Source organism: Lepeophtheirus salmonis, chromosome 1 (assembly GCF_016086655.4).
Source record: "Lepeophtheirus salmonis chromosome 1, UVic_Lsal_1.4, whole genome shotgun sequence".
Classification (NCBI taxonomy): domain Eukaryota; kingdom Metazoa; phylum Arthropoda; class Copepoda; order Siphonostomatoida; family Caligidae; genus Lepeophtheirus; species Lepeophtheirus salmonis.
In genome coordinates this window covers 4,589,620-4,705,310 of record NC_052131.2, presented here as the reverse complement: position 1 = coordinate 4,705,310, position 115,691 = coordinate 4,589,620, and the positions used below count along the sequence as shown (strand labels likewise).

At 31.8% G+C, this 115,691-nt stretch overlaps 9 protein-coding genes across 9 annotated transcripts; 4 read left to right on the top strand and 5 right to left on the bottom strand.

The window, feature by feature from the left end:
* Window positions 1-5,829: 5,829 nt before the first annotated feature.
* Window positions 5,830-10,533, bottom strand: Rev1 (Rev1 DNA directed polymerase). Its single transcript, XM_040708314.2, has 4 exons — window positions 10,417-10,533; window positions 8,521-8,882; window positions 7,780-8,466; window positions 5,830-7,718 (listed from the first exon to the last, which is right to left on the bottom strand). Exons 2-4 carry the CDS (start codon window positions 8,854-8,856, stop codon window positions 6,006-6,008), a joined length of 2,736 nt encoding a protein of 911 aa, XP_040564248.1. The 5' UTR covers window positions 8,857-8,882; window positions 10,417-10,533; the 3' UTR covers window positions 5,830-6,005.
* On the bottom strand, window positions 8,904-10,421 carry Snup (snurportin-1). The gene has a single exon (XM_040708325.2). It carries the CDS (start codon window positions 10,299-10,301, stop codon window positions 9,204-9,206), a length of 1,098 nt encoding a protein of 365 aa, XP_040564259.1. The 5' UTR covers window positions 10,302-10,421; the 3' UTR covers window positions 8,904-9,203.
* A 3,497-nt stretch (window positions 10,534-14,030) lies between the features above and the next one.
* BCAS2 (BCAS2 pre-mRNA processing factor) lies at window positions 14,031-15,278 on the top strand. The gene is made up of 3 exons (XM_040708290.2): window positions 14,031-14,267; window positions 14,353-14,445; window positions 14,527-15,278. Exons 1-3 carry the CDS (start codon window positions 14,175-14,177, stop codon window positions 15,025-15,027), a joined length of 687 nt encoding a protein of 228 aa, XP_040564224.1. The 5' UTR covers window positions 14,031-14,174; the 3' UTR covers window positions 15,028-15,278.
* A 533-nt stretch (window positions 15,279-15,811) lies between these two features.
* On the top strand, window positions 15,812-17,715 carry LOC121114336 (uncharacterized). Its single transcript, XM_040708276.2, has 6 exons — window positions 15,812-16,290; window positions 16,356-16,521; window positions 16,571-16,700; window positions 16,769-16,876; window positions 16,945-17,180; window positions 17,255-17,715. The coding sequence occupies exons 1-6, from the start codon at window positions 16,119-16,121 to the stop codon at window positions 17,700-17,702; spliced, it is 1,260 nt and encodes a 419-aa protein (XP_040564210.1). The 5' UTR covers window positions 15,812-16,118; the 3' UTR covers window positions 17,703-17,715.
* A 72-nt stretch (window positions 17,716-17,787) lies between these two features.
* On the bottom strand, window positions 17,788-18,913 carry RpS27 (ribosomal protein S27). Its single transcript, XM_040708302.2, has 3 exons — window positions 18,772-18,913; window positions 18,227-18,446; window positions 17,788-18,161 (listed from the first exon to the last, which is right to left on the bottom strand). The coding sequence occupies exons 1-3, from the start codon at window positions 18,775-18,777 to the stop codon at window positions 18,133-18,135; spliced, it is 255 nt and encodes an 84-aa protein (XP_040564236.1). The 5' UTR covers window positions 18,778-18,913; the 3' UTR covers window positions 17,788-18,132.
* Window positions 18,914-30,325: 11,412 nt separating this feature from the next.
* Gad1 (glutamate decarboxylase) lies at window positions 30,326-55,911 on the top strand. The gene is made up of 8 exons (XM_040708263.2): window positions 30,326-30,731; window positions 37,785-38,030; window positions 46,887-47,203; window positions 47,814-47,893; window positions 48,486-48,657; window positions 50,429-50,496; window positions 50,709-50,787; window positions 54,261-55,911. The coding sequence occupies exons 1-8, from the start codon at window positions 30,644-30,646 to the stop codon at window positions 54,792-54,794; spliced, it is 1,584 nt and encodes a 527-aa protein (XP_040564197.1). The 5' UTR covers window positions 30,326-30,643; the 3' UTR covers window positions 54,795-55,911.
* A 16,713-nt stretch (window positions 55,912-72,624) lies between these two features.
* On the bottom strand, window positions 72,625-75,975 carry Vps53 (vacuolar protein sorting 53). The gene is made up of 4 exons (XM_040708251.2): window positions 75,562-75,975; window positions 75,315-75,491; window positions 74,727-75,176; window positions 72,625-74,652 (listed from the first exon to the last, which is right to left on the bottom strand). Exons 1-4 carry the CDS (start codon window positions 75,791-75,793, stop codon window positions 72,923-72,925), a joined length of 2,589 nt encoding a protein of 862 aa, XP_040564185.1. The 5' UTR covers window positions 75,794-75,975; the 3' UTR covers window positions 72,625-72,922.
* A 1,259-nt stretch (window positions 75,976-77,234) lies between these two features.
* On the bottom strand, window positions 77,235-83,077 carry LOC121114312 (uncharacterized). Its single transcript, XM_040708239.2, has 6 exons — window positions 82,739-83,077; window positions 78,287-82,070; window positions 78,105-78,210; window positions 77,891-78,031; window positions 77,712-77,823; window positions 77,235-77,638 (listed from the first exon to the last, which is right to left on the bottom strand). Exons 1-6 carry the CDS (start codon window positions 82,803-82,805, stop codon window positions 77,562-77,564), a joined length of 4,287 nt encoding a protein of 1,428 aa, XP_040564173.1. The 5' UTR covers window positions 82,806-83,077; the 3' UTR covers window positions 77,235-77,561.
* Window positions 83,078-96,316: 13,239 nt separating this feature from the next.
* LOC121114302 (pyridine nucleotide-disulfide oxidoreductase domain-containing protein 2) lies at window positions 96,317-104,534 on the top strand. The gene is made up of 5 exons (XM_040708228.2): window positions 96,317-97,182; window positions 98,178-98,249; window positions 98,380-98,745; window positions 102,422-102,760; window positions 104,125-104,534. The coding sequence occupies exons 1-5, from the start codon at window positions 97,092-97,094 to the stop codon at window positions 104,472-104,474; spliced, it is 1,218 nt and encodes a 405-aa protein (XP_040564162.1). The 5' UTR covers window positions 96,317-97,091; the 3' UTR covers window positions 104,475-104,534.
* Window positions 104,535-115,691: the final 11,157 nt, after the last annotated feature.

Here is a 115,691-nt window from a genome sequence, read left to right as displayed (position 1 = left end):
ATCATACCTACTAATTATAACTCCGTAATAAATCCGAAGGATTACGCTCCGTCTTTTATGAACACACACGAATGTTTCATCAGGTTTTGAATAGTATTGAATCTATATGGAAAAGGATGTTCACTACTCAATAGTTAAATAATAATGAGAACTACTAAGGAAAAGAAAATTATTCATTCTTCAGACTACCAATTCAAAAAAAAAACACCAAATTTTCCTCACTGGTTGTGGCAGGAATTCATTTTCTCCTTCCAAAATCACCAAATAGGCAGCTGATATTAATTTAGGTGTATCAGAATGTATTGATCCTACCCCTTCTCCTCCGTCTCTCACAAAAAAAAAACATCTCTACATATAAGTTACTTAACTATCATATTAGTGAAAATGATGCCTTGTAGAGGGCGCTTTAAAATCTGAAATGTTTTTCGAGAATCGTTAATCAGGACATATGTAGAACGGGACCGAACTACAAGACTACAAGAACTAGAAATGGAACCTGAAAGATTTTTTATATGTAGTTGACTTGGATAATTATATTTTACTATATACCTAGACATTGGTGCTAGCTACATAATATACCGTTATACACATTACAATAGATATATATATATATTTTCTTTTTTCGTACAAAATAAAACTCATTTTTCTTTTCAAGGTGTAGTAGCATCTAAGGTATCTAACTATCAATAGCTCAATTATAATGATGATTAGTGTCTACATTATTTTGCTTGTGAAATGATTGCATCCCATAACTAATGAGTATTCCCACATGCAAAAGTGATTTTTTTTAAAATAACTTTTACATAAAGAGCCTTTTGACTGACTCACTGACTCTCAGTCACCGAGCTATACATTTGTGTTTTAATGGATCAATTTACCCATTTACAATGTACATTGTATAAACAATATGCAAAATGTTTATTTTATCAATGGATCAATCTATGACATATTTATATTCTATAATAATGTTAGCAATCAATTAATTGATCAACAAATAGATAAAAACATATCATACCTACCCAAAAAAAACTTGCAAGATTTATATTATACATGGGCGTACAAAGGGGGTGGTGGGCCCCCTAAAAAATGAAAAGATTTTTGTTTTCAACTAGAAAATTTAATATTTGACATATAATATAATTTTTCAAATTTTTTGACAAAAAAATTAATTTTCTCTGCATAGGAATAGATTTTTGAAATTTTTCTCAAAAAAATTCAAAATTTTTTTATACTATTTCAAACGTTAAATATTATTTCTATTTTTTTCCCCAAAAATGAGGTAATTTGTAGCCCCTCCTTAATTAATGAATTTTTGCTTTTTACTATAATTTTTTTTGGTCAGGATGAAAAAATTTTACGCATCGGTGATTCTTGTTTTTTTTTTTTAATATTTATTTTGTTTAAAAAAGGTCATTCGGAGAAATTATGAAGCAGAGCAAAAAATTTTATATTTTTATTTTTTTCCAAAAAAATTAATTTTTTGTCAAAAGCTATGGATTTTTTTATTTTTTTTATATATTTAATTTTTAAATTTTTTGGCTAAAAATTTATAATGGATTTTTTTCTTTTTTTGTATTTGAATGTTTTTTTGAATAGCTGTGGACTTTTGAAAAAAAAAAGTTTCAGATAAATTGAATATTTGAAATTTAATTTTTTATTATTTAATTTTTGGTAAAAAGCAATGAATTTTTTATCCGAAAAATTTAATTTTTTAATATATTTTACAAAAACGATATTATTTCCTGTGAGTAGCTATAGATTTTTTTCCCATAAAAATTAATTTTTGAATTTTATTTGTGAATAGCTATAAATTTTTGAATTTTTTTTCTTGGGTGATTCTAATTTTGAAAATTAGTCCCCCCCCCCACCCCAAAAAATATATATATATATATAAATCATACTGGACGCCTCTGATTAGTATTACTATTTAAAACAATAAAAAGACTAAATAATTTCAAATAGTATACATCCCAAATCCACCACACACAAAATAAAAGATCGCTTGTAAAATCCCCCCCTTTTTTTTTGTCCCAAATACTTGGTTATTAATAGAGAGGCAGTACAAAAGACGTCCATATAAAAAGTTAATCATCACTCAGTAGTTATTTATTTTATTTGAGGAAGAAAATTTATAGCTATCAATAAATAGCTATTTATAAATAAATTTTAAATCTACTTTTTATGACTCTGGTTTTTTCTTTGTTGTGTTTTTTTTAAGTATACAAAAATCACAGAATAGGGTAGGCAAATTTATACTGTGGGAAATGGTTAGAAGGGAATTACAAATGCAATGCGTCAACTTAAAAACAATTTTAAGCAAAAATAAAGAGAAGGAAAACATCCTGATATTTTTTTTTACTTCATGTATAGCCCAAAACAGCGCTGTCCACAGGATTATATTTTGGGGGAAGGGAGGGCTTGGTTTTTGCAAGGTTAATAGAAATACAAGGTTAGACCATCATGTAATAGGTCTTGTTAGAATTTTCAATTTGATGTATCGTACCGACTGCTGGGCAAGACAAGCAGATTTTGATAAAACACGCAATCACTCATAGTATATGACGTAACTATTCATAGAATTTACCATTTAATGTATCGTAAAATGATTTTGAGAAAACATACAACCACTCATACACTATGACGTCACTTTTAAAAAGCGTGGATGAAGTCAAACATCAGTCCTACACGCGCTATGGTATAACATTGTATTTCTATTAACCTTGGGTTTTTTGATTTTTTAAATCCATTTTTTTGGAAAAAATGGAGTCGCTTATCAGTTTAATATCTATCAATTAATCAATTATTTTTAATATGAAGTATAAATAAACTTGTTTAGATCCCCTTGCATTTAATTGATTAAATATATTATTAGTTAAAACCTCATAAACTAGTCAATTTTTCCCCCGGAATATTATTTTAATCTATATTCAACGCAACCTAGTCAACTTATTTTATGAAAATTCCTTCATAAATATTAAAAACTAAATTGACCGAAAATCAATCAAAATCGATTTGGTTTTAAAGGTCATGTTTTATAAATTGAAATATAAGGCCTATTCTATAACTTAAGCTAGAATATAAAGTACTCAAAGAAAAGAACAAATTCTAAGTAATGTCCACCATTTTACTCGATATTTCGGTGGTAATATACATTTTTTATTAATTGTAATCAAGATTAAGTATAAATAATTCATTTTTCAAGTGTTGAAATGTTCGATTTAAGATACTTCATCTGTCCCCGATAAAGTTTTTCAAAGAAAATATAACCATTTCTAATTATTTCTTTGTGACGATGAATTTTCGAGACTTAAAGTGCAATTTTCGGGGCAACAACGGATTGCTCAGAATAATTTGTGTGTAGAAATTGACGATAATTTGTTGAATATGTTTTGAGAAAAATCATTCTAGCAATGAGCCTGGATATACTTTGTTTTCTTCAGCTAACCAATTATTTGAAGTAGGTACCTTTGTGTAACCCCCCCCCCCTTTGGTTATTAAATTTTCGAAAAGACAGCGGTTTTTGCCAAAAAATGCAAGAACGTAGTGCAAATTTGTATTATAATAATATTAACCATGATCATTTTTTTAAATTGATATTTTCTGTTTAAAAAAAGTAATATTTGAAGGTGCTGCAAATTGCAATTAAAAGCCCCACGGTCACTATTAAATACATCTATATAAATACAGACTATATCCAAGTCAAATATAGTCTGTATTTATCGAATGCAGGATTTAGGCTTTTGGATATTCTATTAATATATCCCATAAATTTGAATAAAATGTCCATAATTGATCTAAATATATTAATGAATTATTGGGTTATTTTTATTAAGTATCAGATAACTTGGAAACTTTTCACTTTCTTGATTTTTCTTCAAGATTACTTTTTGCATAGATCTGATATTTCTTTCCAATTCCATCGTTTTACACTGTATGGACACTATGTATTGTGTAACTTTAAGAAAGTGAAACTTCATGACACTATTCAATTATAAATTTGAAGAAAGTCTGAATCAGTTACAAGATTTAATTTAAATTTATTTCATTGTAACTTGATTAATCAGAATAATTAATTAATAGGGATATAAGATAATTAGTTGAAGATTGCAAATATAATCTAGACACATTTTTGAGACAATTCTATCTAACTTACTTTTTGTTAACAGGATATTCGACAAGTTACGACTTTTATACAGTCTGCAGAACTATATGGGCAATTATATTTCTTTTAATAGGTGTTTTTTTTTTTGCGGAGAATTATATATATATTTTTTTTAAACTACCCTTTTTTATTGTATTCTGCTAGATTATAAAACCAGCTAGTTAGAAATTATGAGTTTCACGAATCCTATCAGATCAAATGAGGGCGTAATAGCCCTAATTTTTTCAACAATTTATTCTTCTTCAAGTAAATAATACTAAAAAGGATGTAAAGGGGTACCAATTTTTTAAGCACACCCATTTTTCCTCGATACCTGCCTCGTCAAAACGCCCCTGAATAGTAATGAACTCAAATGAATATTTAGGGGCATCGGTTTGGCTTGAGTTCATTTATTGAAAAATATTTTATTTGGAGATGTCCACAGGGTGAATTTCCCCAAGGGTATCTGTAATAAGAGGCCTAAGAGGCTTTAGATTTCCCCTAAAAAAGTATCTCGTAATGAAGTTTAGAACTAGTATTTTATATAAAAACTGAGATAGCACTTTTTCCCCAAAAAAATCCCCCAGACGCCTCTGAGCCTTGGGATTGGCCACCCAGAGGTACATATAAAGTAATTACTTACTCGAGCATTATTATATTGATCCAGTATCTGAGACTCATGATTGAAGGGGAATCGATGGTTTTCTTTAGTTTCTTCCCTTGGAGGATTGTCTAATAACCATTTATTAAACCGATGCAAGATGTCTTCATTTAAATCATCTTCTTGAGTTGAGGCAAAAGAAACCCAGAGTATCCAATAGCAAATAGATAAAGATATTTTCATGTTGAAGTTATTTTTTTTTCTTTATTCTTGTTGGTGCTTTTCAATGAAAAAAAAGTTAAATATCAACTTTAAAAAATACAATACAAGATTTGGAAGTTCACTGATGAATAGCGATTTATTTAGGTGGGGAGCGTTTAATATTACACGATTGAGGATTGCTAAATTATTGAGGATTGCTAAATTATTTAGGATACAAAAGATTGGATGGGTCTCCAATAAAATGAACAAATAAATGAAGGATACCCATCAGTGAACCCGTATTAATAGATAATCTAGATTAATAAAGACTTAAATGTTAATTTTACTTTTACAGAATAAACATTTAATCTTGGTTTGTTATTTAAGAAAAAAATTTTTAATTAAAAAAATCTTGATTCGATCAAGTTCTTCTATAAACTAAAAGACTTGACCGTACGAAGAGCTCGATGAAATATGAGGATATATTCTGAAAGGAATATATGAGAAAGTAGAGAGCTTATATATATTTTTCCACATATCCGGAGTAAGCGCTTTCTTGGAGCGTATTAACAACGTCAATTAAATGGTTGTGCGCTTAGAATGAATTTCTATGAAGACATGGGTAAAAACAACAATAGAGCAATTATTCCTATTTTTACTTCTCCAAGTTCCATCCCCTTAATGAGTAGACATAATTAATGAGAAGTTGTTAAATGATTTTAATCCCTTTCCATTTTTAAAATATATATATAACAAAATATCTATAATATTTAAAAGCAAAGTATATTTTAATGCCCCCCCAAAAAAAATAAATAAATAATAATAATTAGATATATCAAGGATTGATTTTGTTTCACTAATTTATGTTAAGAGTTGGAAATAAATCTTATTTTCAATCGTAAATATTTATATTTAATATAATTAATGATTAAAAATACGGGGCGTTGTCATTTAATCAAATCAACATAAAAACACAATATAATCCCTATTTACATAAGAGTGTCAAAATATTTTTTTCAATAAAACTCAAGGTGACAATTACTTAATTCAAGGTAATTATAATCATACATAGAGTTTAAGTCCCTCTTTGTTTATCATAATACTTTGTACTTTTTCATATAAATTAAGATAGAATGATCTCCAAGGTGAATCCTCGTCTTTTATGGACGTGAGACGTCGTAGTTGTAGAAGTAACGATCGAACAAAATCATATTCAGATTCGGATAACTTGATGAAAAAGAAGGAAGAAACGGTTTCGATGTCATCTTGCGTAGGGGAATCACTGGAACGAATCCACTCAAAGATTAGTTCTCTAATTCCTTCAAGATCTCTTACACCATTTAGATCGGCATCTGATGGTGGAGGAGGAGATGAAAATTCCAGCCTTCCATTTTGCCGAACTACTTCAACATTACATGAATCCTCTTTTTTCATTAAATCAACGGAAAACTTTTCTTCTAAGAGTTGTTTTTTTGGACTGACAACAGTGGGCTTTCGTCCACGACGCTTGACAGGACTTTTCTTTTTTAAAGGAGATTTGGATTTAGAAGGGCTCATTAAAACCTTGAAGGCATTATCAGCAGTCTTAGATGAATTACGTGTAGATGGTCCCGATCCATATGTATTTTTAACTTCTTCAAGTAATTCCTGGGGTAACTGTGCCAACACATCTTGATCTAGTTGGGAATAAGATAGACGTGAAGTGTCATTCATTTTGGTGATCCTGGACTTTGGGAGTTCTTTATTGTTACACTTATTACTTTTTTTAATTTTCATTTGTAACTCTATCTCCATTTTGATGTCTTCAGGTAGAGACTTAAATACATTTTGATCAATCTGCGACATCGATAGGGACAGATCATTAGATAGTTCTTTAGAGTTTGGATATGAAGGATTACAATTTTTCGAAGGAGATTGTTGATTGATTGATAGTTCTTTAGATGATGACGATGTATCTAAAGGATTCACTTTATTAATAAAAGACATTAAAACAGAGGTTGAACCAGCCAAAGAATCACTGTTCTTCTTATCTAATTTCCCAATCTGTATACCAACACCCCGAATATCAGATACAACTACATCCATCTTTTTGAGCAAGCACTTGACTTCTCTGAGAATGACACTTTTCTCTCTTGTTGCCATTGAGAGCGTCGAAGTTCTTGACTTATTGTCACATATGCCATGCCCCATGTACTTAGAAGTTTCTTTAGAAGCTCCATCTGCCCTTATCATTAATTTCAGTGTAATACTTCTACCTCCAAGGATGTTAAGGTTCCGACAACGAATAGATACTTCCTTGCTGAGTCTCTCCAAAAAGTCATAGGCCTCAGCTTCTTCTTGAAATCGAATTCCATAGTTGACTTCGGCTGATACAGATTTCCTTTCATGGCCATAGCTGATTGTCACATCAGTGACGCCACGAACACCGTTATATATATTTTTACCGGTCTTGGTTCCAAATTCTTTCTGGAGATCCTGAAGTGTTAGTTTGGCGCGAACTTCTCCACAAAGTGAAACATTGAAATTTTCTTTTAGTCGAAAAACCATTTTTCTACCAACTCCAGAAAGATCAGACAAAGATACAGACTTCATAAATTCGGCAATTTCTCTTTCATCCGAAGAGATTCTGAACACACCATTCGGTTTTGCATTCCTTGTAGCTAATTTAGCAAGTAAAATATTTCCTCCAATTCCAACTGAGGCATGACAGCCCGTGAATTCAAATACTTCTTTCCTAAGAACCTCAGCGAATTCTATTGAATCAGCTTGGATGTCCTAATTTATTATTAGATTCAAAATATGCAAAAACAAATCTCTACATATAAAGAGTACTAACCTTGAGGTCGACTAACATTTCATCACAGCTTACGGCCTGGATATTCAATGTATAATTGGCAACGATTTCATAAAGTTTTGTTGCAACCTTAACATATGCATCAAAGTCATACGGAATGAACTTTATATTAGGACAGAGCTTCATGGCATCTCCAACAAACATTCCATTTTTAACACCTGCTGCTCGAGCCTCATATGAACAACTCGCTATTTCACTCATGGAATTATTGACTGTTGTGGATGAGGAGGGTCCTTCCCCATTCTTGGAATGAGTTACACCAACAGGCTCCCCCTTGAGCACAGGATTACAAAGTAGTCCCACAGATACAAAGAAACAATCCATATCAATATGCATAATCACCGGCTCAGTACTACTTCTGTGTTTTAAGGACTTTAATTTTTCTCTTGCAGGGTATAAATCGTCCAACTTTGCATCTCTCATTTCACTAACCAACGTTTTAAAATTACAGGCCATGGATGATATATGGTGTAAGCGGGAATTGCCGTAAAATTCCCCGATGAAATTTTCATCATTAGCATCCTTTGTAACTCTAGAAATCTTATCAAATTTAATTTGAGGTTGATTTTTGTTTGAATTCGTATAGAGTAGATATGGTTTATAATCCAATAAAGATCCCGTTTTTACGGAGTCAGTGATCCAACTAGGATTAACTATAACTTCGTCACCCTAAAACATCAACTAATTTTCAAACAAGGATAAGATTTTGTATACTATTTTTACCTTGAGATTTTTGATTTTAGTCTCGGGGAGATTTGTAGCTATGATATGAGTAGTTTTTCTTGGAATTAAGTAGTGATGAAATGATCCACCGTGTTCCATCATAATCCTTCTCAACTCATCACTTGGTGGATCCGTATATCCATTTACAAAAATAGAAACTCCTTTGAAAATGGAGCTCTTCGAGTCTGATTCATTTATCTCTTTATCATCATGGAATTGTTGAAGAAGTTTATTCTTTTTAGCGTTCATATATCCCCCGGCGCCTTCAAATCCATTTCCTTCACCCCATCGCCTTTTGCTGGATTCTTTTTTCTTCCTTGTGGTTCGGCTTCCCATTTTATTCACAAATATAATTTAACATACTAAAATAAAGAATAATACACTTTTCATGTTTTTGGTATTCAATTAGAAGTTATATTATCTTAATAGTAGTAACAACAATAGCTCTTTTAGGAGTAGTTAATTTAAATTATATATATTATGAACTATAATATGAAGGCAAATCTATAAATATTGAAAAATATTCCATAACTAAATCAAACATAATATCTTTGTACCCAAACTTGCATGAGAAACAGTCGTGGGAGGGAATCAAATCATACACACGATTAAAAAGAACAACCAAAAATAGTTTCGACGAGATGGACGATAATGTTAGTTAATTCTTCCTTTTAACCAAGTGTTCAGAACTCCATGGCCTTTTCCATTGTCATCACTTCTTTTTGAGCAAAAAAGCAGCGGAATTTTTCATCTTTTTCCGTGAGTTCGGGCTGAGGGGGCAATTTCTTTTGGAAAGTAAATATTTTCTTTTTTTCCTTATCTGCAGAATTATATTCATCAATATAGGCCATCATAGAGGAGTATCCAATGGGTCTGTTCTCAACATAATCCGGATGAACAAGAAGATCTGAAATAAGCTCGGAAACCATATAGCCTTTAAGCCAACCGACAAGCGGCGTCGGACCAGGAAGGTAAAATGCGTCTGAATGATAGAAGAGTATCCCATCCAGATCTACATTATCTCGACGGAAATGTGTTGAGACTGGCTTATTGAAGAGGGTTTGTAGTTGTCCAGAATGGAAATAGGGGAGAGGAATGAAGGGACAGGGATTGTATTTGGACTTGGTGTCAGCTTTGACTTCCTCCATTTTAGTTTTGATCCAAAAGGACCTAAAGGCAGTATCACATTCATCAAATGGCATTCCATCCCAGATGATGATGTCAAGGACATAAAAGACTTTGGAGGCCTCGTGGTAGACACAGTCCAAGAGCGTGAGATTGGGCTTGCATTTCGTAGCCATTCGCTTCCCTTGAGGAAGATAGGAGGGAAAGGAGCCAAGATAGGATCCTTTCCGGCTATAGAACTGCGTTTTCCCTCTTCCCGCCACCACGAGATTCCTTTTTCCCACTGGACAGGGCACGGCGAGCCATTTCTCGCTAAAGTCCATAGGGATATCCACAAACCACTCCGAGAGCATCAACTGGTCCTTGTAGATCCTCTTTCGTGGACTACGGAATGGATTCGGAGCTTTCTCGTCCATCATCTCACTCTCCTCCTCATTCAGATCCAGAAGAGATCGCGCCAGAGCTTGAAAGTCATGTCTGGCATCCTTTTGCTTCTGGAGATGAGCCTCTCTTCGCTTCTTCTGCTCTTCAGCCTTCCGTCCCGCGTTTTTATAGCTTTTGCTGAACCGGGGATGCTCCTTCTTCTCGGGATCCGTGCTCCATGATAAATCCAGGACAGAGTCCTCCAAGACAGCGCTTAATTCATCAACAGACATCTTTGCGCTAGAATCAGTAGCCCTCGGCGGAACCAATTACAAATCACCAAATCAACATTCCTTAGGCCACCTAAAAAGTACTCATCAATTCACACTCGAAACAATTGTCCATTACCATTCCAGTTGAAACGACTTTCTTCCTTTTTATATGGTATACTACAAAGTCAAACATAGAGATATATTCATGGTGAGTATATACTCACCTTGGTGATATCAACTGATATTATTTGTGTCTCTAATTAAGGATCTTGGGTGATATTATTTATTTAGTAGTCACCTTGCTGTGAGCTGTGTCAATAAGACCAAATACAATCTGGAGGAGCAATCAAGCAATCACGCAACCTGTTGTGAGGAAAAACAGCATTTTTGATGATAAATTCATGTTGGTAAAACTCATATGAACTTTGTATGATAATAACTCTTAATTAATATTAATAACTTCTATGTGGTATCATTTGTCATCATTATATAATTTGTTTGATTTTCTGTGTATAACTTCTTTTAAAATTTCTAATTAATATTTTTTTGTACTAATTAATCTATTTTTCAGGAGTGTTTAATTTATTTTACCCATACTTCTTTAACTTAATTGTTAATATCACAAATATACGTAATAATATCAATTATCAATTTAATAGTAGTCTAATTCTACGGCAAAACTAGTTTGTGATTCCTCATTGTGTATCATATCATATTAGCAACTTAAAGTGAAGAAATTTAAGAGATCTCAATGTTAATAGACCTATAATATATAGATATCAAAGTTTTTATGAGTTTCACGAAGTAAATCAAGTATTCCTGAATTTAAAAATGTCAACTACTTTTTTATATTAACTCTTCATAATTTCATAAAATATAGAAAATTCTCATTTCTATAACAGATTCACGTCAACATCATGGGCAGTTTTTTTCTCTCCATAATTTATGCAGTAGAGTTAATTAGTATATTAACAATGGTCAATAACTGCAAATTGGCGCTCTTTTCCTTCTTATATAAATATCTAACAAACCACAATACCCCGAAACCTCTCTATGGGATAACAGATTACCTAACCACAATACGATTAAACTCAATTATTCAGTTTCGTACACTTAATGATAATGATAATTTAAATTATGTCCGAAAATATTTCTTCCACATCCAATGTCGATATTCGACCTTTCCATCCTGACTTGAAACTTCGTTATGTGGACGAGGAAGAGCAGGAGATGGTTCGTATGTTTTGCAAAATGGGATGCAATTGTAAATTAGGGCCTCAAGAATCCTGTGAAAAGAGAGCTCCATGCTCTAATTGGTTTTCTCCACAAGAAGTTACATTTCGTAGGGATCAGTCCTTCGAAATGGCAACAATTTCCAAAGGTTATCTCGAAATGTATATTCTTGGACATTTTTCTTCAATGAATGAAAAAGACGAGAAGAGTAAGCTTTATATTAAAGGGAAGCATGTGTGCCAAATCACTTTTTCTTTTTTTGATGAAAATTTGGAAAAGTACCCTTGGACGTTTACGTACTCATTATCTGGAAAAGGGTCTTACTTTGAGGATACATAAATCTATTGGTAATCTATCAAGCAACCCTTACAATAGATCTATTCATGAGCGATGGGAATGTATCAAGATATTTCTTGAAAACCTCATGAAGGAGCATGGCGTTTCCATTCGGGGAAGCTTAACTTCTCATTCGGACTTCAAGGCTGTTCGTTTTCCAAGTCATTGGAGTAAATATATCATATACCAGAAATATGCTCAATCATGCCAGGATTCTGGTTATCAAAGATATTGTAGTAAAAATACATTTATAAAGCATTGGAAGACCGCGTGTCCACAATTAAGAATTTTGGGAAAGCGGAGGGACGTTCTTAAGGGGAAAATGGATCACTCTTCAAGCCCTCTAATATCAATCTCGTCTACCTTAAATCAGTTATCTACCCCAGACTCTCCTTCAACCTTGAATCCGTTGACTAACTCGAGCATTAATCCTACCTTAATTCAATTGCCCACCTCAAACTCTCCTACCTTAAATCTGTCTTCTACTTCGAGCCCTCTTTCTACTCCAAGCTCTTCTCCCACCTTTAATATGTCTTACTATCCTCTTACCTCAAGTCCTCTTCCTACTCTAAGCTCATCTCCTACCTCAAGCCCTCCTATTTTAAACCAGCTTCCTTCCTCGTCATCGTCAAGAGTTAAAGGAAGGTGCTTCAATTGTAATGGGTGTTCCTTATATCAACTATATTTAAATAAAAAAGAGCGAAAATGTAGATGGTGTAAATTTTGCAAAAACAAACATTTAAAACAGTTGTGTAAAAAAATTCATATGTAAAAACATTAATAAATAGTTGTTTTTTTCCAAAAAAAAATATTTCTATGTTCAAAAATTAAAACGTTTGTATCACACATTGAAATGAAAGTTATGGACACAAAACCGAAATCTCCGAACAATTTATCCTATTGCACAGGTTTATTGAATTACTTTGAACACTTTATATACATAAAAAAATCTGAATGCTCAATAATCATAAACTTAATACCATATTAATTTTCTTCTTTGATTAAGCAAATATCGATGAGTGACAAGATAGAAAACTCATACAGACTGTATTACTTATTCATATCCTCAATTCATGAGTTTAGAAGGATAAAAATAATGTTACTTTAATTAATTACATTTAATTGAGACAGGAGCTTGTAAGTTCTCATGTGTTGTTTACGCACGGAGTTGAAGGGATTTCAAATTAGAATATGTTTTATTCAAATAATGTGAAAAAATCCCCCATTATTGTTGCATAAATAAATGTAATTAATTTATCGAGATAAATAAGACTCAAACTTATATTTGGTGCCGAAATAGAACCAACTGGAAATATCAGACCGACTGTGTCGATTTCCAGTATCCCCATTCCTGTGCTTATAAGGATAAAAATAATGTAACTAGGTAGGTACATCCAAGGTTAATAGAAATGAAGTAATAATTATGACGGATAAGTGAGCTGTATTTACTAACAAAGTGGGTTTGTAACAAATAAAATATGTATATTTATCTAGAATTTGGAGTCGCAGATTTTAAAATAGCTACAGATTCGGATCCGGAATATCTAAATATCCTAAATCCAACCTCAAGAATCTATTCGAATCATACTCTAGAAATTAAATTTAAAATCTCAATCCCTAAAATAATAAATCAACATATTTTTTGATTAAAACTACCTACAGCTAATAATCAATTATTCTTAATGGTTCTTATTTAATAGTTTGGAATAATATTTTGTGATCTTGGTTCTGAATCCAAACATTAAGAATTATGCAACTCCAAATCCATTTGACTAATTATGCAAATACACTCGGCTATACCGACCTTATGAATTAATCCATTAGTATTTAAAGATCAATAGAAGAATAATATTTCATATTAATTAATTTTTTGAATGAAACCTACTACATAATGATCTTGTACAAACACGAACTAAAGAGGCACAAATTCATCAGTTCACATAATTTATTTAATATTTATTTGAAAATTCACGTTAGAAAATCCTATAACATAAATCTACTTTGATTTTGAGTTGTATACCTTAATCTATCATTTTTTACTCAAACACAATTTTTTAGGATTTCAAATATTACTCCAAAATGAAAGAGTTTCTTAAAATACCAAGTGATGTTGCAACAATAGGTTGCGTGATTGGAGCTTGTGCTCCTCCAGATAGTGTTAGAACTCATTGTCAGAGATCTAACTATAAGTGTAGTTATAGCCGGGGTTCTGACAAAATAACGTCAACAGACAACAACATTGTCATTTTTCTGGATTCGGCGTTTCAAATATATAAAAATAATATAATTTAATAAGTAATAATTATTTTAGTACATTATATTAAAATGTCGGAAGAAGTAAGTTCTACGGAACAGGTTATCGTGGATGCCTTGCCCTACATTGACCTAGGATATGATGAACCCGGTGTTCGAGAAGCGGTAAGTTCCTTCGGGATTGGAGTTTTCCTGATTTCCATTCTATCTCTCACTCCTGATTTATTTCATTGCACATGTGATCATCTAGGCCCTTGCTTTGGTGGAAGAAGAGACGCGGCGCTACAGGCCCACCAAGAATTACTTGGAGCATTTGCCTCCACTGAATCTCACGGCTTTTGAAGTAAGTTATTCTTAATAATTATTCCTATTCGAAATCAATCATTATTGTGCTTTGACTCATTTATTTCCCTGGTCTTTACAGACGGAGTTCCTCAAAGCAGAATTCGATCGTGTTTCCTCTCGTCAGCCTATGGACATACTCTCCATGAAACGCTACGAACTCCCTACACCACCACCAGGCAAAATGACGGACGTATCTGCATGGACAGAGTGTGTGGATAACTCCATGGCTCAGCTTGAGCATCAAAGAACACGTATATGTAATCTAGAACTCATGTTAGACTTTGGTTGTGAGTCATGGAAGGTCTATAATGCGGCTCTTCAAAAAATGGTAAATGATGCAGGCATCCGTCTTGCGAAAATCAAAAAGGAAATTCAAGAAATCAACTGGGCGAGAAAGAATCAACAGACCCGTGTTGGAGATAAGCTCAAAAACTTGGAGACACAATGGGTCGGTCTTGTCTCTAAAAACTATGAAATTGAAACGGCCATTGTAGAGCTAAAAACTAAGATTCACAAACTCCAAGTGGAGAAGACGAAAAAGATGCCAACAAAAGTTTCAGAGGAGTCGGTTGACTCATAAAACACATATATACTCTCTTTTTTTTCTATTCCCATATACTTTGGATACATGTTGATACATTTTATTAAGTGTAACTTCTAACCTACCGGCAGATTATACAAATTGCAACCAAATAAGAGATAAACCATTTTAAAGGAAGAGTTTATTGTATAATTGTTATGATGATAATGCAACGATTGGATTATAATTAGATGTTTCATATATTATAAATGTAATTTTTTACATCAGTAAAGAAAATTAATTTATAAGTATTCTATGGTATTTTTATTTAAACCAAGAGATCGTCAATCATATATTATTCCATCATATGTAATATTAATGAATGATGTCATCAATTTATAGTTCGAAATTAATATGGCTGGCATAATATTCATTATAAGAGACGTACAAGTATTATTTATAACTTTAAAATTTCAGAGAAGCTCTTGCTTAAATATGAAACTTTATATTAATTGCATGTGCATCATTTAGCTGAATATTTCGATTTTATTCAAATATATATCCATACTTCATGATAGTATTTAAAGCTCATTGGTCCTACCTAAGTGCATTTCAATTCGCCCAGGACGAAGAAGTCAACAGTCACATTGGAATTTATTTCATTATGAAAATGAAAGTTCCAATATATTACATATCAATGAATTTACAATACCTTAGGAACAGGTTGTAATACAATGCTTAAGGAGTAAGATATGTCTATTTACTTACCATATAATATATATGTATACATCTATCTAACATAACGTTTACTTTCCATTTAAGAAAGTGCGTAAGAAGCAAACTTAATAATAATAACAAAACAAGGTATGGAAATTACATAAAATAAGATGTGTCATGTTAAATACATATATACAATAACTAAGTGAAAATAAAGTTTTTTCCTTCAGCTGTAGTTTATTTCACTCCTTTAATATTATTATTTGACATAATATTAATAATAATTATTATTAAGGAAATCAGCATAGATTTAAAAGGATTCGACTCCCTTTCTAAGTAATTTGGAATATTGCCAATTCGACAAAATACTATGTGTATGTTTTGCTACTCATTAAGTGCGCATCAACTTCATTAAATGGACTTATTCTTTATGGATGATGTTCGGTGTTATCTCGAAACATAATTCAGGATTGCTGTACTTATCATTATGTGGTTCATTGGCTTTTTGTCTCTTTGTTGGGATTTACAAATTATTCAAGCAACCACATTTTCTGACGAGTCGACGTATTTTTACCACTGAAGAGGGCCAGGCACATACGATGAGAGGTTGCAAAATGAAACCATATATGCAATATGTAATCGTATTCTAAATTAATTAATATCTTTTTTAGGGTGCCTCCTTTCTGCTTTGTTTTTATTACCTTGTTTGAAGCATATTTTAAGTCCTTATCTTCTTATAACTCTAGGCCTAATATATTCTTTTATATTTGTACCTTTTGCAACTGGAGCATTTCCATCTGCGTCTCTTTCTATGCACTTGAAGAATTATGCTCTCAGGTAATTGGCATCTAGTCCTCTATGAAAGTTCTAATCTTTTGAAACATAGATCATCCTTCATTCTCTCTAATCGAGCTTCAAATTTCCTATGTGATACCTATGATCAATTAAGCCTTTTCCTTCTTAGAGTCATTTCATATTATATTATTTCCAATCATTTCCGAAACATGGTTGCCTGTGTAAGTACATACATAAAATTGAATTAAATCCTGTAGATTAACGAAATATGTCTAATTATTGATTCTAGGAGTTCTTCTCATATATCTATTGTTGTATAGATGGGCGCTTCGATTTCACACGACTGATGTTTCAGCTTAAGTTGTATTTATTATCAGGGATTTCGCTCCTAATTAGGGTACCTAAATAATAAAAATTAACTCAGCCAGGAATGAAGCCTATTTTACTTAACATTTTTATTTGCAGACGAATAAACTTGATACTAGGATTCGTTGTTATTTAAGAAAAGTAAGCCTATCATGGAATGGAATGAAACATCTACTTTGGATGATCCTGGCTACTTTAGTAATTATTGATGGCGTGGAAGGAATTTTCGCCATCTTTACGAATGATTCTACTTTTGCATTCGTTAATCTAGTCTTTTTCCTGACTACTGAAGTCAACTTTGAGAGTACTTCATCAGGGGAACATCTACTTATAAAGTGAGCTCTTGGGAGGAATCTAATGCCATTCACACAAGTTTGAAATATATATTATCATGCTTATTTATTTATAGGAAACTAAGGAACCTTAAGCTCAACTTCCTTCAGGAACTGGAGCCCCTTTGGGTACCCGCAGTGATAAAAGTGATACCCATTTTTATGTCCCTCTTAGGAATTATCTTCGGACTCACAAGTGGTTATCAGCACTCCATCAAAACAAAAATAATACTAATCCTTCCCGCCTCCCTCTTCTGCATCTACAACCCTCTGCGACAAGTACGGGGGAAGGTATTAATTCCGCTACAAAGGGAGTTAGAGACCTTAAGACATGGTTTTCCGGTACCAACATTTGAGCAGTTGGAATCTTATGGGACAGAGTGTCCTATATGTATGGACACTATGAGCACGGCAGGCCGTATACTACCCTGCAAACATATATTCCATTCATTTTGCATCATGAAATGTATGAAATCGAGCAGGCTGTGTCCTGTATGTCGACAAAACATAACAGTACCGAAATAAATAGTTAATCAGATTTATATAATTATGTAGTGAGTTGGTAGTTGTTTTTTTTTTTTTTTTAAAGTCTCATAAATCATTAACACAATTCTTTTTATTCTTGAATATTTATTCGAGACAATGCTCTCACTGGAAGGGTGTTCACATGTTACAATATAATCGATAGATAAAGAGAATTCATGTAAGCTGTTCTTGATGAGATAAAAAGAGGAGATGTAGAGTAAACGCCGGTTTACGGTGATGATTATTCGCGGTAGAAAATTGGAAACATATTTTTTTAACAATACCTCCACCGACGAAAACACACTGAGTTCCTCATTTCTAGTGTTATAAAAAATGACTTGACACGAGTCCTCCACTTCTACACGATTAATAAACTTAGACGAAAGAACAAAATTGAGGAATAAAATAGGATTATATCCGGATGATGTTATTAATGAGGCTTCTTTCGAAATGAGCACCCTGGAAGTAGAGAAAGTAAAAGAGGAGGATAAGTGAGGGGGTTAATTGGGATTGAAGGGTTTTACCTTCAGTGAGCCGAGCGCGTCCCCCGGTGGGTTGACAGAGGACCTGCGTGCATCCGGTGCAGATAACGACGGTTTGAGCATGAGAAAAAACCGTGCTGATTTTATAGCATCCGGGGCATTTGACATCCATAAAGTAAGAGTTGGGATGTTGCACTAAGCGTTTCAATTTGTGTCTTCGTTTCTCATCTTCAGGGCGGGGGTGTAACAAATCTTTTGCGAGCTGCAAAACAAGAGTGAGATCAATCAAGCATGAGCCGACTCAAGACTTAAAGACAAAAAACACAACTAAATAGCCGCCGTCCGCCTCAAGGATCTGTTAGGTACTCTTATAACATCCACTTTCCATCTCGCCTCACAATTCCAAAGACTCGGCGTGTGGAACACATTCCATTCCACTCCTTTTAACACCCATTCCGTCACGGAATGAAGCCACCCCACTGACTCGGACAGCCCAGGGACTTCACAGAACGATAAGAGCACGGCACAGATCCTTGAGAACGAGCACGAACATAGAAAACATGGAAAATTGGAGTAGAGAGACTCACAGGCATTGTTGGTTGAATCCTTGGCAACCGGAAAAAGAAAGAGTCTTACGCGTGAAGTTAAGAAGACGACATCTATCGGACAACTTTTATTTCTTACAACACATCACACCTTTTGTAGCCCAAGTTCTACGGCCATGTCCAGTTCACAATTACTGAGTAAATAATATTTAGAGTCCACATATAATTACAAATATACATTTATGAACTCATTTCTAGACATCAGTAAAAAAGATTTGAAAAAAAATGAAAATATACTAAAATAGTCAATAGAATATGGATGTAGAAAAGGAACTAAAACGAATTCTTATATGGCAACCCTGAATCGTTGCCTTCCTTTCATGCTACAAGATTTTCATTTCAATACACTAAATAAATTTAAATAGATTGATAGGGTTGCATATTAATAGCCCTCTTTTTTGTTCTATAAGAATTGGGAGTGATTAATAAGAGCCTGTGTGCATTATTAAGTATCTATGCAAAATTCAGAATCAGTCAGCTGTTGCATAATGAATCCCATTTCACAACGTGTACAAATTGTTCCCTCTCTTTATTTGGGGCCGTTTCTTTAAAGGTATAGCAGCTAAAAAGAAAAGGAATATTTTGTCGAAGAAGAAGCTGCAGTTAGTTCATTTTGAATTATTTATATTTAAATTATGGGAATGCTGCTACACAACGTAATGTTTTGTTAAATTCTTCCTGGCAATTCCTTTCTTCTTGAAGCTTAAAAAGTCATACATTGATTTAAATTTCACAATGCTATGTGATCGAGCTTAAATGATAATTTCATGTACATATTCTCAATTTCAAACGTGTAAAACTCAATCAATGTACGTATGTTGAATCAGTTCTAATAAGAACACTCATAAATAACGGTAAATACTCATCGAAGATAAGCATTTATAGAGAAATAAAGTCATTGTGTACACAATCTATCGACTTGAATGAGTTAGCATTTAAAAAATGCTACTAGAGAAGAATAGCTATTTGTAACATACAATATGATATTTGTGCTTTAGTATAAAAACATCAGAGATCTCTTTTTTCATGTCTCTAAAATTTTTGTTAATTACAAATTAATATGATAGGTCTTTAATATTGAGTAGACCTTTGTCTTATAATCGAGTTTCATGTTTTTTTATTAACCCAACAAATTCATGGAAGTAATCGAATGTTTAAGACTCTGTAGTTGTTCGAAAAATGAAGTCTGAAGAGAGCATAGAGTTCTTCTCAGAGGTATATGCATAGGCATGCACAGGAAGTGGGCTGGAGGGGAAAAAAATTAAGTAATTTTTGCTTTTTACTAAAAAATTCTATATTCGACATTTCTTTTCAAAAATTAAATATTATTATTCAATTTTTTACAAAATATTAATTTTTCATATTTTTTTTCCAAAAAATTTAATTTTTATATTTTTTTCCAAAAAATTTAACTTTCTGTGACTAGCTTTAGATTTTTTAAATTTTTCTCCGAAAATGTTTTAATTGAAATTTTATCAAAAAATTTAATATTTGAAATTTTTTGTGAATAGCTGTGTAATTTGGAATTTTTTTTGAAAAAAATTTAATTTTTGTCGATAACTGTGGATTTTTGAAGTTTTTTTTTCCAAATTATTTAATGTTTGAAATGCTATTTCTGAAAAAATTTAATTTTCCAATTTTTTTTAATTCCCCTAAAAAAATATGGACGACCCAGATAGGGTCCCCTTTAAATTGAGGGACAGGGCACTTGCATATTCATACAACATCACTTTTGAATCTTTAATACCACAAAATGTAACTTGTAGGTACTCCTCTCAAAATATTATTCAAGGACTTAGCAGATCATAAATATAAGTTGCATAATTATATAAAGTTATTAAATTAGATAATAAATTATATAAGCAATATCAAGTATTCATGCACTCTTTAAGACAGCATTTATTCAAGATATCTCAGTCGAACTCGATTTTATAGTATAATTGATTTATTAAATCTAGCCTTGAAAAAAAAAACTCAATATCTGTCGGGTATTTAAAAAAGATAATTATGATTAAAGCGTTGAAAATGCCTGAAATACACTACAAGACTGACACACATTGCTTTAATTATATATATATAGAATTGTAAATCGTGAGTATTTGTGGTATGAAACAACAAGCAAAAATTAAAATTGTAGCCCTGACAAATTAAAGAAATGTTTTGGAGGAGAGACAATAGACTGACAAACTTTAACTCTTTCCTTTATCTAACTATACTTCTTTTTGAATTATGTTCATATTTGTATTCTATGCTAGACGTTGCAAGGTTTTGTCACTTCATTGAAGTGTATCAGAGTTTCACGAGGAGAATTAGAGTCAAGTGAATAAAATTTATCCAATCTTTTAGATTCTTCAATTCCAGGCTATATCTAAGGCAGGGACTGCGCATACGGCGTAATCTCGCTAACACAAAAAATACCCTATGTATTTTGTTGTCAGCTGTCGATTCTCTCTTCTCCCGTGATACGTCATACTCATGGATATTTCATACACAAACTAATAAGTTATTATCATTACATAGGTCATGTAATAATTTATTACATAGGTCGATGAGAATAATTAATAACTAGTAAATTCTATACTCATGTTCCGTTTCCAAAAGAACAGGAATACATTTTTTTGTTGATCCCTCGTCGTTTATATAATAAATATATTGGTCAGTTTATTATTTCTATGAAGAAATGTTGGCTATTTCTTTATAGAAATAATATAATAACTTATCATAACTACTCTCTTAATAAAATAGTACTAAGCAATATCATAATACAGTATCGAATAAAATAATATGTAGATTTTAATATTATTTAATTTATGAAAGGGATAGTTTGCGAGTATATAAGATATAAATGGGGGGTTGTTTTTTTGAATTTTTTAGGAAAAAAATGCAAAAATTAAATTTTTCTGAAAAAAAATTTAAAATCTTAAATTTTTTGAATAAAAATATTAAATATGACACTTTTTCGAAAAAATTACAAAAGTCCTCAGTTATTTTCAAAAATTTCATAATTAAATTTGAAATATAATTTTTTTTCTGAAAAGATTTCAAAAATCCACAGCTATTCACAAAAGTTAATTTTTTTGGAAAAAAAATTCAAAAATCCATAGCCATTCTAAAAAAATTAAACTTTTTGAAAAAACATTTCAAAAATTTACAGGTGTTCACAAACAATTAGAAAAATTAAATTTCAAATTATATAGTAAAAAGCAAAAATTCCTTAATTGCTTTTTTTTTTGGGGGGCGGCTACATCCCCTTCAGCTCATCCCCTTTGAATTTTTTTTTCTTACAGTTATCCCTCCCCCACTTTCCAAAACGGTGTGTGGAACTCATACTGTCTGTGAAAAATGTCAGTTTCAAACACTTAGATATCTTGATCAATATTGTATTTTATCTTACATAGGGAGAGTGAGGATACATGTTAGAAAACATCATAAATATTTTTAAACTGTCATAAGTTTCACAATTTAAAAGATAATTCAACGCCCGGGCAACATGACATAGTTATTTACCCAAGATAAATAATTCCAAAGTACTTTTGATGTAGTGGCATAATTAATAGCCACTTATTGGTGTTTTTGAAACTAACCAAAAGTAGGATACTTGATACAACAGGAGGAGACATGTAACAGGGTAAGATTAGACATGTTACAACAGGAGGGAATATGTAAAAACTGTAATTTATTATATTCAAGCATTTATTTTACCTTTGATTACAGTTTGTCAGAATAAAACAACTACTTATAATGACATATATAAGATAAACAAATAAACCATTTACAGAAATAGAGCATAGTTAATAATAATAAAAAAATAATAATTTTCTACTATTTACAGTGATTGATAATTAAACTATAACATAACATTACTTTAAAAAAATCATTACTAAATATAATATATACTAGTATATATATAATAAAAATGGGGTGTAACAAGTCTCCTCCATAGTGTTGGAATCAGAATAAATGATGTGAACGGAATATTGAAACTAATAATATATTTCAAGCCTGTTAATTATGCAAGGTAAAATGCTAAACTATGACATTTAATAAAGTAAAATTAAAATCTCATGTTTTATAATAGAAATATATCTCAACAAACACTTTTCAATGTCGGAATTCTCTATAAATGGTTGCCAAACCCATGTTTTATGTTGATTTAATAAACAAAAGAATACATTCAATTGTATAAGAACAGGGTGGTTAGATAACTTTACATTTTAATGTTATTGGTACTATCACATGTCTCCTCCGTAACAAGTATCCTCACTCTCCCCTAATAATTACTGATTTTAAATCATTTAATTAATAATAATAATGAAAGTATGATCAAACAATTCCCTAAATTATTTTTTTTGTGATCAGTGAACAAAACCAAACCATCAGTAGTCTCTCCAGATATTTGATATATCCTTTTGAATGATTGACCTTAACACTTTTTTTGTATATAAAAGTTATCAATGGCATAACTAAATTCATTGTTTTATTTAAAAAACGGCAAATGCCCATCCACCCTTCACTTCTATCGCCATGATTATCAAGGACGAATAAATAATTAATTAGGAATAGATATTTCAAAGAATTTATCTACAAAATCACGCAATAATTATGTTATAAATACCACTCAACCTTTCAAAACTTTTTAAAAATAGAACCAATTAATTTAAATATTATTGTAGTGGTAAGTTGTAACTTGAAAAAAATAAGAATAAGTTATTTTGATTACATTAAGAGTGATGCTAAAATTTCATTTGATCCCCATGCTTGTACCCGTTCACCCTTTTTCCGTTACTTCGTTCATTTTGTAAAATCTTTTTGTTCTCCGTTCTTTCATATTTTTGTCAAAATGAACGCTGTTCATATTTTTTTTCCATTCATCGTTCATTGTTATCCGTTCGTGGTTCATTCGTACGAAAATGAACGGACGTTTTTCCACTCAATGCTCAAGCCTGTAATCTCCTAATATTACATATTTATAATATTAATATCTATTTACGAGTGATCCAATATTTGAATCAGTAATATTTATAGAATGTAGAATAGAATAAAAAGGATCTATTTTATAAAGTATATAGTATAATCAAATACTTATTATTAATTAATATAATTTGCACCAGACAAGTATGGAATTACTCAATTAACATTTCAACCAGGTAATAGCAAAGTCGTGGACTTGCACTCGCGACTAGGACTTAAGTCACATTTCAGTCTCATTAAACTGAAATTTTAGACTCGCCTCCATTTGTATTTGAGTAAAAAGACTCGGGACTTAATTGAACTTGTAAACACTTTCTAATGGAAATTCAATATACTCATCACAAACATTGTAGACTCTTCAATTGTGCTTATTCAAGAATGCTTCATCATATTTTTTTTAGTTGTAAAATTCTTCATCTTCTTGAAATTGTGCAAATTAACTAATACACTACATACATACTACTAATATCTATTTTGAATGGATTAAAGTGCTTAATTCTTCAATGTTATTAGGGATATCAAGGAATTAATTAAATAAATATGGTTGCAAGCCATCAGTCAACCTTCATTTTTCACATTGTTATAACTTTTTGGACAGTTTTTTTAGATATATATTTTTTGAATATTGGATATTTCATCTCGATTAAATCATTTGACGAGAGTATAAAGAGTAAAAACAAACACTTTCAGTATAATCAAATACATAAAAAGTGACCCCATTTTTGTTTGCATTGCCAGATTTGTAAACGAATAACGTCATTAAACCTTGTAGGAAAACTGAAAAATCAGTTTTTTGCACCATAGTGAAAAAAGGGTTGCACAATAATTGATATATAAAAATAATTACGAGGGATAAGTTATGTGATTCGATTATTAAAAAGTGTATATAAATGATAAACCAAATTTGGGATAAGCTCATTAAAGTAAGGAGTTTCATCCCGAATAAATTTATTCCCTCTCAAATTCATCCTCAGACATTCCATTCCCACTTAATATATGGATATTTAGTGACATCTTATGGTTTCAATCCAGAGTTGAACTTAAAACAGGTGATAGTAAGTGATCCTGGAGAAGGGAGAGAGAGGCCCGAGCAAAATTGCTTATAATTTACTTAGATCTGAATTCTGAACTGTGAGAAGAGGAAAAGAAGAGAAAAAGGAATGATGAAATTGTTGAGAAGGAGTAGGGATGGACGATAGCAGGGGAAGAGTAATGACGGGATTTACTTCTACTTCACAAGGTGTGCACAAGATCCACAGATCGGATAACATTCCTACACACTATTAAATATTTACGTTGAACGTCATTTCTAATGCATAAACACCTTAAATCATTTATATCCCTCTTCAATCCATCACTAGTAATTAGTGTGCATCCGACATTATAATTACATTATTATATTACAGTAATTAGGAAAAAAAAATTAAAAAAAAATTTAAATATAGTTTTTTTTTTGGAAAAAATTTCCTACCAATAGCTATTCACAAAATATTATTTTTATGAAAAAAATTTCAAAAATCAACAGATATTTCCAAAAATTAAATTTTTTGAAATAAATTTTAAAAATAAAATTCCAAATATTAAATTTAAAAAAAAAAAAAATTCGAAAACCAACAGCTCTTCACAAAAAATTTAATTTTCTGCAAAAAAGTTTCACTATTAAATTTTGTTGCTCGTTTGAACAATTTCCTCGAATGGCAATAAATTTCTAGTAAGAGGCAAAAATTCCTCATTTTTTATACCATCAAGGAATGATTCCATACCAAAAAAATGGTTTCCTCTCGATGTTTAATCACTAGAGAAAATGTCAGGATTGGGATGCTCATGGAATTGACAGGGACTGTCTTGAGCCATTAAAGTACATCATAGCCTCATCATCTTATCAAATAACCACAAAACAAAAACCAAATGAGATTAAGTTGTAGAATAAACTCCCTTTTTGAAAAAAAGAAGACGAACAAACGAAGGAATCTCTCTTTTATAACATAAAACCATTAAAAGATTATAATTTTTACATCCCCATTTATTCCTTTCATATGCTAGACGTATTCAGTCTTTTTATGAATGTGAAACAAAAGGGTCTTTCATTTTATTATTACATATATATTTATCTATAACCAAGCGCACCTCTTTAATAGGAATCAATTGGTTTTTTAAAAGTGTTTATATCGTTTTTATGCACAACATTCCATTCCGAACGATGGCGTAGCCAATCTGACAAAAATGTCAACGATAATGAACGAATGCTATAAATTAGGAAGATAATATACTTATGTATGTAGATTGATTCCAATTATGGCATTAATGAATACAGATGTAAAAAATATGAGCTAAAACAAGTTCTAGACTTTTTGATGTTGTAACCTAAATAGTTGTCCAGAAATCAAAATAATTACTTGAATGGAACACGAATAAGACTTAGTATTCCCTTATCAAATTTCTGGGATAGCCCCAATCCAAACAGGGGCGTTCGCAGGATTATACATATATGTTTGTTTGTTTTTTCGAAAAATTTCAAAATTTCAAATTATTATCTGCTACATAATTGGAGATTTAAAAAAAAAAAAACGTTCAAAAAAAATTTACTCCTATTTTGGCGGTAATTTTTTTTTTTTTTTTCATAATAATTTTTTTTATGGTACATACCAAAAATTCATTGATTTTGGGGGACGCCCCTGAGAAACTAAAATCCTACGGACACCCTTGTAACTGCAAATCAATTGTCCTTAATGCTATTTTTGTGATATTTTTTAGTCAAAAAAGTATTGAAAAGTACCAAATTTTAGATCCAGAACAGGCATGAAAATATTGGTATTTTAACACTCACTAGTAAAGTATAATATGCCAAATTGGGACATATTTTATTTTTCTAGATAATTTTTTACCTTTTTTTTATTAGGTTCAACATTTATTTCTCATAATTTACAAAATGCGATGTACTAAAATACCTAAAAGCATAATCAAAATTATAAATTGAGCTTTTTTGTTAATTTCTTGAAATTATTAAATTAAATTGGTAAATAAATTTTAAAATTGAATGATTGAGAATACATTAGATTCCGTATAAATAAATGACACTGCCCTAGAATAATGATCTCAATTGGTTCTAGGTAATTTTGCCGCGAACATTTTCCACTGCTGGTAATTTTGCCTCGAGGAGATTTCACCGTGTAACATATTCGCTGAATTTTTATTTTTTATATATTATCAGTTCAGATTTTACTGTTGTATTAATTAGGTCATCACTATATTTTTTTTTCTTCTTGTAGCTGTATAATTAATCTGATTTACATACAAGGGCGTCCGCAGGATTAATTTTTTTTTTTTTTAATCTATAGTTATTTACAGAAAATTAATTTTTTGAAAAAAAAATATAATTAATTCATAGCTATTGATAGAAAATTAATTTTTGTGGAAAAAAATTTGAAAAATTAATTTTTGCAGAAAAAAAATTGAAAAAAATCCGTAGCTATTCATATAAATCAAGTTTTTTGTAAAAAAAAAAGTCGAAAAACAAAAACAAACGTAAAAATTAAACTTTTTCAAAAAACTTTCAAATATTAAATTTTCTAGTATAAATAAAATATTCTTTAATTTGAGCTGGGTGACCGCCACTCTAGCCTCCTCCCCCTATGGACACCCCTGACATACAACATCCCCTTGAGGGAAATATTACCGTTGGGGAAAATTTTTGCTGCAAAATTACCGTTCATGACCTTAAATATGCTCTACTTTTAGCATATTTAAAAATATATTTTGAATATGAATAATCTTATTTTCTACAAATGGACACCTCTGACCTTATTGCGGCAAGAGTCGTCGAAGAGAGTTATTTCACTTATTAATATATATAAATTGATTCCATATAATCTGTATAGTGTACACGGCATGCTTTTAAGAACCTTGTTTAAAGAGCTGAACACGACATTGATGCAATATGTAGGGTTAGAAATCCAATATAATTAATAAATCAATCAGAATATAGATACACTTCCCAAAATGAACACCTCATTGTAGGTAGGGCCGTCCCTATGCATAGGTAATATAGATAAACTTTAAGAGTGTCGATTAAATTAGAGGGACCAAAAATTTCTTTCCTCGATCATCAAACTGACTAGTACTTGTAGAAGGGATTTGAAAGGTAATATATAAAAATCTTTCATTGAGTTATATTCAATATACTCTGAATGCTCCATGTGCCTAAATAAACTTTTAAACAGCCTCATCCCTTCCAATTTAGGGGCATTAGTAGGGAGAAGAATGAATAGGAGATATATTTCTATATCCAAGAATTACTGAGATTGTGAGACATTTTGTTTATGAGTAATAATGGCTAAATAAGACTGAAATTAAAAACTAGAGTTATTAATAACGTACTTTTGTCAGTGGTGGTCAACAAATTTGTAGGAACCCCTGAAATGGAAACATTATCCTTATTGTAGCTCCGACTATAAATATACATGATGGGTTATAATTAGTTTATCAATACGTAAAATCTTTTGAAAGTGTTTTAGATACTGATACTTTTTCCGAGACGATTATAAGTCGTAATTATGAGGTATGACTGAATTTATTATGAATGAATACTCCCCATTTAATTTTGTCTGTCACAGAACCTATTAAGACTTGGGACAATAATTTATGTAGGTTTAGTATGTATATTTAAATGTCTGTGGTTAAAAAAAAAATGAAAACAAAATTTATACCGAAATTATAAATTAAAAGTTGGGAAAAACTTTTATTTGGATCCCCCTTTCAACAATATGAGAACAAAGATATTTTTTGGTAGCATACATAAATATTTGTATTGGAAAAAATAAAATATGAAGTAAAATGTATATATAGTTGAGCCCAAAACTATTCGTGCCCTCACTAAAATTCCAAGAAAACATAATTAGATGTTCATGTTGGATCTACAAACTCATTCAAAAATATCTCTAGTCAATCAAAAACTATTCTGAACTAGAAAAAATCATAATACTTTTTTCATTTTTTGAAATAAATTAACAAAATTTCATTTTGTGCGTTTCATAAGTATTCATACCCAAAGAGCAAAATGACTGAACACTTTGTACAATGGCCTCTGGCTTTTTCAAATATTGAATAGGCTTGGGATTAGTCCTTACTAAATTGAAGCAAACACTGGGTTCGATTTTGGCCAACTCTTGTACGCAGAATCTCCAATGGTCATCGAGATTAGTGAGTCTTTCTTGAATTTTTTTGGATGTGTGCTTTGGGTCATTGTCTTACTGGAAACACCAATATCTTCCAAGCTTAAACATCTTTGCTACTTGATGCAAATGCATTTCAAGAATCCCGATGTACTCTTCTTTTTTCATGGTGCCATCAATTTATTGAAGTTCTCCAGTTCCATTAGTAGCAAAGCAAGTCCATATCATGATACTTCCACCATCGTGTTTCACTGTTGGAATAGTGTTTTTGGGTTTGAAGGCTTGGTCCTTCTGTTGCCGAATGTGCCGATGCTGGTTTTGGCCAAAAAACTCCACCTTAGTCTCATCTGACCAAAGCACAGTGCGCCAGAAGTTGAGTTCATCATCTTCCTGGTCATTGGGATACTTTAGCCTGTCATTTATGAACCTACTCTTGAGGAGTGTACTCTTTCTTGGCACACGGCCCCGGTAACTCGGATAAACCCTTTGCACAGTTTATCGTCCAACCACAGTTCATGTTGCTTTCAACCCCTGGTGGATGGATTTAAGAGTTGTTGTTGGATTATTGCCAACCTGTCGGACTGCATATCTCACTTGTGTTGAGCTTGAACTTCCTACTATGTCGAGGAAGATTCTTGACATGGGCAGTTCTTTTGAATTTGGTGATTTGGACAAATAATTTTGGGATGGAAAACTTCATGAAAAATTCTTTGTAGCTGTCATTTTGATTATGGCAATTGACTACAAGCTGGGCGATGCTCTCACTGTACTCATTGGTCTTGATCATGTTCAGTGTTGAATAAGACTGAAGCAAGAAATTGGTTTACCTCAGTTTTATTTCTCAAAAGATAGTTCAAGGAAATTCTTGATTTCTCGAATGTTTTATATAAATTTCTTAATCTTTCCCGACTTCAACATGATAAAAATATAAAGAAACTGTGTTGTTGTTTTAAAAAAAAAACCTTTTTTGGAGGTCTATGAATACTTTAGAAACAAGCAAAAAATATATCCGATGCATAAAAAGTATTTAACATAAGAAGTTGATATTTTTAGTCAAATAATGATAATTATTATAAAAACTTTACAAACAATTGTTAAAATATTTCCAATATGGATATGACAAATTTTGAAAGAGTATGAATACTTTTGGGCTCAACTGTATATATATATATATAAATTTTGTGTCAAAGCGCATTTTGACAGAGTTTATTTTTGTAGTTTTCTTTTCTTTTCCTCTATTGACGTCTTACTTTTTTCCACGCCTTTTGCTTTCGAGCCGTGGAGAGAGAGAGAGAGAGTAATGGAAGTGAAAGCCAGGTCGCGTTTTCATTGGACGAATGATTTTTGTGTCTATGAACGTCAAACGATCTAATAAAAAAAAAAAAGGAAAAACTAGCAGTTTTCCTTTATAAATACAAAGTTGAGAGAAACTCATTCTTCCATTTCCTCTCGAAGTTTTCACATCATGTGACCAAATAACTACATTAAAAAAGACGAAGAAGGGATGGCTCCTCCTTTCTACTCTACTACTAACTGAAAAGGCCCGTCCTCATCAATATCAACATCACAAGACACTTACTTTTCCTCTCTGTAAGGCAATGAGTGAAAATTAGGCCGAGAGAGAAATAGAGAAAAAAGCCATCCCTTTTCAAAGAAACAAAAAAAAAAACCATATCCCCAAACACAACCATTTGGAGCTGGAAAGACAAAGTATGAGCGATAAAAAACCCGAAGCAAAGAATCCTTTTGAGGAAGATGAGAAATCATCCGTATCCGAGATTGGGAATCTCTTTTATAGAGGTAAGTTCTCCCAACAATCCTTTTGTCTTCTTCTTGTAACATACAGAAACAAAAAAATGGAAATCTGAGGGTCTCTTGAGGATAGAGTCTCCTTAAATCCCTTTCATAAACAAGAAAAGAGACTCTATTCAAGGAATAAGGCTAATCCCCCTCATCTCCCCACACACAATTTATCACTCCCATCCTTAAGGAATGTGGGTATTACGGGGGATAAAGTTAGTCCCAAGGGTCTTTTAGTCAATTCATTACCTTGTATCCATCTATTTATGTCTATATATGAATGAATTATGTGTACAAGTTGGAATGTTGTAACAAAGACGGAAGCCTTTTAAATAACTCTAATCATATGTGTTGATGTTGAAAAATGATTTGTTTTTAACCATTCTTATGGAAATTTCAGGTCACGGGTTTTTTTTAATCATTTGTAAATGTATTTTATGCGTACAAATTGGGATTTGGCTCAAGTTGAAACTTGTGCAAGTTTGAATGTGTACGTCTCATTGCAATACAAAGGTGCCATGTTCACCATTATATGTATACTCTACGGCACTGGGTATTTTTGCTCTAAACTATTTTGCCTCTGGATATTTCGCCTTATTTTGCATTAAAGTAAATAAGATTTATAATTAGTTATTTTTAAATATCGTTAAAAATTAATTTTCTCTTTGAATTTTTAAATCATAATATGTAATGTGTATTACTACACTTAAAAAAGCATTAGATGATTTTTTTCTCTCTTGGAAAAATGAGTGAATTATGCCTCAAAATTTCAATGCATACACCAACAAAATCCTAGTATGTAAGGGATTCGAACCCTAAATCAAATAGGTATGAATAAAGGTGATCAGTTATTAATCATTAGTCATGATGAATTATTCATATTGGACACGACTTATACTCATTGACGAAAGAAAAAGCATTAAACATGACATAATTTGATTAAAAGTTCAAGAGGAATATCAATTTCTACGAAAAATGAACAATAATGACGTATAAATCTCATTTATTTGATTATTAGGGCGAAATATCCTTGAGGCAAAATGGCTTTAAGGCAAAATAGTTTAAAAGTAAGGATCACCTTGTTATACAGAATCTTGAACATTAATCCGTTTATAATGTTCTTCTCACCTTTTAAAATTGCTGAATTTAGTATGTACTTATCATATTCAAAAGTGATTAATCACTCTTAGTTCGATAAATCCAAATTTTGCTATATGTACATACATAGTACGGTTTCCATTTCAAAGTTATTTTGTTAGTAGTAAAATGCAACTTCTCGTAATGTACAGCCTAGTGGAATCAATTACACGGACTATTTGGAGGATGGGGGGTATTTCTCATGTAGTCTGCATTAAACCAATCAGTCAATTAATTATTATATATTTATTACCTCATAACAAATTATATAATATATACTCTAAATTATCGATTCAAAATGTTTCATACCCATTTTTATGGCTAAAATTGATTCAATCAATACAATCTGTATCTTCTACAAAATCCCATATACAGACAATAGGAAAAGCTCTCACATGACAACAAAATGAAGTTCTCAATTATTCAATGATGACTTTTATTTGATCCCCCCCCTTCTATCAGTTCATTTATTGTTCTCACTTGTTCTTAGAGGTGCGGAACATTCTTCCCTATATGACTTTGAGTTCCTTGCTTTAGGAATGTGTCAGATTGTCACAGTATGTTCCTACTACTCTGTTGCACCATCTGTGTTCCTTCATTATTTTTCTTCTTATTATTAATATTGGCTTCCCATCTGACGGTCCATATTATTTTTGTAGATTGTACAAACATGAATTCATTAGCCACTTCTTTCAAAACATGTGTATATATGAATTTTTTATTACTATTGGATAAAAACCATTATTTGAGTCTCATAGATTCTTAAGAAAAAATATATCTCTAAATATTTTTCGTGGCATCAGAAACATTTTTTCCTGAAAGGGAGAATGATTGAAGCTTAATAATTAAAGTTAATATAGTTACCTTTCTATTCTAAATTACCCAGCACAAGTCAAAACATTAATTAATATATTTTTGTTACCAAAGTATGTACATAAGTTGTCCTTACGCGATACATTTATAATGAATCTCATATTCTCTCGTTTGAAACGGAATGGACTGTATTTTAATAGTTTGACCTTTCAAAAATGCATTACACAATTTTACCATACCATCAGAGCAAATCCTGTCGGATAATTACATACATACATTGTCTTTTATGAATTGAAATCTGTCCAATGACTTAGCCTGTAGAGTAAAGAGTCTGTCTTTTGGCAAAATAAATTGAGCATAACCTAAATAATACCATCACAACGGCTTTGGAAATTAAACTTACGACACAATAAAACTTGATACACCACAAGATCTGACGTCAAAATTTTTTGGTTAGGAATAAAGAAGCGAAGACATTCATAATTTGTTTTTATACCACCAGAGAGGTCAGAAGAAAGGGACATGGATAGTTAAAAGTGTATTAGTGGGTTTGAAAAAAGAGAAATGACTGACTAAATTTAATATTTTCTGGAACAATCCGGGTCAATGTATTGCAAAAAAAAACAAAAACACCAAAAAGCCTTCTATTTCCATTTATGTTTAATCAGTTTTTAATTTGGAATATAGATTTTTATCAATCATCTATCAAAAAACACTTTAATTCATCTTTTTAAACCGTTACGTCAAATATTACACAATAGATCGAAAGTAACACCATGATTTAACATGTTACAGTCTGGTTGATGTAGTAAAAACAAACAAAATGAACACGAATCTTTGAGGAACTTTATCAAACTACGAAAAAAACTAAATTGCTGTATATGAGCAAATTCCGAAAGGGTTGAGATTCATAATGATGACGTCACATCAAAACACTCTGTTCTCTATTAAAACACCTCTTGTGTCAATTATAATATAATTTAAGACGTCACATCTTTAATAAACTACTACTTAAAACCTGAATGAACCCTATAAAATACATATTATTTATTATAGACAACAGATGTGTTGTTATGGCTTTGAAAAAAGACAAAAATATATCAGGCCCAGTCGTACCTATTATAATTACATATAAATTTAAACAAAGAATGTACGTCGTCACTGTATTTAAATTAACTTAATTTGTAGTTGTGTTGATGAAAACGGATCTAAATGTATTATGATTATTGGGGGTAATCTGGATTAAATATCATTTTAAAAATGCTTAATGGAACAATGCACTCGGTAGATATTATTCTCTTGAATGCAATGTGCGCAGGTCCGTGCCCGGTTGTACCTAATGAAGGAAATATACTTTATGTAAAATGATGAATATCCAGTATAGAATGGGCATGTTAAAAACCCGAAAACCAACATGTTAACCCTCACAATTTGAAAAATGCTTTGGAGAAGATGAAGAATAATGGGCATGACGTTTCATTAGATCAGCTGCAACAAAAGAGGAAGGAGAAAAAGATATAAACAAGGACATTTACTAGAATTACTCCAATGTCGACCCCCAATCCTACTCTGAGTCCAACAAGGACTTACAATTATAACTACTCAACAAATCCCCAGGGTTTACGCTCTGTCTTTTACGAGCACACACGAACGTTCAAACAGGTTTTGAATAAAATTGTATATATATAGAAAAGGATGGCCCCTACTCCGGAATTAAATAATAATGACAACTTCTAAGGAAAACAAAATTCCTTCTTTATATAACCAATTACAAATTAACCGGCCAGCTACAAAACATACCGGATTTACATCATTGCTTATCTACATGGACTTTAAAAAAGAAAGTATAAAGTGTATCCAACTTTGTCCGGATTTGATCAGTCATGAGTAGTACCTAGTTTTCCATGTCAAGACCCCTCTACGTAATCTCATTTACGAATTACGTACATACATTTGCAGTTCCAAATAGTCAACAGAACCAAGTAGCTTGATTGTTGGGGATATTGCTGCGTTTTGACCCATTCATTTCTTCAAAAAAATACTCCTCCATCAAAAACTCTGTCGTAATTCTCACAAAGGAACTTCTTTTCGGGAGTCTTTTAATTAAAATACAAGAGGGTAAAATGGGAACAAAGTATGTCTATAAAAGTTCTGAATTGTTTTTTTGGAAGCACCATCTGGAGGTAACGTCTTGTCAATATGCTGTTGTTGTAGTTTAATATCTATTCGAAATATTCTTCTTTTCCCCCTTCCTTCTTTTTCTTTCTTTTTGTTGCCGAAACAAGGAAAAGAAGAAGGAAAAAAAAAATGAGGTTTTGAATCCCCCTCCAAAATACATGAATTGATAAACTTGACTCCTATCTATCATTTTATATTATAACACTTATAGGTATAAGAAAACGAAATAGTATGAATTTTCACACATATGGACATAAAAGGAAGGACCGAGTCTCGGTCCTCCTTTTTCTTTACTTTTTCTGTACGTGTGTGTGTGTGTGTGTGGTTCATTGAACTTCCTTCCTTTTTTTAATTTCTTCAATTGATAAAAATGAAAAGAGAGAAGGGGAAAAAAATTAAATCATATTCTCTTCCACGAAATATGATGATAAACATCATTAAAATAATAATAACTTTCCACTCCAAAAAAGAGTTTTTTCTTTCCCCCACCTTTTCTTTTCTTATCTTTGAGTCCAAACTGAATAAACAAATCTTGTTTGACTCTTCTTTGTGGGAGCTTTTTGAGCATATTATAGATTGTTCAGACATACCATTATTAGTGATGTAAAAAGCTCATAATCTTGTTTGCAGAGTATAATAAATGAAAGGAAGGACTACTCCTTGTTAAGCTTGATGAAAGAGATCGATCAATGGAGCATTGATTGGCGGTGTATCTTTTCACACATCTTTTTTTTTATATTTATTTTGAATGAACAACAAGGTTTAAAGAAGGAAGACTTAATTGAAAAGATCCTTCGTTAGGAGGGTTATTAGAAGAAGGGAGAAGAAGAATCTTCTTCTTCTTCTCCCTTCTCTTAATTAGAATAACAAACAAAAAAATAAACATGTGGTCTTGTCTATAATTCAAATGTAATGAGAAAGGATTTACATCAGGTGTGCTTGAATGCTATAGGAAGCAAATCATTCGGAAGGAAGGATCTGATGGCCATTTAATGAAACTAGAGTACTGCTAGGATTCTTGAAATAAATGATGCACAAAAAGAGGGGTAAATGGTGTAGCGTTTGTGTGTAACAGTTGCAGTTGACTTCCTATTATTCAGCCATGATTTTGATGGGGGAAGGGAGAAAGGAACCGAGAGTCATAATTTATGTGTACAATATTGTACATGGATATAAAAAACAAACAAGGGTTCCACATTACTCTATTTTAAAGGAGCTCTGCCCCCAATAGTATTTGCATGTGACATATTTAAATACAAATATATGAAGGAAAAAAATATCACTTCAAATATTTGCAGATTTAGCGGGAAAAAAGATCTCATAGTATGAAATCCCACAACCAGGGTGGTAAATCCTACGCATTTGGGGCATATCCCAACCAAAAATATGAATAATAACCAAAAATCAACACATCGCATTAGATTAGATCAGCCATGGGAGGAAGGAAATACACATAACTCCAGGGGTGTCTAGTCCAGGCTTGGTAAACAGCTCCTCAATGTGACTCAAAATCCATCTCAGATCGAGTCTCCCATTAGTACCTACTCAATTACCGTTAACCATAGATAATAGTTAGAGTGACTGATTAAGTAGAGTCAATACAGGAGAAGACAACTCTAGTATTTAGTCAGCAGCTGTAGATGGTAGTATACTCTGTTAGTATTATCTTATACATATCTATGTATAATATAGAGAGATCAGTGGACAAAGTTTAGACTATAAAAGTGAATACTCCAATACATTCAATTAGTCGAAATTATTTTATAATTAAACATTATAGATACATTTACTACATCTGACCGAGGAATCTTCTTTGAAGTCCATATACACAAAGTATATTTCCTTCTCTAGGAACGATCAGGCGCGAACCTACGCACATTGAGCTTAAGAGTATAATTTATCCCAAGGGGGTTGTCCATTGAACTACTTGGTTCCATAAGCACGTTTTCATATCAGTATTGCCTGGATAAATAATTGAATCAAATATCCATCACTCATTATTAATAATATGAAAGGATATAAAGGTGTAAAATGTTTCTTCCAAAGATGAGTTGAGTAAGTCAAGGAGTGGATTTCCAGAATCCACTCTTTTGAAGGAAATATAAGCCCAGTAAGATAAATTCCGACTTTTTATTATAATTAAAAATGTATGTAACTATTTATACAGCAATAATTTACATGAGAATGTGCGATGATAATATCGGCCTCAACTCTAACTCAATGACTACACAAATTTATTACATTTCATTTAAATCTACAAAACAATTTTTAAAGATATCCATGTTATGTCGTCTTATCTATAAAGGAATTTAAAGTTCAATAGGTTTATGGCTGTGTTTTTTTTAAACAGGGTCAATTCTCTCTGTACTTTCTCCTTTGTGTATATTCAATGAATGTAATTACATAGAGAGATAACATGTTTTTCGATTCAATGGGTTTGAATGGAACCTTACGGATATCAACACTTGTACACACATAATCATACACATTTCTTTTAAATTAATTACTTTTATGGGAAAGACGTCACTCCAAAACAAATATAGAATAAGGGAAATTGGGAAGGGGGTTATCATGAGGGAAAAGTTTTTCTTTTTCTTCTTTTCTCTAATTTTCCTTTCCTTTTCTTTCTTCTTTTCTTTTTCTTTTTACTACTGATGGAAATTACTTGCATGAATGATTGAGATCCCTCCTTGATCCTACTTTTAAATAAGGGTATTGCATTTTGATCCCTTCTAGATATAAAAAGAAAAGAATGGGACCCCCGCCCCCCCTTGCTATGAGACTCTCATTTATGTGACGTACATACATAAAAAAGATAGAAAATTAATTTACCATAAAAATATTTTATATAATTGTGATTCTCTGTAACAAATTTTATTTACTTTTTTTTTCGTTCCTTTTTTGACTCCACACTTTTCATTTCAGATTTATATCCCGTCAATCAAGACACTCCGGTGGCAGACAAAAACACTCGAGAGTTTCTACATCGCATATTGGACATTCAACTCGACTACATTACATCAAGCAATGATCGTAGCTCTAAAATCCTGGACTTTTATCATCCTCAACAAATGAAGGAGAAATTGGATCTGGAAATCCCTGAAGAACCCCAAAACATTGATACACTTCTCACTGATTGTAAAGATGCTCTTAAATATCAGGTCAAAACAGGTGAGGAGACAATTTATCAATTACTCATGAGTGAATTTTAACTTTAATTCTATTCATGTTCATCGGTAAGTATTATTTTTAAACAAAATGTTAATACTTTTAAAAGTACTTAGTTAATTCCATATTCTTTTGGGATGCCAAGAACCGTGATATCTTCTAATACAAGTTGGGATTGGTATATAAGTTGTAACTGGTTGGTATAAGTAAATCTTCTTTTATTTTAAAGTGGCAAAAAGCTCTTCACAAGTAGTCTAAATTCTTCAATGAATTCAAATCAATTTTTCCTTACAACTTTTACAAAATCCCAACTTGTAATCATTATATTAAATGGCTTCAGTTTTTTGCTCTCTTGTAATCAGCCACATAATAACATATATATGTGGTGTATCAATATAAAAACAACCTACAAAAAATTATGAAAAAGAGAAAATTCAAATTTATTTCTTTGCCTCATATATACGTACATACAACCGGGGGGCCGGAGTGAGTCGGGAAATTAAATTCACAACTCCTACAATGCACTCCAGTACTTTGAACGACATCAACTCTGACTCCAAGGCACAATCTTTTAATGATATATTCTATAGTCTATATACAGGGCTAATAACTCCAGGGATTTTTTATTTTATCAGATTTTTTTTTTTTTTACAAAAATTGTTTATCCATCGATGGAGAAAAGGTTTATTCGATGTATCCGCCGTTGAGGGCGATGCCCCTGTCAAGGTGGCTCCAGAAGGAGGAGCAGGCTGAGACGATGAGTGTGGGATTTACCTTGGCCCATTACTTCACTTCTTTAGGTAGGCCAAATATTGTGGGGCCTCGAGCAGACTTGCTTCTCCGACTTCCCCTAACCGAAGGTCCATAATGTTCAAATTAGATGAGTTGGAGGACAAAGACTTCGGATACTAGAAGTCGACGTTTTACTCCTTGAGCAAGTCTTTGGTATTCTTGGCCTTGGGGCTGAGTCTTGCTGGAAGGTGAACCCGTTGCCCTCATCGTTGGCTTTCATGACTTTGTCCTTCATCACATCTCAGTACTTATCAGCGCCGACCCACTCTTTTTGGTTGAAGAAGATCGGTGGCATCACCATCCCGTTAGACCCGATGAACCCCAAAGTCATGACCAAGACCAGAAACATGGCATGTGTAGACCATGGGCACCTTTTATTTCTTGTTAGCTAAGAAGCAGTCGATTTGTATTCCATGTGTACGGTCCACTTCTTCTCATCGCTGAAGAAAGTTACAGAACGATGCTTGTCCTTGAGGTGGTCCAATAATTTTCACCCCTTGGTCGACTGGACTTCTTTCATCTTCGATGTGAAGATGTACCTCTTCAAGCGCTTGTAGAAGGTTAACTTCAGGTCCGTCTTTATCTTCCTCTGACCCTACCCAACATAATAGTTTAGACTTTAGAGATATTCGGAAATTGTGATTATACTATAGACTATAGAGCACGTTTGAAATTGGTGAAGTAAACTTATAAATGAGTTCACTTAATAAGTTGCATAAATTAATAGGCCTTAATACTTTTAATTTATAACCATTTAGGGAAAAAGTTTACGAACACCACTAAATAAAAACATTAGATTATAAAGCAGTTTTAGGTGGACTCAGAGTCAGTACAAATTTTCTGACTCCCGACTCTGAATCCCAGTATATAACACAATATTTTATAAACATATTTCGCTCAATGATAGGTTAAGTATTGAAATTTCTGGGATGAGTTCATATACCCAAGAACTTTATCTATAGTCTGGGACATTTATTTGATTTAAGATATTTATATTGACCCTGAAAGGACTTTTTAAGTTAATAAAATCTATCAATTTCTCATTCTTTGATTGTGACAATCAATTTTGGGTAATTTAAGCGCAATTTTTGGGTTCTTCAAAGGGATTTATTGATATAAATGAAGGATAATTCGTTGAAGAATACAAATATAATCTATACTCAATTTAGAGAAAAAATCTTTATACTTGCTTTTATGTTGACGGTCTATATGTATGTAACAAACATCACCATTCTCCAACATAAAGCGATGTTTGTGTTTACTTGATAGAATGTGACGCCTTTTCAAATAATATCTAACGACACTCTATATCAAAAATCTATACATAAAAATATAGATTCAATTTCCGCCTCTTTCCGTATTTTTAATTAAATTCCTTTTTTTTTTTTACCAACTTCCCTTTTTTATTGATGATGAAATCAAAGTCATCATCTAATATTAAAAAAAAAAAAAAAAAAAAATACAGCATGACGTATCCTATGTAAAGTAACACCTCTTCTCGTATGTTTTTTCTATACAAAAGGCACTTTTTTAGATAGGGATCGGCAGTCTGTAGTGCTTGTTGATGACGTCATATTATGATTACATTACGTACTCTGAAATAAATTAAATTGGAAATAAATTGGGGAATCTAATTTGGCTCATTTAATAAATAAATATTCTCTAGAGAAAGGGGGAGGGGGAAAGAAAAGAAGAGAAAATAAAAGAAAATGGATGTTCAAAAGAGGAGAAAAAAGATATTAACATCATTCTTGGAATTCCTTGGCGTAGTTTTCATCATTTCTCTTTCTTGTAGTAGAAGTAGTATTCAGGGTGGCGGAGAGGGAATGTTATTTTTGTCTTCAAAATAACAGGGGAACAACCTTTGGCGAAATTTCTTTTCATTTTTCTTACTACTATTGACTGATTATATTAATAGTACATACGTGGAGAGTAGTATTATTAATATGATTAATACATTCAAAAGAAAGGGCGGGAAAAGGGGGAGGCTCTCACCTTGTGTACACACATAATAGAGAAGGCTCTCTTCTGCTTTTTATACTCCTATTATTCATCAAATCAAATTCAATGAAGAAGGTGATGATGAATGAGGAAAGAAGGAAATGTAATCAAAAATTTAAATAAAATTTAATAATATTATTTTCCCTATTTTTTATTTATATTATATACATTCAGATCTGACAAGGGTTTCTTTGTTATGGAAATGAATTGAGGTTTTTGTTTTGGTTTGAGCTTTTCCACAAAAATCCATAGGAAATATATAACATTGTTTCTTAAACTGTAATAGGTGTGTAGTTATGCTTATGGGTGAAGTACTGTTCATGATTGCGTATTGGGCAAAGAAAATATGATATAAAGAACTAGAAGAGTAACACGTCAGCTGAATGAAAGGAGCGAGTTATAGATAAAAAAAGAAATCTTGTACATAAAAACAGATATTTATTGATACTTTTTAATCAGATGTTGACCTGAATCTCACCTGTTTAACGCACTACCAAAGAAGACTGTCAGTTATTCTGAACTACTCACATAGCTCTAAAATGCAGGGTGGAACAAATTAGATAGGGCAGAGCCATAAACTTTTTATTATTCGAAAGCTATATTTAATTACATTCAATTTTTTCTAATGAGATCCACCTCTCTTGATAACCTCAGCCAGACGGAGTCCAAATCTTTGGCATGCCCAGTCAACTTGATGTGAGTCCAGCTTTACTACTTCTGATTTCAGAAATTACACCTTCAATAAGACAATTCACCGGCTCATTAGACCAAAAGTGGAGGATGTCTTTGGGAAAAAATTTCCTCACTTTTGGAGACCGGATATCTGGCTAGCAAACAGTCGAACCACAACCTATGCGAAGATGCCTTATCTTTCGTCTGTGGAGGCCCTAAATGATTCCATTACCAGTAGAATGGCAAAACTGGTTGCGCACGAGGTAGCCCGGGCCTGCCAAAGCTTCTGGCGCGGCGTGACCGAGGTTATCTAGAGAGGCGGATCTCATTATAAATAATTTAATGACATTAAATGTAGCTTTAAAAAAAATGGTTTTACTCCATCTAGTTTGTTCGTTATAAGCCTTTAAAGATTTCCCCAATTTATCTGGACCACTCTGAATATGATCTTTGGTATTAAGGCATCTCTTTGTTTCTTCTTTGGTTGTTTGTCAAATTTAATGGCCTGTAAAAGGACTGTGACTAGAAGGTTTTCTTTGAGCTAGTGGGGGTAGCTTAAATATTACAGATGATATGGAGATTGGATAGTTTTTTCTATTCGAAAAGCAAACAAAAACGAGCGAGAGGTCAATTTATAGTTCGCGCGCTCTCTCTCCCCTCTTTTAAATTATGAGGGATCAGGCTCTATTAGGGCATGAGATGTGCTTTTTATATAGTAATACATCTACAAATATCTAAATAGGATTTAGGAGTATTATTCTATGATTATTATTTTCATAATATTACGTCTTCCTTTATAATAAATAATATTACATGTATCCAATATGGTGGATTAGTTCATGATTATTTCTCTCGCTCTCCCTTTCCTTCACAAGAGCTTGCGCCTCCATAAATATAATATACATAGTATTACATGAATATAATTTGTCAAAATCCATCTCTTAAATAAAAAAAGATGGAATAATAACTACTGCGCGTAGTAATGTTGGTATTAATAAAAATCAGAGTCATTAAAGAGGGGGAAATAGTTAGAAGGGGGGGGGGGAGAGAGGAAGGAAAAGGAGGTAATGGATGGATCCCTTACACTTTATGTCAAAAACACAAGTTCCTACTACTTTTTCCCTCCCTCCCGTTTATTAAAAGATGATGATGATTTCCATCCTTTACAGTATCATCAGAGAGCAATTAGAATCATTCTTCCGGCTCGGAAGGTTAGATCTGATAGGGGGGATCTCTCTTTAGATTCTTTGCTTCTTGGGCTGTTATGTGAGGTCTGCATATAGATATCGGCCCTCTTGGGTGCTTAAATAACCATGGATTTAATAAAATACAAATCCCTTTATTCATTCATATTATAGAAAATGCTGAATTTCAAGGGTCAACTATCGAAAAACTATGTCTATTATGTAATATACCATAATATACGGGGTTGATTTTATTTTTATTTTTTCAAGAGTAAAATTTAAACAAGAGGGTTTGTGAGAAGATTTATTTAACAAAATAATCAGAAAATAGTGCTTCGCACAACTTTTATTTACTACGTGATCCCTCAGCTCTAATAGTTGTCTCAATGCAAGGCCTAAATCCCTTGTAGGCATTGACTATGTGCTCAGACTCAAGCTTGGTCCACTTCTTCTATATGGTAGCCTCTAGAGATTGGACACTCCTGTAAGGAGAAGAACACCAATTCTCCTCCATACGACTCTGAATAGATTAGTTCAAGGGGTTCACGTCTGGCCGGCTACATTCAGAATAATCGTCCTTCAAGATGTGTGCGACATAGCCTTAACTTGATGGAATAAAAAAACCCTTTTCATTGGACAATTCTGGCCGGTTTTGATCAACTACCTGCTCGACTATGGCCAGATGTTGACAATTTAAGTCTGAATTGAGTGTTTTGCCGTATGGGGCAAAACAAAGTGGATGATTCCTTTGCAATCTCACCAAACAGAAAGTATAACCTTCTTGACCGTTAATCCAGGCTTGGTGATCGTTTGAGCTGCTTCATCGTGCTTTGACCTGTGCTTTTTTGTCTGTTATTCTCGTATGTGGTCCATTTTTCTTCACAAGTAACAAAAAAAAAAAAAAAAAAAAAAAAAATCAATCCAAAAAGTTCTTTTGAGTCGATTAGTATTCACCTATACATTGGGCTTCTTTTTAAGGCCAGTCTTATGCAAATGGTTACATGACGTTCATATTATCAGAACGGAATCTTTGGAACCACATTTTTGCTATTGCATTCGATACTGTATTTTTTTTTTTGCCCACTTGATCTGCCTTTTCACGTTGTTCGTTGTGATATTGAAGACTGTATCGAATCTTTTCTTTTTTACTTCGCTGGTTTCACCAAACAAAAAAAACTGTAAATGAACTTTTTTTTAGTGTACTCTTAACCTTTATGAATACATTATCTTTTTTTTTTTTGATGTAATGTGAGGTATAGTTCAGTAAAGACATCTAGCAAAAAGCGCGTAGAACATTTTACTTGACCTAATATTACAATTCAAATGTTTTGGTCAAGTATTTCTTCTTATTTGACGGCCTCAACCACTTCTTTCAATCCTCACTCCTTGTATTTTATCTCTATGGGGCATTCCTATAAAGTTGACCAAATTGAGCTTGTTTGAGCTTGGTAAACCTAGTTTCTTTACATCACTAGTTTGTAGCTGGATCATCATCACACCTTGGATCTTCTTTTTCTAGCCATACAATATATGTATATTGTACATATGTACTTGTAAATAATGACTTTTAGCATAATATTTTCTTCTTCTTCCTCTTATTTCCCTTGAGGAATGTTAACAATCCCTATTTCTCCAATAAACAACAACAACACCACCACGAAAATAAGGATTTTTATTATTTTGTGTACTCTTTCTTATCTATTTCACTCTCTCATTTTCTTGGAATAGGAAGGGGATCATTCATTGTAGGATTTTGATTGAATATATCTTTTAATAGAAACTTTTTTTTTTTTATTTAAAAAGAGTGAGAATCCGGCTTCGTCTTTTTTCCTTGTATCAACATCATCCCCCTCTATCTGAAAGATATTAACTGTCTATTAAATAATATATTATTCCTTCAAGTACTCTCCTGTACCATACCTACTGGCCAGGGTTGATCTTATCTAGTGCTACACATTTTATTAATTTCAATTTTTCAAGAGTTAAAATCCAAACTAGAGGTTTTTGTGAGAACATTTATTTTACATAATTATCTGAAAATAGTGCTGGGCACAACTTTTATTCAATCTGTGAGTCCTCAGTTCTTATAACTACCTCAATACGAGGAATATGCAGCTAGACTCGAGCTTGGTCCACTCCTTCTTGATAGATGGCACTAGAGATCGGACACTCCTGTGAGGAGTGGAACACAACCTCTCCTCCAGACGTACCCAGATAGAGTAGTCCAAGGGATTTGGGTCTAGAGAGGAGGGTGGCCACATTTTGAGGTCCCAACAGTCTTGGAAGTTGTCTTTTAGGAAGGCCTTGGTCTTAGGGGTGCAATGACACAAAGCTACGTCTTGAGTGAAAAAAAAGATGTCTCTGAAATTTTCTCTTGGCCCAAGGGAGCACTTTTTTATCCAGAAGTTCGATGTAAGCCTCGGGATTGAGCCATTCTTTCCTCTCCACAAAAATGGGATGGCATACTCCACAACGCCCACGGTTACGGCTGGATTTTTTTTGTTCTGAAGGTATGTTTCACTGAAGGTGATACATGGTTTGGATGTTCGGTTCTGAGATGGCAGCTATTCTGCCTTTAACTTTGGATGAACTTTTGTTGGCCTTGAGATAAATTATAATTTTCTTTCCTCTTTCCAACGGATTCATTTTTCTCTGTTCAGAGATAAGATGTCTTATTGTCCTCCTTCTTGATTTTATACCAATGCCATGCCGGATTGAAAATAATAAAATGTGTACCAACAGATAAGATCAACCCTGTATATTTCTCCCTTTCATAATTATATATCGGATGGACCACCAGGGTCGTTTTTGTACTATGGACCTCTAGATATCTGGAATAAAGACGACATTTTTTCTTTTGTCAAATGAGTAATTTATTCTTTGGCTGTATACAATAATACATATATCAGAGTAAAATAGGACCCGAATATATTTTTAAAATGTCAAACTACAAATTTAACGACAGATTGTTCATTCTCACATTTTTTTCATTACAAATTAGAAATAAGGAATTGTATATAATCTGAATTTCAAGAAATTAATGAAAAGTAATGGTGATAATTTGTAGATTCAAAAGAATGAGAAGCTGAAGAATTTTTACATCTCGGGATCCCAGTTCACACACTGAGGCTTTAAAATATTCTTGAATTCTTTTAAAATTTTTAGAGCATTTATGATAAAATTTTTAAATAATAAACTCTTTAATTACCACGGATACCGTTGAATGTGTTAATTTCCAAAGATTTACCAACGAAAAATAACTTTTCCTTACTTTCTTTAACTTGAATTTAATTGTAAAATTGCTTTTTTGTTTTTGTTCGGAAAAGGATTTTGTTAAAATCTTTTTTTTAATATATATATATAGAAATAATTTGTTTGGATTAAAAAAAAAAAAAAATACTTCAAATCTTGTGTCTTTAAAAAAATAATTTTAAAAGAAGAGAAAAAAATGAAATCCATTTTGGTTTGAAATGTCCATTGCTTCTATGGGACCTGAAAGTATATAACTCGGGCTCATTAAAGCAATGAAATCTTCACTCCAATGATATCTCATCCTTATTTTTTGACATCCTTCTCATTAATTTTATGTACTTAGATACATATGTGTGTAAAACCATTATTTATATGAAGGGGCGTCTACAGGATTAAATTTTGGGGAGGCTTGGGTTTTCAAAATTTCAAATATCCAAGCCATTCACAAAATTTTCAAAAATCCATGGCTATTTACGATTTTTTTTTCAAAAATATACTGCTGTTCTCCAATAATATTCAAAAATTTAATTTCAAATATTAATTTATTATGGAAAAAAAAATTCAAAAATCCATAGTTATTCCAAAAAAAAATTTATTTTTTTTGAAAAATAATTTCAAAAATACAAAAAAAATAAATTCAGTATTAAAAAAAAAATCAAAAACTATTTTTTTTTCTGGGAAAAAAATTGAAAAATTAAATTTTTTGAAAAACTTTTCAAAACTACTCCCCAGCTGTACACAAATTTTTTTTTGCACAGTATTGAGTAGGATAAACTTTAAAAACTACATAATTATTCACAAAAAATTAAATTTACAGAAAAAAAATTCAAAAATTAAATTTTTTGGGGAAAAAATTGAGTAATTTTTTGTTAGTTTGGATATTTGGGGGAAGTGGGCAATAGTCCCTCCAGCCTACCTTGTAGACGCCCCTAATACAAGCATTTTCTTTTCCCCTCAGGACATCCCCACTTCTTTAATCAACTCTCTACTGGATTGGACATTGTCAGCTTGGCTGGAGAATGGGTGACAGCCACAGCAAACACCAACATGTTCACCTACGAAATCGCTCCTGTTTTCATTCTCATGGAACATGCTTGCCTCAAGAAAATGCGGGAGCTCATTGGTTTTACCAAGGGAGACAGCATCCTGGCTCCTGGGGGCTCCATTTCCAACATGTATGCCCTCATGATTGCCCGTCATAAGCATTATCCACAGCATAAAAAACATGGAATGAGAGCCATCACGGGGCAACTCATTATGTACACCTCACAGCATGTGAGTCAATTCATCCGCTACATACATATTATGAAGTGAACAATTAGTTCTTCATTTCATAACAATAATAATAATCCGGATTATCAAAGCCCCCCAATAAAAATAAAAGGAAAAATGTTTCCCCTTCTGTCTATCGCTCCACCACTTTCATTTATTCCTTCAATGTTTAAATGCTTTTTAAAAGATTTACTTATTTATTTAAGACTATAGTTTTATTTTCCTTTTTTTGGTTTATTTAAATCTACACTTTACTTTTGTTGTTATTCTTGGAATCCATTAATCTCACTTTCTGCGTTATTTTTCAAAATGAAAGAAAAGAGAAATATCATCATTCCATTTTATTCCATTCCAGCTGGTTTCAATCCAAATATGTACAATATATATATATAAAACTAAAATATAAAACTTTGAGCCATATGACGATGAAAAATAAAGGAGAGTATGGAAGGGGGAATTATATACATAATATACATTGTTAAAATCTTCTTCCTTGCCCTCAATTCTTGTTTTTTTTTCCCTATTACAAATTATATATATATATATATATAAGTAAAAATGTATTGTTAAATTCCCTCATATTTAATTAAATATTTTTTCTCTAATTAAATAGCATCATTACTCTGTTTCCGGAGGTGCCTCTGCAATTGGACTCGGTACGGAAAACTGTGTCAAAGTTCCTTGTGATAAAAAGTAAATTATATCTACATCCAATTAATGTTGTTCCAGTCCTTTTTTAAGACATAAGACCCACCCCTCCAGTTCACTCTCCATCATACCCAGTTTAATCCTAAACACTTTGATCCTTGATAACATCTCTAACCTTTACTTAATTTTTTGTAACTAGTTGTAGTTATGAGAGTCTCATGGGCTGAGAGAATTGTTCTAAGACTGGGCTGAATGAATAACAGCCCCGTCCAGCTCATTCATGGTCCAGTCAAGTTCAGTCCTGCATGTCAGACCGAATAAAAAAGGACCGATACAACACTATTGTCCAGTTCAATCTCAGTCCTGTTCACTCGTAGTCCGGTACAGTTCAGTCCTGAAATTTATAAAGTTCCGTCCTTGATAACGTCAATATACTATATTTTTTTCTGTTTTAAATCAGTTCTGATACTCGCAGTTTTTCGGACTGTTAGTTTTTCGGACCGGTTCGAAGGATTGATAGGACCAATCCTAAGAATGGACTGGACCAAATAGATAAGGACTTTTACAACACCATACTACATACATTACATTCAATATCTAACGTCCTCATTTTCTATATGTATTTTATTTTTTTCAGAGGAAGAATGATCCCCTCGGAATTAGAGAAATTAATCATACGTCACAAGTCTGAAGGACATTTACCTTTCTTTGTGAATTGCACCACTGGAACTACAGTCTATGGAGCTTTTGATCCCATCAACCCCATAGCTGACATTTGTGAGAAATATGGCATCTGGCATCACATTGATGTAAGACAAAAAATAAGTTCTTTTGATACACCTTACCTTTTTAAACGATCAAATGTTAAAAGGGAATTTAAAAAACAAAAGTAGGAAAACAAATATGTACATGAAAATGCTTTTTATTAATTCCCCCAACTCATCATGAAAGGATTTGATTTGGATTTGTTTTAACAATTTATTGTGTACATCTTATAACTTGTATAAGATCAGAAGCGTCATCAGGTTTTGAAATTTTTTGAATAGCTATAGATTTAAGAAAATTGTACAATAAAATTTAATTATTTATTATTATTTTCAAAAAAATTCTTAAAACCAATAAATTTGAATAAAAAAATAAAATACATAGCTGTTAACAAAAAATTAAATTGTTGAAAAAAGTTTCAACACTCAACTGTTGTGTACAAAAAAAGAATCTAAAATTCTACATATTATATACTAAATTTTTTAGAAAAAAATTATATAAAATCAATTTTCATATATTAAATTTTTTTCCAAAAATTTAATATATGAAAATCTTATAGATAATATTTTAAATTTTTTTGGAAAAAATGAAATTAAATTATTATTCATGATTTAAGTTTTTGAAAAAAAAAAAACATATATATAATACATTAAGTTTTTTTTGGGAAAAAAATTAAATTAAATTAATATTCATTAAATTTTTTAGGAAGAAAATATCAAATATTAATTTTTCATGGGAAAAAAAAATAAATAAAAAATTCACAGCTATTCACAAAAAATTAAACTTCTTGGGAAAAAAAATTCAAAGATCCATTGCTATTCACAAAAAAATAAATTTGTATCCCTAATTTCGTCTAATTTCATCCAAAAAAAAGGAGTAAAAAGCAAAAAATCCTTATTTTTGGGGGTATGGGTGTTACATCCCCTCCGGCCCGCCTCTTGCGGACGCCCTTGTAGTGGCATGTTCGTTATTTCATTTAACATTAGGAATTAATAGTTCTATTACCCACAAAATTTTCTAAATTTGAAATTTACCTCGAGCACTGCTTTGGAATCTCGTTTCTAGAATGAAACCCTCGCTTATTCCCCTAATACTTCTAAAATCTGATTGCCACAGATTTAAATTGTAATAGTTAAATGTATGACTACACAGTATTCTTGTACCAGTGGTCCTGCTACAATCTGAACACTAACTAATTCAATATTTGATGGAGGTTGAGTGATTGAAATTAATTCATATTTTGATCCATTAAAGCATACAATTACTTTCAAAACAAAACAAATTTGAGCTATCAAAAAAGGGGGTGGAAAGAGCCTTGTGGGAGTGGAGAGACCACTTTTAACACCAGTATTGAAATAAATCCATCTCCTCTTTTGAACGAGTCTTTTAAAGTATTTTGAACTCTTTTGGACACTTTTGCCCCCATAAGCCTTGATGCCGATTCCCTTGACATGAATCCAAAAAGTCTAGTCAAAGGGGATGGTATAATTATATCTTGCTGAATTTTAAAGCTCAAAGTGATCAGATTTTAATGGACCACTTGGTAAGTAACAATTTTTAATTGTTGAATAACTTATAATAATCAATATTTGACCTTTAATAGATACTAAAGTAGTTTGCCAGCTTTCTTAAAATGAAAAAAAGAATATACTCCCATCAAATTTGCTGCCGTATGCCCCCAAAATGACATTTATCAAGAAAGCTGACGTAACGCTAAAACGGTCTATGTGTACATATTTGTTATTAAAATGAGGAGTTGCTATTAATTATATTATATGTTAAACAAATTCATATGTATGTATGTATAATTGACAGGCTGCTTGGGGAGGTGGATTGATTATGAGTCGTAAATATCGGGCCACTCATTTTGCTGGAATTGAAAGGTATGTACGTACTCGTAGTTTGATTATACAGAAAAGAAAAAAAAAATATTTTCCCTATCTTAAACATATTATTAGATTTCCTTGAGGCTAATTCTTTATCATCATTGAAAAAATATGTCGTTTATTACCCATTTTCATCCCCTTCCTTATATTAGGTATTTTGATAATGTTTTTTTTTGTATTCTTTATTCCATGTATACACAACATTCCAGAGCTGATTCAGTTACATGGAATCCACATAAATTACTAGGAACCCTTCTCCAATGCTCAACCCTTCATTTTAAAGAGGATGTAAGTATTTCTATCCATTCTTTTCCATCTTTACTTGCTCTCTGTACATACATATGTGTATATCTTAAATGTTTATTTAAAAAGCCATCCCAGAGGGCGTCATAAATGCTCAACGCATCATCCTTCTCCCCTTATCAATTTAGATAATATTGCTTACACACTTACTCATACAAACAATTTTGGTTGAGAGAAATGCTTTTTATGTGCAAAAGAAAGTCAACAGTATAATAGAGCAGTTTGATTTTCAACTCTTCTCGAATTTTGATTAAGGGGAACGTTGTCATATGCTGTGATAATAACCTATGCAAAAAATCTGTTTTGGTGAATTTAGATGCTAAAAAGGCATTTGTAGTTATTTTGTAAAGAATAATTTTAATAGACATTTGCTTAATCTATAAAAAGTGTTTATTAAGTTTTTTTTCTTCTATAATTGTCCTATGGAGCAAAACAGAGGAAAAATTAAGAAAAATTGATGATTGACGTATAGTGCGCATCTCTTTTTTTTTTTTTTACTCTTTCAGAAAGGAGCTTGATTAAAATTTTCTTATATTATTTACTCCTTTTCTTCATAGAGTAGTGTTAGAAAAAAAAACACTCTATTAATATTTTTTTAAAGTTGGGATAATGTCTATCATAATTTATAAAAGTAATGATTTTAATCCTTATCAAGGAAATAAGTTTCTTTTGTCAAACTTTGATTTAGAGGTGCTACCTATAGATGACATTGTAGAAAAATGAAATATTTGTTAGGTTATTTTCATATCACGGGACAACTTTTCCAAACTAGCTGTAAACGAAATTGGAAAAAAAAAAAAAGTTGAAAAAAAGTCACCCTAATGTACAATATCGTCTCCCTCAATTTTGTACCCATATTATGTAATATACCTACATATTTTATTGCTCACGTTGTATATACCATAAGTACAAAAAAGTCTATGACATACATTAATAGACGTTGTTGAGAATATCTATTTATAATGTATATATATATATACCTATATACAATACATATGTTTATACACAGATAACAGTTCTTGGTTCAAGATCTCTCTACTATTTTAGAAAGCACCTTTTTTTTACTCTTATGTATGTATGTATATGTATGAGAAGATGTGTCATACATATATATAGAAAGGTACATTTAAGGGCTTTTTTAAATGCGTAGTTTATATTTATATATTGACTAATATTCAAAAAAAATTATGAAAAATGAACCTGCTCTCAAATCTAATTTGATTATTAGGAAATAAAAAATATTATCCGGCTTAGTAGCTATCGAATAAATTACAATCAAATCAATAAGGCTTCTAAACTAGACATTATGTCATATTATGTAATGTGACTTCTGGAAGTCAGACATCTTGGAGGTGGCATGAGCAACCAAATTGATGCGAATATATGTATACCTCTTTTCTATTTCATAATAATAACGCTTACGATCATTATTATTCAGTTACAATTGAAAAGGCTTCAAGAAGGAGTGAAATATATTTTTGTTTACTCAAAAAATTGTGTTTTTTTTTCTTCGTAAGTCCAAATAATGAAATGTTTGGTTTGTCTCACTCCAAAATTAATCTTCAGTTTACTCAAAAACAAGTAAGGAGCTCAAGAATGAGATTTGATACGAAAAAAACTAATGGAATATTCGGATAAAGAGTGTTATTTACATTTTTTAAAGTATTTATTTGTTGAATGCTATAATTGGCCGGATATTGATTCTTTATATATCTACTGAATGAATAATTTCCCTTGTATATGTATTTGTTCATATTTAAATTTGTCCCAAGAAACATGATATTCCTTAATTTTCAACTATACCCGTTATCTTTATCTTATGATTTCAAGTTTTAAATTACAAACAACTGAGTGTACTAATGATTTCTGACCTTTAATCTTAAAATATACAAATTTCAAATTAAACTAAATTGATTAAATAAAACTAAACTTAATGCTAGAATAATGAAACAGTTTTTAATCTAGTTTAATATTAAAATATTAATATTCTGTCATATAAATCTATTTATACTTATATAAATAAAGTCTAGAGATGCGAAAAAATGCATGAGTGGAAACATTTTTAAATGTGAAAAATATCACTATACAAACTGTTTCACTAATAGTTTCTTCTTCCCAACACCAGATGTCACTAGTGATGATTTTTATGATGACGTCACTTTAAAATTTTTGTCATCTTCTTCATGACGTAATGTGATTAATTAAAACGATAAATCGGTTACATATTCAGTGAGATATTAGTGTTTTAAGTTAAAAATAATACGGCCAAGAGAGGCCTTTGGGCATGTTGGCGCACGTTAAGAAAAAACATTTTCTTTTCCGAATTTATTGTGACTATAGAGCAACACCTGAGCCTTCAAATGGCTGAAAATAATTATAAGAGGGTCATAAATCAAATCCTAAGATATATTTTTGAATAAATTAACTCTTGTTTCAACAATTTCGATAAATACTAATATTTTCTTTGATTAATTAATTATTTATCACTATGTAACAACATTTTTGTTCACTGTGCCAAAACACCATTTATAATTTTTATTCAAGGCGAAGAATATGAAAATTATCTTTTAAACCTTCAGCGGATATAGATTTGGGCTCTAAATTTTTTTTTTAAATCCTTTTTTTTTAGAGTTTACGATTCAAAAAAATATTTGGACGTGAAACAACCCTCTGAATGAAAATAAAAGGGAATATCTATGATAAAGACATTGCAATATTTGAAAGATGAATGATTTATTGGGTTCTTTTGATTAGAATTCCTGAGAAATGTGTCTATTCATAAAAGAGTCAATTAAAATGTCTTACGTAACAATGATAGATGCGGGCTTTAGACAGTGGTCCTTCCAAGATCTGAATTTTGCTGCATAGTGTACTCTGCGCCAAATTGACCATCTCTGCATCAGAACAGAGCTACATACCAAGAGAAGGAAAAGTTGATAGCATTTTGTATTTGAGACATGTCAAAAATGAAAAATAAACAAATTTACATTTTTCAATTGTTTCATCTTGCCTTAAAAGAAAAGCTGTGAAAAACTTATTTGACCCAACCGTTTGTTCGCGTCACTTTTCCATCTTTTATTACGTCTGCCAACGATGTTGAAGTTACATATATTATGACCTCTGTTTGTGTTTCTATTGACCTCTAAGGATTACGTCAAAAGTTACAAATCGAGTATGAAGAATAAGTTTACTAATAATTTGTCTGATTCAATCCGTTTATGAAATGAGTTTGACTTTTTATTATCAGTTGTATGATGTAGATGTCAGGACAATATATCTTTGATTGCAGACTAACTATTTTGTGTGTATAAATGTTAATTGTATCTGTATTTTGCAAATGGATGTAAAGAAATATTGTAGCATTTTACTCATCCCTAATTGAAGGGATGAGTAAACATTGAGTGTGAGATGAAAGAAAGACAAAAGAGCCTTAATTATAATCCTATTTGTCATTATAGGGATTGCTCATCAGCTGTAATCAAATGTCCGCTGATTACTTGTTTCAAAAAGACAAGCATTATGATGTTTGCTACGACACTGGAGACAAGGTGATTCAATGCGGACGTCACAATGACATCTTTAAATTCTGGCTCCAATGGAGATCCAAGGGAATGGAAGGCTTTGAAACACAAATTAATACGCTCATGGATCTGACAGCCTACCAAGTGCAACAAATGAAGGAACGTAAAGAGCGATTCTATCTCCTTTTGGATGAGCCTGAATGCACCAATGTCATTTTTTGGTACGTTCCTGAGCGTCTTCGCCCGATTCATTGTCCACAAGCTTATACAAGAGACTGGATGCTGGAACTTGGTAAAGTAACAGCCACGCTCAAGGGAAGAATGATGAGTTCAGGAACGATTATGATTTCTTACCAGCCTTTTGGAGAATTCCCAAATTTCTTTCGCAGCATCATTTCTAATCAGGCTGTTACGAAAAAGGATGTGGATTTTATGTTGGATGAGTTGGAGCGTCTTGGGAATGATCTCTAAAGGATTTGCATCCATAATCTTTTATATTATTGAGCATATTGTTAATATTATTTTCCTTTTCTTCTCCACCCCTTCAACTTGCATAGATTAGGATACAACTTTGACCATTAGAAGTAAATGTTATTAATATGTAAGATGATTTGTTTTTGTTGTTTTTTTGCAAAGAGTAGTTGCATTTTAGTTAAATACATGTACATACATCAATGTCATTAGAAAATGGAATGATTGATATCCAATGGAAATATTTGTAAATATACATAATATTTATGAAATTGAAAAATCAAAGGAAAAAATCAAAACATATTTTTTTCGTTATGTTTTGAATAACTATGAATAATGACTCTTATAAATATTCTATTTTATTTAATATTATGATATCTATTAATACATAATTAATTATATGTCCACATCCTGGCTTTCAAAATTAGATCCCTGCACATTAATTATTATAATTATGTTATAATTATTTCATTGTACGGTGTTAATTAAGTGTATGTCATTGCAATATGTAGGTATTCAAAAAAAAAAAAAAAAAAAAAACTCCTACCAAAAATATTTTTTTTTTTTTTTTGTTTCAATGATTATTATATAACTCCTCCTATCAGAGCTCTTATTATGTAATTTTTGTGTGTGTGTGTGCGCGTGTTAAAAGGGTCTTCAAAAAAGCAAAACTTTCTTTTCCGCTCTCATTTTTTCCCCCCTTCGCTGCTTTTTCCCTCAACTAACTTTCCTATTCGTTATTATTTTTTTTCCGTATTCTATTTTCTACCGCTGTTTTTTTTTGTGTTTTAGTCCAAATTAGATATATTAATCTATTTAAATAAATATTTACATTATATAACTATATGTATACACAACAAAATTCCCATGTCTTCCAAAACATTGTATATACGTAGAGGGGCAAGGGTTGGATATATGGCCCTGAACATTTCCAACTCTATCCTCTTCTTTATTATACATCCGTATTTATTTGTTAAGTATATATTAAAGCACAATACATATGATATTATAAAACATATATAGTTTATTGATAATGTTTATAATGATTAAAATTAATAGATACACATCAACTTGTACAAAAAATAAATAAATAAAAGATTCAATACATTTGGATAAATATGTGGTTTAGATCTATTCTAAAGTATACTTTTGTGAATTTTGATATATTTCTGCATTTTTTTCCTTTGCTCCAAGATGTGAGGAGTGTGGGAATAATTTTTTTGAGGGATCTCAGTATGTCCTATAACCTTCCTCACTCCCCTTAAAGTTATTTCAGTATGCCGTTTTTGATAATTTAGTAACTAAATCTTTTCTACATAGTCTTTGAACAGACAAAATTATTCTTTGTTGATGATGGAGGAACCATTTTTTTGACATTGGATGAAAAAAATAGGTTCAAAACCTGCGCCTTTCACAGGATAATGCTTTAAGGATAAATGGATTTTACAGATAAGAGAGATTCTTACCCTGATGATAGACTTAGATTCCTTAGGGAAAGAGTAAAAGACGTCTCTTATTCAAGAATGTGACGGAAATGGGGATTCTATGCAGATTAGGCCTATATAAAAATATACTTTTGTGAATTTTGATATATTTCAGCATTTTTCCGCGTGCTCTAAGATGTGAGAAGCGTGGAACTCATTTTTTTAAGGATCTCAATATGTCTTTTAACCTCCCCATGATTATTTTTGAATAAATTTGTTTATATATTTTAATATCTAAGCATCAAAATTGTTCAAGACAATGGAGGTAACGAAAAAAAGGTAGTTATGTGAAAGGCAGTAATTAAAATGTATACTCAATGTTATTTCTTTTCATTTTTACCCATTTTTTGGGGAAAAATATATAAAAAATTTCGAAAAATTATAAGCTTACCTCCATACTTATTTGGGATATATTTTAATTACCAATTTGAAAATAAGAGTGATATACCTTTAATACGTTTTCTTAGACTTCTACAACTAAAATGTAAGAAAAAAAAAAAAAAAAAAGGTGATAATTTGTATTATACATTAGTTCGCTCAAGAAATCTTGAGCACGCTCCCACTTCATCTCGTGCTTTAAAGCAATGAGCGGCACATATTTTTCCGTTCGTATTTGAACATGACAACTCCTTATGTAGGTATGTTTAAAAAAAAAAAAAATCAAATTCAATATTTTCATTTTAAGCTTATTTTATCTAACAGATAATGGCAAAAAATACATTTTGATACCAAAATCAATTCTCCAGCTTTAGTATTAAGGAAGTTATGAACAATTTATCATGGGAATTTCACGCCGCTGTTAATGTTATAATCTTCACCGAAATCTTAAGACAAAGTACTCTCTTATTGCGCAATAATAAAGATTGAAGGTGCCAATGTCGTGTTGACATTGAAAACTTTACAAAATATTAGAAAAATAAATGTTTTAAAGTTCATTTTAACCCATTATTCGTGAATTTGAAGGCCATCTTGAGATGACTTATTTTCTAGCAAATGATACGATTAAGCAAAGCAACGGATTGAAAAAAAAGTTAAACTGGGTGAAAGGTTAAGAGTTCATCTACAATACATATAAATGATGACAAATTTATTTCCCCAATTTAAGTAATAAGCATCCAGCTTTTGTACGGGAGCCCCTGAAACACTTCTAGACTTCTGAGCAGAGAAGGAGAGGCTCTGACACAGGAGAAAATGCCTAAAGATGATAGAAACTGTTCCCTCAATAATAACTAGCATCTTCTAACTTCCAGAATAATCAATTTTCTTGTTTTTGTTAAGTATTAATAAAAGTCTCAAAAATGTTAATTAGAACGTTAAATGTGTTATCATTTGCATTAAAGTATTAAAAACAAGAAAATGGGATAGAACCCCTTCCATTTCAGGCTACCAAAACCTGAAGAGTGCCTGTCCGAAGAGCTTCTAAGGATTTTGAAACTTTGCAATCCTTCACCTACTCCTATTAACTAAATAATAGTTCAACAGTTATGAAAAAGGACACAATTCAGGGGCATCTACAGGATTATATTTGGGAGGGGGTGGAGGGCTCTAGCCCACACCCAGAGGACTCCCTTGTAATTGGCTAACCGCTTAATTTCCGACCTTTTGTTTACTTCTCTTTTAAGAGGGAAGGTTGAGAGGGGCACCCTGAAATTTGACTCTAACATTCTTTTGAAAAAATCAATTATTTTACTGCGAAATGTTGGGATATGATTCAATGAAGAAGATTGATATTTGTAAAGGAGGATTACAATACTATTTGGCCACAGAGCCTTCTACGGAAGGTTTTACCACATAAGGTACAGAAGGAGGTTTGACCACCTGACATTACTTATGTCACCTAGAACATTGATTTTTGTATGTCAACTTGACCGGCTCTGCTGGGTCTGGCCTCAAGACTCCCCTAAAAATAGCCTCTTAGGTTTTTTTAACCCAAAGGTAGATGGACAAAACTTGCAACACAAAAAGTACCCCTAAATTAAAACAATATGTTGATAATGCTTTATCAGGACATTATAACAATCCCAATTTCAACATATTTTCAGTTACACATTGTATCATGCACTTAAAGGAGAACCACAAAATAAATAGAATGTCATCGAGATCCTTTTTTAAACAATTTTATGCATTTATCAGCTTTAAAATTGAGATAAAATGTAATTTTGATTAATGTGGCATTAGTAGGGAATTTAGTTGGACAAAATTCAGGGATCAGGTATCTTTTGGAGAAGTGATCTTGAACATGGTGGTAAAGAATTGCCATTCAAATTTTGACACATGTGATTCGTTCTTCATCTTTCTTTGGTTTTTATTTGTCCAAAAATAGTCCGGCTTCTATCCATATCTTCAATGAAGGATCGTATAGGAACAGTAGCCTAGGTCAATTATAAGACAATCGGTGTCTGTTGTGCGGTTAACAACATTGTTTGGAGACGGTATGTTTGCAAGATGGTAAAACATACGACTATCAGCTTCTTCATGATCGCTACACAGCCCAGCTTCTACACTTCTAACGGCTCTTCCATTAAATACTTTGTAGGTGTAGCATGTATCTCCTGAATTAGCAAAGAGTGTTTTCTGTTGTAACACACAAGCCTCCCTACTGTCGACTAGGAACTTGATCGATGACTCTTTAAAACTGGTATTTCTGAGGGATTGAATCCAGTTATTTGGGCGTTTCTGTGATGGCCCAGTAATATAGTACGCAACAGAAGATGAAGCTCTTGAATCTCTCTCGCAGTCCTCGATTGATGGAGACGGCATTTTGTCAGAAACAAAGTGAATAATATCCCCATCTGATGAAAGAACTCTCTTGAGAATAAAGTGAGAGACTTCACCAAATCTGGATGGAATAGCAGGTTGATCTGCATCATCGATGATGGTTACATTAATTATTGCTGGAGGTGTTTTTATAAAAGTTTATTACACAATGTGTTACTGAAAATATGGTGAAATTGGGATTGTTATAATCTGTGTGAAATCTTTCGTGGCAGGCTCCCAGACTATATGCATATAATATGTAGAATCAAAATGCATTTTCCCTTTCTCCGAGGGATCACTGTATTGTGTACAGTCTGTAATATTTCGTGACCGGGGATTTCCTTCCGAGTAAAATCATTCCCTATCTTTTGATTCCTAGTAATATCCCTTAGAATGATGATGATTGTTGTAGGATTCAATTCAGAGCTGTGCTTGAAGCAGGGGAGCGTAAGAAATCCTGGAGAAGGTCGCGAGGGATGAGAGCAACTTGCTTATTGTTTACGCGGATTTGAATAGTGAAATGATGATGGGAAGAGACAAGGGGATAAGGAAATGGAAGATTGTGGAAGGATGAGAAGAAGAGGAAGAATAATGAAGGGATTTTATTCTAATTTCCAAGGAATAAATAATATCCACGGATCAGGATTCTATTCCTACCCCCTATTAAATATATATCATGACGTCATTTCTAATCCATAAACCCCAATAAGCATTCACATCCATCACTCGTCATGGCTCATCTTCAGTGCCGACTTCCCAGCTCTCCCTCTATAGTCCTATATACAAACTACTAACTTGTTTAGAAGTCTAAACCGTATGACATCAGTAAAGATCCCACTTGCAAGTGGGAATGAAGTGTCCAGGGAAAAGACAGTGCATGAATGCGGAACGAAATCACCTAGCACCCTAATATTGATAGTAACCATTTTTTTTTGTACATATTTCTGTGCGTGTGTTTTGTGCGGTTGCAATGTACATTAATAACATAGACACATCATTGTGGATTCCCTCTTCTAAAAATGGATGTAAATGACATGTCTGTTGGTGGCTCAGAAGAGCAGTCGTCTTGTAAATCATGTACATGATTATGGGCGTGGAAGATAAATTATTATTCTAGTTATTATTTGTCATGAACCACATATCTATGGAGCTGTTATGTGAAAGTTGACGTTCGCATGTTATGTTTGGCTCTTTTATTTATTTATATAGATACATATATATGTGTGTGTGTCGTAAAGTACCTTTTTAAAAGTATGATCTTTTTCCCCCTGTTGCTAGGTTCTTGAGATTGAGGATAAATTCACTAATTGTCATTGATTTGATTTCTGATTGAGTCAGTGCCTGTAAAATGATTTTTTTTTGTAGAAAAGTTCGACAATTTTGACACCATGCTTTTAATGAACTTTTTCAATACAAATTTTCTGTAAAAACTATGTTTGTTGTCAAATTTTGAAATAAAATTCCCAATAATTTGATAATACAAATATATTTGAGGGTCGTTTAAAAATTCCCTGCAAAGTCCGAGTACACTACTGGTACGTATCGAGGTTATATTTATTTAGTAGCATCTCTTGGAAGAACACAAATACCAATTTTCTGCCAGATTGGTCTATTTCCTTCTCTTTGGTACTGGTGTTTTTCTTCTTGGACATCCATGAACTCGGATAAGAGTGAATTCAAAGCCTAATTGAAGTATTTTTATCCTATCATCCTCTATAACCATGGTCCTTATTAAAACATAACTATCGGAAAGGTTGCGAGAATAGATTTTTAACTGTCCTCTGTCGCTTTCACCAATTTCGAGATATAAAGAGAACGTATGACGTGTGGGCCAACTTATAATACATGATACCCAAGTCATTTTACATCATGACAATTGACCAGCTCATCCCTAAGTAGTTGTGGTGGTAAAATTAATGGACATACGTTTTAAGCTCGAGATGCCCACAGCACTAGCAATCTCATGCACCTTCACTCTTATGTCCTCCATAACCATATTATGTATTTTATTATAGATTTCTGGATTAATAACCTCAACAGGGTGTCCAGAATGTTGAGCGTCACTTGTGCCCATATGGCCTCTCCAAAGTTTTTGAAACCATTAGTAAACTGTTCTAATCGAAGGTGCAGAGTCCCCTTAAATATTTATCAAGCTTCTTTTTGGTGACCTGAGGGGAAATAGACCCCGATCTGACTGCAAGTTGGTGTGTGTTCCTCAAAAGAGATGCTACTAACTAAAAATAACCTCGATACGCGCCAGTAGTGCCATCTCTTGGAATTTAAACGGACTTTTCAAACGACCCTCAAATATCACAAAGAGTGATTGGATATTAGTCGCAATACAGAACTATTCACGATTAACTTTTTACGTGCCCGAGTCCATTAGCGAATCGTTGAGTTCGAGATCAAGACAAGTTGTGATTATTATTACATCGATTCACGGCCGTGTCTGAAGTTGCAGTCTCATCATGATACTTTTGTGCACCTCAAATTCGAGTCATGGGTAGTACAAATGAGCATGACACATTGGTCAATGAGTACCGGACCTAGCTACCAGATGGCGCCACTAACAAAATATTTTTCGGAAGTGCAAACATTCAAAAGGTTACTGTCAAAATTTCATGACGCTTGCTTTATTCTTTATCGAGTTACAGGGGTTTAAGTGAGGCTACTTTTGTGATTCTTAAAAACGATGGATTCAAAGCAATTTTGTGTGTTGATTTATCTTTGCTTTTTGATGTGAAGAAACATGGTTCAAGCCCCAAGCTTGGTTAGAAAAATGTTGTCCAGACTCTGCCACATCGAAAACAACTATCAAACGATGGTTTGCCGGTTTCAAACGTGGTCGTACGGACACTGATGATGCTGAATGATGGCCAAATGAGGCGGGTATTCCGAAAAACATTGAAGAAACCCTGAAAATCATCATGGGCAATCTCAAAGTGAAGGTAGGAGAGATAGCTGACACTCTGAAGTTTTCAAAAGGTAGTGTTTATACCATCATACACGAAAATTTGGGTATGAAAAAACTGTTTTCCAAATTGGAAAAGAAAAAATTCTTTTCAGGTAGCAATTACAAAAAAAGTGCAATCTTTAATTTTCATATTTTGTTAGACCCTGCATTGTACTGTCAACTTTTGAGCATATAACTGACCATTATTATTTTTATCTCAAACATAATGCGCTGAGCATGTTCGTTTTTATATGGTTTTTTCTTAGATCAAATAGTCTGCAGTTCTAAGATATTAAGATGTAACACTTAAAAATGGTACCTTTTCAGACTGACAGACAAACTTTGCTTTATTAATATAGATAAAAAAGGGAACCTTTTAAAAAGAGGAGGTTTGATGAGGAAAAATAGAATTTTCTGTTTATGTAAAAATTGTTACAATATATATATATATATATTTGAAGCAAATCAATCACTGAGATGTTCCCAAGAGCTCCCTTTTCTGATAACTTTCTTTATACATAAACCCTCCATTTTTTTGACAGAAGGGAAAGTTTCATTTTGTAGATCAAAATATAGAGAGATAAATTACATACGTCTGTCCCTTGGGTAGTCTCAAAAATTATCAATCCGACACTTAAATAAGGGGAAACAAGTTTACTTATAATAAGAATTTATTCAAGCAATTAATCAAAAATTTATAACATTAAAGTTCCATATTTGACTCTAATAGTATCTGATGCGCTGTTAACGATTCTACAATTAGCTTTTTCGTATCAAATATGGTTTTCTAGAATTTTCTATTAAAATTTTTGTAGTAAATATTTAAAAATATAGATTATAGATTTATCCGTAATCAAACCGTTATAACTTTTATTGCATTACGAAACCTTTACTCCGAAAAGAAACAAAAAAAAAGGCCAATAATCAGTCAATTATTGAATTATTATTCACTCATTGCTCACAGGTTAAAATGAAAGAGTTATAATTGAACCTATCAACGTTCAAAACACTGATTAAAAGAAAAGAAGAAGAAACATCAACAGCTGACAACAAAATTCACTATATAGTTATTTTTCTGTTAGTATGGTAATGCCATGAAAATAAACCCATTCCCTGTAAAATTGTCTGTTAACTATCCAATTCTAAGAAAATGCGATTGAGATGTTTAAAAACTACTTTTGTGACGGGTTTTATTTGAAAGGAATCAGTTTTTCGTAATATAATTTATTTAAAATTTGTTAACGTATGACAAAGGATAGTAAAAATACTGTATATGTCCATGGTGACCGATCCTATGACCTGCCCCGTTACATTTGAAAAATAATGCCAAACCGTGTTATTCCACTAATACATACATTTATGATATAGCATTCTTTGGTTTTGGTGGTCCAAAGGTGGATTGGTTTGAAGTATTAAATCAAATGATCTCTTGTTAAGTTTGGTACGAAACCTTACAATTATATGAAAATTAGTCTCACAGTTGAAATGATAATTTTTAGGAGAAAAGGTTGATAGATCATCCTGTTTATGACATAATTTAAATCATAATCAAAATCAACCATGGTCAGAATCATTGAAAATGATGTTTAAAGTATGACAACCTGACTGGGTCTCCCCCATAAGTTTGAATGCATTATATCCAAACATGTCATTGTTTTCAAAATTTGGGATCCAGTTTTTTTTTCTCCAATCATTTGGACGTTAATTGACAACTATATCTTTCAGTTAAAGTGAAGTACCATAATTAAATTACTATAATTTGAAACGTACAGAATGTACTTGCTCCAAATTCTCTAACTTCCACAAATTTGATTTAAAAAAAAAAATTATTTTAATTTAATTTTTGAAAACTTTTGGGGCAGAAAGATTTGCATAGATTCAAATAAAGTGCTGCTATGTAAGACATTATCAATGATGTTGATCCTGTTGTATGTATTTCCAACTTTCCAATGATTTCATGACGTCAAAACAAATTGATTTAGGCAGATAGATGGTGGAGCATATATTTAAAGTAAATACTTACTTATATGTACGGATAATCAGCATTGAGGAAAATGATGTTATAATGGAAGAAGGCCCAACTTTTTATAGTTGCTATCTGAATTGTATACTTTTTTATTCCTATATTTCGGAAGAGAGAACTTATAGGTATAAAGTAATCATTACTGCGTAAATAATGTAAAGTAACACAGATGATTTGACTCGGTGTTACAATTGTGAGTCCTTATTGGGCTCGTTGTATAATTTAGGAATCGACATCGGAGCTAGATACGGAGTGTGGTTTGTGGGTTTTTCCTTAATCTCATAGCTGCTCGGAACTAATTGAATGAAACCTCATGACTGCTTTGCTACTCTTCTTCTAAACATTCCTTAAATTATCAGGGTGCCCACGTTCATTTTCGTTTTTTTCTCTCACATACCTGAGTATAATATTATTTTCATCTTTGATCATATGGTCAATATTACGTGTAAACAATCATTAGACTTTAATGATTTACGCTAAGAAATGTGTCATTTCCTCTATTACTCCTCTAAAGTTTACTTCTAATTTCGTAATCATATTTAGTATCAGGAGGGGACTGGAGGGCTTGAACCCAGAGCCCCAAAATCAAAAGAGATTTTTGTCATTATAACTCAAAAATTGTCGCTTTGTGGAGGAATTTTCAAATGGCGATAATGTCAGGCCAAAGGCCCCCTCCAATACAATCCTGTTGGCGTCCTTGTTTTGTACAAGTTGTGACTTAACTTTCAAAGAAATTGTTGCAAAGAGTTGCAACCAATACATTTGATGAAGTATACTGTATGTTTATGAATTGTAAGGAATGTAATAAATTGGTGTCGGAGAAAAATGGCAAGTTAAAAAAAAAGAAAAGTGTCTAAATGGAAAAAATGGCAAGATTCTTTTAAACTGATATAATATCTACCTCTAATATAATATACATATAATAGGAGAAAAGAACAATAAACAAACACGACAGCAGTTCCAATTTGAAGGAGTGCTAATCACTTAATTCTCCGTTATTAATCACAGTATCATTAGACATGATGGACTATTAATATTGGACCCACCCAAGGAAGGAGTCGATTCTTCTCTTTTGAGGCTTAGCTTGGGGTTCTTCTTCCGATAAAGTTTCAATCTGCCATTACTCCCGTAGAAATTGAAATTCAAGCATCTCCTGTTGAGGATAAACTATTTTTGTACTAATTCTTAGAGAACATGGGCGAGAGGGGATCTAGCTCCTGATTCTAAAAGAAAATATCTATGTTAATGAAGCAAGTTTTATTTATGTGTAATATATGTGTGTGTGTGTGAATGTAAAACGTACATTCATTTATGAAGTATCTTACCCCCTTAGGACTGCGTAGACACTCGATCTGAGAAATAAGAAAACAATCAAGCGTGCGCGTCATATTTAAAAAAATATTGTATATATCATGGTGACTATATATAAAGGTGAGGCACGGACGTCTCTACTCTATGGACACCTGACTGTAAAAGCGCGCTCCAGAAAGTGGCTGACAGTCTTCAAAAGGAATATGAAGTTTTTATAACTAAAATGATTAGGACGAGTAATTTTTTTATTAGACAATAAAAGAGAATTCAAGTAATACATTAACATGTACATAATTAAGTGGAGCCTGATTGAAGTTTAGAAATCTTTCTTGAAGAGGAATTGACATTCTTAGCTGTATTCTGATTTGAAGTCCTTTTTCTGCTCCCTTGACCGACCCCATCATTTATTTGACTGACCAAATTCTTGACCATCACATTGAAGAGAATTAGCGAAATCTTACCGTGCAAACTACTCCATTCGTGACCTTTTCCACAAGCAATGGCATTCATAGCTTCAATAGCTGAATCAGAACTATCCAGCATTTTCCCCCGAAACGTAATTACAAAAGAAGCTCTTGGATTCGATGTGTTAAGAAGTGAATCCTTTCTTTTCTGTACGTTGGTGATGAAGCTAAATAAAGAATGAGCGTAAAGACAAGTAAGAAATAGGATATCGGTTGGAGTTGAAAGCCCTCTTCTACTCATAATTTTTATCAATTTAGCCAAGTTAACTTGGTCCTCTTCGGATTCAGCCATCAATCTTATGCCAGTGTTCAATGAAGAGTCATTGCCGACCAAAAGAGATCTGCATGATGAACACTTCGTTTTCTTATTGAGAGAGAATGCAATATATCCAGCAACAAAATACAATGCTTTACATTCTCCAATGCTGCTCATTTTCTCTAGGTCTGAAGGCTCCCAATCAATGGGAAGTATTTCAACTTTATTATCGTCTAGATCAGCCATCACGTCCTTAATCTCAAAGATAGTCATACAATTGAATTTTATGGGACACTTTAGCCTGATTTTCTTTTCTGACTCCAATATCTGTCTAACACTAATATAATAATTAGCTCCGCTTAGTTGTCTAAGCCGGCTGAATCTTCCCTCTATACTGTTTGACTGGAACATAGTAAGCAATATATAGTCGAAGTCCTTATTCTCACTATCCAGCAAGTACTCAGCAAGATCTGCTGCAGCCAAACAAGTATGCTTAGTTGCCAAAAAAAGTTACTTTCGTGAGTCCTCTTTCACCACTATCTTCCCAAACAGTGAGTAAGTCGGCAAACTCTTTGAGGAAGGACAAACCAGCACGATTTTCTTTTGTGATGGGTTTTCTTATATTGTCATTTTTCCTCAGCCCAACTGTTGGTGTCTTGACATTTAAGATATGGTCCTTACAAGTTCAAGAAACTCAACTGTGTCCATGAACTCGGGGCTTTCATTGGAGTAAAACTTAAGGGCTCCAATGTTTGATTCATGAAAAATAGAATCAGCTAACTGCACGTTCGTCTTTTCTATTCCTGTCGGATGAAGAGACTTGTGAGTAAGTTTATGAGCTTGTCTTACTTTATACGTGGATTCCTTGTGATAGATCTCTTTAATGTGAGCATAATTGGGATGTAAAAACGTTTTGGCACCCAGAGAGTTCAGGGGGATATTGAAGTATTCTTACCGCTGAAAACATTATAGATATTTTTCCGTGCAAGTAGAAGGGGAAAAAATACATATGGTATCATTGTTTAAAATACTGATGTGATTATCATCTGCCTGCTTTATTATGATTTTTGAGGGTATAACGAAAGTATATATTAGCAAAATGTTTAATGAAGATATACTACGTATAATTGACTTAGACGTTTTTTATCCGTTACAGTAGATTTTATAACGTCACACTCTATGAAATTGTAATTCATTATTAACCTTATCCTCAGAATAATAACTAATGAAACGACAAAGTAGAGTATTTCGAAATATATTTGAAGTTCCAAGTTTAAAAAAGAAGGCTTTAATTAAATATAATCTACATAATAAAAAATATACCATCATACATTTATGTTAAATATACAAAATTAAACAATTGAATCATATAACTAATAACAATAAATTATATATACAGAATATTGAAATAATAGATTGATCCAAATAATATTTTCTTGTTCTGACATCGGAATCCAGTTAAATATGGCATAACTTTTGGTTGCAAGACATATGCGAGACGTGGAGTTTAATCAAAAAGATAATCACCCCTCTTCTTCATGTGGAAGTTGCTATATACAATTGTGCACAGGATAGATATATCTAAAACCGATGAGATCCAACTAATTATTAATAATAAAGTAAATGTCAAAATCATAAAATTAGACAATAAATATACTAATAAAAAAAAAAATGTTAGAAATAAATCCATCTTAAAGATTTAGAGCAAAAGCTAATTATGTAGTAATGTCCGGCGATATTACTCCTTATTACGAGCATCAAAAAAGATTTCCCCCCGTTATTTATGCTTATATAACAACATACTATTATCATGAAGGATATACACAATTGCTAATTATAATGCTACACCCAATGTAAATACCCCCGTTGTTGTGACCATTTAAACAGTTATTTTTGCCTTTTATGAGTTATCTGAACACCATTTCTTGGAGCCTATCAACCATAGCTAAGCTTTAAGTGATAAAAAAAGTAATATTTATTGACTATGTAATATTGGAAAACCTAATTATCATACCCAAGTCTTTAAGTGAAAAAACTAGTCTCAGACAAACTAGTTGCGAACCATCCAAAGCTACTACCCCGTTGTTGTGACCATTTAAGCAGTTATTTTTGCCATTTAATGAGTTGCGTATCATAATTCTTGATATATTTAGCTAAAATAGAATCGTATTTTAGGGTTAGATTTAAAAAAAATTGAATACTTACTGTTAGATAGTACAAAATTCAGAGTTCCATTTCAAAATTAGTAAATATTTTATACTTTTTACTGATAACTTGATCGTCATTTGGTGTGGATGACTCAAAACAGTTTTATATGTTTTTCTATATATGACATCAGTACCAACATCCTCCATTAATTTAATTATGGTTCCTCGGGAAGGGATAGGTTTACCCGTGTATTTCTCCATAGTTTTTGAACATAGATGATTAGCAATGGATAAGGTTATATTACATGCAATAAGCATCTTTGTAAGATCAAAGTTAAAGTCTGACTTGATGTATTCATCGCTAACTTGATTTTATAGATGAATATCCATACTCTTGATATGAGATGAGGATAATGAGTGGCGTGTAATTCTAGACAGGGGACTAAAGGCACATTTATATCGACAAATCCGACAAACCATCTGTTTCTCATCCGGTAAGTATTTTCCAAATTCCTTGGCCTCCATTCTCAGAAATCCAGACAGAAGGCGACGTTATTTTAGGCATTTTATTCAGTTCTCTATCGACTATCACCATCTAATATTATATTAATATTGAATAATAAAGGCGGGAATGATAATGTTCTTGATTGATAGCATTATAGTTGTTTGAAAAATAACTCTTTTACTTCAAAAAATATTTGCCATCCAATTTCCGAGGAATTGCTTGATGAGGTTTTTAGACTTAGCTAGAACACATACACTCACATTTCGAAAGTTTATTATTTAAAATTAAATAATGAGCCTCAAAAAAAAAAAAAAAAAAAAAAAAAAATGTAATTTCCGTCTCTATTTTTTAACTAATTAAATGAACAGTTCTTCGCACGTTATTTTTCTTTTTATGCTACTTTTGTTTACAATATTAATATACTTTAGTTTAATGAATGTACGAGTGCGAATAAATTTTTTTATAACTTTATATTTTTCCTTAGAATACTTTTCCACAATTATGCTGATGAGTCGATCCATCACATATGCTTCGGTATCAAGAAAATCCCATGAAACTTAATGAAATGCTTCTCTATTTTTTTGCAAAATTCAAAAAAAGATTCTGATGTTTGAAGCAGTCCCCTCTTGACAATGTTTTAAGCCATGAACTTGGAGGAACTTGGATGCTGGAAGTATTACACCTCAGAGTGTGAAATTTTTGATGTAACGATTTGGCCATATACCCAGCAACATAAATAAATCCTTCATCTTCACAGATTTTAGGAAGATGTAAATCATTAGATAGAGTTTCGTTGGATTTGATTTGTTGAGCAATAATTTTAATAATATTTGATTGTATTGCAGGAGCTGTTTTAAAATTTCGGATCCACCGTTTGAGGTTTGTTACACTAGGAAATGGAGGTAGGTAGACAACTGGATTGAATATAATGGTAGGGGTTTGAAAAAAGAGACTTCAGTATCACTCCTTCCACAAAATCCTCCTCATTCCATTTTCCAAACCTCTTCCCACTGATAATGAGTTTACATTGAGATTTAGTAATCTCTTTTCCAGTTCTCCTTTCATCGCTTCCTTCAAATTAGATTTGGATTTTAATAATCCATATTCCGATTGAAGAATTTTCACTTTTTCGTGTAAATCTACATTCTGTTTCCTTAATGAGTCGAGTTCTAGAATGAGTGGATCTTTTCTGGTATTAGAAGCTCTACTAATTTGTGTAATTCGGGATACACATGCTTGCTTAGATACGTTAATCTTTTCTAACACAAGTGTTTGAGTTGATTATACATTGGTTTGGGATGATTTGTCTAATGTCTCTAAATATATTTTTCATTAGAATCTTCTTCAAAATGGTCCACTATCTTAATTCATTTCGGTTTCCTGGGAGCTTGCTCAAATCCTTCTCCAGGTATGAGATCTCTGGAACGGATGAAAATCAAAATGATTCTCACAAATTCTAGGGTATTTTCCTAAGGTGTCCTTTCGATGACATGCTCTTTCCCATTTTTTCCTCCTTGAGGGATCCTTTGGAAAATTATGATAAATTATGTTGTTAGGAGAATCACAAATGGCAATTGCACAACTGACAGTTTCATTGCACGAATACATTATACTTTTTTCGGAAAGGGGAATAGGTATTATTATCGTCATAATAATAATCAATTAGTAATAATATATATATTGTAGAATGTGAATAAGATATAACGTCATACTCCAAGGATAACACACTACTCTCTCTTGGCCCACAACGTAGTCACAGTTATAAATTTTGGCCTTTTGTGAATTTGTATTTAGTTTTCTATTCTCTATGACGTCAAAATCTCCCTCTCTTGCCTAGCAGTCGGTACGATACATCAAATTGAAAACTCTAGCAAGCCCGATTGCATGATGGTTTAACCTTGTATTTCTATTAACCTTGGGACATATAGCTATATGCCTCAACAGTGACGTCATTAAATTTCCCTGCTTCTCTTAATAATGAAAAAAAAACACGAGCGTAGAATTTCCTTGATGCCTCACTTTTATATATGGTTGCCTTGATATATATATATGGAGTTGTATAGAAACTGTGTAAAAATGAATGAAATTTTGCAGGTGGTCAGGTTGATTCATGTAAAAAAGAAGGGAAAAAAAATAGAAAGTACATTATTTAAAATAAAAAATAATGACGTGAATTTAGATGAGGATTAGCAACGAGCGCGTGTAGCTAAAGCTCAACCAGTTAGCGCTCTAGAGTCTAAAGTACTCTGGACTCACGACGTTATATATTTTTTTTGGCAGTTGTTACTATTATTCTGAAGAAGAAAATATCTAAGGATTGAGTAATTACTTATGAGTTTGCTCATGAAAAACGGATAATTTCTTGTGGAGTTATGTTCTATATTATTAAAGCAATGTATGTATGTTCGTCGACCCCTATTAACTCCCGACAATGGGTGGTAACACTGCTAGTCGAATAATAAATCCAAAGTTGGAAATTATTGTCTAACTACCGACTTTGGGTTTTTTGTTTCGTTTCGGATGAAAGGTTGTGTGATAGAATAAAGATAACAACATATTAAAAAATAAAAGGAATTTCCTGAAAAATGATATTTCTGAGCTAGTCAGCCCTCAACTCTACAAAGAAATGTCACATCCCTCACACCTAGAATTTTAGAGTCCACCTTTTTGGATATAACCAGGTCTAGTTACAATACTGCAATTATTAACTGCTAATATTGTTAATAATGATCCTTTCATTAGATCTTCAAATATTAATAACGTAGATAATATTTAGATTTCCAATTGATATGCATTATGTGGAACATTATCAAGTTCAAGTGTTCACATTTATGATTTAATCGTATAAATATGCATAGATTACATAATATCTAGATATACATTAGATACGCAAAATCGTTAATAGAGCCTTACAAACAAATAATTATTCCTTTAAAATACAATTGTAAAAGAGAGAAAAATTAATTTTTGTGATAAGTGATGGATCATGAACGCAGAGACTTATCCCATCGTTTAATGAATAACTTCATTTGTGATTTGAATTATTAATAATTCAGCATTGGAAAGGTGAAAGATTTTGTGGGAAAATTTCCTTTTTTTAGGGGTGAAACTTGAAAGAGTGCTCCAAATGCAATTAAGAAGTATGATTCAATTTGGTCGAAGAAAGAGAAACATTTTTACATAGAGTTTCCTTCTATTCCTTTCATATCTAGTTAACTTCTAATCCCATATATCCTTTATTAGTGAGTATGGAGAAAGAACCTCATATTAAAACTCATTTAAGGAACACGTTTTTTGAGTGAATATCCAGTGTCTAAGTGATCCATCATATTTTCCTTATATTGGAGAAAATCATCTCTTGAGGAACTTTTTTTATTATTATCTAAAGATCACTTTACATTAAGTAATTCATGTTTTTCATAAATAATAAAATAAAATTCATTGAATCGAAACAGTAATGGTTATAATATAGACGTTGTGTGATTCAAATTCTGAATAGTTTATCCAGATGTTAAGTCATTTATGGTCTATGACATATGTTAAGCAAGAAACAATTTTACAATCATCCACATTTTAATTATTACTTATTAAATTGATTAAAAAAGTCAAAAATTACAACATATTTATCCTCTAATAGAATTCCAATCATTGCATTATACTTCTGTCAATTCTTCATTTACAGTGCTTCATATCTTTTTTGAATGCACAACTATAGCAAAATACCAAATTATATATTCTGATGTATACACATTATATTGCAGACTCGGAATGGGTTGGCTAGAATACATCTCTGTTATATTGAATTAATTCGTTCAAAACTGAGTCCGTATCATCTATGAGATACATACTTCTTCCATTCCTAAAACCATTGAAAGGAAGTTGTGTAATGTAATAATAACACCCAAAGCAATAAATAAGCTAAGCAATGTGTAGATTAAAAAAAAAGTTTATAAAAAAACATTTAACTATAGAAAATAACAAGGATGAAGTTTGTTTAGGTTAAAATATGGCATATGCATATATATATATATATAAATTGTACATACATAATAATATTTTGGAATGAAGGGTTATCACAAGAAGATTAAACAAAAAATACCAAACGATGAATAACACGAGTGCGTATATATATACATATGTGTGTGCGTATAGATGTATACACATAAGAACAATATCGGTAAATGCATCATAATACATGTAAAATCAAAGGAGGCCATGGAATCTTTGTTCAAAATTTGTATTTCATCAACTTTTCCAACTTTTTTATCCTTGATTCCTCTCCTCCAGTGTTGGAAGATTCTCCCGGAGTTTTTTCAAGAGTTAGATGTGTGGGGGCTGTGGTTTTAAAAAGATCAATATATGGAATTTGTTCGACTTTTTTCACTCCTTTCATGTCCAAAACTTTCATGAAATCTCCAACGTCAGCCTCTGGGATTAGCTTCATAAATTGTTGAACAAAATCTGCCATCGGCTCAGAATGGCTCATTATGACCTTCAGCGTCATTTCAGCACGAGTCATTCCTTTTACGACTATTTTTGTGTATGCTGATGGAGCTTTGAGAGAGCCAGGATCAGATATACCAGCGCATGGGAGGTTAAGAAGAGCAGTTTTAATGGAATGTGTATCCAATAAAAGTTGCTCAGTCCCAACAGTGCCTAATGGTTTACATTTGTAGAGTACCATCAGGAAATTAGGAATAAATCCATTCACAAACTTAACACAAAACTGAGTAAAGTATTTCTTTGAAGAAGTAAGATTATTACGGATAATAGGGACAGTTTCGTTAATGACATTTGAGATATGACTCACATAATGGGACTGATCTCCAACAGCCTCTATCCCTGACCAATTCACTTTAATCATGCTGTTTATAAACGGACCAACAGAGGACTCCATATCTTGTACCAGAGTGCATATACAACTTGTAACCACTGATTGAAATACGTCAATTTCTTGCCCCAAGTTGATTTTATTAACGAATTCTTTGTCTACAATGTCTTTGAGTTTTCCTTCTAACTGCTGGGTTGTTTCGAGACAATACTCAGAAGTAATGAGAAATGTACAAACAAGAACCTTATCGTCGGATGTAAGTCTCAAGAGTGAATCCCCTTCCTTGGTAGCAAGAAAGCTCTGGAAATTTTGCAAAAAACCGACTGGAGATGAAAAATCTTTGATGTTTGGAAGTTTTGTACCAGAAGATTCATCTCTTTTTACACTTGGTAGATTTGCGATTAAAACTTTGGTTGCATATTCCCTCAAATACTTTTTAAAGAGTGTTGCAAGTTCTATCATAGGCTCTCCTGTGCTCAATTGAGTGCATTGTTTCATGCACTTTTTATAGAACATAAAGAGATCACCACAAGAGTTGAGAACAGCAGATCCCTCAGCAGCTAGATTAGCAGAGCCACGCTGTCTCTGTTCCTCAGAAGCTCTTTCAATCAGATCTGCAAGATTTCGATCTTGAGATTCAATATAAATATTTAAATAAGGCTCGAAACAAGAGGAAATAAGACCCTCAAAGGGTGAAGCGAGACTAACATTTAGGTTGTCTTTTATTTTTTTCGTGGAGGGTGAAGCTTCATAAAATGGATTATTTTCATCCTTGATAGGCTCTTCCTCTTCAAATGGATTATTTCCTTCCGCTTCAAGTTCCCGTTGTCTTTGTTCCTTGTACTGGGTAATTGTTGCACCCGTGAATCTTCTTGATATTAAGGATTCAAAATTAGTTGTACGTTGAATAGCATGAAGTAATAGTTTTGTGTCTATCTCTAATTTCCTTCTAAACATGATTTTTTCAAGATCTTTCCTTGTTATATCACAAAATTCAACGGCTATCCTCTCAGACATCTCCCAATCTGAAGGGAACATGGCTCCAATCCTCTCTTCAAACTCAATTAAACTACTTTTTATCCAATTATAGCGTTCATCAATGCGATCCATCCAAGCTGCTTCTTCATCTATAAGTTTCATTCACAAATACAATACAAAAAAACATTAGAATTATATAACTACTACCTTTAAGTTTACTCACCCTTAAAAATGATGATATATTCGGCTAAATTTACTTTAAGGAGCCATTTTATGAGATTGTATTTTACATGAGGCTCCAAGACAGAAATAACTTCACAACCCTCAGACAACTGCCGTGTTGGAGCAAAGTTCTTAGCATTTTCACTACTAAGTGCATTATGAAAATCCTGCGTGATTTGCTCACCAAATTCCACTTTAATTTTTTTAACATGCTGAGTAAGATCCTTGATTTCGGGCACGGATAAATATGGCTCAAAATGCAAAGCAACTTGTGTAAGCCCTTGAATTAATAAAGCCGCTTCACCATACTTTCGGGATTTTTTGAGATCCTCAAGCTGATTTACACCACCCACAAGCATATGCAAATGATTTAGGGTTGTGATGGCAGAAGTGAGATTCTTTTTGGCAACATCTAATTGACGGATATCTTGAGTGATTTCACGAACGGTTGCTGAAATGGGAGGAAGCCAATTAATGCTTTAATTTGAAGTAGTGTCGGGTTCAGAATATGAACAAACACTAATTGGATAGTGAAATAATAAAACCAGCATGGATTTTTAGTATTATGGGAATAAAATAGGCAAGATACCTTCAGACTCTGCTGCTTTGGCCTGAATATCCTTGATTTTAGAAAAAAGTGAGAGAACAGAGTCTCTAGCCTCTTCTAATGTTTGAGTGGGCCCTTTTGCTGACGTTCCTCGAACGATCCTTCGTATGTCCTCATCAATGAGAGTGATTTTGTCAGTCATATCCGATATGACATCATCTAGAACAAACAAGAATAAAAAGGAAATCCACATCATCAAAAATGTACAATCCTAGTATAGAAAACGCACCTAAATTCGTGAGTGATTGCTCTGTAGGAAAAATACTGTTGATGTAGTCCACATCGTTAAAATCCGGCGAATCCAAAGGATCATCAGATGGTAAAACCTTTGCAATGGCCTCTTCAACTTCTGGGGGATATCGAATCACTGAGTCGCCTAAACTATCCAATCCCAATGTATCCCAAATCGAAGAAGAGTCCAATCCAGGACCATCGCCCTTCTCACCGCTTTCTTCCTCCATTTGATTATTTACCGAAATTATATTTTGACAGTGACGTCATCACACTAACTATATACATCGCGAAACCTCGTCAATTCAGTGTTTGTTGCACAATAAAACACCTAATTATTGTCATCTTATTAAATTTGATTAAATGCAAATTATTTATCACGATCTGTTGCTTGATATTAACTAACAGCACTAGTAGTCAAAGTACAATAATTATGTACACATCATAATTATATTCTTAATTTATATTTATGTTGAATCATGTTTTTCGCGTTAATTATGACTTTGAGAATTATACTCATGTACAAATTTATAATTTATATGTCCAAATGCTATACATTATTATGTAATCATAAGATGGAACAACACGACTAATTGTATTTTTCGATTCTTTAAATGACTTTTTTTAGGGCATACATATACTTTATAATATTATATATGTAGTACCAAATACTTTGTTCCCACAAATACAATGAAATTAAAAAAAAACAAAAAACCTTTCTTATTATATAATTAGCCTATAAGTTTTTTCACCACAAAGAAGCTGCAAATATCTGGAAGTAAAGACGCAGTAGTTGATGAGACCCTAGTTTAAATTTAAACTTTTTTCAGTTCCTTTCAAAAGTGCGTAAAATCTCAGGGCACTCCATTTTAAAATATAATTAAAAATGACACTGCAAGGTCTAAATGCAAAAGTCCTGTTTATTTATACGAGACAGTAATAAAAAGAGTATAATACGAAATCAAAATAATAATAACTTTAAGTTTCTACGGAACAATCCCTAGATATGATAAATTCATCCCCATGTTTCTACCATACAGGATACCCCCCTGCATCTTCAGTACTGATGAAGCACAATTTGTGGTAATTGTTGTTGTATGTAGTACCCACTATATTTCGTTGTTACGAGCCTTTAAAGATTTTCCCAATGTATCTGGACCACCCTGTACTATCTACTCTTGCTACCTGAGGTGCATATTCAGATCTAATTCGAAAAACAAATATGAAGTAGGTTGAGGCTACATTTCATAGTGAACCATGTTCAATTCTTGTGGGTTTATTTTGTTAGAAAACGATCCATGATGATGTTGCTTGTTCCTTGCTCCGTGTGAAATCTAATGTATTTTACGGTTAAATGATAAGATAATATGCTGCGCACTGAAATTACGCTGAACCCTGTGACCTCTTAGCATGACAGTCATTGATAATTGAGACAGATTTTGACGGTTATATTTTTTATATTTATTTATCTAAAATGAACTTATAGTGATATCCATTCATATGTAAAAAGAATGCATTGAAATATATATTTACGAGTATCAGAAAGATTTTTTTTTCAAATTAGATGTCAAAATACTTGTTTTTTTTAGTGGTCCCCCAGACACGGTTAGGAGACACCCACTTTCAGAAACGCTGGATTAGAGTATATTGGGGCCAATGATAGCAAATAAGTAGTAGAAATCTTGTTTTATTAACATTGTACATATATATTTCATATATATTTATTCAAATACTATAAACCTTGTTGTACTAGAACATTTAAAATCATGACACATTAAAACTGTATTTAGAAATACAATAAATAATATATATATATATAGTCATAATAATTAACTATTTCATTAATCATTATAAATTATTGAAAGTCCATGTAATACTTATTTTTCTTCTATAAGTTCATACAATATCCAAACCAACACCAAGAGAGAGCTAATTTTTTTGTAAATATTTTTTTGTATCGTTTTATTATTTTCAACTTTTCGTTTCGATTAGGATGGATTATCCCACTAGTTTCTTTACATTTGAATAAGCCTCACTTCTGACATGTTGATGCTCTCCATCGAATAAATCAATCACTGAAAAAGATTGGAATAAAATATTAAATATTTTCAAATGATTGCAAGTAGCAAAATAAATAATGTATCATACCCTCGACATCAGCTGAAAATCCAGTAGGGAAAGTCTTCCCACCATTACCATCATCAAATACAGTAATGCGAACCTCAGATTTTGCAAAGATGACATGAGGACTCGTGCCTCCCTATGTTAGATAGTGGGAAATTAATATTAGAAGATTAATTGTTCTGAGGATGTTTTAATACACTTACTTGTAGAACTCTATTTCCACACCATCTTGCGTCAAAGCCGTTATTCTCTCTCTCCACCTCAATATAGGCACCCTCGCAATCCACTGTGAAGGGTGCACTCAAATTGTGAAAGGTAACGAGTAAATAGAGACTCTCTTCAGTCTAGGAAAAATGAAAAATAGTGAGGCATGTTAAAATTATCTAATCACAAATGACAACGGAAAATTGAAATTACCTTAATGTTCCAACTACAATCGACTTCTTCTTCTTTGGAGTCTTCATCGTCCCTTCGTTTCCTACTTAAGATCTCCTCAATGGACTTTGGGTCCTCTTTAATGGCTCTGTAAATTTAACAAAAGTGAAGGAAAATATTTATTTAGAGTCTGTGTCCTAAAATATCCCTAAATTTTGTATTACCTCATTAATTTGTTATCCTCTAACATTCCAGCAACATCTGTATCGATGGGTTCCATAGATATCAAGTCAGGTAATGGTATTTTAACAGAGTTTCTGGAGCCCTCACTCAGTGGTAAAGTATCTTCTAATTCAATATTTTCTGCAGAAGGGGATCCTCTCAAGAAATTTCCTGGGAGAAATGCTTCATCCGTCTTCTTATTCGTAATGGTTGTTTCGTTCTCCTCCTCTTCGCTATGTGCAGTTTCCTCCGTTGTCTTTTGTTCTTCTTCAACGACCTCTACTTCTTCTGAGGATGGTGCAGAGGTGGATGAAATCGTGAGAGTTGTTTCCATCATTTCTCTTCTGGTATTGTGGATATTCATGGGCATAATGGTTGTTGTGGTATCGTTTTCAAGCTCTTCCATGTCTTTTAAGGGATCAGGTGTCATGTAGCTCTGTACTAATTCATAAATACCAGTCAACAATTCACCAACTGGGAAATTAGATGATGTTCCATTCTCAGCCTCCATATCTTCAGTTCCATTATTATGGAGAAGGGGTACTTCGAAACCCTCAATGACTTGTGTGGATACATTATTCGTCGCATTTCCACTATTTTCATATTCATATGAGTTCTCATCGTCTTCTGTGTCATCGTAGTATTGAATGCTCTCAAAAGACAAGGGACCATTCACGTTAGAAGTTTGTTGAATCTCAACAATCTGCCCTTTATCAGACGTGTTTGAGACTTGAGTTGTTGTTGTGATTTGTTCTTCAGTCGTTGTGCCTTGGTTTTCATTTTTTTCTGAGGAAGAAGAAGAATCAGATTCGGATGAAGCAGGAAGGCTAAGAGTTGATGATTCTTTGTTTGGTTCCGAAGTTTCCTCTTCTGAAGCCTTTGTTATGTGATTGGGAGTTAAAGTAGAAGTTTCCTTATCATGCTTCGTATCGTCCATATTCACTTTCTCACTTTCAATAGAAGAGTCCTTTGGTTCTTCACTTTGAATTTCACTTTCCATAATCATTTTCTTTTCAGTTGAGTTAGTAGTAGTAGCATCATCCATCATTTCCTCTTGAGTTTCCTCAACATCCTCGCTGGCTTTTTTGGTCTCGGAAGTAGATTCCAGGGTTTCTGTCTTCATCGATTCTTCAGCATTGGAAGGAGCAGTCTCTTTCTTGATAGCTGGGGCGGGGTCATCGTTTAAATGTTCTTCATTGGTCTTTTGATCAGGAGACTCTTTGTCATCAGAGTGTGTCGTTATAGATTTGTTCTCATCATCTTCCATTTCGAAATCTTTTTTATCTTGAGATGCTTCCTTGCTCTCATTTTCAATTATTTTATCAATTGGAGAAGATTCTTCAATTTTCTCCTCAGTGTTTTCTTTTGACATTGTTTTGTCGTCATCCATCTCTGAGGGTTCTTTTAGATCTTCAGAATGGCTGTCATTATTTTGTTCTAATTCCTTTGTTACTTCTTCTAACTTCTCCATTGCATCAGACTCAACTGTTTTTAGTGTTGTTGCTGGTTCCTTGGTAGTGGTAGGGGTGGTGGAAGTAGTTGTTGACTCGTCATTTGATTCCTTAGTAGTAGCAGTTACTGTAGTTTCAACTTTTTCATTAGATGTCGGAATGATAAGAGCATCTACTAAAGTAAAATTTGTCAAGAGGGACATTAAAGTCACGGGTTGATCGCTTTCTACAGCTTCATTTGTCTCCATAGTTGTATCATCATCTTTGGTGTCTAATACAGACTCTTCCATCAACTTCTCCTCTTCTTCCAATATATCATCATTATCCTCTTCGTCATCATATAAAAGAAGTCCATTTGACTCTTGTAGTTCAATTCCCGTCATTTCAATACCAGGATCAACGATAATTGGCTCAATAACTGGGATTCTAATGGTGGTTTCATCATTCTCCTTCATTGTATCTATTTTATGTTCATTCTCCCCAGATGCCATCATGGCGTCGTCCTCTTTGTCATTCTCTTTCTCCTTTTGAGCCTCCATCTCTTCTTCCTTCATGGGAAGGTTATCATCCTCATTCTTTGCGGTCTCTTCTACTTTTGTTGTTTCCCCCTCATTAGAAGCTTCTTGGCTGATTCGAAAAGCTTCATCAGAAATAATCTCTAATTCTTCATCATCTTTATCCAATGGCATAAGAATTTCAGCAGGTATTTCAGTTTCCAACTCAACCTTCTCTGTCTCCTCACCATCATCGGCTTTCAACTTTGGTGATACTTCCTTTTCATCTTCCATTTCTTCACCATTTTTTAGGGTAAAGTTCTTCTCTGCATCAGACTCTAAAAGAGTAAAATCATCTTTCACGATCATGTGTACCTCTTCATTTAGTCCTTCTTTTTCCACCACAGGAACCTCTTTCTGTATTTGATTAATGTCTTCTTCTTCTTCGTAGTCATCATATGAAACGACTTTCTCGTCAGATGTTGTGAACTCTTCAGATTGTTTGGAGGTTGTTGTGGTTGCAGCGTCTTTATTGGAGCTAGCTGTAGTGGTGGGGGTGGCTGTTGTTGTAGGGGAAGCAGATTCTTCTCCCTCTTCATTTAGGTCTGTTGTTATTATAGAAGTGGATGATGGACCAGCAGTAGAGGTTGTTGTGGAAGTGGGAGAAGATTCTTCATCCTCTTCTTTGATGGTTGTTGTTGCAGAAGGAGACACAGTTTCATTCATTGTTTCTTGGTGATCTTTCAGAATAGATACTTTTGTAGTTGTTGTAGTGGTGGTACTTTCGTCTTCTGCTTGTCCTTTTATAAGAGTTTTTTCTGTAGTTTCTTGATTCTCTGTATCTGCAGTTGTTGTGCTTTCTTGCTTTTTGAAAATGATTGTGGTTGTGCTTAAAGTCTCTTGATGACCTGCATTTGTGGTTACTTCTTCACTTGTTTCAGAATCATCGTCTAACGGTAAACTCGACGTTGTTGTTCCTACTGTTGTTTTTTCTTTCGATTCGGGAATGATTATTGTAGATACTTGTGAGGTCATGGTCGTTGAGTCAGTGGAAGCAGATGCCGATGAGGAAATGGTTGTGTCAGACTCAACAACAGCCTTTTGTTCTTCAGGTTGGATCGTCGTAGATGATTTTTCGTTTCCATTTTCGATTTTTTCTTCTGTATTGGTTTGAGTGACTTCTTTCTCTGCCTCTTGGGAAGATAGAGTTGTGGTAATTGGAGATGATGAAACAGTGCTGGAGTCAGTGGAAGAAGAAGATGATGATGAAGGGGCTATGTCTGACTCAACAACTTCCTTTTCTTCTTCAGGTTGAATCGTCGTGGATGATTTTTCGTTTTCATTCTGGATTTTTTCTTCTGGTTTAGTTCTAGTGATTCCGTCCTCTGCCTCTTCGGAAGATAGTATTGTGGTGACTGGAGATGATGGAATAGTGGTAGTGCTTATTGATGGATTATACTCTGGACTATTTTCTTCATCCTCTTTTGCCTTATCACTCTCTTTCTCCATTCCCTTGTGTTCTTCATTTTGAGCTACAAGTTGTTCACTCATTCCATGAAGTCCTCCATTGACAGCCTCTAAAAATAAGTCTACACCCTCATCAAGTATGCCATTTGCAGAAATATGTACTTCTTCTCCTCCTTTTTCTACATTTGAGGAGGAACTTGAGCCAAGGGAATTCGTTATTTCAAAGGTCTTGAAAGAATCATTGGACCAGAAGGTTAACTTTTGTTTTTGTCCTTTTTTGAGAAAAATCTCGCTGGAATTCATTCCACATTTTTTATTGCTGGAAATATCTTTTCCAGGCTCTATAGATTCATCATTGGGCCTTGGTGCCGCATCTGGAAAGGAACAGCAAGGATATATTATTGGGTGTTGTGGGGCTCAAATAATAGTTTACTCTGATTTTATCAGAGTAAAACACTTTTACTTTTTTGAATAATGAATAACTCGTACAAGCAATAGTAGTTATAAGCAGTTATGGGTTTAATAGTAAGAGTCCGGGGGAAAGAGGAGTGGAGGTAATAGAAATCAAGATACGTTTATGCATTAAATGCCCATAAAAATGGGTAAGTGGTTTCTCCATTAAAAAAGAAGAAGAATAGAATAAAAAGAAATAATAATAAAAAAAAAGTACTGATTACCATCTCTAAAAATCGACTCTAACTTAGAGGCAACAAAAATAAATTTACATCAATGATGCTTTAAGCTATAAAGAGAAATCTACTCAAGTATTTAATAAATTCTTCTTGTGTAAAGTTTCATTGCCCTTTATTTAATGAGAAAATCACCACCTGGTGAGCGGTGGGCCACAGGGGAGTGAGGAAGAGGATCGACAACAACAGTTATATGACTGTCTCTCTCTATTTTAGAGAGGATGCAAATCCTATAAATAAATATTTTTACAAAAGAGATAAAGAGATGGACCCATGGCTTTAAAACAATACATAATTAATTAATAATGGGTTATAAAAAATATTTATTATGAAATCCAAATAAGACAAAATACCTGAAGGAATTATGGATAGGGATTGCAAAGCAATCAGATGAAGCGTCGTTGAGATCAACCACTTCATAATGAGCACCACTTTGACTTAGAAAAAATATTGTGTTGTTAGTTTCTTGATAAAACTTGCTCGGATTCCGTGTGTTCGTATTCTGGATTGAACTATGTATTCGTAAATATAAATATCCCTCACAGACTTAGTGAATATATATTTGCCAACATTCACTTTTGAGCTCCTTTTCTGGAATGACGGGAATCTCTGTGAAACGGAGTGTTAAGAAATAATCTTTATCATCTTACACTTTTCTTCCGATGTTAGGGGCGGTAGATCGCGTGTGTTGTGTTGTGAGGTGAAGAAGACCCTCTATTGCGGGCGGGTATCCATTTTACGTGGTATTATGTTTAGAGCCGCAAAATACCTAAGAATTTTCTTAAAGAACGGGATTTTTTCTTCAGAAAAAAAAAAGAAGAAAGAAAGATTATATATACATATATTTATGTTCATACGAGTATATCAACAAAAAAACTTACGGGAAAATCAACTACCTTTCGGCTATTAGGAATTTTGATCAACAAGTGTCTGCAGGAAAAAAAAAAAAAAAAAAAAACACTAATCGAACTAAAAAAAATTTGATGCATCGCTCAAACTTTCTTTAGGAAAATCTTTTAAATATTGTGTCAAATAATGACACTACTTTCAAAAAATACAAAAAAATATTTTTCTCTTTTTTTTACAAATTTGATATTCAAATACATAAATAAAAATTAGAGTCGTTGACAATGATTAATTAATCATCATTGATGACTTATCTCGATATAACCAGTCAATAAAAAATTAGAAATTTTATAAATTTCCTTTCACTTAACATCTAATAAGTCTGATACTAGGGATATTCCTGATCTACCTGGTTCACGAACTACTAAGTAAGAAGTGTGTACGGCCTGTGTTTCAGTTCTTATAAGAATAAACAAGAACTCTATTTTCAGCTATAAAAATCTGAATCTCCAAATTTATGCCTATAAAGTTTAGCCACACTAAAACCAATTTTATGATGTGGTCAGTCGGTTATCATAATGAATATAATATTCTAAAAATTAGCACCGGAATTGGGGACCATTCCTCCCCATTACTACTCTTTAAATTACAGTAACACAATTTAAAGTCAAGGGATTTTGGTAGCATTTGTATGTGTCGTCATTTAAAATAAAAACTAGTCTCCTCATAAATTGGTTCCGACGCCCCTGAATGCAAGACACATGTTTTCTCAAAAGTTCAAAAAAATAATTACCGTTTTTTTCTTCTATTTTATTTAGTTTATTAATTAAATAAGTTCTCAAGAGATTGCCATAATATTCAAATATCACTTTCGAACGTACCCAGTAGAATATTGTAAGTACTGGATACGAACAATGAGTCTTATCTAAAAGGAAAACCCAAACAATCAAAGTTTGCATAAAACCATTCCATAGTTCCAGAGTCCCATAACCAGACCCATGCCCAAGGAGGGTTGCTCCAAATTTTAGGAGGGTCTAGGGCCATGACTTGGATTTTTGTTTGCGGGTTGAATAGCTTGATTATATTTAGCTATTTATCACATAGTTTATAAACTTTTTTATTTTTTTTGCAAAAACAATAATGTACACTTATTAAATACACACCAAGATAGTCACAAATCCGGTAGCATATTTGAAAAAAAAAAAACAAAAAAACCATTGTTAAGCACAATCATTTCAAATGTGTTATTCTAAAGTATCATCAGATCCTGTATCCCAGTGCAATTCAATGTTTAATGGACCCAATGCCCAGGTTTTTTTTGGTTGGAATAGTCTCCTAACATGTCACGCCGTGACAGTCCGACTCTAAAAAGTGTATGATTTAATACTTAAAGGGGTTTGTATCCAATCTTCAATTCTTTTATACAAGATATAATACGTCTTAAAACAATTTATTTAATTTTTTGTTTAAAACAATTGCTTTTTTTAATAATATGCAATCCATCACGTATTTATTTCCTCCTTAAATATGTAAGTAAAAGACGGGCTGGGGGCCCATCCATCTTTATAGGGATTGTTCTTATTAATATTATTTCCTATCAATTAATATTTAATTAATCTTGAATTAGAAAGAGGTGGATTGCAAAGATTTCTCTTAGGTATTTAACATATCGTGTATATCGTATGTACGGACTTATAAATGAGTGGATAGTTGAAACAGCAACGAGTTTTTTTTCTTTTGCGAGGCATCTTTTATTGATGGGGTTATCTTGACTCTACATACATACATATGATTTATTTGAGTACCAAGTACAACTATTACACACATATACACACGTAGAGAGATAAATTTCTCTTTCAATGATTGCAGCATCCCAGCAAAGTACATAGGGGTTCTTTCTTAAGGGCGGGGACTCGTGAGTTGGTCATAAGTTACTTACTCAAACCCTTTTATAGAGCAACAGCCTTACTTACACATATTACTACTATTAGCCTGCTCCTTCCCTCAGTCATAAAAACAACGAAATGTAGTACCTCTATAAGAATGTAATGTGTACATACATAAGTAAGACTCGAAGAACCAATAATAAGGTTAAATCCAGTTATTATAAGAGGGCCTTAGGGCAGATTTCACTCTGAAAAAAAACAAAAAAAAAACACTTTTCAGTTTCTAGTCAAATACATATGTTGTGTATACATTTATATACATATATGCAATGGGTATTATTAATTGGTTCAAAATTCAATCAAAAGTATGATTTCCTTAATTACTAGGGCGGCCGCAGAGGGCAGGATGGGGGAACAATAGACTTCCCGCCCCAAAATAATGAAGGAATTTTTCCTTTTTAGTAGAAAATGTAATATTAAAAAAAAAAAATTAATTAAATTTTTCAAATTTTTTCCCCAAAAAATTTAATTTTCTCTGTATACCTATGGATTTTTGAAATTTTTGTACAAAAATTTTATATTTGAAATGAAATTTTTCAATTTTTTTACAAATGAAATTTAACTTTTAAAGTTTTTTTCCAAAAAATTTAAATATTTTTCAGAATTTTTTTTCAAAATAACTTAATTTTTACTCTAATATTTGAATTAGAAAAAAAGTTCATATACGAATTTTTTTTCCAAACAATTTTATATTTGAAATTTAATTTTTGTAATTTTTATTCCAATTTTTTTAAATCTAATAAGCCCTTCCCAAAAAATATAATCTTGCGGACGCTCTTGATTACGTACATTAAACCTCAATGTATAGAAATCATTTTTACTCACATAATAGATATAATTGCATACTAAACCGAAGGAAATGTTGGAAATTCTTGATATTGCTATTAAAAAAAATCTATAAACTTTTGAATTAGACTTCATCTACATAAAAAAAAATTACTGATTGTGGGACATCAACAAAGATGTTCATTCTTATCAAATGAACTTGTTTATACCTTATTCAAGATAATTGACTTTCATATTTTCCATGTCGATACTCCAAGTCTATTATTTCTTGAAACATTTATAATTGAATTGTTTTCACTTACGTCATATATTGCATAATAAACCAAAAGGGACGCCATTTTGGAGGAGGCTTGGTATATTAACAATATAATATGCTGTTGTAAATAAAATGGACAAAAGTCGTAAAGAAACTTAATCTGAAATGGTGGTATGAAAAAGGAAAAACAAGTCTGTCATAAATGGGAGCAAAGGTTTTTTATTTACATCGTTTATGACTCAACGTGGTGGATATCATCATCATGACGTTACATCATTTTTAAGAAAAATACATCCCTTGGCAGGAACGTTCAGAGGGGTGGGCTGGAGGGGTTGTAGCGTTTGGCAAATTTAGAAAATTTGTTATTGGATTTTTTTTTAAAAATTTCAATTTAATTTTTCAAATTTTTCCTCCTGAAAAATTTAATTTTTCAATTTTTTTTTCGAAAAAAGTAACTTTATATGAATAGTAATGGATTTTTGAAATTTTGTATGAACAACTGTTGATTATGAATTTTTTTTTCAAAAAAATTTTATATAATTTTTTTTTTATTTAATTTTTTAGAATAGCTATAGATCTTTGAATTTTTTTTCCCAAAAAATTACTTTTTTGTAAATGGCTGTGGATTTTAGAGGAAAAAAATTAATTTTATTTTATTTTTGGATTTGTGTTTTCAAAAAAATTCTAACACCAAGCCACCCTAAAATATAATTTTGCTATCGCCCCTGATTGGCCACAACATTTGACAATTAAACTGTTGTATAAAGATCGATGACTTGATGCTACGAGGGAAAACATAAGTATCAGATTTTATAGGTAGTGAAAATGCCTATAAAATGGAGAAAAGGATTGTTTTCTTTTAAAACACAAATTAAGTAGGATGACCATAATTTCATTTCCAAAAAAGATGACTTAGGGGAGAGTTAATATTATGAAATTAATATATTTAATAAAGATTCTTGTTTGTGTTTTTAGAAAGTTTTACTTTTTTTAGTTAAGATGTATTTGATCTATCTGTTTTTTAAACAAATGCTATTTTGGATTTTAACGAAAAATATTTTGGATTTTATGTTTTATTATAGTTGATTTTTAATATGTTACATTTCCTGAATTTATAAAAAAGTAGAACGGTTTGTCTGACATATAATAAATGACAAAAAGGATAAATTATTCTTGATAAATCATAGAAATTATAATTAATTTTAGGGTTTATATTTTCCTTATAAACTTGATTGTTTATGACACTTTCCAGATATATGCGATTGTATCTAATCAAGTTGGACATAGTAGTTTGCTGGCGTATAGTTTTATACAAGGAAAATTCTATAAATAGAACACGCATTCTTTTTTTTTCTTCTTTTTTTTGACCAACTAAGGCCAATTTTTTTCTTTGTCTCTTAGTATCACTGATATGAAATGAGAGAGAGAATCGATGTAAAACAATTTTATAATGAATGTCTTTAGGAGTTCAAATAACTTTATCAGGGGCGCCCAGAGGGGATATGCTGAGTGGCTGTATCCCCCTCCCCAAAAAAAAATTAAATTTTCTGTGAAAGCTATAGATTTTTGAAATTTTTTTCCAAAAAATTTAATATTTGAAATTTACTTTTTGTAACTTTTTTTTTTCTGTGAATGGCTATAAGTTTTTGAAATTTTTCTCAAAAAATTTAATATTTGAAATATAATTTTTAAAATTTTCGCCAAAAATTAAATTTTTTGTGAACTGTGGGTCGTGGGTTAGAACTAGAACGGCGTAAATGAACTTGTATTAATAAAAAAACATTGCTTATGAAATTTTGATTGCACTTAATGGATAGATAATTTTCTAGGAAAGTCTACTTTTAGGTTTGGTTTTAAAACAAGGTTTGCGTATGATGCTATGCCCACTACTGAAGTAGATATTTCACTTCTTAAAACATATCGATTGAAGAATTCAGAAGGAAATTTGTTGTGGATCAATATTTTTATTAAATAACAGAAAATAATAATAAAACCACGGAATTAATTCATATACAACCTTTTCTGGTTAAAAAACGACTTTGTAGTCCATAAGGTCGTTGAGAGTGGAATACTTTACCTTATAATTAATGGTAACGTAATTTCAGTTGGTAATTTCCGTAAATTTATTTTTCTGAAAGAGAATTCTTAACATCCCCTAGGTCACTATAAGAGATGTATAATCGATTTTGAAGTAAAGTTAAGTAAAAACAGGTAATTTTTTCGGAAAAAAATAATAAAAATCCAAAGTAATTCAATGGAAATTATATTTTTTGGCAAAAAAAAGTTCAAAAATGAAATTTCAAATATTACATTTTTAGAAAAAAACTCAAGAATCTACAGCTATTCATAAGAAATTAAAATTTTTGGAAACAAATTTTAAAAATCCAGTCCTAATTTTTTGCTTTGTTGCATAATTTGGCCGAATGACGAAAAAATGTATTACTAATTAGCAATAATTCCTTAATTTGTTTGTAGCAACAGCCCCTCCGGCTCACGCCCTGCAGACACCTCTGATTTACCCTACATACCTAAGTATGTAGGCTAAATACAAAAACCATTGTTCTCCGTGATTGAACTCTGGTCAAAAAATAACTCTTTCTTTCCACCTTTATAGATACACATTTTAAATAGGATGATGGTATTTAGAATAATTTACAGCAGAGGTGAGTCTTTGGTATAATTATTCAACAATGCACATTATTTCTGTGTGTTTTTGAAGAAAACGATGACTTTGCAGATTGGTGAAGATTCAAGAATAAAGAAAAGCATGACGACTCATTAGAAGAAGAAGTATGAAATAATCATCATAATGGTGATTGTTAATTGAATATGAGTCTCGTCAAATATTTATGATTGGAAGAAAAATATGTATGATTAAATAAAGAGACAATCATTCTTCAATTCTCATTGAAAATAAATTGTATTATACAAACAACACATCAAAAGTGTATCTACTCAGATAAATACAACAGTTAGTTTGAGTAAATTGAAATACATTTATAGTATAAACTTTTTTGTAAGCAGTACCATAAAAATAGGCTCTTGTTTTTATATGTACATTAATACAAAGACGAAATGGCTCTGGAGAGGGAAGATGAAGATAGAAAGAGAAAGGACCGACGACCATCTATCAACGCCACCACACCCGCTCCCTAAGTTATATAAGTCGTACATAGGATGGGTTCACCTATTGAAGTAGCATTCAATTGGCATTGTTCCCTTTCATTCCAAAGGGATTTACCCAAAAATTATAGACATATTTAGTACTTATAAAGACAAATTTATGAGTAATGGCACCCCCTCCCCAAATAATTATAGGGTTAAAGTCTATATATATATATATATATGAAGATATCAACCCATAATTCAAATCACATTGCCAACTAAAACCCGCTACATGATGATGATATTGACGTGAAGTCCATCAGAGATGCCTACGGATGTATTTTTTGAGTCGCAAGTCAAGCGATGCAAGTGTAAGGGGATGTCAGGGGTAAATGCAGGATTATACATATATATTTGATGTTTGTGTGGAGGGCTATAGCTCTTCCATCTCACCCCCTGTTGGATGCCACTGGACGTATACTTGATATCAGTTCTGACTCGTAGTAGTTCTGATTACGTGATTAGAATTAAAATTATAGCTCAATCATATAAATGGCGCTTAAATAATAAGGAGAATTATATTTTGAAAGAGGGGATGTCTTGCTTGCTGTTTAAGTCTGATTCCTTTTAACTTTGAGTACACGTTAAGTCTCAAGTATTTTCACTACATGTCCAACCTAAATCTCAAGTCTCATAGTTTAATTAAAAATAACTTATTAGAGTTGATGGGAACGTATGACGACTTGACTCAAATAAGTAAGAACAGGGGTTTTCATTAAGAGGCCTTCGAATTTTCATAAATAAAAAATAAACGGTCAATGTTTTTGCAAATTTTATTTTTTCAGTAAAATTTTAAAAATATACATTTATTTATGAAAATCGATTTCACTAGCGTGACCACCATGAGTACATTTACAGAAGTACAATCGCTTAACCCAATTTTTCATTACTTTTTCAAATAAATGGACCGATATTGGAGCTTTTGCGTTCGATATTTTCATCAGAGCTTTTCTGACGTCACCAGCTTATTTGTCTAGACCAGGGGCAGGCAACCTTTGAGACATGGAGTGGCAACTTCATCCTCTCTAATCAATGAGTGTGCCACTCTCAACAATAAGGGTGAAAAAACACACAAACTACGGGAATATGTTCTAATTTGCGCGTGCCAGTAAATATACCTACTCGTGCCAGCAGTGGCACGCGTGCCATAGGTTGCCGACCCCTGATATAGACCAATGACTTCACGTATCCCCAAAGAAAATAATCTAAAGGCGTTAAATCACCAGACGTAGTCGGCCAGTCAACCTTTCCATATCTCGAAATAACGCTCCCACTAAATTTGCTTTGCAATAAATCGATTGTAATGTTTGCATGTTGTGGCACCTGTTGAAACCATATGTTTGCCAAACCCATACCTTACAATTGGTGCAAAAGACAAATCATTTATCATAGTGCGATAGTGATTTCCATTTATAGTAACGTGGGGATTATCATCATCAACAAATAAATAAGACCTAATCATCTCCAGAATGAAGTCCACATCAAATAGTCATTTTTTTGGGAGGTAATGATATCTCGTGAAGCACTTGTGTATTGCTGCCGGACCAATGAGGCATATTTTTGCCTTTTAACAAAGCCATTGAGCTTAAAACGAGCTTCATAACTGAAGATGATTTTGCAATGAGAATCAGCATTAGAATTGAACGGTTATTTAGATAAAATTTTTGAATAATTTGAAATCGCTGATGAAGTGGTTATCGCTCCATGATTAAATTTATTCAAATGAAGTTTCTAGATATCAAAGGAAGAAAATAAATATGGCGTCAATTTTTCCCTAACGAATTTTTTTTTGACTTGTCCCTAATGAAAAACAGTTCTGTATGGACTCAAGATATATGTAAATGACTTTGCAAGGGATAAATAAAGTGTTTACATTCATACATATGCAAATCATTAATCCAATTTTGCATAAATATTATGTTGTACCTTCAGGTTAATTGTACATACATAGCATGTAAATTATAAATAAATTACATAGAAATTATGTATTAGGCATTCCCATTTCCCGGGAAATTGTATTTGAGCAACAAATTCTTCCATTCAAACGAATCTCAAACAGAAAGAAATTGTCCAATCTGGCTGAAAATGTGTATGTGTTCTTCCAAGAGATTCTACTAACTAAACATAACCTCGATAAACGCGAGTAGTGCCATCTTTCGGAATTTTTAAACGACCCTTGTATTCTCTATTCTTCAATTATAAAATGGTGACGTCATCATCAGGGGAGCCTGCAGATATTTCTTTTCTGGAGTAGGGGAGGAGGGGCGCTGTACTTTTTCGATAATCTCGACAAGGGGTCATATATTACTGACCTCTTGTTGACAAGGGGGGCAAGGGATTTGATACGATTTCCAATCAGAGGGGTATCAAGTTTTGGATACACATAGACAGGGGGAGCCAGTATTGTGTCGGTTCTTATATGGGACCGCAGTCCAGTCCGGTCTCATCCAGTCCAGCCATACTCTTCAGTCCATAAAAAAGGTGAAATTAATCTCTTGTGGCCTCAATGAGGGTGTTTTTTCCTTTTTTTTATTATTCCATTATATAATTGAATAAATTATATACACTAATATATAACTAATAAACAATAAAACATGTTCCTAATGAAAATTATAATATTTTTTGCTAGACATGTGCAATAATCTTCATGCTTATTTCATATATCTAATTTGGCTTAATAAACCAAACCATCGGTATTTGTATTAAAAATTCCAAGGACCAACGCTTAAGGAACGGTCCCAATGATCGACAGTCATTTGGACCGATAGGACTAGTCCTAAGACAACACTAGAGTGGGGGGTCAAAAATTGTAATTTTTTCCGGACGTGATAAATGTATCACTCCCTGAGATGTTTTTGTATAAATGTCAAATTTAACAAATAGTTTTCGTATAAACAAATACTTTTTAGAGTCAACATTTTTGGGAGAGACTAAATTTGATAGAATAACCTTTAAAAAAAAATAGGCAAATTGATTTTTTTTTATATTGAAATTATGACATTTACAATTTTTTATGCAATAATGGGGATAAGGGATTACCCATAGGTGTAAACTCCGGGTAAAATGGGACCCCGGGATTCTGAGAGACTAACCTTAGTACGTTTATATATGTAAGTCATTCAATGAACCCCCATAACGAGGCAGAGGCAACAAACTTTTACCTTCATACACACATCTTATACGTATAAAAAACAAAGCAGGCAACACGGCCCCCACTTGACTACTCACAAAGTACATAGTACAACAACATTAACGATAAAGTTTCACTTCACAATGCCCTATAAAAATAAAAATAGAAAGTAACCAAAAAGTTAGAGATTATTACAGACAATTTATATGTAGGGAATCGAATTCTTTAACATCTTATCAAGACGTATATATATATATGTATATGTATAGACCATTATACCTACATATAATAAATATATATAGGTACACATGTAAAGAACAAAGATAGACAAAATTATGAACGGAAGCGAAGAAACGGAGGAAAATGGATTTAATGCATATTTCTGTCTATTTCATTTCATTAAAAACCTACAAGATGTTAAAACTGAAGGAGAGTTACAATTATATTTTGAAAGAAAAGACAAAAACTTATTTTATGTTTGTTCCTTACATATGTATATACAGGATCGGGGGGAAGGGGCTTGGTTTTTGAAATTATTTTGAAAAAAAATCCAAAAATTAAAATTTTTCGGAAAAAATTTCAATTATTAAATTTTATGGATTTTTTTTTTCAAAACTACACATGCTTTTACAAAACATCAAATTTTTTGAAAAAAATATTCAAAATTAATATCTTGGAAAAAAATTTCAATTATTAAATTATAAATAAAAATCCACATTATTTAATACAAAAAAATTTTTTATGCAAAAAAATCAAAAATCCACAGTTATTCACAAAATATGAAATTTTTGGAAATAAAATTCAAAATTCACGACCGTTTACTAAAATCAATTTTTTTATAAAAAAAAAATTATAAATGAAAACTTGGAAAAACAATTTGTATTATTAAATTTTATGGAATTTTATTTTCAAAAATCCACTTTTGATAAGGAAAAAAAATTTTTTTACAAAAAAAAAAATTCAAAAGTCCAAAGTCATTCACGAAATATCAAATTTTTGGAAATAAAACTAAAAATCCGCATGCATTTACAAAAAATCAAATTTAAAAAAAAAAAAAAAATCAAAAATAATAACTCAGAAAAAAATTTCAATTATTAAATTTTATGGAATTTTTTTTTCAAAAATCCACATTTGTTACCAAAAAAAAAGATTTTTTTAAAATTTAAAAATCAACAGCTATTTACAAAATTTTAAATTTTGGAAAAAATTTTCAAAAATCTACAGCTATTCACGAATTTCAAAAATTCCAAAGCTTTTTCCAAAAAAATAAAATTTTTTGGAAAAAGAGTTCTAAAATTAAATTTTTAAAATATAAACTTTCTAATATGAAGCAAACATTCCTTAATTTGGGGAAGGGTGGGCTACAGTCCCCTTCAGCCTTCCTCCTGTGGACACCCCTGATATATGCATATTATGAGGTAGTTATTAAGAAATAGAGATTTTTTAAAATAATATCAAGAAAAAATACTTGTTTAACACAAATTTGTAAACAAGAAAATAATGGCTATAGAACGAAAATTCAATTAAAAGAATATATAATCAATTTGAAAATTAATTGCAATAAGATATGAATTCTGTTATTATAAAAAAACTTGTCCACAGTAAATAAAATCTTTGATTCTATTTACAAAAAGAATTCAAAAATCCATATTTTTTTTTAATATCCAATATTGGATACTAGGCTTAATTCAGTAAATAATAGAGTTTATATTGAAATTTCTGGGATGTGTTAAGATTCCCAAGATAACTAATATTACTTTAGACCTTTATTTTATTTATGAAACTTAGTATGACCCCGATGTAGTCTCTTTGAAATAGAATTTTTTAAATTTTAACAATGATTTTTTGCTATCTACCGAGTGGTCCTTTGGAATCTGAACACTTACAATTTTAAAATTCAACAAGATATAATTTATTAATTAACAATAGAATTTCAACAAAATTAATACTATGAATAGATGTGAGCTCAGTTAATCATTAATGTAGCCATCCTTAGCAGTGATTAGGGCTTCCAGGCGGTAATGGAAGACCTGGTATCCACTGCAAATATATTCCTCAGTCATGGGGTCCCATTGTTGTCTGACAATGGCTTTGAGTGCACCAGTGTTTGGATGACGGACACAGCAGGCCTTCCGTTCGATTTGCATGAAAAAATTGTAGTCAAAGGATTTGCATCTGGGCTGTAGGGGGTCAAAAGTGTCGAAAAAGAGTTAAAAAAACTTTTTTATAGATTTCTGGACAGTCTGGTGGGAAATCCCAAGTCCTGGAGACGCTCAACTGCTTGGAGTGTACAATCACTTAGCCTTAATTAATTATCCAATTAGTAAGTGTTCATATTTCAATAAATAGATGAGTTGTGTAATTTGTATTGTCTTCAAAAGATGAATCAAATTAATTTCTTAATTGTTAATTGAACAATAATAATTATTTGAAGAATACAAAATATGTAAACCAGACTCCATTTTGAAAAAAATCGTTCTTACCTGCTTTTGTGCTGATGGGATAGATATAATATGTATAGACTGTATAAGTGTTTTCCTGTTATTTTGTATATATAATGAAAGAATCATAATAAATAGTAAGTAAATGGATACATACTTGTGGTCAATAAAGAAAAATGTTAAAAGTAACCAAGTGCTTATATAAGAGCGATTTTCTTAGTAGTACTTGGTACTTTGATGTTTATTTTATTCCAGCCTAATATGTACATTAATGTCTATACATAGATAAATGTATTATAAATAATCTCCAATAATTATTACAAATATGTATAGCAATGTTTATACCAAAGTACTTATGTATGTATGTATATATATTGTAAGGCCCTATCAAAAAAGAAGAAGAAGGAAAAAAAAAAAGATTAGGACCTGATTAACATATCATTATTTATTAAATAAGTAATCATATGTATGAACGTATGGTACCTAATATTAATAAATAAAATATCAAGCAAAATGAACTCAACAGGAAATAACATACAAACAACAGAGGGGTGTACATACATACTTGGGGGTCCTTCTTTTAAAGTGGGGTTACTGTACATATTATTATTTTATAATATATACCTCCCCTAATTATGGTAAACATTTCTGTAGGGCAATTGGCCATATTGATGGATTGAATTTGATGGATCTTCTCAACTTTAAAAGGAATTAAATCCTTCGTTGAATACATTTTAATAATAAATGCTATATTATATGTACCATGATTCTTTTGTTTCTGTGCCTTTGGTTCTGTATACATTAAAGTTACATACAATAAATTATTATTATATATGTGCCCCATCAACACAAATGCAAATAAAGGTTTTAAACTAGAGCTAAAATTGTAAAGTATCATAGCTCTTCCCACGAATTTGAATACAAAGCCTATAATTGAGTCCCATATGACTAGGAAATATTTTGCAGTATGCATAGGTACCGAGTGGCCCTTTAAAATCGGAACAGTTTGAATTTTAAACTTGAACAAGAAATAATTAATCAACAATAGAATTTCAACAAAATTAATTCTATAAATAGATGTGTGTCCGAGGTCTCGTAATCATTAATGTAGCCGGCCTTAGTGGCAATGATGGCTTCTAGGCAGGAATGGAAGACCTGGAATCCGCTTGCAAATGTACTCCTCTGTCATGGCGCCCGGGGGCGTCTGACAATGGATTTGAGGGCCTCGGTGTTTGGATGACGGACAATGTAGGGTTTCCCTTCGTCATCTATCCAAAAAGTGTAGTCGAGGGGATTGACCTCATGGTTGTAGGGAGCCCAAAAGTTGCCAAAAAGAGTTCAAAATAATTAGGGTCAAAAGTGGCTTCTCCACCCTCAATGTTAAACCCCAAGATCTCTTATATAGGCCCACATGGACTTGAGGAGATTGGCCTGGATCCAGTTTGACCTTTTTGACAGAACCCCTCTTCTTATCCAACATTTCGGACTTGTTCACGACGTAGAAAGTGTCCCAAGAGACAACCAACTGCTTAATGAGGGCAAGTGTTGATTTATGGTCTTGTAGATAAGCTAGAGAGCTCAGGGTTTTTTATAACACATTGTGTATACTTTAATATATAGTAATATGAATTAAATAAAAATATCTCAACCTTAATTAATTATTGAATTAGTAAGTGTTTAGATTTCAATGAAGCATTCGGTATATGAAGGGAAAAAAGATTGTTTTTATGTTCACTCAGCGTATATAACATACACAAATACATTATAGGCAAATTAGTACAAATTAGGTAACAACTAACAACACTCATTAAGTCAGGAGGAGATGATACCCCATAATGCCATATGTCGTAAGTACTAGGTACTCTCCCCGTAAATCAATACATACATACATGTACACATTTACAAACATATGTAATTGTCTTAATTCATAGATATACATAAATACAACATAATACTTAGCCTTACGAGTTAAAAAAAAATAAGGATGCCATGATGTCACATGGTGAATCCAAACTGTTATCATATCTATACGTACATATTACGTAAAAATCCAGTTTTTCTTAAATTTTATTTCTATAAAATATACATATTTTCTTTTATAAATCATATATAAAAAGTGTTTGGATAGGACGTAACATGAGGAATGTTGCTAAGAAAACCTACGATACCATAGTGGTTGGTGGTAATTTGAATGGGCTTATTGCCTCTGCATATTTGGCTACCTCTGGTGAGTTTGAAGTACAGGGATGTCCTCTAGGGGTGAGCTGTAGGGCAGCAGTCCCCCCTAAAATAAGGAATTTTTCCTTTTTACTAGAAAATTTAATATTCTACTTTTTTTTTCAAAAAATTTAATATATGAAATTTTTTTTTGATTTTTGATTATAAAAAATTAAATTTTTTGTCCAAATAATTTAATTTTTCAATTTTTTTCCAAAAAATTAAACTTTTTGACAATATCTCTGGATTTTTCAAATTCATTCCGAAAATTTAACTTCTTTTGAACAACTGTAGATTTATGAAATTTCTTCCCAAAAAATCCAATTTTTTGAATAATGTTTTGAATTTTCATATTTAAAAAAAAAATATAAATTTATGTTTTGAAATTTTTTTTCTAACAAAATTTAATATATGCATAATTTGTTTTTTGAATTTTTTTGCCAAATAATTTAACTTTTTCAATTTTATTTCCAAAAAATTTAGTTTCTGACAATATTTCTGGATTTTACAAATTAATTCCAAAAAATTTAACTTCTTATGAACAGGTGCTGATTTAAACTATTGTTCTGACATTTTTTTCAGATAAATTTAAATTTATGTTTTGAAATTTTTTTTCCAAAAATTTATTTTTGATAATATCCCGGGATTTTTCAAAATAATTCCAAAAAATTACATTTCTTATGAACAACTGTAGATTTATGAAATTTTTATCCAACAAATTGAATTTTTTAATGAACGTTGTTGAATTTTTAATTTTTTTCAGGAAAAATTTGAATGTATACTTTGAATTTTTTTATACAAAATTTGGATTTTTGAATTTTTTTTCAAAAATTTTATACTTGAAATTTAATTTTTGAATTTTTTTTCCAAAACCAAGCCTCCCAAAAAAAAAAAAAAAAAAAAAAATCATAATAATCCACTGAGGACGTCCTTGTAGTATCCTAGTTATTCTTCATATTAATACTTTATTAATGTAACGATTTCTTCTCCATCTATCTAATATAGGCAAGAAAGTGGCACTCTTCGAAAAGAAGTTTTCTTTAGAAAATGAGTCTTACTCTTTAAAAATGCATTCAGGCAAGAAAGTAAAATGATTCCATTTCTAATTTACACAAATAAATATGTTCATTTTTCAATGTTTATAAACTCTCTTTTTCCATGTTGCCATTGCTATACCGATGTACAATCGTTGTTTCTCCATCCTTAGGACTAAAATACTCACGTCGACCCCCCATCATATCCCTTCCAGAAAGAATCATCTTAGACTTGAATCTAAACGTAAAGTCCAAAAAACACTCTGACGTTACATCCATAACACCAATATATGGCTATAATACATCTATAAAACATCTCACTCTGGGTCCGGATCCGATTGACTCCATCCGACATTTTTCATCCGGGGATGCTGAGCGCTATAAAGAGTTTCTAGCAGACATGAAAAATGCATCTTTTAGTTTGAAACAAAGGTCCTGTAGAGATATTCTTAATGACTATTTTGATTTTGCACCTCTCAAGTCTACTTTGGCCTCAAAGTGGTGCTTCCTTCAAGGGGAATGTGATCCAGATGATCCACGTAAGTACATATGTCGCCCGGCAAGAAATAAAAAAAGCGGATTACGTTCATATTTTCAACTAATTAAGACCATATTGATAAACTCAGGAACGTTTTTTCCCCGAATAAACGAATTTTTGCATTTTACTAGAAAATTTAATATTTGAAATTTTATTTAATTTTTCAATTTTTTTTTCACCGAAAAATTTTATGTTAGATTTTTTTTTTCCAACAGCTGCGGATTTTAGAAATTTTTTTCAAAAAATTTTGAATTTTTAAAAAAAAAAATGAATATTTTTTTTAAAAATCGAACTTTTCAATTTATTTTCCGTTTTTGGAATTTTTTGGAATAAAAATTCCAAAAACCAAGACCATTGCCATTGGGATAATTTCCCGTCATTTACTAACAAAATCACAATACACACATCTTGTCTTATACTTACGATGCATTTATACCCCCTCCAAACACTTAAAAATGTACTCCGATCCCACGGGTTGTTTAAGAACATAGCAGATACACTATGTAGGCTAAACACTGATGCGGCTGCTTCAGAAAGTATATATCTCCCTTCCAAAAGCTTCAAAATAAACCCTGGGCCTATGGGTTGATTAGGACTACGGGAAGGAAACCAAGCAGGTAAGAAATTTTCCCAATGGCAATTTTCTCCAGGACGATTTCCCGTGCACGATATACAATACATTAACTCAAAAAATATCTCACATATTGGGGATTGTATAATTAAGTCAAATAAGGTACTTTGGGTACGTGGAGGCATAGTTGTTAATGAATTTTCAGTTATTAAAGACAATTCCCCCAAAAACTTAGCACTTTTCTCCTTCATAAATAAGAAATAAAAAAATAAACTAAATAGTTGTTATGTGGATGTAGAGCTTTTTATTATATTAGCTATAACATTTGTTCCTACAAGATGATCGACTTCTTCTTTAACCGTGACACCTAAGAAAGTACTCTCATTATTTAATACTTTTAAAATGTATCCTTTTTTAACATAATTTTATAAAGGCGCGTTTAAATATTTTCTTTGATAGTATTAGTTTATTTGCCCGATAATTTCGAACGTAAACTATTTTACATTAGGACATTTTGTCTTAAATCCATTATGCCTCAGGGATATATCCCCTTTAAATATAAATAAATGAGATTTATAATCTTGCTATTGATTAGTATTGGTTAAAATGGATGTTTCCTTTGAATTTTTTAATCAAAATATGTAATCTGTATTTCTATAAAACGCGTTAAATGGTTTTTTTCCGTTGGAGTAATTATGCTCCTTCCTCATATTATGCGTGTTCGTCAATCCATGAGTCTTTTCTAACATGAATAATCCATCATGTCTAATGATAATTAATAACGGAATAGTGATCATCACTTCTTCCGTTCGAATCGTTATCCTGTTTCTTATATTTTTCTCATTATACTAGTTTTATTAACTATTTTGTCTCTGGTTCGAACTCATTACATAATGAGATTTCGATAATATGTATGTATGTTTTGAAATTTTGGGGAAAGGTTCTATTATTATTTATTTATATTTTTAGTCGAAATATCCTTAAAGCAAAATGGCTCTGGCTCTAAGGCAAAATGTTCTAAGGCGAAATGGTGTCAGGCAGGATGTCCTCAAATGAAATAGTTTAAGACAAAAGTACCAGGTACCATTAGTTTTACCTAATTTATGTCGTCCTTTTCAAAATATGTTTCTAATTTTGACAACAAAATTTGAGTTAAGATGTGTACTACATTATGATAACCACTGTTCTAGAATGATAACATCACGTAGAATTTATTTATTGGGTATTTCTAATTTTATTTTATGATTACTAATGTTGAAGATTGCTTTTTTCTTGACAAACCCCACATCAGGGGTGTCTGTATTATTTTTTTTTTTTGGGAGCCTGAGACCTTTTTTTTTTTATAAGTTTGAAATTTTCTCGATTAACAATAATTTCTATATGATTCCTTGATTGGGAGGAGGGCTGGGGGGGTATAATCCCTCCAGCCACAAAACTTGATGTTGTCCTTGCATACTATAGATATGTACATTTACAGTTACGTATTTAAAGAGGGCCAAGAAGATATGAAATGCTTTGGGATCCCTGTGTACTTGGGTGGTTTTTTTGATTTTTTTTTTTGAGAAAAATTTCAAAAATCAACAGCTATTTACAAAATATTAATTTTTTTGGGAAAAAAATTAGAAAAATTAACTTAAATTTTTAAAATTCAATTTTTTGGAGACAAATTTCTAAAATCAACAGCTATTTACAAAATATTAATTTTTTTAGAAAAAAAATTAGAAAAATTAATTTAAATATCAAATATTCAATTTTTTGAATTTTTTTTTCTAATATTCAATTTTTTCTAGTTAAAAGGAAATGTTGCCAAATTTGGGTGGGGCTAAAGATTCTCCATGCTACCCTCTGCAACTCCCCTGAGGAATCTAACAAGTAATAATATGCATAACCCTTTAATAATTATTATAAATGAACAAAACGTTGGAGTGTTGCACGTATAACAAGCACATGCACTCACAAAGTTGTTGTTGTTTCCTCAGTTAATTGTCCAATTCTCTAGCTCTCTTTATTAGATACATACATATTCAATACACATTTTCTTGATTTTGGTTCATTGTAACCACAAGTGAAAATGTGGATTTATGTCTATAATTTTATGGTTAGTAATAATAACAAAAATAATATAAGTATTCAGGTATTACGAATAAGTGCATTTAGAGGAATGAACGGATACGTTTATATTTTAAAAACTTTTTTTTTTTTGCAACCAACAGTATTTGTTTATTTGTATAATTATCTGTAACTAAAAAGTAGGGATGGAACGAATACGATGCGAATCTAGTAAAATTCCAAATACCGATTACTTAATATTAAATATAAATAATAGTTAAAAAATACCATTTACTATCAAGGGCGTTCACAAGAGAGAGATATACTTTTTTTTTGGGGTATCGGTCATTGGTTTTGAATTAAAAAAAAAAAAAAAAAAAAAAAAAAAAATCCAAAAATTAAATTTTAGAAGAAATATTTCAAATAAACAATGTGATATTTTAAATTTCTTCAAAAATTCACAACAATTCACGAAAAAGTATTAGAATTTTTTTTCAAAAATCCATGTTTATTTATCAAAAATTAGATATTTTTGAAAAAAAAAAATTAAAATCTAGAACTTTTCACAAAAATTAAATTTTTTGAAATAAAATTTCAAATATTAATTTTTTTTTTTTGAATTTTTTTTTCGAAAATCTCCAGTTCTCAAAAAAATTGCAAAAATTAAATTTCAAATATTATTTAAAAAAAAACAACAAAAAAAAACATTAAATTGTTTGGAAAATAGTTTCAAAAGTATATTTGTTAAGAGAAAATTATCTTTTTTTTGAAAAAAAATTGAAAAACTAAATTAAATTTCAATTATAAATTTTCTATTCAAAAGCAAAAGTTCCTTAATTTTTTTTCATAACTTAAAAAAGTTATAAATCGTTAAATATCTCTAATAAATTAGAATCAAAATTGCAAATTAAACATTCTTTTTCCGATTCAATCCCGATTCCAGAAAATAAAACCCCCAATTCTCTGATTCTGATTAATCGTCGTTCCATTACTAGTAAAAAGTATAAGTAACTAATTGCATTATTTTTTTCTTCTTATGTATCTTTCCTTCCATCAGAGTCAGGGCAAAGCCTACGAAACGGAGTTCTTCAAGAAATCCATTACCCCCTACATCTCCTCGCTGAAAAGAAGGAAGACTCCTTCGTTCCCTTTATACGAAGAAGAGCCGTATCCCTTGGGGTGGACATATTTTGTGGAGGAGGTGTGCGGGAGATTCGTTTCAAGAGTCACGGAGTCTCCGGGATTTCTTTAGCTAACGGAATGGAGTGCCTTTGTTCCTCCCTCCTCGCACCCAATACTTGCTCCATACTTCCACAATTTAAAATGAAGGAAGGACTCGTTGATGATTTATATATAGGTCTTGAAAGGGATTTCTTCGTGCATGAAACGTATTTGGGTATATATACATTGTATGTACAGTATCATAGAGAAAGAAAAGCATAGAGGAGACAAGGTGTGTGTAAGACTACTGGGCCATTAACTTCACCTGACAAAATGGGTAGGTATATTCAAAGGAGGCTATAGGAATGACGTTAGATTTGTTTTAGAATTTACTTTAATTATTTCGATGTGTTCTTCATTATATCTCTCACTCTTTCTTTTAAACAAGAAAGAGAAAAGGCCACTATAGGCCTATTATCAATAAAGGTAGTTGAGTTATGTTAGGTCCTTTGAAATTTTCATACAAATATCGATGGTTTAGTATGGCAAAAAAGATATATGAAATATGTATTCAGATTATTGCACATATCTTGCAAAAATTATTATTATTTTCTTTATAATACAATGTGTTACGAACATTATTTAATTATATAATTTATTCTTTTATATAACGAAATAATTAAGAAAAGAAAAACACCCTCTTGGGGGATCGATTTTACCTTCTTTAAGGACCGACAAGTGGAACTGGACTGAATGGACTTTACCGTTGTTCTTGGTCCTAAAGAAGGACTCACACAGGACCAGTAGCAAAAGTATTTACTTTTCTAAAATTAATTCGAGTTTAACCAATGAACGCTTAGAACACAAATAGGGAAGTAGAAAAATCCACAGCTGACAAAAAATATCATGTACATTTTTATGTGAGTAGACTATATTTTATTCAGTCACATCTTTATACGAACAACATTATTTATTATTTAACTCATAAATTACTTTGCATACAAGCAACACGAGGCTACAAATCATGGGAGTAACTTTTGGACGTAATTATTAGTTAAAAAATTATCAAAAAGATTCCAGATAGAAAGATATGAATATTCTTTGAATTCCTATGGGTCTTTTTTACTTTAATTAATGTAATGGGCTTCACAATCCCATTGTCCCCATGTCAAGAAAATTGAAAAAAACCCAAAAAAACCGGAATAGTTGAAATAAATATGTTTTGAAATTAAAAGTCAATTGTTTTCTTCATATTGGAGGTCAACAATAAAACGTTTTGGGGATATAACCTAAGACTTTAGAGACGTAATGGGTTAAGTTTTATATAATTTTGGACCTTTTTCCTTTCTTTTTTTGAAGAATAAGGTGAGAAATACAATGAAGATATCTATGTATATTGGGGTACTTTTACAATCATATCTATGACCCCTTTCTTCAGCTGAATTTATAGACAAGATAGTAAGTTTTAGATTCACTGAACTGCCAATGGACACTTCTGGGATCCTTTTATGTTTTTCTTTATCTATGATGTACACAATTGTAATGAAAAAAAAAAAAAAAAAATAGCCCGTACTAAGTCATATCTATTCCTTTAAATAGAAAAGTTATTCAATGAGTATCCAGGATGTCCTTTGTATCTCAATTGTGAGTCTTTTAGTCCAGAAATGTCTCCTGTTCTAAAGATCAGTCTAGTCAAATCCAACAATCCTGAACTGAGAGTTTTGAAAGTCGCAGTGTTTTCACTCAATTCGCGATTACAAGAAGCTGAGGTGACGTCCCTTTTAGACAAATATATACCAGGATTAAGCAATTCCGTACTAGGTACTCATATTTCTCTTCCAAAGCACTACATTGATAATACAAAAATGAAAGGTCTTTATCTCTATGATGGAATGGAGAATATCCACGGTAAAATAATAGCGGAATCCCTTGTCAATAATGATCTATAGTTTCATATTACATAGATTAACATAGATGAAATACATTTTTATATTGTTATTTGAGTACAATTAATGCCCTTCTATTAGTTTTATTATGGGTACATTAATATTTATCCATGTGTACATACATTTTATAGGGAATGGCCATATACTAAAATATATGTCGATAAATGATATGTATTTCTGACTAGTACATTATATATCTTTTATACAGATATGTACATATATCATACAAAGAAAAATGGAGTTCATCTTTTCTTCTAATAAGAATTCAAACAAACGAAAAAATGACTTATCATTTTTTATAATTATAGTTAAAATCAAAATTCAAACAAATGGATCCGAAAAGAGAGGTTTTGCGAGTTAAATAGTAAAAAGTTGCGTATATATTTGTTATAAAAGTTGTTACTTAATTTTGGGGGAAGGAGGTTATATAAGTTAGAATTTGCCTCTTATTTAATTACAACATCAGTCATTTTGATTTACAATTCCAAATATTAATTGAGGCTAATATTTAATTTTGTTTGATTCAAACTACATATACAATAATATTTTATATGTGATTAATTATTGAATGTCTATTTCAATTTTCGATTAATAACTCTAAAAACTTTCAAGAACTATAAAATTTCACATAAATACTCTATAAGCCTGTATAAGTTTCAACAAATTTGTTTAAGGCATTGTATATTTTTGGGACAATACACTCTTAAAAAGTTATTAACGGAAAAAATCACCCAAAGAAAAAGATTAGGTAGAACTTTAAAGTAAATTTTTTTTCGGGGAGCGGGACTTTTTCCAATTTAAATTAAATTACCCAAAACAATCACTAATTTAACGTGGATGTTAAACTGGGTTAATTAATGTTAAATTAAAAGGATTGATTTATATTAAAAAATTACAATTTTTTTTTTTTTTAAAATGGACTTATACAATAAAGTGTTACCTTAAATAAAATTAACTCTGATATCAAAATGAAGGTAGGATGAAAATAAGTTGAAATATATTTTTTTAATATCAATTTTTTTGGTGTGCAAATATTTGATAACCTTATGTACTTCTTTTCAAATGAAATTTATAGGAATTTTGTTCATTTCCAAACTAATACTGCCTATATGGAATTGATAGATAAGACGTGTAATTCTAAAGAGTAAAATAAATAAAAAGATATGAGAGGTTAACTTATTCACATATTTTTTTCGTTCACATTTATTTGAATTTAGAGGTGTAAGTCTTATAAAGTATTATCAATCTTCAAAGTATAGAACCTGTTTAGATATATTGGATACTTAGTTTCATTCAGATCTTAGAAGTTGGAGACTCCGGCTACAAAGTAAATAATAACCATTACTGAGAATGAACATTAAACGTGAATTTGTTTAAAGTCCCAAATTGCTTAACTTTATAATCATTAAATACACTTCTAAAAACCATTAAATGTGCAATTTTATTTTTAAATTTTATTTGTATAAACTAATTAAACTTCTCATATCGTCCAATCCCATAGACTTACCTCTAATCTTTTTTCTTAAATTAGATTGTTCTGATATTTTTTTAGGAAAATCAGAGAATCTCATGTTTGAGATATTTAAGATAAAAATATATGGTCAAGAGTAACCATACTTCTTTATAACGTAATTGAAAAAAATGTTTTCAGTATTTTGTTGCATAACTCAATAGATATCAAATCATGTATTATATTCATCCATCAAATGAGTGGTTTACAAACTACAATCTAAAACGAAAGTATCTTCAAAAAGTTTTTGATAAAACTAATTATGAAAAAGAACTGGATTGAGTTACAGATCTGAAATTTCCTTTTTGAGTTTTTCTATAATAAGTTATTTGACATACCAAATTTATTCAAATCGGAAGTGCAAATTTTCCATGAAATAATGCATATACATCACTGCCGTAATCACGGTTTTGTTATTAGGGGACCTGGATGGAGTGACTATGGATGAGTGAAAAAATATGGGGGTCTCTGTAAATGTTGCGATTTATGTACAATTTGTAAGTTCTATAAGCAAATCGTCCATGGAATATTAAATTATTGCACAACCACACTAAATTCTTTATTTATTCGTTACATAAAATGTCCGAATCCGACTTGAGTATTTTGAATATCACCGACTCCGACACAAAATTTTACTATAATATATTTCATAGCCTATTATTGAGTCTCTGGAGTTTAGAAATTATAAATATAGATTTAATTTATAGCTATAGGTAGTTATTAGTTATATATGTAAAGTAATTAATTGTACCAAATGTAATGAGAATATTTGCCATTTAAGATATTTAAAAAGATAAACAACAAATGAAACTGATGAAAAGTGATAAATATATATCATTAAATATGTTTTTGAACACAATTTATGTACTCGTAACCGAGGAACGACAATACACAGAACCTCTCACTGAGACGTTAACCTTTACAGCTTACATCCTCTGATGACATTGACTATTTATTCACAAGAACAATAATGGACTAGCATGGCTTCACTCTAAACAACAGAGCTGATTGAGAATTGTGATTGTATACTACATTATAAAGAACGTATAGAAAACGTTTTGCGATTTGGGAAATAAACTTATGAATTAGTTTTCACTTTCAACTTGAATAAATTAATAGTAATTAATAAATATAACTTGTAAACACATAAAAAAAACTTTTACAAACACTCAATGTAAGCTGAAATTATTGATAAGTTTTATTTACATGAATTATAGTCATTTTGGTAGCTGGAGTTGGAGCAAATTTTCTTGACTCCAGACTACGACTACACCGAAAAAAGCTCTGAATCTGCTAGTGCAGAGTGTGTCATTCACATCCACTATACCAGAACGAAATAGCTCGAACCACTGTTGCGCAACACAAACTGAAAGAGTATCAGCCCGTATACATTGCAAATTTTCTTGTTCCCTTTTCACTTTCAGATAGTAAAAATGTAAAATATGGCGAATTTCTTCCTTTGAGACCTCCGTAATCAACGCACAATAATTCACAACTGAACCAGATAAGCGCAATAATCTCCAAAAAGTGTTTTGTAGTATACACTAACACATTTTCAACTCCTTCTTCTAGGATCCAATGTGACCAATAATGAACAAGATATACTTACTTAGTTAAAAAAGGGCTGGAAATACGAGATTTATATATTATTTTTTTAAAGCCCTAATTTAACTTTCTTAAAGAATACAATAACTTAAAGCTAAAAATAGAGAAACTGACAACGAAGAATGTCCATTATTTATACAATTACAACATATAATTATCAATTGTTGTTCAATAAAGAATAAAAGTATAATTAACAATATATGATATCAATACGAATTTCAAGACAAAGTCTTTTATTGAAATAATTAATAGTCAATGAATGTATGTACACGCTTTCAGCGTGACTAAGCATACAGAAAATGCACTTTTTCCATAGAGATTTAAAGTAAAAGTTTATCCATCCTTTTTGATTAAACTAAAATTAAAGGAAAAAACAAACAATTGATCTCTCTCTCTCCAAAAGAAGTTTTGTTTTTATATAATTTATTATTTATTGGAATTAAAAAAAAACAAAAAAACAAGTTATTTATGACAACAACTTTTAGACATAAACTGAGAAAATACGCAGTGTGTTCAAAAAGTTAGGTGACTTTTTAAATTTTGCAGGCAACGTAAATTTGGTATGCTCCATTTTTTGATGTTGGTACGCTTGCCACAAACATATATTTACTGTTTCAACTATACATAGTATGTTTAGTTTGTTTCTGAGAGGCATAACTTTTGGAATTATTTTGCATGTTTGGTAATTTTTGCATAAGAAAAACGTGGATCAAAGAATTTGAATGATTTTTTTTGTAAAATTGAAATTAAGTGCTACAAAACACTTGAAATGTTGACAATGGCATGCAGTGAAACTGTTCTGAGTAAAAAGAATGTTTACAAGTGGTCTAAACTCTTCCAAAAAAGCAGGGAGGATGCCAATGACGAGACTCGCTCCCGACTCCCAAGCACGTCAACAACAGATGAAAACGTTGAAGCAGTGAAGAAAATTGTATTTGAAAACCTTCTATTCACTATCAGAAAAGTTGCTGAGGCTCACCCACTAACATTTCTTCGAACGTTTTGGGCATGAGACGAGTGTCACGATGTTTGTTCCGACACTGCTTACTTTTGACAAAAGGAATCGTCGTTAATGAGCAGTTGACAGACGCTAATAATGATCCTGATTTGATCAAAAGGTATGATATCGAAACCAAAGCCCATCATCCCAATGGAAGATCCTAGGTGAGCCAAGATCAAAAAAAAAAAAAGGAAAGATTTTCCAACTGTTTTTTTCGACAACTGATACGTTGTGCATCAGGAGTTCTTACCATATGGTCTTACGGTCAATAAAGAGTATTATTATCTCGAAGTTATAAGCCGCTTGCGATGAGCAATACAAAGAAAACGTCCGGAATTGCGGGAAACAATTCATGGCTTTAGTATTCCCTTGCTCACTCATCATTTGCTTGGATTTGATTTTTGGCCAAGAACAACACCACAATTATGTCTCAGCTAACTCGGAGTGCCGACTATGAAATATTTTTCAACTTTCAGCGTAATGAAGCGTATCAAAGCTGTGATTAAAACCTTTCTTCAATCCAAGTCGTTGTTGGATAATTCAATAATTCATGACCATCGAAATTGGATGGATAACGACGTTCCTCCAATAACGGAAATATAATAAAATAAAAAAATCGATGTGGTCCACCCCCTCAATGATTGAGAGATTCAGATGACTCTGTGATTGAACACTCTGATAATTGCAGGCTTTGATCTTCAAGAAGCTCTTGATAATCATTATAGAAAATAGATGCATACCGATTGTAAAAAAAAAACTGCGTTAGTTTGATGAGAAGGAATTGATGGATGGGTGTGAATCAGAAAGTGAATAGTGAAAGATTTTCGTATTACAAAATTCAAAAAAGATTTGCATAAACGTAGACAAATGGCCTTCTATTTGGGATAAATCTAACAATATTCGGGTAATCAATTTTTTACTATTTTAAACAGCTAGAAATCAAAATTAATATGTTCAAATAACTAAAAGAAACGTCTCTTTTATAAATAAAGTTATCAAGAAAACAAAAAGAAAATGTCCTTTATAAAAAAAGAAAAGAAAATGTGTGTTACAAAAAAATTTATGAAATTTAAAGAAATCCTAGTACCAAATTTGTGTTGAAGTTGTTATTTATCTTGAGGAAAAATTAAGTTGTCCGCTTAAAAAAATTTAATTTCCTTCACTTATGTCAACTTAAGTATATATTTTCTATTAAATAATATCCATGCTCAAAATTTCTAAACCAGTTCCAGAAATTTTTTTGGGCCCAATTGGCCTACTAAAAAAAATAGAATAGTTATCAATGTGGATGTTCATACGAGTATCTGGTATACGTACATAAATAAAGTCACTTTCATATCCTATGCATTCTACACTTTGTAGAGATGGGTAAAAAAAATTTAAATGATGGTTCCACAACACAATTTGATATACATAAATATTAGAAATACCTATAGACACATAACATACGTATTGGATATATACATATATTAGGCTGGGAAAAAAGTATTTTCGTATTTCCCGCCCTTTTTTTAAACTAAGTATATCTTGTTCATTATTGGTCTCATCGGATCATATGATAAGACTTTGTAAAGGTGTTAACGGATATACTACTAACAATTTTCTTACAATATTGCGCTTGGTCGGTTCAATTGTGAATTATCGTGCGACCTTTGCCAAATTTTACATTTTTACTATCTGAAAGGGAAAAGCGCGCCATTTCTGAAGTGGTAAGTGACTGGTGATGAAAAATGGACCACTTACGTCAATGTCAAGCGACAGAGAATGTGGTCGAAAGCCAAAGGAGTGGCCCAGAACCTGGGAAAGCCAGGATTGACTGTCTCAAGGTATTGTCGTGTGTTTGGTGGGATTGGCATATAATAAGTCTACTATGAGCTACTCCCCAATGGCCAAACGCTCAATTCTTCCCTTTACTGTGAACGACTCGACCGTTTGAAGTTGGGAATCGAACAGAAGCGGCCAGCATTGGTAAATAGAAGACAACGATGCATCATTAAGACAATGACCACATCTTTGATAACGCTTCAGAAGCTCCAGGAGGTCAGAGGGGAATTTCTTATACATCCACCCTACAGTTCTGACCTAGCTCCAAGTGAATATCACCTGTTACTGTCCATGACTAACATGCTGGGGGATACAAAATTTGGCCTCAATAGTGGGCGGTGAAAATTAGTTGTGCGAGTTTTTTGCCAATAGCACCAAGGGTTTCTACGAGAGGGGCATAATGAAGTTGAATTCTTGTTGCAACAAGTTATCGAACAGAACAGGGCATGCTGGGATTAAATTGGATGATTGCAACACTTGTTATAAAGCATTGAAAGTAAGCGAAAAATACGAAATTACTTTTTCCCCATCCTATGATTAATCATAACGTAAGTATGGTTATTGTAGTTAGAAACTCTCTCCTTGAAAAATGGACAAAATTCCTTGAAGCAATCCTATTTAATGGAATTGCATTTCATGCTTGAGTAATTAAACTGGTCCAAAAATATGAGAACCACAAGATGAATATATAAATGTACACATTAACTGCCTAATAAAAATTTAGGATGATGAGGGGCACTTATTTTAAAAATGAAATTTTAACAGTGTAAAGTTTCCAAAAATTGGAAGAGCAGTATAATATATTTTTCTATACGATCTGTTTATGCTCAAAGTACAATATATGTATCTATTCATACAGGGTGAGGAAGCTATCTATGCCGCCATTTTGACGTACTCTATTGGGAAAATGCAGGCTCTCAAGCATTTTTTTTTTGTTAAATATCTTGTTTAAACTTCACCAGTTTGAAAAAAATGATGACGATGGATGAAGTTCGTTTCTAAGATTAGGAGGAAATTTGATTTTTGGCTTCCAAACTCGCCAGATCTGAATCTGATGGATTTTTTTTTGTGTGGGCGATCGAATGACAAACCAACCAAATCTCCTGTTATTTCAAACACGAACTTATCGGTCGGATCAATAATTAATTCCAGGATTTGCCAAGGTATCAAGTGGTAAAGGCCTACTCGCGTTTTTGGGCTCGTATAGAGACTGTAATGGGGGTAGGTGTGATTTTATTGAGTTAAAATAAATCAAAATCCATCAAGCTTGCAGAATCTGCTTTTATATTTTAATCTGAAAACTGGTTGGAGAGGAAATTGCATTTGAAAAAATCATTTTTGAGGCACAGATAGATTGCGCACCCTTTATTTATTATTGACTGCAGATATTATGATGGTTTTACCTACTTATATATGTTGGATATCGTAAAGTATCTCTATATAATATATATATACAATAGACGCTTCCAACCTTGGAGATATGAGTGTGTTATTGCATTATTAAAAATATTTTTTGATGAGGTTATTTTTCTTACATTCTTTTTATTTTTTATAAAGATGAAGTAGTACATGGAAGGATTATAGATAAATAAATACATAATATGTATTCTTTCTTCAAAGAATCCCTTTATTAAAATCATAATAATCATAATGAAGATACAACGTGTTTAACCTTGCATTCCAAAAAGAAAGAAAGAATAGGTATGTACATACATAATAATATATTCGAATTCTTAATAGTATCTACAGATTCCGTAAATCCTCTCTTTTGTATCACATGAATAGTTGTTCTGTTGATTATGGGGCTCTGGAAAAGACGGAAATCTAATTATTCATCAGAGATGAAGACTCTTAGCTATGTAGAGTCTAACCCGTTGATACTTTTATTTTATCTCACAACCTTTAAAAAAAAAAACACCAAAAATCCGTTGGTAATTTACAGTGTTAACTTTATTGAATATCACAACCTTTCCACTCAAAACAAACAGAACACTTTATTAACTTTTTATGGCGTTATCTTGCTACCACAAAAATAATTTATGTTTTTTTGGTGTCAGCTGTCTCTTGTCTGACTTGATAGGTCATAGTTATTTCATAAAAAAAATAATAAATTATACTATACTTATCACTTTATATCAATTGGTATGATTGACTCATTTGCCCAACTACCAGATGATTTTGTTCTTTTTTTCTGTTTGTTTTTGAAGGAAAGTTTGCATGGTATAACGACGTATTGTATTAGATCACGGAACCTTTCCTTGTAAAGGAAACAGAAAGAAATGCCAAAATCAGTTGGTACTCCTGAGTATTCTTCATAGCTACTTGCCAAGGTATAATTTAACCATTCAACATTCAAAAAACTAATTAGGAGAAAAGAAGCAGAAAAATAGAACAGCTGACAAGAAAATACACTTACACTGACTGGATGAGGGTGCATGAAACCTCGTAATTGCAAATCCTCGAAGACAGTGGTTCCCAAACTTTTGTGCCCAAGGTACATCAAAAACCGAATAAAAGTTTATATACACACATGTTTTAATTAAACAAATCATTATAAGCTATTAGGTTGTCACAAATCGTATATCAACACACCTCAAGGCACACTCTTTGGGAACAATTACCCATTAGTCCTTAATATTATCTTATTTGTATGTAGTAATGTGAATTATATCAATGTAATAATAGTTATTAAAAGTAATTTGAATATATAACCGCTAGATCTGATCAAGAACAATTGTTCCCTACGGATTTATTCACTGTTGTCCTCAGATACCGTTGAGAGAGTATTTTCTAAAGATGGCCAATTATTTCAGGAGTTATTACCAGAGTTTAATAAATGAACACTTTGTGAAAAAAAAAAAAAAAAAACTTTTGTCAGTGAATCACATATTTAATGGCTGAAACATTGGATTAATCTTTTTATGGATTTTTCAATTTCAAATATAATTTTAGATCTTCAAGTTTTATTTTTTCTTGCATCTTAAATCTCTTTATTTTTTGGAATACATAATATATATCAATTTTAAAAATTTATTTGAAATCATAATGACTTTTCGAATTCAAATAATCTTATATATGTGAACCGTTCGCTTTCAATTGAGGAGGAGAAGGAGCACACTCATTACTTTAAAAAACGAGCGGGAGTGAGAGCGCGCTTACAAAATTTGTAACTGAGCGGGAGCGCATTCAGGATTTCTTGAGCAGACTAATGCTCTGGTAATAAGCAAGGTTTATAAAAATACAAGATTAGACCATCATGTAATCGGGCTCACTAGAATTTTTAATTTGATGTATCGTACCTACTTCTGGGCAAGACAGACAGATTTTTAACCCAAAAAAAGAAAGCAAATTATCATTCTCTGTGACGTCACTATTAAAAAGCGTGGTGGAAGTCAAACATCAGTCGAACATGCGTTATGGTATAACCTTGTGTTTCTATTAACCTTGGTAATAAGTTACTAATTACTTAGTTACTTAGGATTTGTGAGTGATCGCTCAATTGGTCAAAAAATTACTTATTTTGAACTTCTGTTTGAAAATAGGTCATTTTACATTATTTTGAGTGAAAACTGCTCATTTTTCTAGACTGGGATCAAATAATCAGAGAACATTTGGATTCAAATTAGATTACAAAACAGTTTAGATTATTTTTTGATGATATTTTGGAGGGAAACTCCACCTGCAAAATCCCTCCTTCATTAAGTGGACAATCAATAGAAAAAACTCTCTTCTTCTTGGAGGAAAATATGTGTTTTTTTTCCAATCAAGGTAATGATTACATTATCAGATATATGGCAATAGCCAATGGGAGGAAGGGAAAATTTGGCACAAAATTGACTGTTAAATCATCATCCTTTAATCTTGCAACAAAGGATAGATAGTTTTGTACCAAATTTCGAAACCCTGATCTGAGACAAAAATTTGGACGTATAATCAATAAGGGTGAGGATGAGATGCCTCCCTCGAAAAAGACTTCTGAAGATCTTGCCAGATTCAAATTTGTTCCAATTACTAATGTGGCCGTTGAAAGGTCTTTTGGAATGTTTAAAACTACCAATACTAATCGAAGACAAAAACTAACGGAAGAAAATATTCCTAAAATGTTGATTTGTCGATAATATATAGCAAAATATACTTATAATTTAGCGCATGAATAAACCTACACTAATTATTGTCAATTACCCTTATAAAACTGTATTTTTTTTAAAAGAAAAATCGATCAGAAGATTTTTGGTCTATCTTCCAACATTTCGAAAAAAAAATATGAAATAAGAACCGGTCAAAAGTTATATTAGAGGCGGTCACAGGGGAATAACACTTTACTTCCCAACAGTGTTCACCAGTACTCATACCCAAATCACAGTAAAGTCTCATTAAACAACGACTTTAGACTCGAATTCGATTGTCAAAAATGCCTCGTAATCTATTCTGATATTTATCCAGAGTTTTAATATGATTCAAAAGCTGATTAACTATAATATACGTATATAATCAGCATTAGACGATGAAAGAGGATTATATGGATTAAGAATAGGATGATGAATCCTAGGGTCACGAACTGAATTTTGCAAAAAGAATCAAAAAACAAAATATCAATTATACTCCGATTATATTATAATTAGTTATCTTAGAAAACCCTGGGATGTGCAATGTGCATGTATAATTAGTCTTTTAAGAGGTTTTTGTTCCTTTGTATGTTAAAGCCTTTAATATATACTTACATGTCTACATATATTTATGAGTTAGTCTTAAATTATAATTGTTAAAAATTATATCAACTTTGATACTACTTCAACATACGTATATAATGATTATAAAGAATATTAATTCTTGTTAAAGGTTAGGGTCTTAATCCTTCTTATTTTGTTGCAAATAAATGGCAAAAAAACTTTCTAAACATAATTTAATCTACTATAATATATTAAATATAACTTGTTCCAATTTAACTTCAATTTTCTTCTTCTTAAGGAATGAAATATTTATAGTAACCATTATTAAACCCAAATGCTATGGTCAACGTATGCAATATGTTATGTCTCCCCTATGGGCCTTACACCGTGTACTTTATAATTATGGAATGACACTTTCATATTTTGAGAATCACTGCTTTGCCATGACCTCAGGCAAATTAAATTTCTGGATTCAAATTACAATACAATACAATTGGAGGGCGCTGTCTAGAGAAGGCAAACTCAACCGAGTTGGACAATGAGGTCGTATCGTTTATATCATAATAATGTTTAAATAGTATTTATGTAACTGTCTTAAGGGCTGTGGAGTT

Bases quoted from the DNA above. Each gene is read 5' to 3' on its own strand.
- Rev1 (XM_040708314.2), bottom strand. From the start codon at position 8,856: ATGGGAAGCCGAACCACAAGGAAGAAAAAAGAATCCAGCAAAAGGCGA. The intron at 8,467-8,520 runs GTAAAAATAGTA...TTGATGTTTTAG, and splicing joins CTAAAATCAAAAATCTCAAG to GGTGACGAAGTTATAGTTAA. The intron at 7,719-7,779 runs GTTAGTACTCTT...ATAATAAATTAG, and splicing joins AAATGTTAGTCGACCTCAAG to GACATCCAAGCTGATTCAAT.
- Snup (XM_040708325.2), bottom strand. From the start codon at position 10,301: ATGTCTGTTGATGAATTAAGCGCTGTCTTGGAGGACTCTGTCCTGGAT.
- BCAS2 (XM_040708290.2), top strand. From the start codon at position 14,175: ATGTCGGAAGAAGTAAGTTCTACGGAACAGGTTATCGTGGATGCCTTG. The intron at 14,268-14,352 runs GTAAGTTCCTTC...GTGATCATCTAG, and splicing joins AACCCGGTGTTCGAGAAGCG to GCCCTTGCTTTGGTGGAAGA. The intron at 14,446-14,526 runs GTAAGTTATTCT...TGGTCTTTACAG, and splicing joins TGAATCTCACGGCTTTTGAA to ACGGAGTTCCTCAAAGCAGA.
- LOC121114336 (XM_040708276.2), top strand. From the start codon at position 16,119: ATGATGTTCGGTGTTATCTCGAAACATAATTCAGGATTGCTGTACTTA. The intron at 16,522-16,570 runs GTAATTGGCATC...TTTGAAACATAG, and splicing joins TTGAAGAATTATGCTCTCAG to ATCATCCTTCATTCTCTCTA. The intron at 16,877-16,944 runs GTACCTAAATAA...TTTTATTTGCAG, and splicing joins GGATTTCGCTCCTAATTAGG to ACGAATAAACTTGATACTAG.
- RpS27 (XM_040708302.2), bottom strand. The intron at 18,162-18,226 runs GTAAAACCCTTC...CTCTACTTCCAG, and splicing joins ACGCGCTCGGCTCACTGAAG to GGTGCTCATTTCGAAAGAAG.
- Gad1 (XM_040708263.2), top strand. From the start codon at position 30,644: ATGAGCGATAAAAAACCCGAAGCAAAGAATCCTTTTGAGGAAGATGAG. The intron at 38,031-46,886 runs GTGAGGAGACAA...TTTTCCCCTCAG, and splicing joins TAAATATCAGGTCAAAACAG to GACATCCCCACTTCTTTAAT. The intron at 47,894-48,485 runs GTAAATTATATC...TATTTTTTTCAG, and splicing joins AAAGTTCCTTGTGATAAAAA to AGGAAGAATGATCCCCTCGG.
- Vps53 (XM_040708251.2), bottom strand. From the start codon at position 75,793: ATGGAGGAAGAAAGCGGTGAGAAGGGCGATGGTCCTGGATTGGACTCT. The intron at 75,177-75,314 runs GTATCTTGCCTA...CTCCCATTTCAG, and splicing joins CAAAGCAGCAGAGTCTGAAG to CAACCGTTCGTGAAATCACT. The intron at 74,653-74,726 runs GTGAGTAAACTT...TGAAACTTATAG, and splicing joins ATATATCATCATTTTTAAGG to ATGAAGAAGCAGCTTGGATG.
- LOC121114312 (XM_040708239.2), bottom strand. From the start codon at position 82,805: ATGAAGTGGTTGATCTCAACGACGCTTCATCTGATTGCTTTGCAATCC. The intron at 78,032-78,104 runs GTAATTTCAATT...CATTTTTCCTAG, and splicing joins ATTGTAGTTGGAACATTAAG to ACTGAAGAGAGTCTCTATTT. The intron at 77,639-77,711 runs GTATGATACATT...AATCTTTTTCAG, and splicing joins ATTTTCAGCTGATGTCGAGG to TGATTGATTTATTCGATGGA.
- LOC121114302 (XM_040708228.2), top strand. From the start codon at position 97,092: ATGAGGAATGTTGCTAAGAAAACCTACGATACCATAGTGGTTGGTGGT. The intron at 98,250-98,379 runs GCAAGAAAGTAA...CTCCATCCTTAG, and splicing joins CTCTTTAAAAATGCATTCAG to GACTAAAATACTCACGTCGA. The intron at 98,746-102,421 runs GTAAGTACATAT...TCCTTCCATCAG, and splicing joins ATGTGATCCAGATGATCCAC to AGTCAGGGCAAAGCCTACGA.